This window comes from Triticum aestivum, chromosome 2D, assembly GCF_018294505.1.
Source record: "Triticum aestivum cultivar Chinese Spring chromosome 2D, IWGSC CS RefSeq v2.1, whole genome shotgun sequence".
NCBI classification, from domain to species: Eukaryota; Viridiplantae; Streptophyta; class Magnoliopsida; order Poales; family Poaceae; genus Triticum; species Triticum aestivum.
In genome coordinates, this window is record NC_057799.1 from 202,556,679 (window position 1) to 202,700,857 (window position 144,179).

The window sequence follows — 144,179 nt, forward strand, 5'->3', positions numbered from 1 at the left end:
AAAATGCGGTCAAAACGACGGGCTTGGCCGTTCCTAGCTAGTGGTTGAATCTTGGAAAACTTTTGATGTTTCTCTGATTAAATAGATACTTATGTATCTAGAAATGATTTTTGGAAAAAATAAATAGCAAACTGTGAGGCAGCTACAGTTCAAATTTGACCCGCTTCCTACTGAATTGGCGAAAATTTATCTTTTTTCACTAGAGGTGGATCAAAGCTTTTGACACCCAACCATTTGGTCAATTGTGCATTAAATATGGCTTAGTATTTTAGAAAATTGATTTGGTCCAATTTTGCAACAAATATATGGTAGGTCCTTCACAAAAAAAATCATTTCGGGCACTCAGAAAATGGAAAATGAATTTTCCGTGCAAAGAAAATGAAAACTCCCTTAGGCAACATTGTTTGGAATTCCAAGATGCACCCTTGTGCACAATATGAGATCATTTGAACAAACTATGCCATGAATGTGGCCATAAGATTGATCATTTGGCTTGAAAGCCATAAATCTTCATGCATGATAGCTCATTTCTGAGAACACTTTTTTTAAAAATAATTGCCGTATTACAAGTTTATTATTTTTCCTAGCAACTTAATCACATATACTGACACAATGCGAAGGTTTTCCAATTTTCTGATATTTTTTTTGAATTTTTTATGCCTGTTTCAAAATGCGGTCAAAACGGCGGGCTTGACCGTTCGTATCTAGTGGTTGAATCTTGGAAAACTTTTGATGTTTCTCCGATTAAATAGATACTTATATACCTATATATGATTTTTGGAAAAAATAAAGAGCAAACTATGAGGCAGCTGCAGTTCAAATTTGACCCGCTTCCTTCTGAATCGGCGGAAATTTGTCTTTTTTCACGAGAGGTGGATCAAATCTTTTGACACCCAGTCATTTGATCAATTGTGCATTAAATATGGCCTATTATTTTATAAAAATGATTTGGTCCAATTTTGCAACAAATATATGGTAGGTCCTTCACAAAAAAAACTCATTTTGGGCACTAGAAAAATATATAATGATTTTTTGGTCCAAAGAAAATGAAAACTTCCTTAGGAAACATTCTTTGCCATCCCAATATCCACCCTCGTGCACAATATGAGATCATTTGAACAATCTATGCCATAAATATGGCCATAAGATTGATCATTTGGCTTGAAAGCCATTGGTCTCCACACATGATAGCTCGTTTCTGAGAACACTTTTTAAAAATAATTACAGTACTACAAGTTTATTATTTTTCCTGATAACTTGGTCACATATAATGACACAATGCGAAGGTTTTCTAATTTTTGTTTTTTTTTGAATTTTTCATGCGCGTTTCAAAATGCGGTCAAAACAGCGGGCATGCCCGTTCCGCTAGTGGTTGAATCTTGGAAATTTTTTGGTGTTTCTCCGATTAAATATATACTTATGTACCTAGAAATGATTTTTGGAAAAAAAATCATGAGCAAACTATGAGGTAGCTGCAGTTCAAATTTGACCCGCTTCCAACTAAATCGGCGGATATTTGTCTTTTTCACGAGAGGTGGATAAAAGCTTTGGACACTCAACCATTTGGTCAATTGTGCATTATATATGGCCTAGTATTTTAGAAAATTGATTTGGTACAATTTTACAACAAATATATGGTAGGTCCTTTACAAAAAACTCATTTTGAACACTTGAAAAATGGAAAATGATTTAAAAAAACTCATTTCTCCTAACTATTTTAAAAGATATTTGTCTTATTTCGATTTGTCATTATTCCTGAAAACTAAGGTCAAATTTGATGACACCTGAGAAGGTATTCTATTTTTATTTTTATTTTTCATGTCATGAAATAGCGAATATGATTTAGCACCTTACTTTTAGTCGATTACGATCAAATTAGATGGTCAAAATGTGGTACTTGTATACTGCGTTCTAATTAGTCCAGAAGCATCTCACGCGGATCGTGCCTAATCACCGTCGGATGCTCCTGGATCCAACGGCCCACCTGTCTCAGCCACGTCGCCCAACCCACAACGCGCACTCCTCCCACGCACCCAACCACCGCCCCTCTCTCTCGTGAACCCCACCCAACCCCTCGTGCCCTCCTCTCTCTCTCTCTCGAACCCTAGCGCTCCACTCCTCCCTGGCCGCCGCCACCTCCGGCGCCCTCTGTCCGGCGAGATCCATATGGATCGATCCCCTCCAACCCATGACTCCACGACTCCTCCTCCTCCTCTCTGGATCGATCACCCCCAACCCATGACTCCTCCTCTCTGGATCGATCCGCAACCGCTTCCAACCCAGCCGCCGCCGCAAACCTCCCCCAATCCCGGCCTCCTCCACGCCGATTCGAGCGACACTCCCCACTTCCAGACCAAACTCTAGCCTGAGACCCCTTCCTCCTCGATGGCCAACCCCTCCATGGCGGCCGGCGGCGGGGTGCCGTTGGCGGAGGGGGTCCGCGCCGTCAGGGCCCAGATCCGCAACCGCTTCCGCGTGGCGCCCGTCGACCGCGTGGCTGTGGCGTTGGCGGCGGCGAGCCAGTCCCTGAGAAACCGCGAGATCCTCGACGCTGTGGGCACCACCGCGGCGGCGCTAAGCACCACCGATGCCGATGGGGTCCAACAAGGCGGACAAGCCGCTGCGGCGGATCGGCGCGTTGTTCGAGCAGCTTGCGGCCGTCGCCAAGCAGCAGCAGCAGACCGCGATGGCGGCGGGGGACTTCTCGCGCGCCTGCTCCAACGTCTCCGTCCTCTTCTGCTACCTCGGCATCGCCTTCAAGTTTGCGGAGATGGACTACGTAGCCAAGGCAAGCGGCCACTCCTCCGCCCCCCTCTCCTCCCCCGCTACCTGCTCTGCTATTCGGTATGCTACTTCATTGTGCTTGTACTGTATGTGGTAAAATTTCTGGTGATTCCTTCCCGGGACATTGGTTAGTTGTGTGAAGCTGAGAGGTTTGGGATGAAATGACCCCAAAATTCTCAACCGGATCGAGTTGGTGAGTTCTATTTGAGTTTACTTTTGATTGTTATACGCTGCATAGCTGCGTGCCATCCACGTGGGAAGGTAATTGTTTTGATCCACTTTAGTTTGAGGCTAGGAGGTTTGGGTGAAATGATCTGTCGAATTCCGAACTGGATCAAGCAGCAATAATTGGTTGTTTCATCAGGATCGGACTGTCTAATTCTGCTACTGTGTGCTATGCTTGTTGAGGTTGTATGCTTCAGGTGTAGAATATCCTACCCACTTCTGCACTTGAGTCGCCGGAGAACCATGCACTACTAAGCAATGCAGTAGAATGGCACACTGAAGCATACACTACTTTATTGTACACTTATGCTAGTTGTTACTGAAATTTGCCCTGTCAATTCCTTACTGAAATTTCCTCCTGTTGAATTCTTAATGAAATTGTAAGCTTTGTTACTGAATTACAGAAGTATCATTGCTTGTTCAAGAACAAATGTTTGACTGTATCTCCAATTCACTCAATCGTTCTTTGTGATTACAGTTTTGACTGTATCTCCAGCATTGACAAATACCATTGCTTGTTCAAATTTATACTGGAGTTGCTTGTTCAACACTGATAAAATATCATTGCTTGTTTAAGGACTCCACTATACTGAACAAATGTATTAATCCAGTATAAATCTCCAAGGATTATGTGCAAGCAATTTCTAGGATCAGTATTCAGTTTAGATGCAGATCCAGTCAACATTAGGGATCAATATTCAGTTAACACTAGGATCAATACTCAGTGTAACAATATTCAGTTAACAGTATTCTTCTTCCAGGCCATCGGGGGAGCTCTGGTGGCAGCATAAGGAGCAGAGCAGCAGCACTGGCACGGGCTTATATATTGTTGGCTTGTAGCATAAATTGTTGGCACGACAGCATAAATCGTTCAGCGTCTTGACGCACTAATGCAATCGTACTGACAATTGGTAGTAACCAAAATCATATAAAGGCAGTCTGCTCTCCTTTAAATTATATTTCATAAACTATATTGAACCACTGCAGCTGCTATAGATTTGAGATTCACATCTTTTTTTACATTGCCTGCTCTAGGAAGTTACTGTTGCGTAGTTAGTCTTTTTGCACTGCATTTGTACAATTGTATATTCTTGCCATTACTAGGTGATTCCTTAAATTATTCAGTTCGTTGTAGCATACCAGTTTGATGGAATGCCTAAGGCCTAAGGAGATAAACATTGGTATCCATAATAGATCTACCTAAACCAACAGGCACAAAACATGCATATCCCTTTAATCTGCATTAGTGCGTCTAAGTGGTTAGTGTATTGTAAGCTCCATCCATGGAGCAGTGAAATAAGCTGACGCTGTATAACGTGCAGCTAGCTTGCTGTTTAGAAATTTTCCCGTTTTTAAGTATTACTTTTCTCTATATCTATGAATTGGATTGTCGATCTTTCCTGGAGTCGATTTTGCGCTAGAGCTTCTAAAACTAACCAGTCCAGGGAAGAACTTCTTTCTTATCTTAATGTTTTGTAGAACCCCATGATTGACCATATGTATTGCATGCTATCATTCACGATACATGTTCTGTCTTTCCTATTATGTGTTCTGAGGGTTCAATCTACAAGAAAACCCATCAGACCTGTATATGTATCTGATTTAGATCACTTAATTTCATACATGGATTGCTGAGGTTTTTTGATCTTGCAGGTCGCGGCGACCACCAAGAAGACACCCAACTCCCGCACCCCGAACTACCCTACCCGAGCCTGCCGTCGCAGCTGCTGTGTCAAGTCCACAGCATCACCATGCATGTAGGTGTACTTGGTTCATCTTCAGGTTCAGGTGTAGGGGTTAGTGGCCTTAAGCATTAACCATTTAATCTTGATGAATGCTGCTTGTTTTGCACAGGCTGACAAGGACAATGACGAGGTCTACGCACAGATGACTCTGCAACCAATAAACTCTAAGTACTGTCGGAAACTGAGCTTGGTGAAGATATTCAGAACATGCTGAACTGCGTTTTCTCTACGTGTGCTTTTATCGGTTTGCATGCTGCATGTTTGATGTTTGGCCTGAGCTGGGGACGAAATGGTACTGAATGCCTAAAAGTAAAGTTAACAGTGTTCAGTTTAAGTGTACATTTCGAGATCAGTGCCAGTGTTTATAAACGCTCAAAATCTGTACAGTATTTCTTAGATTAACAAGTGCTTACTGTATAATTTAGGAAAGTTTTAATAATACTACAGCAGATGCTAATTAAATCAGGAAGTGAAGCACTACCAAACGTACCGTATACAATGTTCAGTTCAAGTTTAATTTTCAGTTTAGTGCCAGAGTTTATCATCAACCCAAAAAAAATATCTGATTTTCACATTGACGAGTACTACTGCTTACTTCTCCCATTCCTTACTTGAAGACTCTGTTTTGAACCGAGCCTTGCAGCAAGGAGGGAATGGCTGCGTCTGTTTTGTGCTTGGACGCCTTCTCCTAGTTGTGCTAAAATTGAGGTGCCTGTTTAATTAACAAGCACCTTTCATCCCCACTGTGACAGTAATGCATTGAGGTGCCTCTGGACTTTAGTGTATTAGGTTGCCAGGAGTAGTAAAACTTAGTGTTGTATTGAGGATTGAGGGTGGCTGGGCTTATAAGTTAATCATCAGCGTGAATGCTTTGTTTGTCTGATCCTCACAAGTTAATGCTTCGCTCGTCTGGGTGTGTGATAATGCCATTTGTCTTGTGCAATCAGATTAAATTTCTGTTTGTTATGGTAATATAAAAAATATTCGTGCTGTCAAAATTTTCACAGTGCGTGCCTTTCATTTCTTTAGTTTGATTGTTTCCCTTGTATTCAATATGCTTTTAGTGGCTGATCCTTCCATTTTTGTTGTGGCATCTTTATTTTCACAGGTGTTGTGTGTTCTAGAAGATGGAAGAGGAAGAAAATCTATTTTTGTTGAACTAAATTTTCTGTATTATGATTTGTTGTATGTATTATTTGATAGTTTTGTATAGAACAAGTGATACTATTTTGTAGGGTTTTATGGCCTGTGATGTAAACATATTTAGTGCTGAAATATGAAATTATTTGCAAAATTTGTCGAAAAGGTGGATCATATGTATGAATATGTGAATGGGCTGAAAAGAGTACTGGACCAACTCCAGGATTAAATTATTATTTGAATGTATAAAAAGGCTGAATGTAAACCAGAAATGGGCTGCACAAAATTGTACATATATTCTTGAAAGGCCAAACATGCATAAAAATTGATAGGCTGACCAGTTGGGCTTGGCCCATGTAGCGGACAAAAATTAACAGAAATAAATATACTAAATGGGCCGAATTAATGGGCTCGGCCCATATAAACACCGAATTGGATCGGTCGATTCTTATCCACGTCAGCTTGCCACGCTGGATCCTACGTGGCCTGCGGAGGCTGCTACTGACCAAAAGTTTGGTCAAAGAACCGACAACCTTTTACATATCACAAAGAAGGTCGTGAATTTCTTTGGCCTTCTGTTTTTTGTCACGAAAAGGTCGCAAATGAAAAACGATGACCTTTTAGCGACCAATAGTGATGGTCGCAAGTTGACATATTTCTTGTAGTGCAAAGTCAATTCCATTTTTTGTTGTAATTTTCTTTTATCGACTAAACTAGTGATAAAACAAGAAACTAGAAGATTTGATTGCAAGATCTAAAGATATACCTTCAAGCACTCACCTCCCCAGCAACGGCGCCAGAAACTGCTTGATGTCTACTACGCAACCTTCTTGTAGACGTTGTTGGGCCTCCAAGTGCAGAGGTTTGTAGGACAGTAGCAAATTTCCCTCAAGTGGATGACCTAAGGTTTATCAATCCGTGGGAGGCATAGGTTGAAGATGGTCTCTCTCAAACAACCCTGCAACCAAATAACAAAGAGTCTCTTGTGTCCCCAACACACCCAATACAATGGTAAATTATATAGGTGCACTAGTTCGGCGAAGAGATGGTGATACAAGTGCAATATGGATGGTAGATTTAGGTTTTTGTAATCTGAAAATATAAAAAACAGCAAGGTAACAAGTAATAAAAGTGAGCGTAAACGGTATTGCAATGATAGGAAACAAGGCCTAGGGTTCATACTTTCACTAGTGCAAGTTCTCTTAACAATAATATAATTGGATCATAAAACTATCCCTCAGCATGCAACAAAGAGTCACTCCAAAGTCACTAATAGCGGAGAACAAACGAAGAGATTATTGTAGGGTACGAAACCACCTCAAAGTTATCCTTTCTGATCGATCTATTCAAGAGTCCGTAGTAAAATAAAAAGAAGTTATTCTTTCCGTTCGATCTATCATAGAGTTCGTACTAGAATAACACCTTAAGACACAAATCAAACAAAACCCTAATGTCACCCAGATACTCCAATGTCACCTCAAGTATCCATGGGTATGATTATACGATATGCATCACACAATCTCAGATTCATCTATTCAAACCAACACAAAGTACTTCAAAGAGTGCCCCAAAGTTTCTATCGGAGAGTCAAGACGAAAACGTGTGCCAACCCCTATGCATAAGTTCACAAACGGAACCCGCAAGTTGATCACCAAAACATACATCAAGTGGATCACGTGAATATCCCATTGTCACCATAGATAAGCACATGCAAGACATACATCAAGTGTTCTCAAATCCTTAAAGACTCAATCCGATAAGATAACTTCAAAGGGAAAACTCAATCCATTACAAGAGAGTAGAGGGGGAGAAAAATCATAAGATCCAACTATAATAGCAAAGCTCGCGATACATCAAGATCGTACCACCGCAAGAACACGAGAGAGAGAGAGAGAGAGAGAGATCAAGCACATAGCTACTGGTACATACCCTCAGCCCCGAGGGTGAACTACTCCCTCCTCCTCATGGAGATCGCCGGGATGATGAAGATGGCCACCGGTGATGGATCTGCCCTCCGGCAGGGTGCCAGAACAGGGTCCCGATTGGTTTTTGGTGGCTACAGAGGCTTGCGGCGGCGGAACTCCCAATCTATTATGTTCCCGAAGGTTCTCAGGGTATATGGACATATATAAGCGAAAGAAGTCGGTCAGGGAAGCCACGAGGGGCCCACGAGGGTGGGGGTGCGCCCAGGGGGCAGGCGCGCCTCCCTGCCTCGTGGCCACCTCGAAGCTTCCCTAACGTCAACTCCAAGTCTCATGGATTGCTTCCGTTCCAAAAATAACTCTCCCGAAGGTTTCATTCCGTTTGGACTGCGTTTGATATTCCTTTTATTCTAAACACTGAAATAGGCAAGAAAACAACAATTTGGGCTGGGCCTCCGGTTAATAGGTTAGTCCCAAAAATAATATAAAAGTGTATAAATAAGCCCATTAAACATCCAAAACAGAATATATAATAGCATGGAACAATAAAAAATTATAGATACGCTGGAGACGTATCAAGCATCCCCAAGCTTAATTCCTGCTTGTCCTCGAGTAGGTAAATGATAAAAACAGAATTTTTGATGTGGAATGCTACCTAACATATTTATCAATGTAATCTTCTCCATTGTGGAAAGAATACTCGGATCCATAAGATTCAAGACAAAAGTTTAATATTGACATGAAAACAATAATACTTCAAGCATACTAACAAAGCAATCATGTCTTCTCAAAATAACATGGCCAAAGCAAGCTATCCCTACAAAATCATATAGTCTGGCTATGCTCTATCTTCATCACACAAAATATTTAAATCATGCACAACCCCGATGACAAGCCAAGCAATTGTTTCATACTTTTGATGTTCTCAAACTTTTTCAATCTTCACGCAATACATGAGCGCGAGCCATGGACATAGCACTATAGGTGGAATAGAATGGTGGTTGTGGAGAAGACAAAAAAGGAGAAGATAGTCTCACATCAACTAGGCGTATCAATGGGCTATGGAGATGCCCAACAATATATATCAATGTGAGTGAGTAGGGATTGCCATGCAAGGGATGCACTAGAGCTATAAGTGTATGAAAGCTCAAAAAGAAACTAAGCGGGTGTGCATCCAACTCGCTTGCTCACGAAGACCTAGGGCATTTTGAGGAAGCCCATCATTGGAATATACAAGCCAAGTTGTATAATGAAAGATTCCCACTAGTATATGAAAGTGACAACATAGGAGACTCTCTATCATGAAGATCATCGTGCTACTTTGAAGCACAAGTGTGGTAAAAGGATAGTAGCATTGCCCCTTCTCTCTTTTTCTCTCTTTTTTGGGCCTTCTCTTTTTTTATGGCCTCTTTTTTTTATTTGGGCTTCTTTCGCCTCTTTTATTTATTTATTTATTTTCGTCCGAAGTCTCATCCCGACTTGTGGGGGAATCATAGTCTCCATCATCCTTTCCTCACTGGGACAATGCTCTAATAATGATGATCATCACACTTTTATTTACTTACAACTCAAGAATTACAACTCGATACTTAGAACAAAATATGACTCTATGTGAATGCCTCCGGCGGTGTACCGGGATGTGCAATCACTCATGAGTGACATGTATGAGAGAATTATGAACGGTGGCTTTGCCACAAATACGATGTCAACTACATGATCATGCAAAGCAATATGACAATGATGAAACGTGTCATAATAAATGGAACGGTGGTAAGTTGCATGGCAATATATCTCGAAATGGCTATGGAAATGCCATAATAGGTAGGTATGGTGGCTGTTTTGAGGAAGGTATATGGTGGGTATATGATACCGGCGAAAGGTGCGCGGTATTAGAGAGGCTAGCAATTGTGGAAGGATGAGAGTGCGTATAATCCATGGACTCAACATTAGTCATAAAGAACTCATATACTTATTGCAAAAATCTGTTAGTTATCAAAACAAAGTACTACGCGCATGCTCCTAGGGGGATAGATTGGTAGGAAAAGACCATCGCTCGTCCCCGACCGCCACTCATAAGGAAGACAATCAATAAATAAATCATGCTCCGACTTCATCACATAACGGTTCACCATACATGCATGCTACGGGAATCACAAACTTTAGAACAAGTATTTCTCAAATTCACAACTACTCACTAGCATGACTCTAATATCACCATCTTCATATCTCAAAACAATCATAAGGAATGAAACTTCACATAGTATTCAATGCACTTTATATGAAATTTTTTATTATACCCATCTTGGATGCCCATCATATTAGGACTAAATTTTATTACCCAAGCAGATTACCATGCTGTTCTAAAGACTCTCAAAATAATATAAGTGAAGCACGAGAGTTCATCTATTTCTTCAAAATAAAACCACCGCCGTGCTCTAAAAGGATATAAGTGAAGCACTAGAGCAAATGACAAACTACTCCGAAAGATATAAGTGAAGATCAATGAGTAGTCGAATAATTATGCAACTATGTGAAGACTCTCTAACATTTAAGAATTTCAGATCTTGGTATTTTATTCAAAAAGCAAGCAAAACAAAAGAAGATAAAATGACGCTCCAAGCAAAACACATATCATGTGGTGAATAAAAATATAGCTCCAAGTAAAGTTACCGATGAACGAAGACGAAAGAGGGGATGCCATCCGGGGCATCCCCAAGCTTAGGCTCTTGGTTATCCTTGAACATTACCTTGGGGTGCCTTGGGCGTCCCCAAGCTTAGGCTCTTGCCACTCCTTATTTCATAGTCCATCGAATCTTTACCCAAAACTTGAAAACTTCACAACACAAAACTTAACAGAAAACTCGTAAGCTCCGTTAGTATAAGAAAATAAATCACCACTTAAGGTACTGTAATGAACTCATTATTAATTCATATTGGTGTAATATCTACTGTATTCCAACTTCTCTATGGTTCATACCCTCCGATACTACTCATAGATTCATCAAAATTCACTAATAGCGGAGAACAAACAAAGAGATTATTGTAGGGTACGAAACCACCTCAAAGTTATCCTTTCTGATCGATCTATTCATGAGTCCGTAGTAAAATAACAAGAAGCTATTCTTTCCGTTCGATCTATCATAGAGTTCATACTAGAATAACACCTTAAGACATAAATCAACTAAAACCCTAATGTAACCTAGATACTCCAATGTCACCTCAAGTATCCATGGGTATGATTATACGATATGCATCACACAATCTCAGATTCATCTATTCGAACCAACACAAAGTACTTCAAAGAGTGCCCCAAAGTTTCTATCGGAGAGTCAAGACGAAAACGTGTGCCAACCCCTATGCATAAGTTCACAAACGGAACCCGCAAGTTGATCACCAAAACATACATCAAGTTGATCACGTGAATATCCCATTGTCACCACAGATAAGCACATGCAAGACATACATCAAGTGTTCTCAAATCCTTAAAGACTCAATCCGATAAGATAACTTCAAAGGGAAAACTTAATCCATTACAAGAGAGTAGAGGGGGAGAAACATCATAAGATCCAACTATAATAGCAAAGCTCGCGATACATCAAGATCGTACCACCTCAAGAACACGAGAGAGAGAGAGAGATCAAACACATAGCTACTGGTACATACCCTCAGCCCCGAGGGTGAACTACTCCCTCCTCCTCATGGAGATCGCCGGGATGATGAAGATGGTCACCGGTGATGGATCCGCCCTCCGGCAGGGTGCCGGAACATGGTCCCGATTGGTTTTTGGTGGCTACAGAGGCTTGCGGCGGCGGAACTCCCGATCTATTATGTCCCCGAAGGTTTTCAGGGTATATGGACATATATAGGCGAAAGAAGTCGGTCAAGGGAGCCACGAGGGGCCGACGAGGGGGGGGGCACCCAGGGGGGCAGGCGCGCCTCCCTGCCTCGTGGCCACCTCGAAGCTTCCCTGACGTCTACTCCAAGTCTCCTGGATTGCTTCCGTTCCAAAAATAACTCTCTCAAAGGTTTCATTCCGTTTGGACTCCGTTTGATATTCCTTTTCTTCGAAACACTGAAATAGGCAAGAAAACAACAATTTGGGCTGGACCTCCGGTTAATAGGTTAGTCCCAAAAATAATATAAAAGTGTATAAATAATCCCATTAAATATCCAAAACAGAATATATATAATAGCATGGAACAATCAAAAATTATAGATACGTTGGAGACGTATCAGGAGACAGGGGACACGATGTTTACCCAGGTTCGGGCCCTCTCTATATAGGTAATACCCTACTTCCTGCTTGATTGATCTTGATGAATATGAGTATTACAAGAGTTGATCTACCACGAGATCGTAATGGCTAAAACCCTAGAAGTCTAGCCTGTATGAATATGATTATCTCTAGGGACTAAACCCTCCGATTTATATAGACACTGGAGGGGACTAGGGTTGTACAAAGTCGGTTACAGAGAAAGGAATCTTCATATCCGAACGCCAAGCTTGCCATCCATGCCAAGGAGAGTCCCATCCGGACACGGGTGAGAGTCTTCGGTCTTGTATCTTCACAGCCCATCAGTCCGGCCCACGTCCAACAGGCCGGACGTCTGAGGACCCCTTAATCCAGGACTCTCTCAGTAGCCCCCGAACCAGGCTTTTAATGACGATGTGTCCGTCACGCAGATTGTCTTCGGCATTGCAAGGCAGGTTCCTTCTCGGATGACTTCAAAGAGCTGTATTCAGCCTTCCATTTAATGTCGCACCCATCGGCTTCTGTGCATCCATGGCTTCGGCTTCTACGTGTCGAGCGAATACGAGAGGTCAGGGTATTTTTTGCACATAACACCCCGGCCATGTAAGAAAAGTGTCTATTTAAAGAGATTGGATCTCAGATCCATTCCACACCACACGGAAAATCCGTAGAACTTGCTAGGAGGAACCACTCCAACATGGCTAGCGCTCCCAGTTCTTCCTCCCATCCCCACGGCTCCGAAAAAGGCGATTGGGAGAGATGTTCCGTATCCCATGGTCAGCTAGTGAAGCTGCAAACACAGGGATTTCTTCCCCCCGCGGATCTAGTCCCCGTTCGAGCAGGATTGACTTCCTTCAACGGCGGGGCTCAGGGTGAGAATTTCCCCAATCCATCCAGGGGGAACGAGTGTGCTTCATTCCCTACTTGCTAAGAGGCGTCGGATTTCCAATCCACCCATTCCTCCGAGGACTTCTGGAGTGTTATGGCTTCCAACTGCACAATTTCACTCCTGCCTCCATCCTGCACATCGCGGGTTACGTCGCTCTTTGTGAGCTATTCCTGGGCTGTGAGGCCCATTTTGAATTATGGAGGAAACTATTCTGCCTCGTCCCTCGTAACCAAGAGGGATCAATATTCGAAGTGGGTGGTGCCGAGGTATGGCGCATCGTCGGGACCGGATACCTGTTCGGCACGCCGAAGAAGGCGTCTGAAGAGTGGCCTTCCGAATGGTTCTATATTGAGGACGTCGCCCTTCCTGACCCAGTCCGAATGGGTCTTCCCGAATTTTCAAGCGCTCCATTGAAGAAACGCCACAGCTGGCGCCCTCGGAGCCTCGAGGAGGAAGATAGTGCGGAAGTCCGTCAATTGATGGGAAGATAAAGATGCTCGCCCAGTCCGAAATATCAATAATCGAGGTAATGGTGACTTCTATAGTGCGGGGGCTCCAACCACTCCAATATAGAGGGCTTCCCATGTGGCACTATAATGGGGAAGATGATGCCTCATGCTGTGGTCGAAAGGGTCCGGACACCCCCGCTGCTTTGGCCAAAATATTGGCCGAACTATACAAAGGAGAGAAAGAGGAGTTCACTCGTATTAAACGTCGAGATGGATTTTCCATGTACAATCCTCCTAGCTGGGTGAGTTCTAATCCCACCACTTTACTCAATCCTCTCCCTGAGTCACTTTTAATTAACCCATCCATTTATAACAGGAATGGCGGAAGGTTACCGAGGGGATCCATAGCCCCGCACCGCAGCCAGAGAATCACAACCAGGACTTTGATCTCGGATTCGAAGAGGATCCGAAATATTTGTGGAGCTTGAGGATGGAGTGTTCTACCAGGCGAGCTATGACGGCACAGAAGTGGCCATCACCGCCGACTATCCCGGTCTCCTCCCTGCCTCGCATGTAAGTGATCAAGAGTCACCTCCTTCGAAAGAGCTTCCTCATTACGCCTCACCCACTGCACTATTTCGTGCTCCAAAGGGGAGGCGCCCGACGCCTCGACGTGCGCCAGAGGCATCTCCTAAGAGAGCAGTGCCCGCACCAAGCAAATCTTCAAAGAGGAAAGAGAATGACAACACGGCAGAGCCTTCAACAAAGAGTTATAGTTTTTGATCATGCCCCTGGCAGTCACATCAAACTGTGACATTATCCGCTGTGTCTTATCAGGAAAAGCGTTCGCCGGACTATGTCCGGGGATCTTATCGACCGCGCCTCCACAAGTCAGGTTCCCGACCCTGCTTTAAAGGCAAGGGCTGATACGGGAGTGACACCGGATTGTCCTTCGGCAGAGGAGTCGGATGATGTATCCGTCACAAACTCTGATGCGGAAAGCGCCATGAATCATCGGCGCCGGCGGGCCGCTCTTCGCGACCCCGGCTTACAAAAGAGGTATTCAACGCCTTTAGCTTGGCTGATGCGTATATTCGAGCTGCTCGAGAAGGGCTTATCAGAGCCACTGACCAGCATTTGAAAGATATGCGGGTAAGTACACATTTGTACAAATCTGATAATTATATACCAGTAGCCCCCGAGACTTGAAGCAGTTGATACAACTGTTTTAAGGATCATTGTATAATCAGGTGCTCACAGAGAAGAACAACTTGTTGTCTCAAGAGCTGGAAAAATGTCGGACCCAGCTGGCTACTGCTACCGCTGAACTGGAGAAATCCAAGGAGGCATCGCATGGTAATGTTCCCCTCCATCGAGAAAATATAATCATGTACCAGCAATATTAATACTTTTTGTATCTCCCATGGCAGGATCGTCAGATCAACTGAAGGAGGCCCTGCAAGTCGCGCAAGAAGCCAAAAGGCAACTGGCCGCTGGCGATTGTGTGCTGACACGGGTCAGGGATGAGAAGAATAAGCTACAGGATTCCAACACTCTGCTGGGCGAAGAACTAAAAGATGTGCGAGCCCAGCTAACCAACTCCGTGAAGGAGAATAAAAAGCTACGAGGCGGCATATTCAATATGCTTTTCAAACTTGTTTCCCTATAATTCGGCAAGGGCAGGAACTGACAGATTTATGTCTGCAGGTATGCTGACTAGCCGTCCCGAAGAGGAAATGTCCGGATCTCAAGGCGACCTGCTACAAGAGCTTTCCCAAAGGCACGAGCGAGTTCGGCAAGCAATGCGGAGTGTTCCAAGGCTTTATGGCCATCTGCCTCTCCTCCAGGAAGTATGGCAGAGCTCGTGGAGCTATTCAAAGGAGCCCGGCGGCGTATTCAATTATTGAAGATATCAGCCTGCCGAGAAGGTGCGCGAGAGGCCTGGGCCATGGTGAAGACACAATACACCAAGCTTGATCCAAATCATATAGCCCGGGTTGGACCCTTAGGGTCGGACGGAAAAGAAATTCCCGTTAGTTTGGTATATGACCAGGTAAAAGTAGCCGCAAAATATTCCCAACAGGATTGTAAGTTAGACAGCCTGTTAGATGGCATAGAGGAGGAAATTTTTGAGTCCGAGTGACTATGTACTTTCCTTGACATATTTGTCCCTAGCCAGATTGTAAAACGATCGTCATGGCACACCTTTTCGCTTCGACCTCTGTACCCAAAGGTGTGGAGTGTTTTCGAATACCTGAGCGGCAAGATAGACTGGGGTATGCGTGGAAACTAGGCGTAGGGGTCATAGTTGCTTGAACAGACAAGTTGTATCCGGCTAGATATGTTATATAACATTGTAATTGTAAGAAACATCTTCCAGAGAGAATAGTTCCGTTAAGGGTTGCTTTCCCAAGGTGAACATGCGTAAATGTGCATGCCCGAACTGTGATTGAGAAAATTGCAGTATGAGCAACATCTGGGGATTCATAGTGTAATGAGCGTGAAAACATCTTTAGTCCGCCGACCGAATATTCCCTTAAGAACACTAGCTTTCGGCTTCACCCAGTCTGAGGTACACATCTGGATGACCCGGCAGTAACAATCGCAGAGGTGCTCCCTTTATGCCCTAGCCGAACAAACGGGAACGTAGGGCATAAGCACAGGAGCCAGGCCACCCAGCTTGGCCAAAACTTAAGTCATAACGATGCATATAATGGCGAAGAAAAGGAACATATGAGGAAAAAACACATATGTGGTGAGCTTGATGCCCGGAAAATAATAATAAGCTTCTGTACAAGAAGCCCCCAGGTATTATGGGCGTACATATTTAAGGATGTGTACGTCGTAGGTGCCCGGTTTAGCCGCACGAAAGCTTTAAAGCTAAAAAAGTGAAAATAGAGGAAAAAGTAATGGAAACAAAAGGGAGAAGAAGACGAACAAAGAGTTCGGCGCTAGGCGTAGAATCTTCGGAGTCTGGCCGCGTTCCATGGGTTCGGCTCTAGGCGATTGTCTGATGCATCACGCAGGCGGTACGCTCCTCCGGTGAGAACTTCGTCAATGATGAAGGGACCCTCCCACTTGGGCTTGAGTTTGTCCTTTTTCTTCTCTGGCAATCGTAGAACTAGTTCGCCAACATTATAAGTCTTGGCCCGCACATCTCTACTTTGATATCTGCGAGCCTGCTGTTGATAAAATCCGGAACGGGCTTTTGCGACGTCGCGCTCCTCCTCCAGGGCATCTAAGCTTTCCTGCCGATCAAGCTCGGCCTCTCTCTCTTCATACATGCGCACTCGAGGTGAGCCATGAATAATGTCGCAGGGTAACACAGCCTCTGCGCCGTACACCATGAAGAAGGGTGTATATCCGGTAGTGTGATTGGGCGTGGTCTGCAGCCCCCAGAGTACGGAGTCGAGCTCCTCAACCCAGTGCTTGTCTGATTCTTTCAAAGACCGCACTACTCTAGGCTTGATGCCGCTCATAATAAGACCATTGGCTCGTTCGACTTGACCATTTGTTTGTGGGTGATAGACGGAGGCGTAATCGAGCTTAATGCCCAGATTAGCGCACCAGGTTTTCACCTCATCGGCTGTGAAATTGGAGCCGTAATCGGTGATGATGTTGTGTGGGACACCATAACGGTGCACGACACCAGATATGAAGTCTATCACTGGTCCGGCTTCGGCCGTTTTAACTGGTTTGGCCTCTATCCACTTAGTGAACTTATTTACCATGACCAGCAGATATTTTTTCTTATGGCTTCCTCCTTTAAGGGGTCCGACCATATCAAGCCCCCAGACCGCAAAAGGCCAAGTGATCACTACAAAAAAAAGACACATCCGTGACATTTTGGGCCGAACGAATTTTTTTCTGTCATACTTATGACACTTCTATGACAATAATTATGACAAAACACGGTATCATCATAGATGTGGTGTGGTCCTACTTCTATGACAAAAAACCATGACAGAAAATGGGCTTTTCGTCCTGGACGGGCCGGAGACGCAGCTGCATGACATTCTTTGGGCTGTCCATGACGGAAAAAACCATGGTAGAAGCGAGGGCGAGGAAAATATCGGGGTGTTCCCGGTTACGGTGGGTGGTCGGGGCCGAGCGATGTGCATTTCTCTCATACACGAACGCGTGTGGGTGCGAGGCGTTGGGCTCTAACTGAACCCGAGCGAGGCGTTGGGCTCTAACTGAACCCGAGCGATTGCACTGCAGGCTACGCGTTACTGAACCCGAGCGATCGATCGGTGGCTGTTAACTGAACCCGATCGAGTGATTCCTTCATTACTGCTGCTAACTGAAGCCGATCGATGCTGCCTCTGGATGAACAGTGAGCGTTGCTGGGGGGTTTGGATGAACAGTTCCCGGTGGGGGTGGATGAACAGGACCCCGATCGTTCGAGCCGGTTGGGGCTGGATGAACAGGACCCCGTGGAGGGCAGGATGAACAGGACCACCCCGTGTAGGGCAGGATGAATAGTAGACGGTGGAGGGCAGGATGAACAGTAGCCCGTGGAGGGGTGGTTGAACAGGAGCTCGTGGAGAGGGCTGGTTGAACAGTAGCCGGTGGAGTAGCGCGCGGTGGAGGCTGGATGAACAGGAGCCCGTGGATGAACAGTCGCAGGTGGAGGCTGGAGGAGGTCGACGGTGGATGAACAGTAGCCCGTGGAGGCAGGAGGGGGCCTACGGTGGAGATGAACAGTATCCCGTGGAGTCCCGTTTTGCGGTACGCCACACCCCTCCCGATGAACAGGACCCCCGTTTCGACCGTAGCGCTCCAACACAAGTTCGTTTCCTCCGTTTTGCGGTACGCCACACCCCTCCCGATCAACAGGACCCCCGTTTCGACCGTAGGAGGTCCGTTTCCTCCGTTTTGCGGTACGCCAGACCCCTCTCGATGAACAGGATCCCGTTTCGAACGTGGCCGGTCGAACACAAGGCCGTTTCCTCCGTTCTGCGGTACGCCAGGCCTCGTTTCCATCGGCTGTTTCGTCCAAGCCGGTTGGCACCCACGCGTTCCATTTCCTCCCGGTGAACATGACGCATTCCGTTGGCTCCCCATGAACACGACGATGACGCTGTTTCTCCGTTCCGACCCAGCCATGTACATGAGCCCTGGCCGTACGTACACGCGAGTAGGCGTTCGAGACCCCGCCCGTATGTACGTACGTGGCCGTATTTACTTTCTTGCACCCTGGCCGCTGTATACGTGTACATGCTACGTGTGCGCCTCTACATCGACCAGTATGTACGTACACATTCGCGACCAGAATGACAATGCTACGTACGCTTTGACCAGGTGGGTCCAGTCTGTCAGGCACTTCCTTGCCTGCAAAGATGTAGCTGGTGGGTCCCAGCAGTCAGGGGGGCGAATCGTTTTTTTGTTTTTTGCCCGGACGCACTTCCTTGCGTGCGAAGATGTAGCTGGTGGGTCCCAGCAGTCAGGGGGAAACATTTTTTCCCGAAATACGGTGGCCCGTCCGGTGGGTCCCCGCTGTCAGGTGGAGGAATAATTATTTTGCGCGTAATAAGGAGGCACTTCCTTGCTGCGGTCGTGGACCCAGCTGTCAGCCTCTCCACGTACAGTCCATGTCCGATGGAAGCCGTTCCTTGACCACGTTGACCACGCCGCGCCGAGAGCACCAGGGTGGTGGACGACGGCGAGGCCTAGGAAGGGGATGACGCGGAGCCGGGGAAGACGCAGCAGTGGAAGCCCGCGGGAAGAGGAGTACGAGGGTTCACTGGTTCGGCTGCGGTGTGAGGCTGCCGTCGCCGCAGGGCCTGGCCAGCGGTGGGAATAGTAGGGGGCGGTGAGGCCTCCGCGGCAGCACAGCCGGCCACGGGAGGCAGGAGCATGCGGCACAACCGGCGCTGCTTTGGGCGGCTGGAGCAACAATACCAGAGGTTGAAGAAGCACTACGACCGTTGGATGGACATCGTACGGTCACTGGAGCTAGAATCGTTCATATTGACTAAGTTGACAAAGTACTCCGTCCCCGTCAACTTAGTAGGCCCACAAGTCAGCCTCCCACCAAGGTGGGTCCCAACCAGCAGGGGGAGTATTCATTTTTTGTGCGTAATAAGGACGCACTTCCGGTGGGTCCGAGCTGACAGCGGGGGGAACGTTTTTTTCGCACAATACGGTGGCCCGTACGGTGGGTCCCAGCAGTCAGGGGGCAAACGTTTTTTCGCGAAATACGGTGGCCCGTCCGGTGGGTCCCTGTTGTCAGGTGGAGGAATCATTATTTTCCGCGTAATAAGGAGGCACTTCCTTGCTGCCGTCGTGGACCCAGCTGTCAGCCTCTCCACGTACAGCCACGTCCGATGGAAGCCGTTCCTTGACCACGTTGACCACGCCGCGCCGAGAGCACCAGGGCGGTGGACGACAGCGAGGCCTAGGAAGGGGACGACGTGGAGCCGGGGAAGACGCGGCAGTGGAAGCCTGCGCGGAGAGGAGTACGAGGGTTCACTGGTTCGGCTGCGGTGTGAGGCTTCCGTCGCCGCGGAATAACAGGGGGTGTGGGTGAGTAGAGGGACGGCTTGGCCAGCGGTGGGAGTAGCAGGGGGCGGTGAGGCCTCCGCGGCATCACAGCCGGCCACGGGAGGCAGGAGCACACGGCACGACCAGCGCTCCTTTGGGCGGCTGGAGCAAGAAGACCAGAGGTTGAAGAAGCACTACGGCCGTTGGATGGACATCGTACGGTCACTGCAGCTAGGATCGTTCATATTGATTAAGTTGACAAAGCCCTTGGTACGCGTCAACTTAGTAGGCCCACAGGTCAGCTTCCGAAACGGTGCACCCCAGATGTCAGGGGGAGGAATCATTTTTTGGGCGGGTGAAGCTAGAATATCCGAGATTGAAGAAGAAGCATGGCATCCGTTGGATGGACATCCAACGGCCACTGCTGCTAGAACCGTGTGTTGACTATAATAAGTTGATAAAGCCTTGCATACGCGTCAGCTTCTTTTTTTAGGGGACGCGTCAACTGTTGGGGAACGTAGTAATTTCAAAAAAATTCTACGCACACGCAAGATCATGGTGATGCATAGCAACGAGAGGGGAGAGTGTTGTCCATGTACCCTCGTAGACCGAAAGCGGAAGCGTTAGCACAACGCGGTTGATGTAGTCGTACGTCTTCACGATCCGACCGATCAAGTACCGAACGCACGGCACCTCCGAGTTCAGCACACATTCAGCTCGATGACGTCCCTCGAACTCCGATCCAGCCGAGTGTTGAGGGAGAGTTTCGTCAGCACGACGGCGTGGTGACGATGATGATGTTCTACCGACGCAGGGCTTCGCCTAAGCACCGCTACGATATTATCGAGGTGTAATATGGTGGAGGGGGGCACCGCACACGGCTAAAAGATCGTTGATCAATTGTGTGTCTATGGGGTGCCCCCTGCCCCCGTATATAAAGGAGCAAGGGGGGAGGCCGCCGGCCTAGGAGGAGGGCGCGCCAAGGGGGGAGTCCTACTCCCACCGGGAGTAGGACTCCTCCTTTCCTTGTTGGAGTAGGAAAAGGGAAGGGAGAAGGAGAAAGAAGGAAGGGGGCGCCCCCCCTCCCTAGTCCAATTCGGACTAGTCCATGGGGAGGGGTGCGGCCACCCTTTGGGGCCTTTCTCTCCTTTCCCGTATGGCCCATTAAGGCCCAATACGAATTCCCGTAACTCTCCGGTACTCCGAAAAATACACGAATCACTCAGAACCTTTCCGATGTCCGAATATAGTCGTCCAATATATCGATATTTACGTCTCGACCATTTTGAGACTCCTCGTCAAGTCCCTGATCTCATCCAGGACTCCGAACTCCTTCGGTACATCAAAACATATAAACTCATAATATAACTGTCATCGTAACGTTAAGCGTGCGGACCCTACGGGTTTGAGAACTATGTAGACATGACCGAGACACCTCTCCGGTCAATAACCAATAGCGGAACCTGGATGCTCATATTGGCTCCCACATATTCTATGAAGATCTTTATCGGTCAAACCGCATAACAACATACGTTGTTCCCTTTGTCATCGGTATGTTACTTGCGCGAGATTCGATCATCGGTATCTCAATACCTAGTTCAATCTCGTTACCGGCAAGTCTCTTTACTCGTTCCGTAATACATCATCCCGCATCTAACTCATTAGTTACAATGCTTGCAAGGCTTATAGTGATGTGCATTACCGAGTGGGCCCAGAGATACCTCTCCAACAATCGGAGTGACAAATCCTAATCTCGAAATACGCCAACCCAACAAGTACCTTTGGAGACACCTGTAGAGCACCTTTATAATCACCCAGTTACGTTGTGACGTTTGGTAGCACACAAAGTGTTCCTCCGGTAAACGGGAGTTGCATAATCTCATAGTCATAGGAACATGTATAAGTCATGAAGAAAGCAATAGCAACATACTAAACGATCGAGTGCTAAGCTAACGGAATGGGTCAAGTCAATCACATCATTCTCCTAATGATGTGATCTCGTTAATCAAATGACAACCCATGTCAATGGCTAGGAAACTTAACCATCTTTGATCAACGAGCTAGTCAAGTAGAGGCATACTAGTGACACTCTGTTTGTCTATGTATTCACACATGTATTATGTTTCCGGTTAATACAATTCTAGCATGAATAATTAACATTTATCATGATATAAGGAAATAAATAATAACTTTATTATTGCCTCTAGGGCATATTTCCTTCAGTCCCCCACTTGCACTAGAATCAATAATCTAGTTCACATCGCCATGTGATTTAACATCAATAATTCACATCACCATGTGATTAACACCCATAGTTCACATTGTCATGTGACCAACACCCAAAGGGTTTACTAGAGTCAATAATCTAGTTCACATCGCTATGTGATTAACACCCAAAGAGTACTATGGTGTGATCATGTTTTGATGGTGAGATAATTTTAGTCAACGGGTCTGTCACATTCAGATCCGTAAGTATTTTGCAAATTTCTATGTCTACAATGCTCTGTACGGAGCTACTCTAGCTAATTTCTCCCACTTTCAATATGTATCTAGACCGAGACTTAGAGTCATCTAGATTAGTGTCAAATCTTGCATTGACGTAACCCTTTATGACGAACCTTTTGTCACTTCCATAATCGAGAAACATATCCTTATTCCACTAAGGATAATTTTGACCGCTGTCCAGTGATCTACTCCTAGATCACTATTGTACTCCCTTACCAAAATCAGTGTAGGGTATACAATAGATCTGGTACACAGCATGGCATACTTTATAGAACCTATGGCCAAGGCATAGGGAATGACTTTCATTCTCTTTCTATCTTCTGCCGTGGTCGGGCTTTGAGTCTTACTCAATTTCACACCTTGTAACACATGCAAGAACTCTTTCTTTGACTGTTCTATTTTGAACTACTTCAAAATCTTGTTAAGGTATGTACTCATTGAAAAAACTTATCAAGCGTCTTGATCTATCTCTATAGATCTTGATGGTCAATATGTAAGCAGCTTCACCGAGGTCTTTCTTTGAAAACTCCTTTCAAACACTCCTTTATGCTTTGCAGAATAATTCTACATTATTTCCGATCAACAATATGTCATTCACATATACTTATCAGAAATGCTGTAGTGCTCCCACTCACTTTCTTGTAAATACAGGCTTCACCGCAAGTCTGTATAAAACTATATCCTTTGATCAACTTATCAAAGCGTATATTCCAACTCCGAGATGCTTGCACCAGTCCATAGATGGATCGCTGGAGTTTGCATATTTTGTTAGCACTTTTAGGATTGATAAAACCTCCTGGTTGCATCATATACAACTCTTCTTTAATAAATCCATTAAGGAATGCAGTTTTGTTTATCCATTTGCCATATTTAAAATGCGCAATTGCTAACATGATTCAGACAGACTTAAGCATAGATACGAGTGAGAAACTCTCATCGTAGTCAACACCTTGAACTTGTCGAAAACCTTTTTGCGACAATTCTAGCTTTGTAGACAGTAACACTACTATCACTGTCTGTCTTCCTCTTGAAGATCGATTTAATCTCAATGGCTCGCCGATCATTGGGCAAGTCAATCAATGTCCATACTTTGTTTCTCATATATGGATCTTATCTCAGATTTCATGGCCTCAAGCCATTTCGCGGAATCTGGGCTCATCATCGCTTCCTCATAGTTCGTAGGTTCGTCATGGTCAAATAACATGACCTCCAGAACAGATTACCGTACCACTCTGGTGTGGATCTCACTCTGGTTTACCTACGAGGTTTGGTAGTAACTTGATCTGAAGTTACATGATCATCATCATTAACTTCCTCACTAATTGGTGTAGGGAACAAATTTCTGTGATGAACTACTTTCCAATAAGGGAGCAGGTACAGTTACCTCATCAAGTTCTACTTTCTCCCACTCACTTCTTTCAAGAGAAACTCCTTCTCTAGAAAGGATCCATTCTTAGCAACGAATGTCTTGCCTTTGGATCTGTGATAGAAGGTGTACCCAACTGTCTCCTTTGGGTATCCTATGAAGACACATTTCTCTGATTTGGGTTTGAGCTTATCAGGATGAAACCTTTTTCACATAAGCATCGCAACCCCAAACTTTAAGAAACGACAACTTTGGTTTCTTGCCAAACCACAGTTCATAAGATGTCGTCTCAACGGATTTAGATGGTACCCTATTTTACGTGAATGCAGCTGTCTCTAATGCATAACCCCAAAACGATAGTGGTAGATCGGTAAGAGACATCATATATCGCACCATATCTAATAAAGTACGGTTACGATGTTCGGACACACCATTACACCGTGGTGTTCCAGGTGGCGTGAGTAGTGAAACTATTTCACATTGTTTTAACTGAAGGCCAAACTCGTAACTCAAATACTCTTCTCTACGATCAGATCGTAGAAACTTTATTTTCTTGTTACGATGATTTTCTACTTCACTCTGAAATTATATGAACTTTTCAAATGTTTCAGACTTCTGTTTCATTAAGTAGATATACCCATATCTGCTCAAATCATATGTGAAGGTCAGAAAATAATGATACCTGCTACGAGCCTCAATATTCATCGGACCACATACATCTGTATGTATGATTTCCAACAAATCTGTTGCTCTCTCCATAGTTCCGGAGAATGGCGTTTTAGTCATCTTGCCCATGAGGCACGGTTCGCAAGCATCAAGTGATTCCAAAATCCCATCAGTATGGAGTTTCTTCATGCGCTTTACACCAATATGACCTAAACGGCAGTGCCACAAATAAGTTGCACTATCATTATTAACTTTGCATCTTTTGGCTTCATTATTATGAATATGTGTATCACTACGATCGAGATCCAACAAACCATTTTATTGGGTGTATGACCATAGAAGGTTTTATTCATGTAAACAGAACCACAATTATTCTCTTATTTAAAAGAATAACCGTATTGCAACAAACATGATCAAATCATATTCATGCTCAACGCAAACACTAAATAACACTTATTTAGTTTCAACACTAATCCCGAAAGTATAGGGAGTGTGCGATGATGATCATATCAATCTTGGAACTACTTCCAACACACATCGTCACCTCGCCTTTTACTAGTCTCTGTTTATTCTGCAACTCCTGTTTCGAGTTACTACTCTTAGCAACTAAACCAGTATCAAATACCGAGGGGTTTCTATAAACACTAGTAAAGTACACATCAATAACATGTATATCCAATATACCTTTGTTCACTTTGCCATCCTTCTTATCCACCAAATAGTTGGGGTAGTTCCGCTTCCAGTGACCAGTCCCTTTGCAGTAGAAGCACTTAGTCTCAGGCTTAGGACCAGACTTAGGCTTCTTCACTTGAGCAGCAACTTGCTTGCCATTCTTCTTGAAGTTCCCCTTCTTCCCTTTGCCCTTTTCTTGAAACTAGTGGTCTCGTCAACCATCAACACTTGATGTTTTTCTTGATTTCTACCTTCATCGATTTCAGCATCACGAAGAGCTCGGGAATTATTTTCGTCATCCCTTGCATACTATAGTTCATCACGAAGTTCTACTAACTTGGTGATGGTGACTAGAGAATTCTGTCAATCACTATTTTATCTGGAAGATTAACTCCCACTTGATTCAAGCGATTTTAGTACTGTCACAGCCCCAGATCAGCCCTTGCTTGATTTTTCTTGCATCCATGCATCATGTTTAAATTCAAATGAAATTTGAGTTGAGGAATTTCCAAAGCCTCAGAAATCTTTTAAAAATGATCAACATTAAAATCTTCTCAAAGAAGCCCAAGAAAATGTTCCTGTTAAACCTTGAAAAATATTGGCAAGAATAAAATTCAAACCAATATTTTTGGAAGGTTTAACATAATTATTTTGGGCCTTTGAATTAATCCAATAAATATTTGAATTGGATATATATTTATTATATAATAAATATATGTTCAATAATTCTGGAAATTGTTGTGTAGCTTTGGATAAGTCCATTTAGTTCACACAATTATTTTCATGAATTTTGAAAATGGTTTGGTCTTTGAACTAAATCAAAACATAATAGCAAAAATAGAAAAACAGAAACAGAAATAAAAGAGAGAGAGAGAGCAAACTCACCTGGCGCTTACCTGGCCTGGCCCAGCACGGCCCAAACCAGCTGGCCGACGCCAGTCGTCGTCTCCACCGCGCCAGAAGGACGCCGAGCGCGTGCTCGCCGTGCGCACACACGCGCCCGTGCCACCTCCTGCCTGCTAGCTCGCGTGGCGCCGCGGACAGATCCGCCAGAGCCGTCTGGATCGCTCTGACCGCCCCGCCATTCTCCCCCTCGCCTCCCTCTCGCCCTCTCCACCATGGCCGAGACAGCCGCGAGCTCGCTGTCGCCGTAGCCATGGCCACAGGCCCTCCCTCGCCTCGCCGACATGTCCATGGCCTCCGCCTCGACGCCCTCATCCTCCCCGTCGACCCACTCGACGCCAGACGCCTCAAAACGCCGTCCCCGACCTCTTCTTCATCGTCGGCCGCCGCGGATCCCCATCGTCGACTCGTCGCCGTCCGGCCTTCCCCGAGCTCGAAGAGGCCACCGCTGCAACCGCCGTGAGCCCCTCACACCAACCCCTCTCTCCCCGCCGTCGATTTCCTCCTCTAGCCCCACTAACCACCACGGCCGAAGCTCGCCGTTGCCATGCCTCGTCGCCGACGTGGCTAGAGCCACAGTGGCTCGAAGCCAAGCTCACCGCTGTGCTCAACGCAGCACCAGGAGCCCGTAGACACCACCAGCTCCTCCTCCCGTGCACCGTAGCGCCGAACCCAGCCCCGTCCGAACTCCAGCCGCCGCCACGAGCTCGACTCCGGCGAGCTCGCTCCACCCCAGCTCCTCCCGCTTGCCCTACCAGATGCGCGCGAGCCCCAGCTACGCGTAGGACCAAACCGCGGCCGATTTGGTCGACCGTGGGCAAATCCCGAGCCCCTCCGCCGTCTCGGGCTTCACCGGCGACGAGCCGTGGACCAAGTCCGGCGGGTTTGACCCCGCTGACCAGGGGGTTTGACCTCCCCCGTGTCACTGACGCGTGGGCCACCCCCCTGACGCTTCTAGTTAGTATTAGTTTAACACTAATTAATTTAGGTTAGTTAGTTAGTCACTGACATGTGGACCCCACACGTCAAGTTTGACCTGGACGACCCGTTGACTTGCTGATGTCATCCTGACGTAGTGCTGACGCAGTAATTTAATTACTGGAGTTATTCTTATACAGGAAATTCCAGAAAATGCCCTAAACTTCTAAAATTCATAGAAATTCAACCGTAGCTCCAAATGAAACAAATTATATATGAAAAATGATCAGAAAAATCCAATCTATCCATCCGCAGTGGTTTCATGCATGTTAGAGCAACTTAACCTTGCTGTTTAGGTCAAACATGTTAATGCACTTTATAAACCCATAACTTGAGTTTGTATTTGAATCTTTGGTTCAAATGAGCTCAAACCACCCTGGTTGTAGATGCATTAGCCCAACACACTCATCTTGCCATGTATTATTCATGCATCATATTGTTGCATTGCATTGATTGTGTTTTCTCTCTGTTGCCGGTAATTGTCCCCTCCCGATAGACGTGATTCCGACGACGTGATCGATGACACCGATGAAGAACTATAATATCTTCAGAAGTGCCAGGCAAGCAAAACCCCCTTGTTCATTCCGATACAAACCCACTCTCTCGCTTCTGCTCTCTTTTACTGCATTAGGACAACAACGATTCAACTGTTACATGCTGCGGTAGTTGAACCCCTTTCCTCTGCATGACCTGTCATTGCCACAGTAAATAGATGAAACCCACTAGCATGAGTACGAGTTGTTTGAGCCCTGATGTGCCTATTCATTCATGCCTATTTGTCATGCCTGCTATTGCTTAGAGTTGTGTCAGGTCTGATTCATCGGGGATGAATTGGAATGTGGTGAACATGTCTTACTGTTGAGAGCTAAGTGTGTGAACACGATTTGGTAAAGGTAGCGGTGAGAGGCCATGTAGGAGTACATGGTGGGTTGTCTCATTGCAGCCGTCCTCAGGAACTGAGTTCTGTGTTTGTGATCCATGAACAGTTACTACCACACATTGGGCTCCGGGCGCTCCAAGCTCTCTCGACTTATTAATCAACCCGATCTCTGTCCAGGAGTTGCAACTAGTTTCTGGTGTTTGTAGGTTGTGTTAGTAGTCTACCAAGTGGCACCCAGTACAGGTGGGCTTGGGACAGACTAGGCACACGTGGCCTGGTGTACCGAGTGGCACCCGGATGGTGGGCTCGGGAACCCTGCACACATCGTTTGGGGCCGTGAGCGACACCCCGGCCGGATCTCCTTGCGGATGGAACCCGAATAGGCGATAAACCTGGACGAGAGACTTGTGTGGTTAGTCAGGTCGTGGCCGACTCCCTCGCCAGGCTTCCGCCTGAAGGTTGCCGAGGTACACGACGTGTACATGGTGGTAAGTGGCGAGAGCGTGTGTGACGAAGTACACCCCTGCAGGGTTAATATGATCTATTCGAATAGCCGTGTCCGCGGTAAAGGACTTCTGGGTTGCCTATAACAGTTCATAGACAAGTGAAAGTGGATACTCTAAAATGCGCAAGATAAGCGTGAGTGCTATGGATGGCGTTCTCGTAGGGAGACGGGAGCGGATCCATAGTGGTGTATTGATATGGTGAATATGTGGACTCGTGTGCGCCACCTCAAAAGAGTTACTTGCAATTGTAGTTTAGGATAGCCACCGAGTCAAAGCTGGCTTGCTGCAGTTAAACTCCACCACCCCCTTTTGATACTGATGCATATGTAGATAGTTCTGATGTAAGTCTTGCTGGGTACAATTGTACTCACGTTTTCCTATTTTATGTTTGCAGAGAGACGTCAGTCTCGCTAGTAGTTCCGTGTGGACTCCGACGTTTAGCTTGATACCTCAGCTACGATCTTGTGCCCTCGGCAGGATCTGGTAGATAGTCAGGCTTCTCAGCCTTTTTCATTTGTAGATGTCTGTACTCAGACATGTTAAGCTTCCGCATGTGCTTTGACTTGTATGCTCTGAATGTTGGGTCATGAGACCCATGTTTGTAATATCTGGCTCTTCGGAGCCTAATGAATAAATACTTGAGTCGTAGAGTTTGTTGTGATGCCATGTTGTATTTACACATATCGAGCATATTGTGTGTATGATTGAAATGCTTGGTATGTGTGGGATCCGACAACCTAGTTGTTTATCCTTGGTAGCCTCTTTTATGGGGAAATGTAGTCTTGTGCTTCCATGAGCCATAGTAGTCCGCTACAGCCCGGTTCATCGGAGTCCTGCTAGCCCAGCACTACTGCTCCGGAACACTTGACTGGCCGGCATGTGATTCACTTCGTTCCTGTGTCTGTCCCTTCGGGGAAATGTCACGCGGTGACATCCGGAGTCCTGCCTAGCCTGCTACAGCCCGGGTTCCCGGAGTCCTGTTAGCCCAGTGCTACAGCCCGGATTCACACGCTGCTGACCGACATGCTCGATGTTGATTCATGTATGCCTGTCCCCGTAAGTTAGTGCCACTTTGGGTTCACGACTAGTCATGTCGGCCCGGGTTCTCTGTCATATGGATGCTAGCGACACTATCATATACGTGAGCCAAAAGGCGCAAACAGTCCCGGGCCATGGTAAGGCGACACCCGTGGGAATACCGTGCGTGAGGCCGCAAAGTGATATGAGGTGTTACAGGCTAGATCGGTGTGACTTAGAATCGGGGTCCTGACAGCTTTGGTATCAGAGCCTGACTGCCTGTAGGATTACCAAGCCAAACTGGTCGAAGTTGAGTCTAGAAATGCTTTAGTTATATAAGGGAATTGATTATGGAAGGGAACGTAAGGCTCTTTTTACTCCTTTACCTTATGCCCTTCTGATCTGAGTCACCCTCTTCTCTTCTACGGGGATTAAGAACTAGGCTTCTCATCTTTCTATCAGGATCACGTGTTACTAATCCGTAGACTCGTAAGATTGTTGGTTCCAGGCCTCAGTTCAGTTTCTACTACTTTTAGTATGTTGTCAGTTGAACCAGAACCTTGATATTATGATGTTGTTGAGTGGTTACGCCACCATTTTGCAGGATGTCTCAAATCATTTTGAGCATTTACAGCCGTTATGTTGTCCGAGTCATCCCAGGTTTCTAAACAATCTGATGCATTTGCAAAATCCTTTCCCTCTGTTTTTGCGTCCCTTTGGGCTAGATTAAGCACACTACCGGTGCGTTGAGGCACTCTATTGCCTCGGTATATATGTTGGAGTTATTATTACGACCCTAGGTGTCTTAGAGGATCACCTAATAATCTAGCCATGTTTTGTGTTCCCGGTGTGATGATTCTGGCCATTATTCTTGAAAGCATTCTGTGATGCCACTTAGTTAGTAGGCATTCTATTTCTGGGTTCTTGAGCCCAAGATTCACTCCACTTACCTCCTGTTGATAGTGTTTGCCCCTTCCTTTAGGTTATTAGTAACCTTGCAACAGTCCTCGAGGTCCGTGGTATTTCCTTCTTCCAAATACCATGAACCATTATGGCAGAAGTTCTTTTAACCAAAAGATCACAACCAGGGCGCTCTTGAGGGATACTCCATTCATATTGTGACTCTGCCAGTCCTTCCTCCTCTGCATGGGTTATCCGGAAGAAATATGTTGAATTTGTTCGACATACTAATCCATGCATCCACAACTCAGAAAAACATATGTTCCTTTGGGTTGTCTCTCTTTAGTTATTTTCTGGCCCTCGTCTATCAATTGATAGTCAGGACTAGTTGTGCACCCGTGTTATCGATGCCTATTATTCTTGTGGTCCGTCAAGCCATTCTATTCCGGAATGACTAGGAGAAACAAACTCCGGTACCTCGTCCATATCTAGGATTGGGTCAAAGTAGTTGTATTCCACAGATCAAAATGCCAATCCAGTTTTTGTTCTGCTCTACCTTGGAGTGTTACCATCTTTATGTCAAGAGTGTGATGAGAATTGCACCACCTCTTATGAATTCTTGACGCAGTGATACTGCTCGCCATCATTATTCATTCCTCGGTCCCGTGTTGTCACAACCGGAATACCGACAAGTGAACCGTGATGTGTGAAATCAATACTCTGAGCAACTCGTTGCTTGGTAGTTAATGGCAATACTCTCATTCTTAGCGTGTTGGTTACTGAATCACATCCTAAGGTTGATCGTGCTACCCAGTCCTTATTTCCGGTGCACTTTTCGATCAATGAGTTAGGATAGTGTTAGTCCTTGCTTATTCGGTCATATCGTCTTGCCCTGAAAAGCAAGATTGTTCTTGAGCTTAGCAACATATCGGTGGTACGTGATTTTCCGAATATCTTCTCGGAAGTATCACCAGGTTGTCACCTGACCGCTATGTTGAATTCGTGATCAAGTTGGTTTCCTGTAAACCACCCCTTCTCCGAGAATCCGTGTTGGATACCCCTGAGCTAGTTGGTCAAGCTAAACAACAACTTGGAGAGTTGGAAGATAAAAGCTTGCCAGCTTAGTTCATTTCAAGGGATATATTTGCGTGTGTTGAAGATAGATGATATCTTCATCGATTGGTCCCTGTGATCAGTTGTTGGACCTATTGTCGTAGCAAGACTTTGATTTGAGTCTGGGCTATCATCAAATCAAATCAGAACCAATGATGTTCATAATGTTGTCTTACTCGTGGTTGATCCCTCGAGCATACACCATTATATCTTTTGGGTCTGACCAATGCTATCACTTGTTCACATAATTATGGAATTCCATCTCCATGGAAACCTGGATGAATTGTTGTTGAGCCCATCAGCAACACTGCTACCTTCTCCATGACTCGTGTTGAACATCCAGCTAGTATTGGAAACTTTATAAGCATTATCTTCGTGTTCCGTTCATGAAGCATATGTTGGATGAAAGAAGTGACTTACTCTAATTCATGTGCATTAGATGCAAGTTGCCGCCGTGAATTCAAGAAAGTTTGTTTTGCTTCCTCTGGAATCATCCCAAGTCAGTCATGCATATGTGCGAAGTATACCGTGGTTTGGAGACTTGCAACCTTCATTCTATATGTATCCCTAGCACACCAAGCCACTAACTGACTTGTTCAAGGAGAAGGAGTTCCTTCATAAGAGCTAATCCGGACTTATGAAAGAACTTCGATATCCTCGTTGATGGTTCCCAACTAGAACTCGGTAGTGTTTCATTGTAAGACTACCATGTGGGCATGCTTGTCTAGGACAACGTGTTCACATGTTTGTAGCAGAACCAGCTCATGTTTTGGAGCTTGCTACCAAAGTTCATCTCCCGAGAATCTCACAATGTCATCTCGTCGACTTGTGTTGCAACCTTTCTTTTCTAGACATGTTGTCTGAAAAATCCTGTTACCAACCAGATCTGAATCTCAGGCAGATATGATGGTTGGAACTTTTCCAAGATCTATGATGTAGATCCCGACAAGGTTGATGTTCTGGCCGACACACCTAGTCGGAAGATCTATCATGGTAGTATCTTGATTGAGCTATTTGACCATCTTCTCCATGAAGATTTCATGTGACTTATTCTAGAAGTTGCTCCTTGGGGATTCTTGTGCTCATAGTTTCTTTGATTATGCTATAACTAATCAAACAGTGGAATCACTTTGAGTTTTTCCCCAGTTACTAGAATCATTCCCAGCATTTGAATTTTGTTCCGAGTTTGCACCCGCCATTGTGCCATTTTACTATGGTCTGCCTTCTCAGTAATTTTTATTCAGGATCATCCTCAAAAGTGGGCTTACCCTGGGCCCTATCCTTTCTCGATGATAAGAAGAAATCATCCATTGCGTTGTCTTCAACGTGGTAGTCCACATCATCCATTCTAGTATGAGTATGCCATTTCTTCAAGCTCCTTCACGCGATCGTTTGTGATTGCCTTAGGCTGGTATGAAGAGTTCCAATGGTCTATGGATCAAAAGTAATTCTTTTGCCACTTAAGGGAATAATTCAACGGGCCACCTACTTTGAGGTGCCTCGTTATGGAATCATGGCAATTTTCCTTGCTACTTTGAAACCCTCGTCAAATTGTTTCTTCCGTCCCTCCTAGTGCATGTTTTGCCTCTTAGCTCGAGAGATGTTTCAATGCCTCCCTCCATGAGTTGATCCTGAGTTGTTCGATATTCGAGAAGATCGATCCTTCTACAGTTTTTCCTTTCCTCTTGTTGTCTTGTTGGTTTGAGTTCTCAGAGCAAGACATCGAGACAAAGATGGTGATCGAATCAACGTTCTTATGAAGTGCAACTTGGATCTTGAAGATCATGTTAGCTTGTGCCCCCTCTGTCTTCTTACCTCACGTCTTGAATCTCGGGACGAGATTCTTGTTTAGTGGGGGTGAGCTGTCACAGCCCCAGATCAGCCCTTGCTTGATTTTTCTTGCATCCATGCATCATGTTTAAATTCAAATGAAATTTGAGTTGAGGAATTTCCAAAGCCTCAGAAATCTTTTAAAAATGATCAACATTAAAATCTTCTCAAAGAAGCCCAAGAAAATGTTCCTGTTAAACCTTGAAAAATATTGGCAAGAATAAAATTCAAACCAATATTTTTGGAAGGTTTAACATAATTATTTTGGGCCTTTGAATTAATCCAATAAATATTTGAATTGGATATATATTTATTATATAATAAATATATGTTCAATAATTCTGGAAATTGTTGTGTAGCTTTGGATAAGTCCATTTAGTTCACACAATTATTTTCATGAATTTTGAAAATGGTTTGGTCTTTGAACTAAATCAAAACATAATAGCAAAAATAGAAAAACAGAAACAGAAATAAAAGAGAGAGAGAGAGAGAGAGCAAACTCACCTGGCGCTTACCTGGCCTGGCCCAGCACGGCCCAAACCAGCTGGCCGACGCCAGTCGTCGTCTCCACCGCGCCAGAAGGACGCCGAGCGCGTGCTCGCCGTGCGCACACACGCGCCCGTGCCACCTCCTGCCTGCTAGCTTGCGTGGCGCCGCGGACAGACCCGCCAGAGCCGTCTGGATCGCTCTGACCGCCCCGCCATTCTCCCCCTCGCCTCCCTCTCGCCCTCTCCACCATGGCCGAGACAGCCGCGAGCTCGCTGTCGCCGTAGCCATGGCCACAGGCCCTCCCTCGCCTCGCCGACGTGTCCATGGCCTCCGCCTCGACGCCCTCATCCTCCCCGTCGACCCACTCGACGCCAGACGCCTCAAAACGCCGTCCCCGACCTCTTCTTCATCGTCGGCCGCCGCGGATCCCCATCGTCGACTCGTCGCCGTCCGGCCTTCCCCGAGCTCGAAGAGGCCACCGCTGCAACCGCCGTGAGCCCCTCACACCAACCCCTCTCTCCCCGCCGTCGATTTCCTCCTCTAGCCCCACTAACCACCACGGCCGAAGCTCGCCACTGCCGTGCCTCGTCGCCGACGTGGCTAGAGCCACAGTGGCTCGAAGCCAAGCTCACCGCTGTGCTCAACGCAGCACCAGGAGCCCGTAGACACCACCAGCTCCTCCTCCCGTGCACCATAGCACCGAACCCAGCCCCGTCCGAACTCCAGCCGCCGCCACGAGCTCGACTCCGGCGAGCTCGCTCCACCCCAGCTCCTCCCGCTTGCCCTACCAGATGCGCGCGAGCCCCAGCTACGCGTAGGACCAAACCGCGGCCGATTTGGTCGACCGTGGGCAAATCCCGAGCCCCTCCGCCGTCTCGGGCTTCACCGGCGACGAGCCGTGGACCAAGTCCGGCGGGTTTGACCCCGCTGACCAGGGGGTTTGACCTCCCCTGTGTCACTGACGCATGGGCCACCCCCCTGACGCTTCTAGTTAGTATTAGTTTAACACTAATTAATTTAGGTTAGTTAGTTAGTCACTGACATGTGGACCCCACATGTCAAGTTTGACCTGGACGACCCGTTGACTTGCTGATGTCATCCTGACGTAGTGCTGACGCAGTAATTTAATTACTGGAGTTATTCTTATACAGGAAATTCCAGAAAATGCCCTAAACTTCTAAAATTCATAGAAATTCAACCGTAGCTCCAAATGAAACAAATTATATATGAAAAATGATCAGAAAAATCCAATCTATCCATCAGCACTGGTTTCATGCATGTTAGAGCAACTTAACCTTGCTGTTTAGGTCAAACATGTTAATGCACTTTATAAACCCATAACTTGAGTTTGTATTTGAATCTTTGGTTCAAATGAGCTCAAACCACCCTGGTTGTAGATGCATTAGCCCAACACACTCATCTTGCCATGTATTATTCATGCATCATATTGTTGCATTGCATTGATTGTGTTTTCTCTCTGTTGCCGGTAATTGTCCCCTCCCGATAGACGTGATTCCGACGACGTGATCGATGACACCGATGAAGAACTATAATATCTTCAGAAGTGCCAGGCAAGCAAAACCCCCTTGTTCATTCCGATACAAACCCACTCTCTCGCTTCTGCTCTCTTTTACTGCATTAGGACAACAATGATTCAACTGTTACATGCTGCGGTAGTTGAACCCCTTTCCTCTGCATGACCTGTCATTGCCACAGTAAATAAATGAAACCCACTAGCATGAGTAGGAGTTGTTTGAGCCCTGATGTGCCTATTCATTCATGCCTATTTGTCATGCCTGCTATTGCTTAGAGTTGTGTCAGGTCTGATTCATCGGGAATGAATTGGAATGTGGTGAACATGTCCTACTGTTGAGAGCTAAGTGTGTGAACACGATTTGGTAAAGGTAGCGGTGAGAGGCCATGTAGGAGTACATGGTGGGTTGTCTCATTGCAAGCCGTCCTCAGGAACTGAGTTCTGTGTTTGTGATCCATGAACAGTTACTACCACACATTGGGCTCCGGGCGCTCCAAGCTCTCTCGACTTATTAATCAACCTGATCTCTGTCCAGGAGTTGCAACTAGTTTCTGGTGTTTGTAGGTTGTGTTAGTAGTCTACCAAGTGGCACCCAGTACAGGTGGGCTTGGGACAGACTAGGCACACGTGGCCTGGTGTACCGAGTGGCACCCGGATGGTGGGCTCGGGAACCCTGCACACATCGTTTGGGGCCGTGAGCGACACCCCGGCCGGATCTCCTTGCGGATGGAACCCGAATAGGCGATAAACCTGGACGAGAGACTTGTGTGGTTAGTCAGGTCGTGGCCGACTCCCTCGCCAGGCTTCCGCCTGAAGGTTGCCGAGGTACACGACGTGTACATGGTGGTAAGTGGCGAGAGCGTGTGTGACGAAGTACACCCCTGCAGGGTTAATATGATCTATTCGAATAGCCGTGTCCGCGGTGAAGGACTTCTGGGTTACCTATAACAGTTCATAGACAAGTGAAAGTGGATACTCTAAAATGCGCAAGATAAGCGTGAGTGCTATGGATGGCGTTCTCGTAGGGAGACGGGAGCGGATCCATAGTGGTGTATTGATATGGTGAATATGTGGACTCGTGTGCGCCACCTCAAAAGAGTTACTTGCAATTGTAGTTTAGGATAGCCACCGAGTCAAAGCTGGCTTGCTGCAGTTAAACTCCACCACCCCCTTTTGATACTGATGCATATGTAGATAGTTCTGATGTAAGTCTTGCTGGGTACAATTGTACTCACGTTTGCCCATTTTATGTTTGCAGAGAGACGCCAGTCTCGCTAGTAGTTCCGTGTGGACTCCGACGTTTAGCTTGATACCTCAGCTACGATCTTGTGCCCTCGGCAGGATCGGGTAGATAGTCAGGCTTCGCCGCCTTTTTCATTTGTAGATGTCTGTACTCAGACATGTTAAGCTTCCGCATGTGCTTTGACTTGTATGCTCTGAATGTTGGGTCATGAGACCCATGTTTGTAATATCTGGCTCTTCGGAGCCTAATGAATAAATACTTGGAGTCGTAGAGTTGTGTTGTGATGCCATGTTGTATTTACACATATCGAGCATATTGTGTGTATGATTGAAATGCTTGGTATGTGTGGGATCCGACAACCTAGTTGTTTATCCTTGGTAGCCTCTCTTATGGGGAAATGTAGTCTTGTGCTTCCATGAGCCATAGTAGTCCGCTACAGCCCGGTTCACCGGAGTCCTGCTAGCCCAGCACTACTGCTCCGGAACACTTGACTGGCCGGCATGTGATTCACTTCATTCCTGTGTCTGTCCCTTCGGGGAAATGTCACGCGGTGACATCCGGAGTCCTGCCTAGCCTGCTACAGCCCGGGTTCCCGGAGTCCTGTTAGCCCAGTGCTACAGCCCGGATTCACACGCTACTGACCGACATGCTCGATGTTGATTCATGTATGCCTGTCCCCGTAAGTTAGTGCCACTTTGGGTTCACGACTAGTCATGTCGGCCCGGGTTCCCTGTCATATGGATGCTAGCGACACTATCATATACGTGAGCCAAAAGGCGCAAACGGTCCCGGGCCATGGTAAGGCGACACCCGTGGGAATACCGTGCGTGAGGCCGCAAAGTGATATGAGGTGTTACAGGCTAGATCGGTGTGACTTAGAATCGGGGTCCTGACAAGTACCCAGACAATCTGAGCACATGCTTACTGCTTGAGCTATTCTCCTCCATCTTTTAGCTATAGAACTTGTTGGAGACTTCATATCTCTCAACTTGGGTATTTGCTTGAAATATTAACTTCAACTCCTGGAACATCTCATATGGTCCATGACGTTCAAAACGTCTTTGAAGTCCCGATTCTGAGCCGTTAAGCATGGTGCACTAAACTATGAAGTAGTCATCATACTGAGCTAGCCAAACATTCATAACGTCTGCATCTGCTCCTGTAATAGGTCTGTCACCTAGCGGTGCATCAAGGACATAATTCTTCTGTGCAGCAATGAGGATAATCCTGAGATCACGGATCCAATCCGCATCTTTGCTACTAACATCTTTCAACATAATTTTTCTCTAGGAACATATCAAAAATAAACACAGGGAAGCAACAACGCGAGCTATTGATCTACAACATAATTTGCAAAATACTATCAGGACTAAGTTCATGATAAATTTAAGTTCAATTAATCATATTACTTAAGAACTCCCACTTAGATAGACATCCCTCTAATCCTCTAAGTGATCACGTGATCCATATCAACTAAACCATAACCGATCATCACGTGAAATGGAGTAGCTTTCAATGGTGAACATCACTATGTTGATCATATCTACTATATGATTCACGCTCGACCTTTCAGTGTTCCGAGGCCATATCTGCATATGCTAGGCTCGTCAAGTTTAACCTGAGTATTCTGCGTGTGCAACTGTTTTGCACCCGTTGTATTTGAACGTAGAGCCTATCACACCCGATCATCATGTGGTGTCTCAGCACGAAGAACTTTCGCAACGGTTCATACTTAGGGAGAACACTTTTATCTTGAAATTTTAGTGAGTGATCATCTTATAATGCTACCGTCAATCAAAGCAAGATAAGATGCATAAAAGATAAACATCACATGCAATCAATATAAGTGATGTGATATGGCCATCATCATCCTGTGCTTGTGATCTCCATCTCCGAAGCACCGTCATGATCACCATCGTCACCGGCGCGACACCTTGATCTCCATCGTAGTATCATTGTCGTCTCGCCAACTATTGCTTTTACGACAATCGCTACCGCTTAGTGATAAAGTAAAACAATTACATGGCGATTGCATTGCATACAATAAAGCGACAACCATATGGCTCCTGCCAGTTGCCGATAACTCGGTTACAAAACATGATCATCTCATACAATAAAATATAGCATCATGTCTTGACCATATCACATCACAACATGCCCTGCAAAAACAAGTTAGACGTCCTCTACTTTGTTGTTGCAAGTTTTACGTGGCTGCTACGGGCTTAGCAAGAACCGTTCTTACCTACGCATCAAAACCACAACGATAGTTTGTCAAGTTGGTGCTGTTTTAACCTTCGCAAGGACCGGGCGTAGCCACACTCGGTTCAACAAAAGTGAGAGAGACAGACACCCGCTAGTCACCTTTAAGCAACGAGTGCTCGCAACGGTGAAACCAGTCTCGCGTAAGCGTACGCGTAATGTCGGTCCGGGCCACTTCATCTCACAATACCGCTGAACCAAAATACGACATGCTGGTAAGCAGTATGACTTATATCGCCCACAACTCACTTGTGTTCTACTCGTGCATATAACATCAACGCATAAAACCAGGCTCGGATGCCACTGTTGGGGAACGTAGTAATTTCAAAAAAATTCTACGCACACGCAAGATCATGGTGATGCATAGCAACGAGAGGGGAGAGTGTTGTCCACGTACCCTCGTAGACCGAAAGCGGAAGCGTTAACACAACGTGGTTGATGTAGTCGTACGTCTTCACGATCCGACCGATCAAGTACCGAACGCACGGCACCTCCGAGTTCAGCACACGTTCAGCTCGATGACGTCCCTCGAACTCCGATCCAGCCGAGTGTTGATGGAGAGTTTCGTCAGCACGACGGCGTGGTGACGATGATGATGTTCTACCGACGCAGGGCTTCACCTAAGCACTGCTACGATATTATCGAGGTGTAATATGGTGGAGGGGGGCACCGCACACGGCTAAAAGATCGTTGATCAATTGTGTGTCTATGGGGTGCCCCCTGCCCCCGTATATAAAGGAGCAAGGGGGGAGGCCGCCGGCCTAGGAGGAGGGCACGCCAAGGGGGGAGTCCTACTCCCATCGGGAGTAGGACTCCTCCTTTCCTTGTTGGAGTAGGAAAAGGGAAGGGAGAAGGAGAAAGAAGGAAGGGGGCGCCCCCCCTCCCTAGTCCAATTCGGACTAGTCCATGGGGAGGGGTGCGGCCACCCTTTGGGGCCTTTCTCTCCTTTCCCGTATGGCCCATTAAGGCCCAATACGAATTCCCGTAACTCTCCGATACTCCGAAAAATACCCGAATCACTCGGAACCTTTCCGATGTCCGAATATAGTCGTCCAATATATCGATATTTACGTCTCGACCATTTCGAGACTCCTCGTCAAGTCCCTGATCTCATCCGGGACTCCGAACTCCTTCGGTACATCAAAACATATAAACTCATAATATAACTGTCATCGTAACGTTAAGCGTGCGGACCCTACTGGTTCGAGAACTATGTAGACATGACCGAGACACCTCTCCGGTCAATAACCAATAGCGGAACCTGGATGCTCATATTGGCTCCCACATATTCTACGAAGATCTTTATCGGTCAAACCGCATAACAACATACGTTGTTCCCTTTGTCATCGGTATGTTACTTGCCCGAGATTCGATCGTCGGTATCTCAATACCTAGTTCAATCTCGTTACCGGCAAGTCTCTTTACTCATTACGTAATACATCATCCCGCAACTAACTCATTAGTTACAATGCTTGCAAGGCTTATAGTGATGTGCATTACCGAGTGGGCCCAGAGATACCTCTCCGACAATCGGAGTGACAAATCCTAATCTCGAAATACGCCAACCCAACAAGTACCTTTGGAGACACCTGTAGAGCACCTTTATAATCACCCAGTTACGTTGTGACGTTTGGTAGCACACAAAGTGTTCCTCCGGTAAATGGGAGTTGCATAATCTCATAGTCATAGGAACATGTATAAGTCATGAAGAAAGCAATAGCAACATACTAAACGATCGAGTGCTAAGCTAACGGAATGGGTCAAGTCAATCACATCATTCTCCTAATGATGTGATCTCGTTAATCAAATGACAACCCATGTCAATGGCTAGGAAACTTAACCATCTTTGATCAACGAGCTAGTCAAGTAGAGGCATACTAGTGACACTCTGTTTGTCTATGTATTCACACATGTATTATGTTTCCGGTTAATACAATTCTAGCATGAATAATAAACATTTATCATGATATAAGGAAATAAATAATAACTTTATTATAGCCTCTAGGGCATATTTCCTTCATCAACTTAGTTGGCCCACAAGTGTGTGGGACAGAACTTATAGCCCATTTGCGATTTGTAAGAATGTACAACCCATTTTTGAATTCTAATGGAATTTACTACAGCCCATTTACATTTTGTTAAAAGTACAACCCATTTTCTAGCTAGGACAACGATTAATAATTTCAACCAACCGATCAAGACAGAATTCAATAAAATTTCCCACATTTTGATGGGATCCGAAATATTTTTATCCCGAAATTTCTAGTCAGATTAAATATAAGTTTGTATTACGTAAAAATCTAACAAAACATTGCGCGCGCAACAATTAAAAATTAAGATATTCAAAATCCATAAATAATATTTTATAAACTAATTCCGTGTTTGGTGCATTTTTTATAGTTACTGCCTAGTTTTTACAATTACATCCCATTTATTATTTTTTAAAGCCCATTTTCCTGTTAAGCCTAATGCATCCTTCCTAGGAAAGATTTGCAGCCCAGCGGGGCGGAGAGTAACAAGTTGACCTTGCCTGGGTATTCCTCAAAAAAATGTATAGCTGGGCTAGCCATTTTCATCTTGAAAAAAATTAATATCTGGGCTAGATATCTGTCCTGGGCTAGACGGGCCACAGCCCGCCCAGTTAATACCCTGCTCTCCTCTGAACAACAACAAAAACATCGCCAAGAAAAACTCTGCAGTGCTCACGCCTCAAAAACACAAATACTGCTCGAGCTGCTTGGTCCCAGCTGTCGGCCGCACCTTGTGCAATTCTCTCGTTTATTAACTACATAGGTTGACAATGGCGTGGGACCGTGATGTCAGGAAACCAGGTGGAAGCAAAAAAAAATAGTTGTACATAATAAGGAGGCACTTGCGTACGTACGGCTATGGCCCTAGTGGGTCCCTACTGTCAACCAGTCAAATAAAGTCATATCCTGATCCTCATGTTCATTGACCATGTTAACAATGCTCGGCGCCACGGCGAGCGCAACAACTCGAAGGACGACGGAGAGGGCCTCGCGGGCCCTACGGATGGTCTGATATAGCGCCCGCTGCTCATTCAGGAAGCCAGGATCATCGGACACCTATGAGCACCTTCGAGAGACTGAGACGGCATGAAACAGTAAGGCCGCGCTTGGGAGCTCTGGTTTATTTCACAACTGTATTAAGATACAAGTGTAATTTACTCGTCATCGGAAACAACGCGTAAAATATAGGCGTAATGAAACCGAGGGCCCGAGGTCTGTAAGTAAACCGGCGGGTTACGCGTGTAATTTGAGAGACCGGTGTATATTTTACTAGTCGAAATCGACCAACCAAGCACTTCGCTCGAGACCATCTGCTTTTATTTACAAGCGTCAGTTTTACAAGCGGTTTTGGTTGGAAAACGACGATCCAATCACGGCCTAAGATGATGAGTTGGTCGGAAGATCATATGGTTTCACGTCTAACCTACCCGACTTGTCGTGTAGGCTATGAATGAAACATAAGACGATGAACTTCTTAAGCACGGAAACAACAGAAGAGGATGATCTTCCTAACAAGCAAATCACTGGCATTAGATAGACATGCAAAACAATACGAAGCATTATTCTCAGGAGGCACGGTGAACAGCTCATGATGCCGCGTGCCACAACATTCCAAGCTCAGCTTTGCAATCAAACACAAGGCCTAGCATTACATAGACAATATTCAGAACAAACTCTTAAAATATCTTACATAAGTCAACATTCATGTGACTATGCATCTCAGCAGAGTAAATATTTACTTCTGAACTGAAGACAGGACTAGGAAAAAACGATCGACGTTGCTCACAGCGAAGGGCGTCCCACTCAAAAATATCAAATGCATGTCTTCTGGCTAACATCAATCAGCCAAAATTGACAAGGTTTTCCAAAATTCAATATATTAAACTAATGTCAACTTTGACAAGCTTTTCCCATTCAAAATATGTAATGCCTATGATTGTGGAACGGGCAGGGTTTGTCATCAGTTTGTCATCTGATAGTCCGGTGGCTCAAGGTGACGACGAATGATTAGAGAACCATTCGATGTATTGTGCATGATGAAGTATTATTATGGAGGACACGAACCATCTGAATATTTTGTGCAGTTCCACTAAAATCAAGCTGAGCATCCCTGTGGATTTCATATTTATATGCTGCCAGAAAACAAAGACACATCAGCACACACATGAATATTGGCCCTAGTGTCAACCCACTAATCGGTGGACTAACAAACTGAAAGTACGGTAAACAGATTACCATACCCAGATGCCCCATCATTGTTTCTTAGAGTGACATTGACAGACTTGGAGTCCTATCCTGGCTTCTTGGTACTTGTTTGGGCACTTGTTTGCCCAGTGTTCCTCTGAACCACAAGTAAAGCGCCATCTCTGCAGACTAGTCATGTCACCAGCGTCTACTAATACTCTGTAAAGCTTCTCGATCATTCCTTGTGTAATGTAGCGCAAACAGTGACTGCTTCTTTCTGCAAAGTGGTAAGACCAACTGGACCCACTAATGCAGCAGTTTGCCTTAGACACATTGGCTCCTTTTGTGCAGTTCAACTAAAATCAAAGTCAGAATAAAACCGAGCTTTAATTTTGATATCCCTGTAAGCAACAAAAGGTATAAGGGAAACATTTAATGAGAAATAACGGTTGATGACTTGTACTCCCAAAAGAAAAACATCTACTGATCTACCTTATCTTAATGGGAAACAAAGCAGGAGAGTAGCAATTTTCAATTAGTGTGATTCATTCATAGTAACTGAGACATTATCTTAACAATGCCTTGTTTCAACATGTATAAAGAATGACAAAGCAGAAAAGTATCATTCCTAAAACAATGCGACACATTATCTTAACAATACCTTGGTTAAATATGTAGAAAGAACTACAAAGCAGGATGGTACCATTTGTAAAACACTGTAACTGATATATAATAACAGAGACATTATCTGAACAATACATTTCTTAAACATGTACTCCGGCCGATCCCTAATAGAAATGGTACTCCCGCCGATCCCTAACAAGTGTTGCAGTTTTGAACTAAGATTCAGTAGTTAATTCTGAGGAAAGTAGGTACTGACCTTTCAAGACCAAGATTTGAAACAACGCCTGAGGTGGATCTAAAAGAGATCTCAACACATATATGGAAATCCGGTCTTATTTTGTGCAGTTCCACCAAAATTAAGCGAAGCAAAATGTCGCAATAGCAATAAGTTGAATAGATATCCCTGTTTTAACAGAGCCAAAAAAGGAATCAATTACTGGCCAATAAAGGAGGATGAAACATGCGGCCACAAAAATGGTAATCCCGCCAATCCCTAACAAGTGTTGCAGTTTTGAAATAAGATTCAGTAGTTAATTCTGAGAGTGGCATTGCTTAATTTTACCAGCGGCATTAGATTAACAAAAAGCATAAAAAGTTCCAGGGGAGAGTGGGCGCAACAACAACATGCGCTTCCATCTACTTATAAAGGGGGTGATGCCGAGTTTGTTGTATCAAAGCAACAAGCATAATGTCTGGGTTGGTCCCATTTTTGTTCACTACTTAATGGGAAAAGACAGCAATACAATAGCTTAAATTCAACATTTATTTAAAACAGTACCAATACAAGTAGCACAACATCTCAAAACACACTGCACGATCATGCGGATGAAGGCAAGTACCAACCTGTCATGACGCACACAAGATCACGTACGAATCTGCCAACACGAATAGGAAATCCAATCTCGTTTTGTGCAGTTACTCTGAAATCAAGTAAAGTCACCGGTGAGACATTTAAGTTTGCTATAGCAACAAGTTGAATAGATATCCCTGATTTAACAGAGGCAAAAAAGGAAACAATTACTGCCAATAAAGGAGGATGAAACATGCGGCCACAAAAAGAAGCATCTACCTTATCTTGATGGAAAACAAAGTATAGGACTGTAGCATTTCTAAAACGGTTGCACTGATTCATATTAACAGAGAAATTCTCTTAAAATAGTTCAGTAGTTAATTCTGAGAGTGGCATTACTTAAAATACAATAGCTTCAATTCAACATTTATTTAAAACAGTACCAATACAAGTAGCACAACATCTCAAAACACACTGCACGATCATGTGGATGGGACATGGGACATGCCACCACCATGTGCGTCCACACGTATAAATGGGTGATGCAGAGTATGTAGCCAAGCAGGATATCAGCGTTGGTCCCATATTTATTCTCTTTGAAATTTTTTCCGATATGAGGGCATCAAATCTAGTCCTGCACAAACTACCCGACCCCCCAGTTTCTTTCCCTTTTCAACAAAGAGTTGAGTTCCTTACAGATGTGTGTACTGGGTTACCCCCTTTTGCCCTTTTCTACCAACAAAGCAGCTGGATAGCTAGTCTATACTACTCTCCCTCCCTCCTTTCCTCATTGAACCACGTCCTAGATTCATGCTCCACCCCACCGCACCCTTCTTTCGTCTTTGAACCAAGACCTAGATTCGACTACAGAATCAAAAAAGATCAGCATGCAGCTAGACCAATGACGGTTTCAAAGAAACTTATACCTTAGGGTCATCGGGATGTGGCAAGGCGTGCGACGGGAGGTCGGATCTGCTCACACTACGTACGACAGCAAGGAAGAAGGGGTCGGTGGCCCTCCCACACAAGCACTGGGTGAAAGAGAAAAGCGCAGCCGACAGTGGATTGCCTCCCTCGCCGAAGGCGATAGAGTGAACGCTACACCTCCTCCCCTTCCCAGTGCGACGGGATCCGGACGCCTCCTTCGCCAGCTGTCTGTGAGGGGGTGTGAGAGAGACAGAGGCCACAACGCAGTCTTGTTTAGATCTGGTGAAGAGGGTGAGAGACAGTGAATATAGCAAACCCTAGCAAAGGAGCGCTGAGCCTCCAGCGTGTATATATATATGTAGTGCGGCGAGAGTGTGGATAGTGAAAACCCTAGCGAACAAGCACTGAGGCTCCAGCCTATATACTGTAGTACGGACTGAGCTCCGGTGCCTTAACTGCACCTGCTTTTGGCTATATGACAGGTGGGCCAACCACATTTTGGGCCCACCTGTCATAAACCCAAAGGCAGGTGCACTAAAGTCAATGAAGCTGTGTCCATATAGTACTCGTGTATACGACTAATATATAGTGGAGTGGTTTTCTTATTCTCTCCATAACAATCGTTTTAAATTGTGTAAGTACGAAACGAAACTCTTTATTTAACGTACCAGTGAAGAAAACTACTACTCCCTCTGTTCCTAAATATTTGTCTTTCTAGAGATTTCAACAAATGACTACATACGGAGCAGAATGAGTGAATCTACGCTGTAAAAAATGTCTATATACATCCGTATCTGGTAGTCCATTGCAAACCAATATTTAGGAACAGAGGGAGTACTTCCGATGAACTAACGATCCACGCGTCCTGGTCGCACTTCCTGTCCTTCACATGCGGCACACTACCCTCCCTTAAGTGAACAACCACACATGCGCCAAATTATCGGAAACGTGTGAGAGTGTGTACAAATAAAGAATTTTAATTACAATTATCAGAAAGGTTTGAGAGTATGTACAATTTGCCCTCTCTAATAATTATGGTTTGTTGTGTTCGGCCTAAACTTGGTCAAACTTTACAAAGTTTGACTTCAGTCAAATCTATGCGGAGTAAATAAAAATGGAGGGCTACTACGGCCATCCGGGTTTTTAGTCCACACCATTTTTTTAATCAAACTTAATAGCTGGACAAATAAAATTACAGGGGAGCTGGAGACAAAGTTGTGAGAAGGCTTACAAATCAATACAAAACTTATGCTCTTAGTACCAACGTCGATCCTTCTTCGAGGAAACATTTGGTTCATAGCCAATTGTGTGATAAAATTGCACCAACGTGAAAGACGACTGCGTCTCCAACGCAACCAAGGTGAACTGACGAAGGATATCATCTTTGTGGGTAACAAGCAAAGAGCACTGATGGAAGACAACTTGTTTTTCATTGAAAATCGATCAGCTTCACCAGCCGACGCAACCATGAGGCGCAACCATGAGCATCGATAGGTCATCGTGGTGATGCATCATCCATTTGGCATCAAGTTTGGGTGAGGCACCTATGAAGTTCGACAAATCCTCACTGTGGTCTGTTTCTTCTCAGTAGTCAAGCTCGAGGAAGGAAGAACCACGTGGCAGAGGACAGTGAGGCGGAACAACAATGGCCATCCAATTTTGTGCAGTTCCACTAAAATTGAGGAAGACATGCCCGGGTATGGAGATACGCATCGCTGTTTCCAAAAATATAAAAAAGGGATATAGTGTTGTTACTTTGTTTTACAAGATTAACAATGACATCTCAATTGTCAATAAGAATTATGAAAAGTACACCAACAAACAGAAGCATCATGATTATCTTGATGGGAACTAAACCAGGATACCCGAGAAAAAAACATTTCTTCATTTAACCAGTGATAGTATTAGATTAGCAGCAGCAATAGGAGCATATGGACAATGACCGCACAACCACCATGTACTTTTTGTCGAAACAAAATGTATACCTCCACCGAGGCATAAATCAGGACAACTTTTCGAGTGGCATTTCCTCTATAATAGTAGGTGATGTTGGACCAGCCGACGAACCCTAGCTACTATACATGGGGAGCTGGGGAGTAGTCGCATAGAAGAAAACCCGCAAGCAGCAACCTGGGGAGCTGGACTAGTACAAGAAGTTATACCTCAGGTGGGCGAGATGTCGCTAAGGGGGGCGGGCGGGATCTGCCCACACGACGGCAGCGAACAAGGGCGCGGAGGAACTTCGTCCGCGCCAGCGCCGGCTCCGAGAGGATGGTGCGCATCGGCTTCCTCCATCGCCGACAGCGACAACGTCAACGCTGCACCTCCTCACCTCTATGCAGCGGACGGGATTCTGCAGGATCTGTGACCACCGGTGAGGAGAGAGATAGTGTGGACTGTTAGGGAACGTAGCGGAAATTCAAAATTTTCTACGCATCACCAAGATCAATCTATGGAGTAATCTAGCAACGAGGGGAAGGGGAGTGCATCTACATACCCTTGTAGATCGCGATGCGGAAGTGTTGCAAGAACGCGGATGAAGGAGTCGTACTCGTAGCAATTCAGATCGCGGTTGATTCCGATCTAAGCGTCGAACCATGGCGCCTCCGCGTTCAACACACGTGCAGCCCGGTGACGTCTCCCACGCCTTGATCCAGCAAGGAGAGAGGGAGAGGTTGGGGAAGACTCCATCCAGCAGCAGCACGACGGCGTGGTGGTGGTGGAGGAGTGTGGCAATCCTGCAGGGCTTCGCCAAGCACTGCGGGAGAGGAGGAGGACATGGAAGAGGGGAAGGGCTGCGCCAAGAGAAGAAGAACTTCGTGTGTTGGGCTGCCCCTTTGCCTCCACTATATATAGGGGGAGAGGGAGGGCTGCGCCCCCACCTAGGGTTCCCTCCCTAGGGGTGGCAGCAGCCCCAATCCCCATCTGGGGTGGCGGCCAAGTGGGGAGGGAGAGGGAGGCGCACCAGGCATGGGCCTTTAGGGCCCATTTGCCCTAGGGTTTGCCCCCCTCTTCTCTCTAGGCGCATGGGCCTTGGTGGGGAGGCGCCCCAGCCCACCTAGGGGCTGGTACCTTCTCACACTTGGCCCATGTATGCCTCCGGGGCCCGTGGCCCCTCCCGGTGGACCCCCGGACCCCTCCGGTGGTCCCGGTACACTACCGGTGATGCCCGGAACACTTCCGGTGGCCAAAACCATAGTTCCTATATATAAATCTTTACCTCCGGACCATTCCGGAACTCCTCGTGACGTCCGGGATCTCATCCGGGACTCCGAACAACATTTGGTAACCACGTATATCTATTACCTATAACCCTAGCGTCATCAAACCTTAAGTGTTAGACCCTATGGGTTCGGGAACCATGCAGACATGACCGAGACGTTCTTCGGTCAATAACCAACAGCGGGATCTGGATACCCATGTTGGCTCCCACATGTTCCACGATGATCTCATCGGATGAACCGCGATGTCGGGGATTCAATCAATCCCGTATACAATTCCCTTTGTCTATCGGTATGTTACTTGCCCGAGATTCGATTGTCGGTATCCCGATACCTTGTTCAATCTCGTTACCGGCAAGTCTCTTTACTCGTTCCGTAACTCACATCATCCCGTGATCAACTCCTTGGTCACATTGTGCACATTATGATGATGTCCTACCGAGTGGGCCCAGAGATACCTCTCCGTTTACACGGAGTGACAAATCCCAGTCTCGATTCGTGCCAACCCAACAGACACTTTCGGAGATACCTGTAGTGCACCTTTATAGCCACCCAGTTACGTTGTGACGTTTGGTACACCCAAAGCATTCCTACGGTATCCGGGAGTTGCACAATCTCATGGTCTAAGGAAATGATACTTGACATTAGAAAAGCTCTGAGCAAACGAACTACACGATCTTGTGCTAGGCTTAGGATTGGGTCTTGTCCATCACATCATTCTCCTAATGATGTGATCCCGTTATCAACGACATCCAATGTCCATGGTCAGGAAACCGTAACCATCTATTGATCAACGAGCTAGTCAACTAGAGGCTTACTAGGGACATGGTGTTGTCTATGTATCCACACATGTATCTGAGTTTCCTATCAATACAATTCTAGCATGGATAATAAACGATTATCATGAACAAGGAAATATAATAATAACCAATTTATTATTGCCTCTAGGGCATATTTCCAACAGTCTCCCACTTGGACTAGAGTCAATAATCTAGTTCACATCACCATGTGATTAACACTCATAGGTCACATCACCATGTGACCAACATCCAAAGAGTTTATTAGAGTCAACAATCTAGTTCACATCACTATGTGATTAACACTCAATGAGTTCTGGTTTGATCATGTTATGCTTGTGAGAGAGGTTATTAGTCAACGGGTCTGAACCTTTCAGATCCGTGTGTGCTTTACGAATATCTATGTCATCTTGTGGATGCTACCACGCGCTATTTGGAGCCATTTCAAATAATTGCTCTACTATACGAATCCGGTTTACTACTCAGAGTCATCCGGATTAGTGTCAAAGTTCGCATCGACGTAACCCTTTACGACGAACTCCTTTTCACCTCCATAATCGAGAAAATTCCTTAGTCCACTAGATACTAAGGATAAGTTCGACTGCTGTCATGTGATCCATTCCCGGATCATTATTGTACCCTCTTGACCAACTCATGGCAAGGCACACTACATGTGCGGTACGTAGCATAGCATACTGTAGAGCCTACGTCTGAAGCATAGGGGACGACCTTCGTCCTTTCTCTCTCTTCTGCTGTGGTCAGGTCTTGAGTCTTACTCAATACTCACACCTTGTAACACAGCCAAGAACTCCTTCTTTGCTGATCTATTTTGAACTCTTTCGCAATCATCTCAAGGTGTGCGTTCTTTGAAAGTATCATCAGGCGTCTTGATCTATCTCTATAGATCTTGATGCCCAATATGTGAGCAGCTTTTATCCAGGTCTTCCTTTGAAAAACTCCTTTCAAACAACCCTTTATGCTTTCCAGAAATTTTACATCATTTCTGATCAACAAATATGTCATTCACATATACTTATCAGAAATGTTGTAGCGCTCCCACTCACTTTATTGTAAATACAAGTTTCTAACAAACTTTGTATAAACCCAAAAACTTTGATCACTCCATCAAAGCGTATATTCTGACTCCGAGATGCTTGCTCTAGTCCATGGAAGGATCGCTGGAGCTAGCATACCTTTTAGCATCCTTAGGATCGACAAAACCTTTCTGATTGTATCACATACAACCTTTCCTTACGAAAACTGGTAAGGAAACTTGTTTTGACATCCATCTGCCAGATTTCATAAATGCAGCTAATGCTAACATGATTCCGACGGACTTAAGCATCGCTACGGATGAGAAAATCTCATCGTAGTCAATTCCTTGAACTTGTGGAAATACTCTTTGCCACAAGTCGAGCTTCATAGACGGTAACATTACCGTCCACGTCCGTCTTCTTCTCAAAGATCCATTTATCTCGGATTTCATGGCTTCTAACCATTTGTCGGAATATAGGCCCACCATCGCTTCTCCATAGCTCGTAGGTTCAGTATTGTCCAACAACATGATATCTCAGACAGGATCACGCACCACTCTGAAGTAGCACACATCCTCGTCGTCCTACGAGGTTTGGTAGTGACTTGATCCGAAGTTTCATGATCACTATCATAAGCTTCCACTTCAATTGGTGTAGGTGCCACAGGAACAACTTCCTGTGCCCTGCTACACACTAGTTGAATGACGGTTCAATAACCTTATCAAGTCTCCACCATCCTCCCACTCAATTCTTTCGAGAGAAACTTTTCCTCGAGAAAGGACCCTATTACTAGAAGCAATTACTTTTGCTTCCAGATCTGAAATAGGAGGTATACCCAACTGTTTTTGGGTATTCTATGAAGACGCATTTATCCGCTTTGGGTTCGAGCTTATCAGCCTGAAACTTTTTCACATAAGCATCGCAGCCCCAAACTTTTAAGAAATGACAACTTAGGTTTCTCTAAACGGTGTCGTCTCAACGGAATTGCATGGTGCCCTATAAAAGTGAATGCGGTTGTCTCTAATGCCTAACCCATAAACGATAGTGGTAATTCGATAAGAGACATCATGGTATGCACCATATCCAATAGGGTGCAGTTATGATGTTCGGACACACCATCACACTGTGGTGTTCCAGGCAGTATTAATTGTGAAAAAATTTCCACAATGTCTTAATTGTGTGCCAAACTCGTAACTCAGATACTCATCTCTATGATCATATCACAGACATTTTATCCTCTTGTCACGACGATCTTCAACTTCACTCTGAAATTACTTGAACCTTTCAGTGATCCAGACTTGTGTTTCATCAAGTAAATACACTCAGCATCTACTCAAATCATCTGTGAAGTAAGAACATAACGATATCCACTGCATGCCTCAGCACTCATTGGACTACACACATCAAAATGTATTACATCCAACAAGTTGCTCTCTTGTTCCATCTTACTGAAAACGAGGCTTTTCAGTCATCTTGCCCATGTGGTATGATTTGCATGTCTCAAGTGATTCAAAATCAAGTGAGTCCAAACGATCCATCTGCATGGAGTTTCTTCATGCATATATACCAATAGACATGGTTCGCATGTCTCAATCTTTTCAAAAACGAGTGAGTCCAAAGATCCATCTACATGGAGCTTCTTCATGAGTTCTATACCAATATGACTCAAACGGCAGTGCCACAAGTATGTGGAACTATCATTACTATTTTATATCTTTTGGTACGAACATGTGTATCACTACGATCGAGATTCATTTTAGGTGCAAGACCATTGAAGGTATTATTCAAATAAACAGAGTAACCATTATTCTCCTTAAATGAATAACCGTATTGCGATAAACATAATCCAATCATGCTCAACGCAAACACCAAATCTCGATGGTAGAGGGAGCATGCGATGCTTGATCACATCAACCTTGGAAACACTTTCAACACACATCGTCATCTCACCTTTAGCTAGTCTCCATTTATTCCGCAGCTTTTATTTCGTCTTACTAACACTTAGCAACCGAACCGGTATCTAATACCCTGGTGCTGCTAGGAGTACTAGTAAAGTACACATTCGTATATCCAATATACTTCTGTCGACCTTGCCTGCCTTCTCATCTACCAAGTATCTAGGGTAGTACTGCTTCAGTGACCGTTCCCCTCATTACAGAAGCACTTAGTCTCGGGTTTGGGTTCAACCTTGGGATTCTTCACTAGAGCAGCAAATGATTTGCTGTTTCATGAAGTATCCCTTTTGCCCTTGCCCTTCTAGAAACTAGTGGTTTTACTAACCATCAACAATTGATGCTCCTTCTTGATCTCTACTTTCGCGGTGTCAAACATCGCGAGTTGCTCAAGGATCATCATCTATCCTTGATATTTATAGTTCATCACGAAGCTCTAATAGCTTGGTGGCAGTGATTATGGAGAACCATCACTATCTCATCTGGAAGATTAACTCCCACTCGATTCAAGTGATTGTAGTACTCAGACAATCTGAGCACATGCTCAACGATTGAGCTTTTCTCCCTTAGTCTGCAGGCTTAAGAAACTTGTTAGAGGTCTCATACCTCTTGACGTGGGCACTAGTCTGAAATCCCAATTTCAGTCTTCGAAACATCTCATATGTTCTGCGACGTTTCAAAAACGTCTCTGGTGCCACAATTCTAAACCGTTAGCATTACGCACTGAACTATCACGTAGTCATCAAAATGTGTATGTCAGATGTTTCACAACATCTACAGACGACGTTGAGGTTCAGCACACCGAGCGGTGCATTAAGGACATAAGCCTTCTGTGCAGCAATGAGGACAATCCTCAGTTTATGGACCCAATCCGCATAATTGCTACTACCAACTTTCAACTAAATTTTCTCTAGGAACATATCTTAAACAGTAGAACTAAAGCGTATGACATAATTTGCAAAGACCTTTTGACTATGTTCATGGTAATTGAGTTCATCTGATTAATGAACTCCCACTCAGATAGACATCCCTCTAGTCATCTAAGTGATACATGATCCGAGTCAAACTAGGCCGTGTCCGATCATCACGTGAGACGGACTAGTCATCATTGGTGAACATCTCCATGTTGATCGTATCTTCTATACGACTCATGCTCGAGCTTTCGGTCTCTTGTGTTCCGAGGCCATGTCTGTACATGCTAGGCTCGTCAAGTCAACCTAAGTGTTTTGCATGTGTTCCGAGGCCATGTCTGTACATGCTAGGCTCGTCAACACCCGTTGTATTCGAACGTTAGAATCTATCACACCCGATCATCACGTGGTGCTTCGAAACAACGAACCTTCGCAACGGTGCACAGTTAGGGGGAACACTTTCTTGAAATTAGTATAAGGGATCATCTTACTTACTACCGTCGTTCTAAGCAAATAAGATGCATAACATGATAAACATCACATTCAATCAAATAGTGACATGATATGGCCAATATCATTTTGCTCCTTTGATCTCCATCTTCGGGGCACTATGATCATCTTTGTCACCGGCATGACACCATGATCTCCATCATTGTGTCTTCATGAAGTTGTCACGCCAACGATTACTTCTACTTCTATGGCTAACGCGCTTAGCAATAAAGTAAAGTAATTTACATGGCATTATTCAATGACATGCAGGTCATACAAAAATAAAGACAACTCCTATGGCTCCTGCCAGTTGTCATACTCATCGACATGCAAGTCGTGATTCCTATTACAAGAATATGATCAATCTCATACATCACATATATCATTCATCACATCTTCTGGCCATATCACATCACATAGCACATGCTGCAAAAACAAGTTAGACGTCCTCTAATTGTTGTTGCAAGTTTTTTTACGTGGCTTGTATAGGTTTCTAGCAAGAACGTTTCTTACCTACGTAAAACCACAACGTGATATGCCAATTTCTATTTACCCTTCATAAGGATCCTTTACATCGAATCCGTTCCGACTAAAGTGGGGGAGACAGACACCCGCTAGCCACCTTATGCAACTAGTGCATGTCAGTCGGTGGAACCTGTCTCACGTAAGCGTACGTGTAAGGTCGGTCCGGGCCGCTTCATCCCACAATGCCGCCGAAACAAGATAAGACTAGTAGCGGCAAGAAGAATTGGCAACATCTACGCCCACAACTGCTTTGTGTTCTACTCGTGCATAGAAACTACGCATAGACCTAGCTCATGATGCCACTGTTAGGGAACGTAGCGGAAATTCAAAATTTTCTACACATCACCAAGATCAATCTATGGAGTAATCTAGCAACGAGGGGAAGGGGAGTGCATCTACATACCCTTGTAGATCGCGATGCGGAAGCGTTGCAAGAACGTGGATGAAGGAGTCATACTCGTAGCGATTCAGATCGCGGTTGATTCCGATCTAAGCGCCGAACCACGGCGCCTCCGCGTTCAACACACGTGCAGCCCGGTGACGTCTCCCACGCCTTGATCCAGCAAGGAGAGAGGGAGAGGTTGGGGAAGACTCCATCCAGCAGCAGCACGACGGTGTGGTGGTGGTGGAGGAGTGTGGCAATCCTGCAGGGCTTCGCCAAGCACTGCGGGAGATGAGGAGGACATGGAAGAGGGGAAGGGCTGCGCCAAGAGAAGAAGAACTTCGTGTGTTGGGCTGCCCCTTTGCCTCCACTATATATAGGGGGAGAGGGAGGGCTGCGCCCCCACCTAGGGTTCCCTCCCTAGGGGTGGCGGCAGCCCCAATCCCCATCTGGGGTGGCGGCCAAGTGGGGGGAGAGGGAGGCGCACCAGGCATGGGCCTTTAGGGCCCATCTGCCCTAGGGTTTGCCCCCCTCTTCTCTCTAGGCGCATGGGCCTTGGTGGGGAGGCGCCCCAGCCCACCTAGGGGCTGGTCCCTTCTCACACTTGGCCCATGTATGCCTCCGGGGCCCGTGGCCCCTCCCGGTGGACCCCCGGACCCCTTCGGTGGTCCTGGTACACTACCGGTGATTCCCGGAACACTTCCAGTGGCCAAAACCATACTTCCTATATATAAATCTTTACCTACGGACCATTCCAGAACTCCTCGTGACGTCCGGGATCTCATCCGGGACTCCGAACAACATTCGGTAACAACGTATATCTATTACCTATAACCCTAGCGTCATCGAACCTTAAGTGTGTAGACCCTATGGGTTCGGGAACCATGCAGACATGACCGAGACGTTCTTCGGTCAATAACCAACAGCGGGATCTGGATACCCATGTTGGCTCCCACATGTTCCATGATGATCTCATCGGATGAACCACGATGTCGGGGATTCAATCAATCCAGTATACAATTCCCTTTGTCTATCGGTATGCTACTTGCTCGAGATTCGATCGTCGGTATCCCGATACCTTGTTCAATCTCGTTACCGGCAAGTCTCTTTACTTGTTCCGTAACTCACATCATCCCGTGATCAACTCCTTGGTCACATTGTGCACATTATGATGATGTCCTACCGAGTGGGCCCAGAGATACCTCTCCGTTTACACGGAGTGACAAATCCCAGTCTCGATTCGTGCCAACCCAACAGACACTTTCGGAGATACCTGTAGTGCACCTTTATAGCCACCCAGTTACGTTGTGACATTTGGTACACCCAAAGCATTCCTACGGTATCCGGGAGTTGCACAATCTCATGGTCTAAGGAAATGATACTTGACATTAGAAAAGCTCTGAGCAAACGAACTACACGATCTTGTGCTAGGCTTAGGATTGGGTCTTGTCCATCACATCATTCTCCTAATGATGTGATCCCGTTATCAACGACATCCAATGTCCATGGTCAGGAAACCGTAACCATCTATTGATCAACGAGCTAGTCAACTAGAGGCTTACTAGGGACATGGTGTTGTCTATGTATCCACACATGTATCTGAGTTTCCTATCAATACAATTCTAGCATGGATAATAAACGATTATCATGAACAAGGAAATATAATAATAACCAATTTATTATTGCCTCTAGGGCATATTTCCAACATGGACACTGTCATCTTGTTTTGATATGGAGAGGGTGAGAGAGCGAGACGCGAGAAACTCTATCAAACAAGAGGCTATAACGGAGTATAACAATCTCTCCATAGCAGTGGTTTTAAATAGAATACGCGCGTTCCCGGAAAAAGGAACGAAAACTGGCGGACAATTTTTTAATGTACCAAGAAAGAAAACTCGATCAGAAACACGCCCCCGCTTCCAGTTCGCGAGAGTCGTCGCACACACACACATAGACATAGACATGCATATCCGTGTTTACGTAAAATTCCATTTCCATCTCCATCTCCAATCATATTTGTCCAACTAGCACATTATTTACGTTGTTAATTATATACGCGGCAATATTAACGTACAACATCTCTTGTTTGCGAGTGTCCGGACCGCTGCCACGGCCGCTCCTGACCAACCCGAACCCTCTTCGTCACCCGCGCGTGCTTCCCGCCCGAAACAGTCAGTGCCGCATTCATGCCCGGCTAGAGCGGACACGACCTCTCACTGGCGCCGGCATTGAAGCGACGCGCCGGCCGAGAGAGCGTCGCCCGCGCTGCTTCCTAGTGCACGTGACTGCTCCGCGTTCAAAGGTCGCAATAGCCGGCCACAACATGCATGTAAAAAGTTCTTGGGAGTCCATGCTACAGCTAGCTGTCCTCCCCAACTCGTCAATCTCTTCCAGTAGTACTAGTACTCCATGGCGCGATCCATCGACAAGCAGGCGGGGAAGTTTTCGTATACTCGGTTCGCGATGAGTGGCATGCCGAGCGACCGTGTGGGGTCGAGCCGTGGAGGAGGGTGAGACACGAACGCGATAGATGTGATTTAAACGTTGGTTTTGCTCGATGGCGCGATCGAATGAAACGAAACGTTGGTTTCTCTCCGTTTCCTTTTTTCTCCGGAAAAACGGAAACTTTCCACTCCATTTTCATTCCTACTCCAAGGTTGCCCCGTTACAACATTCCATCAAATACAAAGGAAAACTAACACGCATGCTGATGCATCTCAATGATTCACAGATCATAGCCAATATTTACTTCACAACTAAAGACAAAAGTTGTGAGAGCGTGTACGAAAGAAAAACTACTGATGGGGTCACTACGACTCAAACCCTAAACCCTAAACAGGATTTAATTTCCTGGCCAGGTAGAACCTGTCGAAGGAAAGACGGCTGGCACCCTCGGATCATATGATGCTTTTGTGCAGTTCCACTAAAATCGAGCTGAGCATCCCTGATGGCAAAGATATTGAAGAAGTGTGATTAGAATAATAGTACTGGCACTAGTTCATGAGACATAAACTCATCACAAGTAGAAGCCGGTAGAAGTAGAGAAAGATCGCATGGAGATGGAGCTACATGGGGAGCTGCGGCAGTGGAGCAAGCCGGCTCCAAAAGGAAGATGGACTACCTGGGACGTCGGGCTGTAGCTAGAAGGGCGGTTGGGACGCGGCATCGGCCCATACCGCAGTGACCCCCGATTGGGACGCACCGACTGTGGATTTTCTCCCTCGCCGATGTCGACCGCGTCTACGCAGAACATTGTTCCCTTCCCCCAACTACGGGATCAGGCCGGATATGTGACCAGCGGTGTGGCCACCGTCGTTCGATGCTTGTGAAGAGAGCAACCCAAGCAAGCAGGCTTGTAGCTTAGGCTCCTGCTAGTGTACATATAGTGGTTTTCTTTTTCTCTCCATATCAACCATTTTATATTGCGTACGTGTCCTTGAAGAGTGACATGATGGTTGCTTCTTCCGACTAACTTACTATGATTTGACTGCTCCTTTAGTGGCCCCTACACGTACTCCCCCTACGTGTATGCAACAGTCACACGTACACATGGACGTAAAAACGCGCGCGACGCCCTAATGCATGCATGTCCGAGCACACGACGGAACACACACGGTCACGCTCAAGTGCTCAACCTACACGTGCATGCACACACATACTCAGCCAGGGTGAGCTAGTGACCGTATAAACACCGGAAAATGTATATATTGAGCGCAATGAGCGTATTATGAAGTCCACTGACCGTATTTTTACAAATATACAGTGACAGACAGTGTATTTATCTCGTTTGAAATTAAGCCATATTAACCGGAGAGGAGGCAGTATGGACTAGCATTACTTTGTTGTGTCCCGTCAACTTGCCGAACGAGGAGAAGCTTGCAGGACGGGAGAAGCTTGCGCGCGGTGGCTCGCAGGACAAGGAGAAACTTTTGACTAATGCAAGCTGTCCTTCGCTCAGGCGGTGGACGTGCAACAGTTAATTCGGTGTCAGATTGCCAGAAGCATACACTATACTAGTACTATTATTGTTGCACTTCCCGAAGAGGCGAACAGCCAAGCGCAAAGTTTACTAGTACTACTACTATAGTCTATAGAGGTACTATACTAGTACTAGGAACCGGATGGAGGAGCGTCTGCACTCTTATTATATTTTTAAAATGTGATAAAGCAATCTTCAACACATTTGGTTCTCTTCGAGGGTTCTCGCATGTGATAATGGAAGTTGATTGCATGGAACACTCGCCACAATTCTCGCTTAATTCTGGCTCATATCCTGTTACAAATAGGAGCGCTCGGTAATATTTCCTCTCTTTTTTGTTATTCAGCATGTAAACAGGTCAGCAAACCTTGCGGCGCATCTTTGTGCGAACCGTGCTTGCTGCACTTTGAATGTGGCCGAGAGCTGGCTTGATGAAACACCTCGCTTCCTACTTCTTTTTTTGCGGGGTACCTCGCTTCCTAGTGACCAGTGTCTTGGCTGATCGTCCTAAGAATGCTTATATATGAATAAAGCTCTCTCATTTACCCGCAAAAAAGATTAAGCCATATTAACCGGAAAGGAGGGAGTATGGACTAGCACTACTTGTTGGTGTGTCCCGTCAACTCGCAGAACGAGGAGAAGCTTGCAGGACAAGGTGAAGCTCGCTTACGCCTTTTGACTAATGCAACGTACCCTCGCCCAGGCGGTGGACATGCATCAGTTCATTCGGTGTCAGATTGCCAGAGGCATACACTGTAGTACCGAACATGCGGAGTACCATCATTGTTCGACTTCACGAAGAGGCGAAGAGCCAAGCGCAAGGTTTAGTAGTATGAGTAGTACTACTACTAGAACCGCATGGTGGAGCCTCTGTACTCTTATTTTTCTTAATCTATGATAAAGTACACATATATTCCGGAGAAGGGCGGAAAACGGCAGCCCAACATGTAATGATGATATCGATCAACCATGCTCGAATATATCTTGGCCTCCGTGCGAGCCCGTCTGTGTGTTCTCGCTCCTCGTCTCTCTCAAGGAACGGCGGGTTGGCCATTTTGCCGTCAATTGAGATCGGTTTGCTCACACTCCGGTCCCACATGTCAGTGATATGCCAAGAGGAGGTGCGTTGACCGACTGGCCATACGCGTACTTGGTTTTGCACCTTCATACTACTCCTCCCTCCGTCACAGTTTACAGGGCGCGCTTCATTATGATGCATTTCTCTCAATGCATTTCCACCACCAGAGAGACTTTAGACGCGTTTGGTTTAATGCTCAATTAATTAGGGCGTGGTAACCGCAATTTTCTCTCGATGTAGTACTACGGAGTGGAGTAAGTGCATGCATGTGTCTACCCGGGGTGGAAGCACTGCATGCATGTGTGTACGCATTATTTCCTCTAGTAATAGACGCCGTGCTATAACTACCAATGCTATTTTTCAGGCCGATCGCTAGTCGCCTTGGTCCCAGAGATTTTCTCTTTTTCTGAAGCGCGCTCTATAAACAGTGACGGATGGAGTAGTATGAGCGGATTCAAAGAAGAGCGTATTGATGGTTGCTTCTTCCGAGCAACTTACAGTGGGAAAGGTGGGGCTTATGATTTGACTGCTCATTACTCACTATTAATGCGGCGCAACGACCGGTCTGAGTCTCCCATGCGGCTGTGCACTACCCCCTCGGTTCTTAAATATACTCCGGAGTATTTGTCTTTCTAGAGATTTCAACGAGTGACTACTCAAATATTTGTCTTTTTAGAGATTCAAATGGACTACTACATACGGATGTATATAGACATATTTTAGAGTGTAGATTCACTCATTTTGCTCCGTATGTAGTCACTTGTTGAAATCTCTAGAAAGACAAATATTTAGGAACGGAGGGAGTACACATACGAAGCAAAATGAGTGAATCTACACTCTAAAATATGCCCATTTGAAATTTGTAAAAAGACAAATATTTAGGAACGAAGGAGTATAATTTTGTGCATGGCACATGGACCCGGATGCCGAAGAGGCTTCTGGCAATGCTATCAAGCTTCCAGCATTTGTTTACATAATTGACGTACTATGCAAATAATTTTCCAGCGACATGAAATTGTACAATGGTGTGAGCTTTCAGCTTTTGTTTCGTGTGTCTTGCCATCGATGCTCTTTCGGAAACAATAAAAAACTAACTTCCTTGCTAATCAGAGCTAATATTTACATCACAACTGAAGACAAAGTTGTGAGAAGGTGTTAAATTAAAATTGATCCATGCTTTCATTGGCAGCAACGTCCCCCCAGCTCTGTCTAAATCAACAAGGCATGTTGGGAAAAAAGTAGCTGTTTGGAGCATGCAACATTCCGATCATTTTGTGCAGTTCCACTAAAATAGAGCTGAGCGTCCCTGTTCCAAAGATATTAAGTGTGATTACGATAATAGAGGACTGCTGATGAAACAATAAACACACAAATAGAAGCCGGTCACCTTTGCAGTCTCTCTTAAGACTAACTAGTTGGAGAAGATTAGGCTCGGAGTTGGATGAGGAGGATAGAGCAAAACCAATCTCCCTTTGTGCAGTCGCAATGAAATGTAGAGACGTTGCCGTGTGCCATTTTGGCAGAACTGCACAAAACACTCTTAAGAAAAAAGTGATTTGTGTAGTTCACCAAAAGGTCGCAATAGCAACGAGGTGAAATGGATAGCCCTGTTTGCAAAAAAGAGGTAGAAAGGAAACAATTACTGGCCAATAACAGTTGATGACACATGCGACGACAAAAAAGAAGCATATTCCTTGTCCTAAGGGAAGATAACAACACGGTTGTGTTTGTCTAAAACGGTGTGAGGACGAGATTGCAATATGGAAAGTACGCCGGACGAGCTACGTTTTGGGCAAAGAACTATGGAAGATCCACATGCAGCGACGTGGGAAGACGGGCAGTGGAGCAAGGCCGGAGGGGATACCTGGAGGTCATCGGGATGTAACTAGGTGAGCGGCGGCGGGCGGAATCTGCCCATACTGCGGCAGCGAGCAGGTGGCGTAGGCCCTACCACGCCGGAGCTTGGTCAGAGAGAACGACATGTACCGCAGATCGGGACGTGCTGCCTCGGCGCCGTCGAACGGAGAAACGATGCACGTCCTCCCTTTCCGCCGGCGGGCGGGATGCGGCTGGATCAGTGACCAACGATGAGAGAGAGAGAGAGGCCACCACAGCCTTGTGTGAGATACTCTGAAGAGAGACAAACCAGGCAGGCAGGCTCCATTGTATATAGTGGAGCGGACTACCTTTTTCTCCATAAAAATCGTTTTATATTCTGTGTACGTGCCAACACATCAAGTCGAACTTTGTTTCGTGCACGCGTGGTACACGACCTCTGTAGGTAAACAACCGCTACACGCGTTCAAATTTGCACGTGGGCTGCCATTTCATACAGAAATGAGCTCCACCATGTACCCGCGCGGGTGTGGGCTGGGCACGAAGAGTGAGTACGTGCACGGTGCACCTATTCTCTTCTTGTATACATACACCACCTACGTGAGGTTGTGTGAGAGAGATACAAACGTAGAGAGATATAGTGTGTGGGTTCGTGAGAGTTTTTTTGGGGGGGGGGGTGGGGTCAATCAAAAAATGTAACATATGCAATGTGTGTGAAATAGAGTCCTGGATATATCATATATATAGAGGGGGCGATCCACGAGAAGAGAGTGGAGGTGGCCATAGAATCGAAAAGAGGGATGATGTATGTGTGTGCGCGCGCGATCGATAAAGAGTGCCATCGAATTTGTGTGTGCCCACGTCAAAGATATAGAGTGGCTGGCCTACTGGAACGTGAGAGGGGACAGGTGCAGTTTGTCTCTGTGGCATGGATACCTACCTACAGCGCTCGACTATCGGTGTGTGGTGGGGGGGGAGGCCTAATTAACTATAGAGGTACAATGGCTGGTATATGTGTGGAGGAGGAGAGAGGCCTACCTCATGTATTAAGGGAGATCGATCTACCTCATGTATTAAGGGAGATCAATCGTCATCCATGCATATGTGTAGGAGAGGAATAAGGTTGGGAGAGAGACAGAGCTAGAGTGTTGGAGGGGGTGGTAGTGGAGTTGCTTCTAACAAATGGTGGGATAGGCTTGCTAGACAACCGGAGGGCACGCCTGCAATATCAATAAGAGAGGGGATGGCTGCCTGTCTGTGCACGTGCGTGTGAGAGACGGGTCAGGAGGCATGCACGAATGATGAGGGGGGGCGATATGGATGTGGTAAGCAGACATAACTACATAGGAAGATCAATCGTCCTTTGTCAGAGAAAGGAGAGACATAACTTGTGAGGTACGTCGATCGATGGGGGGGAATAGTTAAAGTCGACCTAGGTATATGTTGGGAGATCGATCGGTATACATGCATGTGTGTGTTAGAAGCAAATGAGGCACGGGGAGAAGGATAGAGAGAGAGGGATGCATCTAGGAGGTGGTGCGAGAGTCATACTATATCGAGGGGGAGAAGTGTGCGAGTACGAGATCGATGAAAAGAGTGGTGGGAGTGAGGCATGGACGGTGATAAGAGAAGAGGGGAAGCTTGTGTTTTGTGCTAGGCACACCTGGCTAGAGAGGCATATCGATCGATGTGTGCCGTAAAGAAGGAGCTGGGGGGCCTACACACACCGTGGGTGAACGACCTAAAGTGAAAAGACGAATTTGCGCGATGGAGCTAGAGAATGCTGAGGGAGGGTTAGAGGGATGCGGGCGTCTGCATGCACGAGAGAAAGTTAGCGCTAGCTAGCTACAAAGATAAGAGGATTGTGTGGGTGTAAAAGACGAATAGAGATCATACTTCATTATAAAAAGCGAATTCGGATATTTGAAGAATTTATCATAGTGTTTTAAACCGACGCATGTGTGAATATATATAACGGTGATACACATGGTGTGGTTATGAACATGTTATACTACATATAATATATTTTATCTCTACTCTTATAAAAAACGGAGTTGTTGATGATGGTGCCATCCTGCAATATAGGCCGTCCGATTTATATCTGACGGATAGGAAGGAAACTATGGCAATTTTGAAAAAAGATACCCACACCCCTCTCCATATTTGCAAATTAGGCCTCCCCTTGATCATGTTGATGTTCTGTGGAACGCATGGGCATCTTGCTAGTACTACGTATAACATATAGAACATTGATCATAATTTGGGCTAATGTGTGGCTTTTGCAGCTCAGGTCTAAATACTTGTCATAATGTAGGGGGCGGGGCACTATACTATGTGTGATAAACACGGTGTACACGTATGGAACATGGTTTAGATTATGAATATATAGTTAGTACATCAAATGTACTATTATTTGGAATCAACATCAAGTGTATTCAAAAAATAGAATTCGAGTTCATGTAGTACACATAGTTCATATCTATCTCTATAGTAATCATGTGGTGTGTTATTAAGGTAATACACGAATGATGGTTGAAGTTGGCAACAATCATGATTGTAGATTGTTATTGAAATAGAGAAACGAATTCAAATTCAGTTCGAATTGCAGCGGTAGTATAGACATTTGGAATGCACTAAAATGTTGGTATGAGTAGGTTACATGCATTATACAGCAAGCGAAAAAATTTAATTGGACATAACATGGATTCATACTACCGAATAGCATTTAATTGCACTAAATTGTTGGTATGAGTAGCTTTAAATAGCATTTTTATAGTAAAACGGGGCAAGACTCTCTCTTTGTGTGGTGTGAATAGTTTTATTTTTTTCGTTTTCTTTTTGGTTGAGGGAAGTGCGAATTGATTTGGTACGTACAAGTACAATATTACACGTTAGGCTTGTCCCTAAAATTCAACCCGCGCCTTGTTATATCCCGAAAATTCAGATATCGTGCTCCCAAAACTGGCGCCTTCACAACCCGCGCCTTGCTATCCCGAAATTACAACGCGCGCGAAAACTCCCTCCAGCTGCCAAATCCCGACACGCGAAATCCCCCTTCTAACCCTGAGCCGAAAGGGCCGCTAGTTCAAATCGGTGCGGGGTACTTTTGTAACACACCCTACATTTTGGACAAGCGCGTCCCTAAGTCATGGTTCACCCCCTCCCATCGCCTCCTTTTTGCCATTCGAAATCCCAGGCCGCCATAACCTCTCCGCTCCAGCCGCGAAACCCCACCCTCCTCCGTCCGCCACCTCACCGCTGCCCAGCCGGAGCCTCTTCCCCGACGACGTCGTCCACCGCAACAGCTCGACGTCCCTCGTCAACCTCCCCGGATGAGGATCCGTCATCCATCTTGTCGTCCCGCCGGTTCAGCCACCCCGTCCTCCACCTCCAAGGAGCTGCTCCGACGATCGCCTCGTCTATCGTGGCTGCTCCATCCCACAGCGCCGCCTTAACCTGCTCCACCGGAACCGCAGCATCCTCATCGACTCCTTGGATGAAGCTGAGGCCTACTCGGCGCCACCAAAGAGGTTGTACACTCATCGCATCGCACCTTATCCTTAGTTCGACCTCCCGGCGGCGACGGTGCTCCATCCCGCACCCCCATGGAGCGGCTACCTTGAAGTCGGCGCCGCGGGCGACATCTCCACGGCGGCTCTCCCCCAGTGCGAGGCCCCTTCGGCGTGGCGTCCATACCAGCCGGATCTGCTGCTGCTGCTCCGGCTCTCGCTCGCTCGCGCTGCTGCTGCTGCTCCGGCTCTCGCTCGATCGCTCGCTCGCCCAGCTGCTGCTGCTCCGGCTCTCGCTCGCTCGCTCGCGCTGCTGCTGCTGCTCCGGCTCTCGCTCGATCGCTCGCGCTGCTGCTGCTCTCCCCCCCGCTCATGCTGCTGCTCTGCTCTGATTTAGCTACACTTCAGTTGACTGAATCGACTTTTGGGTCAGTCAATTTTCAGGGGGTGGGGGGCTTGCCAGAGTTAAGGAAGAACCACCCACAGCGGGGACGGGGGCTCACCGGAGAGGTACCCCACTATCTATCTTAGGGTTCAGGTGGGGGCGGGGGGCCTATAGGGCTGGCCGGGACGGCGGCGGACCGACGGTGGGGAGTTGTTTCGAGGCGGTGAGGCGGCGCTGGGGCCGGCGGTTCGGCCGGTGGTGGCTGGCGGCTCAGGGGGGTGCAGGTTGAAGATGAACTGCAGGCCCTCCCTAAACTACATGTCAAGTGCCTCTCTGCTACCATTGCGTTCAGTTTCGACAGTAACATTCAGATTCCACAGTAAGTTTCAGTTTCGACAGTTAAGTTCAGAGTCAACATTTTTTACCTCATCTGTTGTAGTCAGGTGGTTTTTGGTGATGTAAATTTTACATCTATTTTACATCATCTATTGGAGATGCTATTAGAATCCCACTTGAGATTGACGATGTCTGTCTTGTGCTGCTTCAGCCTTGACGTCTTACGGCTCACCGGGGCTGCTCCAATGATAGAACGATCCATCAGAACAGAGCAGTGCCCTGGACGCCGTCTACAGATTCCTCAGATCTTCCTCCACACCTCCGACAGCCACCTCTGCCTCAACTGCTTCAGCGACCAACCCAATGATGCTGAGGTCGACACGGCTACGGCAAAGAGGTTGTACACTTGTTGCATCACTTATTACTATACATTCATGTCGATCCATTAGGGCTATTTTGGTTCAACGGAAAAACATAGCAATAGGGAATTTTCCAATGGCACTCTACTATTCAATTATTCATGCATTTTGATGAAAGGAATGAAGCAAAACATCCACCTAGACCTACTTTTCAAAATCCTATGCATGAAAACAAGACCAAGTGCATTAGTGGCAGAATAACATTCTAACTGTACACGCTTTCATATGGTTTCACTTTATTTTGGCCATGTTTCTTTGCATTCCTCTGCTCTTCCAATTCCTGTAAACCAAACACTCAAGTTGACAGAAATCCTGTGTTTACAAATGCTCTGTTTACCATGTGCATTCCTATCCTATTCCGGTGTTTTTCCTATCCCTGCGTTTTTAGAATCATGCAAGCCAAATGAGCCCTTACAGAATTACTTCAGTTACAGGTAGGTGTCGAAGGGAACTTTGTGTGGTTTGTCCTGCTCCTGCCGCGACGTCGTCCACCTCAACTGAGCTGCTCCATCGACAGAAACATCCACCAAACCAGACATCACGACTCCTGACCGTCTTTCGCCGCCTCAGATCTCCTTCCCTGCCGCCGGCACCCACCGCAACGGCATCACCATCATCGACTCAGCAGATGAACCTGAGGAGTACACGGGTCCACAAGAGAGGTCGCACTCTTTTGTTTCTGCTTATGTTATGCATTGCTTAAAATTACCTGCTACTTTATCGTCCTGTTCACCTCTTGGACTCCAAGTCAGGTCCAAATTAATGTTCAAACTTGAGTTCTAAATTAGTTGTGGGGCACATATCGAGGAAGCAATGAATAGTATCTCTGTCTAATATCTGGTTCACCTAGGGTATGCCTATGTTGTTCATCTTGGGTGGGAAACAAATAGTAAAGCAATCATCATCTGTCTTTTTATTAAATTAAAGCAATCATCAGCCTGCTATCATTATTTTTGGATCCATCCACTGGTTGTTACCATCACTCTAAATTTCTGCATGCTCTCCTTACATAATCTCACCATATTTTTTTCGTATGCATGTCAGATATTGTACACAGTCATGCTGAACATGTAGAGAAAAAGAGAAGAGTTTTGCGCGGCAATACAATGTCATGCAGACATCGCTCCATGGTGGGTTCAATGGCAAACCCTCCCCACCCCTCTCCAGATTGTAATCCAGAGGAAGATATCTGTTCTGAGGCGGATTCAGACGCCGCTGACCACTCCTATTTACCCCCCAAGGTGTTTGCTCTACCTTGGCATGATGATGTTAGTCATATCATGCATATGTTGCCTTGCAGTGCCTACTTTTGACATCATATATGTCATCTGCTTAGTTTAGACATGTTCTGTAATGCCACCTGTTTAGTTTCTATATCATATATGGGAATTGTGCAGTCTCATGTCTTTTAGCCAGCCATAATATACGTGAAATGTGCAATGCCATCCTGTTTAACCAGGCATCATATATTTGAATGATATCTTGCCCATCCTTTTCTTCATTACATTTCCATTTGTCGACAATGTTTGTACATTAAACTACTCTTCCTGTGAATCAGCCATTTGGGTGGGAGATTGAAAAATCTGGAGTGAAAACAAGGCCTTCAGCGCAGACAGTGCTACCTGTCGAAGCAGATCTCTTGTTGGGTCCCGATAGCTCCTCAGAGATGGATTCAGAGACAGATGACCAGTCCTATTCCCCCACCGAGGTGTATGCTCTAACTTGGCACGGTTATACTGCTCATATCATGCATATGGTGTCTTGCATTGCATAGATTAGACATCATATACACAATATTCAACACCATGTTCTTAGTTCAGACATCATATCTAATGCCCTCTGTTTAGCATATAAATCACATATGTGAATTAAATGATGCGATCCTGATTACTTAGATAACATGTAGGTGAATTATGTCATGCGATCCTGTTTAGTTATTCATCATATCTTTGAATTATGTTATGCTATGCTATCCAGTTTAGATAGACATCATATATGTGAAATTATGTCATGCTATCCGTTTTAGTTAAACAATATACATGTCAACTATTTCATGCCCTCTTTTTTCCACACTATCTATTGCATCTGTCTCTCATACAATGTCTGTACATTCAACTATGTTTCCTGTTTATCAGCCATTTGAATTGGAGCGGGTGATGCCAGCATCTAGCGGACTAAAAACACGGTCTTCAAATAAAACAGTGCTACCTCTTGGTGGAGATAGCACCCCGGTTGTACATGCACGAGAACCAGCCCTACCACACATAACCCAAACTCTCGCAGATTGTACCCCTACTGCGATGGACAGAGAACCAGCTTCACCCAATCTAACCCCAACCCCAGCAGATAGTAACCCAGTTCCTGTTGACACAGCACCATCTCCACCACAGAGCTCCCAAACAAGAGCAGTTAGTAAGGCAGCTCCAGTGCCCAAAGGGCCAGTACTACCACGGCGAACCCCAACTCCACCAGTTAGTACGCCTATTCCTGTGGAGGAAGCACAACCAGCTAGTCGTAGTTTAGCATCTATCGCATTTGATGTTGTTAAATCGTATGTGCGTATCTTCCCATCTTGGAAATATTATACTGAAGATGAAGGAAAATGCCAGTTGCAGGTGTTTGTCCAGGAGTTATGTGTAAGTAATGTTATTCATGGCAATTACTTTGCTTTGTCCCATACATCCTACCTCCATGATGGTTATAATACAGCAAATTTTCCCATTTTTCTCTATAGAGAAGGACCGATTTGGAAACTCAGGATGAGGTAACCTGTGCTAATACCTCTGCTATCTTCAAGAATGCTTGGTGGCAGTATCGGAATTACCTGAAGAAAACGTACTTCACCGGCAAAGAAACTCATCAAATTCCCTTACGTTCTCCTGAGACACATTTACTGGACGATGACTGGGAACGCCTTGTTCTGTACTGGTCCCGAACCAAGAATGTGGTAAGGTCTATGAGCTCATTTTCTATTTTTAAGTACTATATTCTTGCGTCTTACTGTACTCTGTTCATGTAGAACAAGTGCCTAAACCTGAAGAACAACTGTTCTAATTTAAGATTCCATTGCTATCATAGTTCAAAAAAGCGCTAGGCGTTAATTGTGCGTTTTGCCACCGCCTTGCGCTTTACTGACCAAAGCGCATGCTTATGCGCAGTTATGCACAGATTAAGCGTAGTTATGCGCAATGCGTTTCGCCAACGCCTAGAGCCTAGGCGCGCTTAAGCGCTCGCTTAGGCGCGCCTTTTTTAACTATGATTGCTATCGTGCATACTGCTTTGCTCTTGTATCACTGTATTTACTCATACAAACTTATTTTTAAATTGAAGGATCCAATCGAAACTTCAATGGCACAGCAGGTATGTTCACGCATGTTTCTTTAACAGGCTTGCTCTTATCAATAGCTCTGTTGATTTCAATTTCAATTGTGTATACAGTTGACTTCTCATATCATGCACATTACTAGCATCACAACAGAGCCAATAGTGTTGTTGTACATGTAGACCCGTGGTACCCATCTGAAATCTTGTTGTGCCGTGTAGTTTCCCACGCTTTGTATTCTTTCACTGCTGCTTTGTCTTGAACTGATATGATTTGAACCGTGTCTCTATTTTGATTTGGCAAGACAATGCAGTGACCATAGGACATAGATATATGTTTGTTTGATGCTTTTATTATGTACTAGTACTTGGCAATAGAAGACTTGGTAGTTTAATCCTGTCCACCTTACTAATGAACTGGTTCACCGAAATGAGTTTCATATACTAGTACATGCTAAACTGTTATGTGTCTGCTTGTTTCTTCTTTTAGAATGCTGACAGAATATTGGGGAAGAGTGCCTTATTAAGCAATGGTAAAGGAAGTAATGCAGATAAGGTTCAGGATAGTGACACATCCTTGTTGGTCTCCAACAAAGCTGATAAAACAGCTAAGGAAGACTATCTCGAAGACAGTGAGACAACCCCAAAGTCCTGTCTTGGTTTAGTGTTGGAGTTACTGGCCACTACCGCTTGCACAAGCTATTCAAACTCACTGTCTGAATCAGTTCGGTTTCTTGAGTCTCAACTACAAGCTGAAAGACATCGATCAGCTGTGCTGCGACAAGAAGCGGAAGGACTGCGGAAGTCCCTGGAGCATTCAGATGCATACTTTCTGGTGCAACAGCAAGCGTTGGAGGATTTTAGCGCCAAACAGGACAAAGCTAATAAGCTTGCTAAGCTTATTGCCAGCATGGTGGATACCACGTTTCTTGAGCTCTTCTGAAGTTGTTTCAGTTATGCTCTTGTTTTGCTGCCGCGTTTATTTGCACTGGTGGCCAATTTTGACGGCCAGTGTATGTAATATGCTGCTTTGTTCCCTATATTTGCACTGGTGGCGAACTTTGATGCCCAGTGGATGTAATATGTGTAATAGCGGTAATAGGCTAGCGTTAATTGCTTGCTTATTTATTTCCTTATTGTCTTGTTTAGTTGTTTGCTTGTAGTCACTGCAGTTCTTTTTCTGTGTTTTTCTAGTGGCCACAATAACCTATTTTTGGAAACTAGGCCAAAATAATCATGGCAACACACGGACTGTTGTAACCATGGGCCTCCTGCGGGCCGTATGATCCATGGGCCTTCTACGGGCCGTAGGATCCATTGGCCTTCTATACGGGCCGTAGGATCCATGGGCCTTCTACGGGCCGTACGATCCATGGGCCTTTTACGGGCCGTAGGATCCATGGGCCTTCTACGGGGCGTATCATCATTTCGCCAATCATGGGCCGTACTATTCGTGGACAATAACGGGCCGTTTATTGGCCGTATTTGATAACTCTATGAAAACAGCCCAACGGGTTTTTTTCGACATGAAAACGGCCCAACGTATTAACGGGCCACAAACGGGCCGACTGTAACCACGGGCTGAATTTGGCCCACAAGCAGAAAATGACAGTAACGGGCCGTAAGTAACCGAATGCTGGAAATGAGCCCAAGAATAAATGGGCCCTGAGAAGGCCGAAAGATATCATGGGCTGGAAACGGCCCAACGGAATAATGGGCCGTTAATGGGTATAAAGTGATACACTGTTCATTACGGGCCAGTTTTACCACGGGCCGTTAAGGGGCCGAGGGTTACTAAGGGCCTCATATGGGCCGAAAGACGTCATGGGCCATACATGGGCCGGAAGTTAAAACGGGCTGGAATTATATTGGACGGCCCAGATGACGCTACTGGGCCTAATTCGGATAGGCCGTAAACGGGCCCTGGGATAGCGGGCTGTAAATGGGCTATATGCGAACAGGCCGTTAACAGGCTTGCTGTGGACCGGCCCGCCACCTTTTGACCAAGTCAAATGGGCCGGCCTTTTCACAGGAATGGGCCTCTGTTGGGCCATGCCACGTGTCAGCGTATCATAGGCGCTTTGGGTCCAATGAGTGGATGACATCTGTCCCAATGGTGAGCCGACACGTGTTTCCTCCAGCCAATGATGATTTTACACGTGGAAAATCCCCATTGGTCGGGGCTGTTAACGGGTTATCGCATCCAAAACCGGACCCGATAGCTTAACGGCGTTCCGTTACGGTGGATGCCACGTGTCGGTCACCCTTGACGAAAGCACTTCTGTGACGCGCGATTTATCGTCATGGAAGTGGACACTTCCGTGATGATAATTTTGGTAATGTCATGGAACACTTCTACGACAGCACAGGTATGACTATCTTGATTTTGTCATAAATTTGTCATGGATGTACATGCATGACAAAAAATGTGACCTACTGTGACAAACACGTATCATCACGGAAGTGTATTTTTTTGTAGTGGATGGGGATTGTTTGTAGAGCGGTGGGTGGCATATGGCTTTGGTTGGCGAAAAGCTGGCATCCGACGCAACGTTGGACAAGGTCTTGCGCATCTTCTTGGGCCGTCGGCCAATAGAAACCTGTACGGAAGGCCTTACTTATAAGGGCCCGAGCCGCGGCGTGGTGATCACCGAGACCGGCATGAGTTTTAGCCAAGAGCTACCGTCCCTCTTCTTTGGAGATACATCTTTGAAGTACTCCGGTAGCACTTTTCTTGTAGAGCTCTCCGTTATGGACCTTGTAGGCTTTCGAGCGCCGACAATGCAGCGAGCCTCATTCTGATCCTCAGGGAGCTCTTGCCTATTAAGGTAGGCCAAGAAGGGTTCGGTCCATGGGGCAATGACTGCCATGATAAGATCGGCCAATGGTGTTATTTCGGTGGCTAAGCCCCCCATGATATCGGTATTGTGTTCAGAATCTGGGGGTATAATCGGGTCTGGAGTGGTGTTGCCGCTCTCCCCTTGCCACACCACGGATGGCTTGAAGAGCCTTTCCAGGAACATGTTAGGCGGGACGGGGTCGCGCTTGGCGCCGATGCGAGCAAGGACATCCGCTGCTTGATTACTTTCTCGAGCCACATGATGAAACTTGAGCCCCTCGAACCGAGCTGACATTTTGAGAACGGTGTTACGATATGCCGCCATCTTCAGATATTTGGCGTCGAAATCTCCATTTATTTGGGATATTGCGAGGTTTGAATCCCCGCGCACCTCCAGGCGTTGTATACCCATGGAGACGGCCATCCGAAGACCATGCAGTAAGGCCTCATATTCGGCTGCGTTGTTGGAGTCTGTGTATAATATTTGGAGTACGTACTGAACTATGTCTCCAGTGGGGGATGTTAAGACAACGCCCGCTCCTAAGCCCGCCAGCATTTTGGAGCCATCGAAGTGCATGACCCAGTTGGAATATGTGACGTACTCTTTAGGGAGTTCGGCCTCTGTCCATTCGGCGACGAAGTCGGCCAGTACTTGGGATTTAATGGCCTGGCGCGGTTTGTATGTTATGTCGAATGGAAGGAGATCAATGGCCCACATAGCAATCCGGCCTGCATCGCGGTTGTTTATTATGTCATTCAGTGGTACTTCGGAAGCCACCGTGATCGAGCACTCTTGGAAGTAGTGTCGCAGCTTCCGGGATGCCATGAAGACCGCGTATGCTATCTTTTGGTAATGAGGGTACTGGGATTTGCATGGTGTGAGGACAGTGGACACGTAGTATACCGGCTTCTGAAGCGGTAATTTGTGTCCGTCCTCCTCTCGCTCGACGACGAGCACCGCGCTCACCACTTGGTGCGTTGCCGATATGTATAATAGCATGGGTTCGCCGATGTTCGGTGCGGCCAGGATTGGGTTGCTCGCTAAAAGAGCCTTTATTTCTTCCAGTCCGGCCATTGCCGCATCCGTCCACTCGAAGTGGTCGGTGCGTCGGAGAAGGCGATAGAGTGGCAGTGCTTTTTCTCCTAGTCTGGAGATAAAGCGGCTTAAAGCTGCCACACATCCGGCTAGTTTTTGGACCTATTTAAGGTCTGTTGGCGTAGCCAATTGTGAGAAAGCTCGGATTTTGGCTGGTTTGCTTCAATTCCTCTACTGGAAACGATGAAGCCCAGCAGTTTTCCAGAGGGGACGCCGAAAACACACTTTTCCGGATTGAGCTTGATGTCGTATGTACGGAGGTTGTCGAATGTGAGACGCAGATCGTCTATCAATGACTCGACATGTCTAGTTTTCATGACGATGTCATCCACATATGCTTCCACGGTCTTGCCGTTCTATTTCTCCAGGCATGTTTGAATCATGCGCTGGTAGGTGGCCCCGGCATTTTTGAGCCTGAAGGGCATAGTGTTGAAGCAGAATGGCCCATATGGGGAAATGAATGCCGTTGCGGCTTGGTCGGACTCCTTCATTTTTATTTGATGGTATCCGGAGTATGCGTCGAGGAAACACAGTGAGTTGTGTCCTGCGGTAGCATCAATAATCTAATCGATGCGAGGGAGGGGGAAGGGATCCTTAGGGCAGGCCTTGTTGAGGTCTTTGAAATCGACGCATAGGCGCCAGGATTTATCCTTCTTTGGCACCATTACCAGGTTTGCTAGCCAGTCCGGATGTTTTATTTCTCTGATGAATCCGGCCTCGATTAACTTGGCTAGCTCCTCCCCCATGGCTTGTCGTTTGGGTTCGGAAAAGCGCCGCGGTGCTTGCTTGACCGGGTTATGTCCCTTCAGTATGTTGAGGCTGTGTTCGGCCAACCTGCGTGGGATTCCTGGCATATCAGAAGGGTGCCAGGCGAATATGTCCCAATTCTCGCGCAGGAACTCTCGTAGCGCGGTGTCAACCGTTGGGTCGAGCTGTGCCCCGATGGATGCTGTCTTCTTGGGATCCGTCGGGTGGACTTGAAATTTGACTATTTCATCTGCTGGTTTAAAGGAGGTGGATTTGGGTCGCTTGTCCAGGATTACGTCATCCCTATCCTCAGTGGAGCACAACGCGGTTAGCTCTTCGGCCGCGAGGGCTTCAGACAGTGCCTCGAGGGCCAGGGATGTGGTTTTGTTTTCGGCGAGAAGTGCTATGTCCAGACCACTGGCAAGAGTGATGATACCATTGGGCCCAGGCATCTTGAGCTTCATGTACCCGTAATGAGGTATAGCTTGGAAGCGTGTAAATGCATCTCGCCCCAATAGGGCGTGATATCCATTGTTGAAAGGGGCCACTTGGAAGGTTATCTCTTCGGACCAATAATTCTCCGGCGTGCCGAATACCACGTCAAGTGTGATTTTTCCTGCACACCGCACCTCCCGACTGGGAATGATTTCTCGGAAGGTCGTGCTGCTTTGCTCGATGCGGCTCCTATCTACTTCCATTTTGTTGAGTGTATCCTCGTAGATGAGGTTTAGTCCACTGCCTCCGTCCATGAGCACTTTGGTGAGCCGAAAACCATCCACAATTGGATTGAGGACCAAGGCGGCCGGTGCCCGGACTGTCCGGAATTTTGGTTCGTCACTGCCATTAAAAGTTATGGCCGTGTCGTTCCAAGGGTTTGTTGCCGTGACTTGGCAGACTTCGGCGAGGTTGCGAAGGGCCCTTTTGCGCCGATTGTTTGAAGCAAAAGTCTCGAAGACCGTCAATATGCTGAGCTTGTCGTCTTCCGGGGGGTGTTGCTCCGGGGTATTTTTGGTGAGGATATCCTCGCCGCTCTTGGCCACTTGCCGGAGTATCCAACATGCTCTAAGGCTGTGGGTTGGTATGGTATCCGGTGTTGTGTGTATTTTGCATGGCCTATCGAGCCATCCCTCTAGAACGGTTCCGCGCCCCGTAATGTGCTTAGATTTCTTTACTATTGGTTCGGGTGCCCCGCGAGGGTTCCCAGAGTGATGGACTGTTTCCTAAGACTGTTGCCGTATGTACATGAGATCGCGTATATCTGGGTGGGTGGGTGGCTTTAAATCCGAACCCTGCCCCAATTTAGGATCCGGAGTTTGAGAAATCTCCGAGCTTAATGGTTCGCGCTCCGGGATATCAACTGTTTTTTTAGGCCCATCATCTGATTCTAGGTTCGAAGGACAGGGCGCGTCGTTCTGCGGACAGGTATCCGGCTCTTCGAGCTCGGAAATCCGAACATAGTTCATCCTCAATGTAGAGGAAGATTTGTCGTTTTGCTCCTCTACTACCGCTATCTGATGGGTGATCGGCGGAGATTTGATCTCTCTCTGATAGGGTTTAAGCCCAATCCGATCGTAGTCTGTAGCGACCCCCAAAGTGGCGATGTGATCTAGGAGTTCGTTTAAAGACGACGACTCCGTTGGATCCATCCGTTTGGAGTATTCGGAGTCAACACGAAGGTGATTTTTGATCACCCGAGAAGTCATCGTCGGCTTAACGGCTGTACGGGCGGTCATGGTAAAGCCGCCCAGTCGGAGGGTTTGGCCTGAGGCCAGAGCCCCTCCGGAGGTGATACTGTCCTTGATAACAAGGCAAGCCATCAATCCTGTCTTCGACGTCACAGCGGAACTCTCAATGAAAGCACCAATGTCGGTGTCAAAACCGGCGGATCTCGGGTAGAGGGTCCCGAACTGTGCGTCTAAGGTCGATGGTTACAGGAGGGGACACGATGTTTACCCAGGTTCGGGCCCTCTCTATGGAGGTAATACCCTACTTCCTGCTTGATTGATCTTGATGAAAATGAGTATTACAAGAGTTGATCTACCACGAGATCGTAATGGATAAAAGCCTAGAAGTCTAGCCTGTATGATTATGATTATCTCTAGGGACTAAACCCTCCGGTTTATATAGACACCGGAGGGGACTAGGGTTGTACAAAGTCGGTTACAGAGAAAGGAATCATCATATCCGAACACCAAGCTTTCCATCCACGCCAAGGAGATTCCCATCCGGACATGGGTGAGAGTCTTCGGTCTTGTATCTTCACAGCCCATCAGTCTGACCCACGTCCAATAGGCCGAACGTCCGAGGACCCCTTAATCCAGGACTCCCTCATCCCCAAGCTTAGACGCTTGAGTCGCCTTAAATACTTACTTGGGGTGCCTTGGGCATACCCAAGCTTTAGCTCTTGCCTCTCCTTCTTCTTCTCACATCGATACCTCCTCGATCTTCGAACACTTCATCCACACAAAACTCAACAGAAAGCTCGGTTAGATCCATTAGTATAATAAAGCAAATCACTACTCTAAGTACTGTTGCAAACCAATTCATATTTTGTTTTTGCATTGTAGCTACTGTAATATAACTTTTCCATGGCTTAATCCACTAATAGAAATCGATAGTTTCATCAAAACAAGCAAACTATGCATCAAAAATAGAATCTGTCTTATACAGGACAGTCTGTAATTATCTGAACATTCACCATACTTCTGGTACTCCAAAAGTTCTGAAACAATTAGGAAAAATAAACAATTTGTATAGGAAGACAGTGCAAAAAGTTTCAGAACCGTTTGACATTCCAGTAAAAAATGTAAAATCGCGCACTACAACCAAAGTTTCTATTTTGCACCGCACAAACCAACAAGCAATGTAAACATCCTAAAGGCAAATCTTGGTACATTATTTTTGTTTTTAAACTTTATAAAAGCACACAACAGAAATTAATGACTCTCTAAAACTTCCGGGTTGTCTCCCTGGCAGCGCTTTCTTTAAAGCCATTAAGCTAGGCATATAGTGCTCAAGTAATGGATCCACCCGGATCCCAAGGTATATCAAAGCCAATTTTAATTAAAAATGATTTGTGATTTAGTAGTGAGCAAAAAGTAACATATATCATGCAACAACGAAGTCTAACTCTCTCTTCCTATGCATCGGCATGTCATAAAAGAACAATTCATGCACACATAGTAAAGGCCAATGCATAGTATAAACAGTTTCTTGCAATTTTATCATATTGGAAACATGGAGAGGCGGAGATGTAGTTCCTCTCTCATAATAATTGCAAGTAGGAGCAGCAAGCACATGCATATTATATCTATCAAAATCATCATGCGTAGTAGTAAAATGCAACCCATCAATATAATCCTTAATAAGGGCAAACTTCTCCGATATAGTGTAGTCGGGAGAATTCAAAAAGATAATAGGACTATCATGCGTGGGTGCAATAGCAACAATTTCATGTTTAACATAAGGAACTATAGCAAGTTCATCTCCATAAGCATAATTCATATTGGCATCTTGGCCACAAGAATAGCAAGCATCAAGTTCATCAAAAAGGGATATTTCAAATGAATCAACGTGATCATAGCAATTATCATGGCATTCATCCTTCGGTAAGAACGAAGGACATTAAATAATGCATGAGTTGGAGAGTTACTCTCATTAGAAGGTGGGCACGGGTAGCTAATCCGATCTTCCTCCTTTTGTTCTTCGCTCTCCCCATCATCTTTTTCATCCAATGAGCTCACAGTTTCATCAATTTCTTCTTCCATAGACTCCCGCAAAATATTAGTCTCTTCTTGGACAGCGGAGGAGTCCTCAATATATGGTTCAACATAGGCATTAGAAGCACAATTATCGTAAAAATATTTAAGTATGGCCAAATTTTCAGATTTGTAAAGAGTAGCATCATACGTTTCAATCAAAGAAGCAATTTCATAAGCACCCTTAAAAGCAACAAATTCTTCAATTTGTTGAACATCATAGTAATTATAAACATCCTTAGCATATGAAGATACGAGTCCATTATCACTAAACTCGCATTGGTAGGGAAGGTGTTTCTTAGGGTTTTCAAAACAACAAGTAACATCATATATTTCACATAAATTCCAAGCATAGCATTGCAAACGATGAATTTGATCCAGTAAAAGTTTCCCTTTTGAGATAAGGGGTTTCCCTTTTTGAGAATATTCACCCCACGCTATTACTCCCCGGCAACGGCGCCAGAAAAAGGTCTTGATAACCCACAAGTATAGGGGATCAATTGTATCCTCTTTCGATAAGTAAGAGTGTCGAACCCAATGAGGAGCTAAAGGTAGAACAAATATTCTCTCAAGTTCTATCGACCACCGATACAACTCTACGCATGCTTAACGTTCGCTTTACCTAAAACAAGTATGAAACAAGAAGTACTTTGTAGGTGTTGTGGGATAGGTTTGCAAGAATATAAAGAGCACGTAAATAAAAACTAGGGGCTGTTTTAGGTAAAGAAGCAATAAAGTTGGTATAGCGAGTGTGGAAAAGTGGTGGTAGGAGTTGCGAAATTGTCCCTAAGAAATTGACTACTTTACTAGACCGATAGGACAACGAAAATCTACTCAGACATCATAGGATGGCAACACATACTTGGATAATAATATGAAGCATAAAGCACCATGTTCAAGTAGAGGGTACAGCAGGTTGCGGGAGAGTGGACTGCTGTAGATAGATGGGGGAAGGTGATGAAGATGTTGGTGAAGATGACAGAGGTGTTGGTGTAGATCGTTGCTGTGATGATGGCCCCGGCGGCATTCCGGCACCACCGGGAGAGAGGGGGAGAGAGCCCCCCTCCTTCTTCTTCTTCCTTGAGGGTTTCCCCTCTGGTCCTTGGCTTCCATGGCATGGGAGGAGCGAGAGCCCCTCCGAGATTGGATCTGTCTCTCTATCTCTCTCTATTTCTGCGTTCCAGATTCTGCCCATTCACCGTTTCTTATATTCCCGGAGATCCGTAACTCCGATTGGGCTGAAATTTGGACACGATTTTACCCGGATATTGGATTTCTTGCGGCGAAAGGAAGACACCAACCGCCTTATGGGGTGGCCACGAGGGTCAGGGCGTGCCTGACCCCCTAGGGCGCGCCCCTCACCCTCGTGGGCCCCTCGGGCATCGTCTCGCGTTGATTCCACTTCCCAAAATTCACATATATTCCAAAAAAATCTCCGTCAGTTATTATCCCGTTTGGACTCCATTTGATATGGATTTTCTGCGAAACAAAAACATGCAACAAACAGGAACTGGCACTGGGCACTGGATCAATATGTTAGTCTAAAAAATAGTATAAAAAGTTGCCAAAAGTATGTAAAAGTTGTAGAATATTGGCATGGAACAATCAAAAATTATAGATACGATGGAGACATATCAGCTAACAAAGTGTGCAAGCTCCAGCGATCCATTTATGGACTGGTGCAAGCATCTCGGAGTTGGAATATACGCTTTGATAGTGTGATCAAAGCATATGGTTTTATACAGACTTTCGGAGAAGCCTGTATTTACAAGAAAGTGAGTGGGAGCTCTGTAGCATTTCTAACATTATATGTTGATGACATATTGTTGATTGGAAATGATATAGAATTTCTGGATAGCATAAAAGGATACTGGAATAAGAATTTTTCAATGAAAGACCTCAGTGAAGCTGCTTATATATTGGGCATCAAGATCTATAGAGATAGATCAAGATGCTTAATTGGACTTTCACAAAGCACATACCTTGATAAAGTTTTGAAGAAGTTCAAAATGGATCAGTCAAAGAAAGGTTTCTTGCGTGTGTTACAAGGTGTGAAGTTGAGTCAGACTCAATGCCCGACCACTGGAGAAGATAGAGAGAAAATGAAAGTCATTCCCTATGCCTCAGCCATAGGTTCTATCATGTATGAAATGCTATGTACCAGACCTGATGTGTGCCTTGTTATAAGTTAAGAAGGGAGGTACCAAAGTAATCCAGGAGTGGATCATTGGACAGCGGTCAAGAACATCCTGAAGTACCTAAAAAGGACTAAGGATATGTTTCTCGTTTATGGGGATGACAAAGAGCTCTTTGTAAATGGTTACGTCGATGCTAGCTTTGACACTGATCCGGATGACTCTAAGCCGCAAACCGGATACGTATTTATATTGAATGGTGGAGTTGTCAGTTGGTGCAGTTCCAAGCAAAGCATCGTGGCGGGATCTACGTGTGAAGCGGAGTACATAGCTGCTTCGTAAGCAGCGAATGAAGGATTCTGGATGAAGGAGTTCATATCCGGTCTAGGTGTAATACCTAGTGCATCAGGTCCAATGAAAATCTTTTGTGACAATACTAGAGCAATTGCCTTGGCGAAGGAATCCAGATTTCACAAGAGAACCAAACACATCAAGAGACGCTTCAACTCCATCCGTGATCAAGTCAAGGAGGTAGACATAGATATTTGTAAAATACATACGGATCTGAATGTGGCAGACCCGTTGACTAATCCTCTTCCATGAGCAAAACATGATCAGCACCAAGACTCCTTGGGTGTTAGAATCATTACAATGTAATATTGATTATTGTCTCTAGTGCAAGTGGGAGGCTGAAGGAAATATGCCCTAGAGGCAATAATAAAGTTGTTATTTATATTTCCTTATATCATGATAAATGTTTATTATTCATGCTAGAATTGTATTAACCGGAAACTTGATACATGTGTGAATACATAGACAAAACTCAATGTCCCTAGTATGCCTCTACTAGACTAGATCGTTAATCAAAGATGGTTAAGTTCCCTAACCATAGACATGTGTTGTCATTTGATGAATGGGATCATATCATTAGGAGAATGATGTGATGGACAAGACCCATCCGTTAGCTTAGCATAATGATCGTTAAGTTTTGTTGCTATTGCTTTCTTCATGACTTATACATATTCCTTTGACTATGAGATTATGCAACTCCCAAATACCAGAGGAATACCTTGTGTGCTGCTACCTCTTGAGCACTGCGTTGGTTTTCCCTTGAAGAGGAAAGGGTGATGCAGCAAAGTAGCGTAAGTATTTCCCTCAGTTTTTGAGAACCAAGGTATCAATCCAGTAGGAGGTCACACGCAAGTCCCTCGTACCTACACAAACAAATAAGAACCTTGCAACCAACGCGATAAAGGGGTTGTCAATCCCTTCACGACCACTTGCAAAAGTGAGATCTGATAGAGATGATAAGATAATATTTTGGTATTTTTATGATTAAGACTAAAAGCAAAGAAAGCAAAATAAACGGTGATAGAAATAGCTTGTTGACAGGAGATTAATATGATGGATAATAGACCCGGGGGCCATAGGTTTCACTAGTGGCTTCTCTCAAGATAGCATAAGTATTACGGTGGGTGAACAAATTACTGTCGAGCAATTGATAGAAAAGTGCATAATTATGAGAATATCTAGGCATGATCATGTATATAGGCATCACGTCCGCGACAAGTAGACCGACTCCTGCCTACATCTACTACTATTACTCCACACATCGACCGCTATCCAGCATGCATCTAGAGTATTAAGTTCATAAGAACAGAGTAACTCATTAGGTAAGATGACATGATGTAGAGGGATAAACTCATGCAATATGATATAAACCCCATCTTTTTATCCTCGATGGTAACAATACAATACGTGTCGTTTCCCCTACTGTCACTGGGATTGAGCACCACATGATTGAACCCAAAGCTAAGCACTTCTCCCATTGCAAGAAAGATCAATCTAGTAGGCCAAACCAAACTGATAATTCGAAGAGCCTTGCAAAGATAACCAATCATACATAAAAGAATTCAGAGAAGATTCGAATATTGTTCATAGATAATCTTGATCATAAACCCATAATTCATCGGATCTCGACAAACACACCGCAAAAAGAGTTACATCAAATAGATCTCCAAGAAGATCGAGGAGAACGTTGTATTGAGATCCAAAGAGAGAAAAGAAGCCATCTGGCTAATAACTATGGACCAGAAGGTCTGTGGTAAACTACCCACACATCATCGGAGAGGCTATGGTGTTGATGTAGAAGCCCTCCATGATCGATGCCCCCTCCGGCAGAGCGCCGGAAAAGGCCCCAAGATGGGATCTCACGGGTACAGAAGGTTGCGGCGGTGGAATTAGGTTTTTGTGGTGCTCCTGGATGGTTTCGGGGTACGTAGGTATATATAGGAGGAAGAAGTAGGTCGGTGGAGCCACGAGGGGCCCACGAGGGTGGGGGCGCACCCAGGGGGCAGGCGCGCCTCCCTGCCTCGTGGCCTCCTCGATGATTTCTTGACGTCCACTCCAAGTCCTCTGGATCACGTTTGTTCCAAAAATAACTCCCCCGAAGGTTTCATTCCGTTTGGACTCCGTTTGATATTCCTTTTCTGCGAAACACTGAAATAGGCAAAAAAAACAGCAATTTGCACTGGGCCTTGGGTTAATAAATTAGTCCCAATATAAAAGTGTATAAATAAGCCCATTAAACATCCAAAACAGAATATATAATAGCATGGAGCAATAAAAAATTATAGATATGTTGGAGACGTATCAAGCATCCCCAAGCTTAATTCCTGCTCGTCCTCGAGTAGGTAAATGATAAAAACAGAATTTTTGATGTGGAATGCTACTTAGCATATTCTTCAATGTAATTTTCTTTATTGTGGCATGAATGTTCAGATCCGAAAGATTCAAGATAAAAGTTTAATATTGACATAAAAATAATAATACTTCAAGCATACGAACCAAGCAATTATGTCTTCTCGAAATAACATGGCCAAAGAAAGTTATCCCTACAAAATCATATAGTCTGGCTATGCTCTATCTTCACCACACAAAGTATTTAAATCATGCACAACCCCGATGACAAGCCAAGCAATTGTTTCATACTTTTGATGTTCTCAAACTTTTTCAATCTTCACGCAATACATGAGCGTGAGCCATGGACATAGCACTATATGTGGAATAGAATGGTTGTTGTGGGGAAGACAAAAAAAGGAGAAGATAGTCTCACATCAACTAGGCGTATCAATGGGCTATGGAGATGCCCATCAATAGATATCAATGTGAGTGAGTAGGGATTGCCATGCAACAGATGCACTAGAGCTATAAGTGTATGAAAGCTCAATAAAAGAAACTAAGTGGGTGTGCATCCAACTTGCTTGCTCATGAAGACCTAGGGCATTTTGAGGAAGCCCATCATTGGAATATACAAGCCAAGTTCTATAATGTAAAGTTCCCACTAGTATATGAAAATGACAACATAGGAGACTCTCTATCATGAAGATCATGGTGCTACTTTAAAGCACAAGTGTGGCAAAAAGGATAGTAACAGTGTCCCTTCTCTCTTTTTCTCTCATTCATTTTTTTATTTGGGCCTTTTTCTCTTTTTTTGCCTCTTCTCTTCATATCCTTTCCTCACATGGGACAATGCTCTAATAATGATCATCACACTTTTATTTACTTACAACTCAAGAATTACAACTCGATACTTAGAACAAAATATGACTATGTGAATGCCTCTGGCGGTGTACCGGGATATGCAATGAATCAAGAGTGACATGTATGAAAGAATTATGGAGGTGGTTTTGCCACGAATGCGATGTCAACTACATGATCATGTAAAGCAATATGACAATGATGAAGGGTGTCATAATAAATGGAACAGTGGTAAGTTGCATGGCAATATATCTCACAATGGCTATGGAAATGCCATAATAGGTAGGTATGGTGGCTGTTTTGAGGAAGATATATGGTGGGTATATGATACCGGCGAAAGGTGCACGGTATTAGAGAGGCTAGCAATGGTGGAAGGGTGAGAGTGCGTATAATCCATGGACTCAACATTAGTCATAAAGAACTCACATACTTATTGCAAAAATCTATTAGTTATCGAAACAAAGTACTACGCGCATGCTCCTAGGGGGATAGATTGGTAGGAAAAGACCATCGCTCGTCCCCGACCGCCACTCATAAGGAAGACAATCAATAAATAAATCATGCTCCGACTTCATCACATAACGGTTCACCATACGTGCATGCTATGGGAATCACAAACTTTGTAACAAGTATTTCTCAAATTCACAACTAATCAACTAGCATGACTCTAATATCACCATCTTCATATGTCGAAACAATTATCAAGTATCAAACTTCTCTTAGTATTCAATGCACTTTATATGAAAGTTTTTATTATACCCATCTTGGATGCCTATCATATTAGGACTAATTTTGTAACCAAAGCAAATTACAATGCTGTTCTAAAGGACTCTCAAAATAATATAAGTGAAGCATGAGAGATCAATAATTTCTATAAAATATAACCACCACCGTGCTCTAAAAGATATAAGTGAAGCACTAGAGCAAAATTGTTTAACTCAAAAGATATAAGTGAAGCACATAGAGTATTCTTATAAATTCCGATTAATGTGTGTCTCTCTCAAAAGGTGTGTACATCAAGGATGATTGTGGTGAATTAAAAAGCAAAGACTCAAATCATACAAGACGCTCCAAGCAAAACACATATCATGTGGTGAATAAAAGTATAACTCCAAGTAAAGTTACCGATGGACGAAGACAAAAGAGGGGATGCCCCGAGCTTAGGCTTTTTGGTGTCCTTGGATTTTACCTTGGGGTGCCTTGGGCATCCCCAAGCTTAGGCTCTTGCCACTCCTTGTTCCGTAATCCATCAAATCTTTACCCAAAACTTGAAAACTTCACAACACAAAACTTAACAGAAAATCTCGTGAGCTCCGTTAGCGAAAGAAAACAAAACACCACTTCAAGGTACTGTAATGAAATCATTATTTATTTATATTGGTGTTAAACCTACTGTATTCCAACTTTTCTATGGTTCATAAGCTCCGATACTAGCCATAGATTCATCAAAATAAGCAAAGAACACACGAAAAACAGAATCTGTCAAAAACAGAACAGTCTGTAGTAATCTGTAACTAGCACAAACTTCTGGAACTCCAAAAATTCTAAAATAATTTTCTGTACGTGAGGAATTTATATATTAATCATCTGCAAAAATAATCAACTAAATAGCACTCTCAAGTAAAAATTTGTAGCTAATCTCGTGAGCGCTAAAGTTTCTGTTTTTTACAGCAAGATCGCAAAGACTTTCCCCAAGTCTTCCCAAAGGTTCTACTTGGCACAAACACTAATTAAAACACAAAACCTCATCTAAGCAGAAGCTAGATGGATTATTTATTCCTAAACAGAACCAAAAAGCAAAAAAACTAAAATAAAATTGGGTTGCCTCCCAACAAGCGCTATCGTTTAACGCCCCTAGCTAGACATAAAGGCAAGGATAGATCTAGGTATTGCCATAATGATAGTAGGGTAAATCACGAAAATCTCATATTCCCTACGTTCAGCAGCAAGTTTTCTTTGTGGCAAGCAAAAGTAATCAAAAGGGCTAAATTTAATAGGACAAAAGTCCCCAAGATCAAGCTCGGGAGGTATGGGTTCCTCCTTTGGCCCCTTATATTGCACAACCAATTCATCATTATAAGCATTCTTTTGGCAATAAGTGATGAGCCTTTGTTCAATAGAAAAACCTAACCCGTTGTTCTGAATAGCAAATTCATCATTAAGTTCGGAAATTCTATCAACTAGAACATCGGAAGGAACCTTTTTTCTAAGGTTTTCATTGTAAGCAACATGATCTATGGATCATAAGCGCATTAAATCTTCTTGATTAAAAATGATAGCCTCTATGGGAGGACGACCAGCGTCCACCCTATAATGCGCAAAAATTTCATTGGCCTCTTTCATTATAAATCTGAACTCATGTGCCAAAAAGATAGTAGCCGCTCGCTTAACAGAAGAATGCTCGATATTGGAAAACTCTAGAAAAATCTTTGTATGCAAGGATGCAAATGAATAAATTGTCTTTCAAGTTCAACTACGAGCAAGGATATAGCATCCGCAAGACTACTAGTTCTATGAAGAATAGACCCACCCATAGAGGGTAGGGTACCGGCACAAGTAAAGAAATCTTGAAGAACTCCTTTCCCAATAATATTACCGCTACCAATCCAAAACTTTTTAGTGTGTAAATAGTAGTATCTTCAAGAGGATCATCAAAAACATCAAAGTTTTCCATATTACTATCCTTATCAACGATAACCTCCCCAGTTTCAGACATAACGGCAGCACAGAGAATGATCACACAAGAAGAAAGCGAAAAAGAGGCGAACGGAAACAGAGGGCGAATAAAACGGTAAGGGTGAATTGGGGGAGAGGAAAACGAGAGGCAAATGGCAAATAATGTAATGCGAGGGATAAGAGTTTGTGATGGGTACTTGGTATGTCTTGACTTGTGCGTAGACTCCCCGACAATGGCGCCAGAAATCCTTCTTGCTACCTCTTGAGCATTGCATTGGTTTTCTCTTGAAGAGGAAAGGGTGATGCAGCAAAGTAACGTAAGTATTTCCCTCAGTTTTTGAGAACCAAGGTATCAATCCAGTAGGAGGCCACACGCAAGTCCCTCGTACCTACACAAACAAATAAGAACCTTGCAACCAACGCGATAAAGGGGTTGTCAATCCCTTCACGGCCACTTACAAAAGTGAGATCTGATAGAGATGATAAGATAATATTTTTGGTATTTTTATGATTAAGACTAAAAGTAAAGAAAGCAAAATAAACGGCGATAGAAATAGCTTGTTGACAGGAGATTAATATGATGGAAAATAGACCCGGGGGTGTAGCGACCTGACCTCAGACAGTCAAGTCTCTGTGTATCTCTACCATCCCTGGATCAGTATGCTGGCACACACAGTACATCAATGTATATATCAAAGTGCAATCACATGTATAAATAACATAAAACTGATATATACCTCATAAGTCTCAGCGGAAACAAACACTCGGGTGTGGAGTCCCATCAACGCCATTGGCAGGTTGAGTGTAGACCGTAACCCAATCAATGAAACTCACTCGTCATAGAAATAATCCTGCAACATGATACGTTGCAGCCGTGTAGGTCAGTACATTGAATGTACCGGCAAGATCACTGTAATAAAAACAGATGATAAACTATACTATATGCAATATGGCTTTGTGGCTCTGTATCTGAGTTTTGTTTGCGTAAAATCTGGTTTTATTTTTCCTATAACAAAGGAACATCAGGAGTCTGTACTACGGAGTTTTCTATCATGACATGGTTCCGCCAACCGATGTCTCTTAGCCCAAAATCATCATACTTGCCCACAATTATGTTATCAGTCCGGTGTTGAGAGTTCCGAGATAGATCCAAGTCCAGAGGCTCAAATTGTCCATAACCGGGGACACGGCTAATCGATTAGGTTTTAACCCTCTGCAGAGGTTTGTACACTTTACCCGCAAGATTCGATCCCTCTTTTTATGTTCTCGCACTTCAGGGTGTTTGAGAACAAGACGACCGAAACATGGTCTTCCAAAGGGTTCCCCTGACCACTGTCCGGTGCTCATCCAATCCTACCATCGTTCTACATCTGCTAGCACCGTCCCAGCCAGAGTCACAACTAATGTCAACCAAGCCAGAGCCCATAGTGACTTGCGGTTGCACAGGTAAGCTTCCAGGCATGAAGTATTCTTCCGTCTCTTTGAGTCTGCGTGAAGCTTTCCGCAAGATGTCATGGCGCTTCTCCATGCATCCCGGCCATCCACTGGTTTCTCCAGGGTGCCCGTCAACCGTCCTTCACCCAGTAATGTGTATTGAATTCTTGTCTCGAGTCTTGAAGTCTTGAGGCTTTGAAGATGCAGTCCTCGCATATGCCATCATGGAGTTGTCGTCATTGACGTAGAGTCCTCCTTCTTCACACCACTCTCGTGCACTCATACCAAACCCCGTCTACTATAGCGTAGCATTAAAATAAATAACGTCCCGGGCTTGGTAACAGGGTGATGGGTTCCTACCTCATGCATACTACTCAACTACAAGAATTCAATATCACTACTGGAGGGATTGTTGCAAAGATGACACTAAATGCAATAAAACATAGGTATGAAAAACATGGTCAAAGTGAACTTGCCTGGTATTACTTGATGAAGATTATATCGCTCTCAGAAAAATCCTGATAGCACTATTCGTCACTCTCCAAAGAAAATCTAGTCAAACATTGCATTCACATAAGCAATCATTCTAGCAAGCAATTTCTAAACAATATAAATAGTTTTTCTTTGTCCTACATAAAACTAAACAACAAAATAAAGCTCTAAACTAATAAATTAACAGAAAAGAAAATATAAAACAACTAAGTTAACAGAAAGTATTTTTCATAAAATTTTATTTGCAAAATGAAACAAATAAAAAAGCTTTTATGAAACACTAACTATGACCTAAACAAGTTTTCATACAAAACTAAATAAAATAAAATTTTAAAATACAAATAAAATTTTCTTTGGTTAACTAACAGAAACAAAACTAAATTTGTCAAAGGTGACAAAAAGAAATAATTTAAAACTAATAAAAACAATAAAGAAAAGACTAAAACAAAACTATAACTAAAACAGTACTGTTTTGCTAAAAACCTAATTTAAAGTAAACTAAAAATAAATAACTATATGCTACTGGATAGACAAAACCATAATAAAACAGTAGCAAAAAGAATCAATCAAAAATATTCTATAAAACTCAAAATATGACCAAAATAGTGATTTGAACAAATTCACGCAAACTCAATTTTAAACTACTAAAATTTGAAATCCAATTGCAAACAGAAGCTTCATGAAATTTTCAATCTAATGCAAAAAGAATCACTCAATTTGGATCTAAAAGATAAAAGATATTGAATATCTAAGATTGAAACTTTTCTGTTTTTAAATCAGAAACAAAAAAAACAAAAAAAAACAGATTGGGCACTAGCTACAAGTCGGGCTGCTATTGGGCCAGGGAAGTGTGCGATCCGAATCTATACGGTACTCGGCTGTAAGATAACTAAAACTCTAGTCCACTCTTAATAAAAAAAACAGCGGACCGGTTCGATCTAACCGAAGAAAACCGATCTACTAAACCGATCTAAATAAAACCGATCAATATAAAAAAACCAAAACATTTTTTTTCTAACTGAAACGAAGAACAGGCATACGCTTACAGAGAAGATCATGCGTGTCGGGTCGGCTTCGGATCCGGTGGGGCAGCGGCCCCGGCAGTCGTGGGCGGCGGTGGCAGTGTCCAGGCGATGCAGTGCGGCGAGGGCGTCCGATTTTTTGTTGATGGTGAGGCGAGGAGACGTCGGGGTCGAGCGGGCGTTGGCGCAAACTCTCGTGCTCTGCGTGAACTCCAGCGGTGTTGCGAGCTTGAGGCGGTGGCTCCGGTTGAACCTGGGTGCCTAAAGTATGTCAAAAAGATGCGTAAAGACGAGAGGTAGGAACCTCTGGAAAGAGAGGCCTCGAAGAGCTCACCGGCGGTTGAAGTCGAGCGGTGAACTCTAATCGGCTGGCCTAGATTGGAACGGCGACGACGTCACTTAGAGATGGTTTTGGCGAGGGTTTTAAAGGGGAATCGGACGAGGACGGCCTCGGGTATTTATAGGACATATTGCTTGGGGATGGGGTCAACCCGAAGTAGGGTTTCCACAAAGATCGGACGCGGAACGGCGTCGTGTACGTGTACCTGTAGGACTCTGTTTTGTACGTGAGGAAGAGGAAAGAAAGGTGGGGTCCAACGCGAGAGAGAGAGCGAGGGAAAACGGTGCGGGCGATCGGATAGAAAGGGATTCGGCGCTTGCACGCCGAGCTGGGCCAGTGGGTCGCAGGTGAGGGGAGAGAGAGATGGGCCTCGGTGGCTTCGGCCGTTTCCTTTTTTTTTTAAATAAAGCACAGAGAATAAAACAAACACACACAAAATATATTATATAGGCATATAATATATCAAAATATTCATAAAAAGAAATCCTAAAATGTGAACATATTTTCGGGTACAAATAAAATACATAAAAATGTAGATAAAGCAAACAGTGCTACTGTTGCATTAAAAATGCAAATTAAATTATTTAAAATACCAAAATGATCTCAAACTCATTTTCTCCATTTTTTCTACGGTAGGGAATCATTTTACCCTTTTTTCATATATTTTATTTTTGGAGAAAAATAATTTGAAGAAAAACCAAATAACTCTAAATTGAAAAAAATGGGTTTCAACAGAACTTTCAGTTTTATTCTTTTAAACTTCCAACTCATATTTCACATAATTTGAAGAAGTCATTTTATCTTCTCTCATGAAAATCATTGAGTTGCATAAAGTTTCTGGTTTGAATTATTGCAAATGAAATTGAAATATTTTCCAAACTCTTTTCCTTTTAATGGGAAGAAGTCATGTCATCTTCACTCTAGGATTTTGCATTTGAAAAGAATTTGAATTCATGGAGATCAGAATGCAAAGTGAAAAGTTTGGGAAAGTCATTTCATTCCCTCTCATTCAACTTTCAAAAAGTTTCAAATTCCACTCAATTTCGCACAATCAGTCACACAACAATCAAACAAACAATCATAAATATTTATTTAATATAACATTCCAAAATTTAGAATTTTGGGATGTTACAAACCTACCACACTTAAAATGAATCTCGTCCTCGAGATTCGAAGAGGCTAGCAAGAAAGGTTAGGGTTTGGGGGTCTTCTAGCAAATCCATCAATCGGAATGGTCTACTGTGCTACCACACTTAAAAACAGGGTTATGGTTCCAACAGATCTTATGTACTCCATCCTTAGTGTGGACACTATCGGTCTTCTCACATCTTCGGAGTAACTCCTACACTGAGGCTCTTCTAGTAGGGCATAACCTTTTCCTCAAACTCGTGTCCTTTCATCCTGGTGAGGTTCTTTTGAGACTGGGTCTTCTTAGCAGACAGGTCTGTCGCCAATACTAAACAACTATCGAGATCTCATGGTGGTCAACCATTACAGGTTTCTCATGTAGAAAAATGGGTCTGGGTTGAATCTCACCGTATATCCTATGATTGGCAACGGTTTCCTGTAAAGGGTTCCATTGTCCTACCATTCTATGGTTTTATGGCTTATCGCGTCGACACTCTTCTAAGGTTTTAAAGGCTCTCCGATTTTCCATCAACATATGATAGTTCATGATAGAAGTCTCCGGTATGGGGGCCAATCCATCCCGTACTTGAACCACTACCACATTTGCAGACATCGAATCACGTATTCTAACACTTGGGCATACTCACAAGCATTGCAGAATTTCTCTTGTCGACGAACTGAGTTTGAATAATTCCATTGATTCTACAAGCTGAATGAAACATCTATCGTTACTTCACAACTCTCAGGTTTTCGTATCCTTCTATGAAACGTGTGCTGATGAAATCACAGCTTCTTCCAGATTTTTTTTGCAATACGGTAGTGCTACTCCTTATCAAATCCTGGTCTTGTGGGTTATGGGCTCACTTCAACACTTGTACAACTCATCCTTGGAGTTACAATTGTTCCATATTCCAACATTACACCACCTTTAAATCCAATAGTATTTCATTTCTTCATACCATCATATCAAAGATAAAACTCCAACTTGTTTTGTCCAAACTCCAATCTGTGGGACACATTTCCCTTTCCATTGGTCTAGTGTTCTTCACAGGGTAATACCACCTTTAAATGATATTCACAAATCCATCCATAGAACATATTTCTCATATCCTCGAAACTGGTCCAAAATCTTTGTTCATATAGTAAAAACTCATATAATACAACATTTGAAAACATAACACATTAACTTTATTGATTCATGAATTCATTACAAACTCCGAGGCTTCAATTACATAATTCAACTCATCAAACTTATGAAAAAAATTGCTTTCCACTACTCTTATTATCCATATCAAAATCTCAACTACTCAGCTCCAGCTTTCTTCTGATCTGAACTTTCCCTAGAAAAATGTCCTGCTTCCTTGCAGCGAAAACAAATGTCTCGGGGCTTCTTTGTGATTATGTAGGCTCCTTGGATTCTAAGCTTCTTTTCTGGACATTTACTAGCGTAATGACCTAAATCCTTGCACCTGTAACAAGTGATATGACTCAGGTCCTTCTCTGCAGAAATTGAGTTGTTCTGGGGATGCCTTCGTTTTCTCTTCCTGGATTTCTCCGTAATGATTAGAGCTTCTATTTCCTGAGGGTCAAACTTCACTTCTGTTGTCGGGAAGTCTCCGAGATACTCTTCTCTTTCCTTCGTGCAATACTAGGAATAATGTCCTTCTTCTCCACATGATTAGCAATGACTTCCTCCATCATGGATTCTTCTAAACATTTCCTAAGGGCTTCTTTCTGCTGCTTGGTAATTTCCTGTACCTTGGGGTAAATTTGGCACTAAGCCGGGAAATGAGTAACTCCTTCACACAGGAAACAAGTAACCTGCCCAGTCGGGCATTCTTCAGCTGGGTGATTCTCCTCACAATGAGGGCATCCATCCCTGTGTTCCTCCTGGGTGTGTCCTATTTCTCTGCAAATCTTGCATGCACAAGGTTTCTTCTTCGGGTTATCATGGTGCTTCCGGATAAGACGGGATCTTGTCAGAGTCTTCTTGAATTCTTGCAAGTCTTTGCTCCATTCCATCCTTGTATGGCTTGATGCATCTGCCACCATGTTGCAGCACTTCCTTCAAAGTACTGAAGAGCGTGTGATACTTCATTCTTCCTTGAAACCAAATTGCTCCCGAAGTGATTCTCCATGTTCTGAGTCCATAGCTCTGCCTCCGGCTGAGTCATCGGTCCAGAGAACACAAGTCCATCTTCATTCATCTATTGGTTCCAAGGGTTTTGGGGTGAGATATGAGAGAGGTGGGGTGGGATACGCACAATACAAACAATAGTTTTGAAGAAACCGGTTTTATTTTTGTGGCTGTCGGAAAAACATCAAACAAATGACAGCTCACAAATCGTCGCATCTAACGTAAGTATATAACAGGAGTTTGGTCTTCTAAAGGTCAAATAAATATTTAGTCTTCAAATTCTTCGAGTCTTCGAAGTCTTCAAATGATGAAATCCTCTTTACTCTGAAGTGGTTATCAGTTGTCCCATATCTAGTCCTTCATGGAGTGGCTTCAGTTGATCCTCCGAGTGGTCAAAAGGGGATATGGTATGTTCTAACTATTTGAGGTAAGAGGGACTATTTGATAAAATCAGAAAAGATAAGAAGTAGGGGTCTTTTTAAAAGTAAAATTTTAGAGATTTCCTGTCCTAGTGGCTTTCCAATTTCTAGGGTCACGTCCTACAGTCAACATGTGCTCTGATACCATATCTGTAGCGACCCGACCTCAGACGGTCAAGTCTCTGTGTATCTGTGCCATCCCTGGATCAGTATGCTGGCACACACAGTACATCAATGTATATATCAAAGTGCAATCACATGTATAAATAACGTAAAACTGATATATACCTCATAAGTCTCAGCAGAAACAAGTAATTGGGTGTGGAGTCCCATCAACGCCATCGGCAGGTTGAGTGTAGACCGTAACCCTGTACCGTACTCTTACTCATCGGAAGAAAAATATCTGCAACATGATACGTTGCAGCCGTGTAGGTCAGTACATTGAATGTACCGGTAAGATCACAACATGAGAAAACAGATGATAAAACTATACTATATGCAATATGGCTTTGTGGCTCTGTGTCTGAGTTTTGTTTTGCATAAAAGCCAGTTTTATTTTCCCTACATCAAAGAAATTCAGGAGTCTATACTACAGAGTTTCCTAGCATGACATGGTTCCGCCAACCGATGTCTCATGGCCCAAATCATCATAAGTTGCCCACAATTATGTTATCAGTCCGGTGTTGAGAGTTCCGAGATAGATCCAAGTCCAGAGGCTCAAGTTGTCCGTAACCGGGGACACGGCTAATCGATTAGGTTTAAACCCTCTGCAGAGGTTTGTACACTTTACCCGCAAGATTCGATCCCTCTCTTTACGTTCTCGCACTTCAGGGTGTTTGAGAACAAGATGACCGAAACATGGTCTTCCGAAGAGTTCCCCTGACCACTGTCCGGTGCTCATCCAATCCTACCGTAGTTCTACATCTGCTAAGCCAGAGTCACAATTAAGGTCAACCAAGCCAGAGCCCATAGTGACTTGCGGTTGCACAGGTAAGCTTCCAGGCATGAACTATTCTTCCGTCTCTTTGAGCCTGGGTGAAGCTTTCCGCAAGATGTCATGGCGCTTCTCCATGCATCCCGGCCATCCACTAGTTTCTCCAGGGTGCCCGTCAACCGTCCTTCACCCAGTAATGTGTATTGAATTCTTGTCTCGAGTCTTGAAGTCTTGAGGCCTTGAAGATGCAGTCCTTGTAGATGCCATCATGGAGTTGTCGTCATTGACGTAGAGTCCTCCATTCTCACACCACTCCCGAGCACTCATACCAACCCCGTCTACTATAGCGTAGCATTAAAATAAATAACGTCCCGGGCTTGGTAACAGGGTGATGGGTTCCTACCTCATGCATACTACTCAACTACAAGAATTCAATATCACTACTAGAGGGATTGTTGCAAAGATGACACTACATGCAATAAAACATAGGTATGAAAAACATGGTCAAAGTGAACTTGCCTGGTATTACTTGATGAAGATTATATCGCTCTCAGAGAAATCCTGATAGCACTATTCGTCACTCTCCAAAGAAAATCTAGTCAAACATTGCATTCACATAAGCAATCATTCTAGCAAGCAATTTCTAGCAATCATAATTCTCAATAAACAACAAGGAAATCAAATAATAAAATCCAAATAAAATCCAAAGGACTTCAAGGAAAACTACGAGAAAAACTAAGGAAAAGTCTAAGGCATTACTACAAACAATATAAATAGTTTTTCTTTTTCCTACATAAAACTAAACAACAAAATAAAGCTCTAAACTAATAAATTAACAGAAAAGAAAATATAAAACAACTAAGTTAACAGAAAGTATTTTTCATAAAATTTTATTTGCAAAATGAAACAAATAAAAAAGCTTTTATGAAACACTACCTATGACCTAAACAAGTTTTCATACAAAACTAAATAAAATAAAATTTTAAAATACAAATAAAATTTTCTTTGGTTGACTAACAGAAACAAAACTAAATTCGTCAAAGGTGACAAAAAGAAATAATTTAAAACTAATAAAAACAATAAAGAAAAGACTAAAACAAAACTATAACTAAAACAGTACTGTTTTGCTAAAAACCTAATTTAAATAAACTAAAAATAAATAACTATATGCTACTGGATAGACAAAACCATAATAAAACAGTAGCAAAAAGAATCAATCAAAAATATTCTATAAAACTCAAAATATGACCAAAATAGTGATTTGAACAAATTCATGCAAACTCAATTTTAAACTACTAAAATTTGAAATCCAATTGCACTAACAGAAGCTTCATGAAATTTTCAATCTAATGCAAAAAGAATCACTCAATTTGGATATAAAAGATAAAAGATATTGAATATCTAAGATTGAAACTTTTCTGTTTTTTAAATCAGAAACAAAAAAAACAAAAAAAAACAGATCGGGCACTAGCTACAAGTCGGGCTGCTATTGGGCCAGGGAAGTGTGCGATCCGAATCTATACGGTACTCGGCTGTAAGATAACTAAAACTCTAGTCCGCTCTTAATAAAAAAACAGCGGACCGGTTCGATCTAACCGAAGAAAACCGATCTACTAAACCGATCTAAATAAAACCAATCAATATAAAAAACCAAAACATTTTTTTTCTAAGTGAAACGAAGAACAGGCATACGCTTACAGAGAAGATCATGCGTGTCGGGTCGGCTTCGGATCCGGTGGGGCGGCGGCCCCAGCGGTCGTGGGCGGCGGTGGCAGTGTCCAGGCGATGCAGTGCGGCGAGGGCGTCCGATTTTTTGTTGATGGTGAGGCGAGGAGACGTCGGGGTCGAGCGGGCGTTGGCGCAAACTCTCGTGCTCTGCGTGAACTCCAGCGGCGTTGCGAGCTTGAGGCGGTGGCTCCGATTGAACCTGGGTGCCTAAAGTATGTCAAAAAGATGCGTAAAGACGAGAGGTAGGAACCTCTGGAAAGAGAGGCCTCGAAGAGCTCACCGGCGGTTGAAGTCGAGCGGTGAACTCTTATCGGCTAGCCTAGATTGGAACGGCGACGACGTCACTTAGAGATGGTTTTGGCGAGGGTTTTAAAGGGGAATCGGACGAGGACGGCCTCGGGTATTTATAGGACATATTGCTTGGGGATGGGGTCGACCCGGAGTAGGGTTTCCATGAAGATCGGACGCGGAACGGCGTCGTGTACGTGTACGTGTACCTGTAGGACTCTGTTTTGTACGTGAGGAAGAGGAAAGAAAGGTGGGGTCCAGTGCCAGAGAGAGAGCGAGGGAAAACGATGCGGGCGATCGGATAGAAAGGGATTCGGCGCTTGCGCGCCGAGCTGGGCCAGTGGGTCGCAGGTGAGGGGAGAGAGAGATGGGCCTCGATGGCTTCGGCCGTTTCCTTTTTTTTAAATAAAGCACAGACAATAATACAAACACACACAAAATATATTATATAGGCATATAATATATCAAAATATTCATAAAAAGAAATCCTAAAATGTGAACATATTTTCGGGTACAAATAAAATACACAAAAATGTAGATAAAGCAAACAGTGCTACTGTTGCATTAAAAATGATAATTAAATTATTTAAAATACCAAAATGATCTCAAACTCATTTTTCTCCACTTTTTCTACGGTAGGGAATCATTTTACCCTTTTTTCATATATTTTATTTTTGGAGAAAAATAATTTGAAGAAAAACCAAATAACTCTAAATTGAAAAAAAATTGAGTTTCAAAAGAACTTTCAATTTTATTCTTTTAAACTTCCAACTCATATTTCACATAATTTGAAGAAGTCATTTTATCTTCTCTCATGAAAATCATTGAGTTGCATAAAGTTTCTGGTTTGAATTATGCAAATGAAATTCAAATATTTTCAAAACTCTTTTCCTTTTAATTGGAAGAAGTCATGTCATCTTCACTCTAGGATTTTGCATTTGAAAAGAATTTGAATTCATGGAGATCAGAATGCAAAGTGAAAAGTTTGGGAAAGTCATTTCATTCCCTCTCATTCAACTTTCAAAAAGTTTCAAATTCCACTCAATTTTGCACAATCAGTCACACAACAATCAAACAAACAATCATAAATATTTATTTAATATAACATTCCAAAATTTAGAATTTTGGGATGTTACAGGGGGCCATGATGAACCACAAGTATAGGGGATCTATCGTAGTCCTTTCGATAAGTAAGAGTGTCAAACCCAACGAGGAGCAGAAGGAAATGATAAGCGGTTTTCAGCAAGGTATTCTCTGCAAGCACTGAAATTATCGGTAATAGATAGTTTTGTGATATGGTAATTTGTAACGGGTAACAAGTAACAAGTGTAAATAAAGTGCAGCAAGATGGCCCAATCCTTTTTGTAGCAAAGGAGAAGCCTGGAAAAAATCTTATATAGATAAAAGCGCTCCCGAGGACACATGGGAATTATTGTCAAGCTAGTTTTCATCACGCTCATATGATTCACATTCGGTACTTTGATAATTTGATATGTGGGTGGACCGGTGCTTGGGTGCTGTCCTTGGACAAGCATCCCACTTATGATTAACTCCTATTGCAAGCATCCGCAACTACAAAAGAAGTATTAAGGTAAACCTAACCATAGCATGAAACATATGAATCCAAATCAGCCTCTTACGAAGCAACGCATAAACTAGGGTTTAAGCTTCTGTCACTCTAGCAACCCATCATCTACTTATTACTTCCCAATGCCTTCCTCTAGGCCCAAATAATGGTAAAGTGTCATGTAGTCAATGTTCACATAACACCACTAGAGGAGAGACAACATACATCTCATCAAAATATCAAACGAATACCAAATTCACATGACTACTAATAGCAAGACTTCTCCCATGTCCTCAGAAACAAACGTAACTACTCACAAAGCTTATTCATGTTCATAATCATAGGGGTATTAATATGCATATAGGATCTGAACATATGATCTTCCACCAAATAAACCAACTAGCATCAACTATAAGGAGTAATCAACACTACTAGCAACCCACAGGTACCAATCTGAGGCTTTGGGACAAAGATTGGATACAAGAGACGAACTAGGGTTTGAGAGGACATGGTGCTGGTGAAGATGTTGATGGAGATTGACCCTCCTCTGATGAGAGGATCATTGGTGATGACGATGGCTATGATTTCCCCCTCCCAGAGGGAAGTTTCCCCGGCAGAACAGCTCTGCCGGAGCCCTAGATTGGTTCCGCCAAGGTTCCGCCTCGTGGCGGCGGAGTTTCTTCCCACAAGCTTGCTTATGATTTTTTCTCGGACGAAAGACTTCATATAGCAGAAGATGGGCATCGGAGGTCTGCCAAGGGGCCCGCGAGGCAGGGCGGCGCGCCCAGGGGGGTAGGGCGAGCCTCCCACCCTCGTGGCTAGGGTGTGGCCCCCCTCTGGTAGTTTCTTCGCTCAGATTAATTCCACAAAAAACTTCCGTGAAGTTTCAGGACTTTTGGAGCTGTGCAGAATAGGTCTCTAATATTTGCTCCTTTTCCAGCCCAGAATCCCAGCTGCCGGCATTCTCCCTCTTCATTTAAACCTTGTAAAATAAGAGAGAATATGCATAAGTATTGTTACATAACGTGTAATAACTGCCCATAATGCAATAAATATTGATATAAAACCATGATGCAAAATGGACGTATCAACTTCCCCAAGCTTACACCTCGCTTGTCCTCAAGCGGAAGCCGATAACGATAAATATGTCCACATGTTTAGAGATAGAGGTGTCGATAAAATAAAATACGGACATTGTAGCGACCAGACCTCAAACAGTCTAGTCTCTGTGCATCAGTGTCATCCCTGGATCGGTAATGCTGACACGCACAGTACTTGAAGGATTTATAACTGAGTAGCAATCACACACTTATTACATCGAATAGTCTCAAGAGAGAACTTATTACAATAAATATGGCTTAAGGCCATCTAAATACGATAACAGCGGAAGGCTTGGAAGATAAAGTGAGTCCATCAACTCCAACGGCATCACTGAGTATAAGACCACGACCTAAGGCTCCTTACTCGTCGTCTGAAAAGTCTGCAACATGAACGTTGCAGCCCGAAAACGGGTCAGCACATGGAATATGCTGGCAAAGTAACACATAGAGAGTAATGTACAGAATAATGCTATCACTACATGCACATATGGCTGGTGGAAAGCTCTATGGTTACAGTTTGCGAAAAGCCAATTTTTCCCTACAACAACGGAATAAATTTTATTTAACTATCATGGTGGTTGTTAAACATTGAGAAGGTACCTCCAACTCAATCCCAATTAAGAACGTGATTAACCCAATCAAATTAAATTAAGTAACATGATGATGAGATTCACATGATAATCCAAGAACTAGATACTCAAGATGTCCATAACCGGGGACATGGCTAACCATGATTAGTTTGTACACTCTGCAGAGGTTTGTGAACTTTTCCCCACAAGACTCGATCTCCTCCGTTTGATTTCTCGCACTACATGGTGTTTGAGAAACGGATGACCGAGACACGGTCTTTCAGAAACAATAACTCTTTGCTCCGGGTGGACAGTTACACCTACTTTCCCCTACATCTGCTAGCCCACCTCTTCAAGAGGTCATGTAACCTACTCAACTATGCTAGAGCCCATAATAGCTTGTGGCTGCACACGGAAGTTTCTAGCATGAATAATCTCATGATCCCTTTGAGCCTGGGTGGCGGTCCATAGGATAATCTCACGGGTACTCCGGGATATCCAAAAATACAGGCAACACTGGGTTCCCCACGTGCATCAATCCACCCATATGTGAATTTAAGTTGCCACCTTAAGTTGAACCATTAATTAACATCCTCACATCTATCATGGAAATTCACTCAAACCCAATCCACGTCTACGAGCATAGCATAGCAATATAAGCAAACGTAGAAGTAACTCCCAACGGGTTGATAATAAACAGGGCAATAGGTACTACCTCATCTACTTCCCCAAACCCACATATTAAACAGTTCCTAACCATGCAATAGTTTGAGGGTTGATCTAATGCAATAAAACTGGGTGGTAAAGAGGTATGATCAAAGTGTTACTTGCCTTGCTGATGATCCGTGAAACCTAGAGACTCGTAGTAGCACGCTTCGCACTCCGGGTACTCTATCGCAAACAAACAATACATACATAAGCAATCAAGCAAGGGTGCACGGGTAAAACTGAAAATAAGAGATCTAACCAGAAAGTTCAACTTAAGAACTCCGGTTTGCAAAAAGAATCAAATCGAACGAAGCAACGAAACTCAAACGGCGAAAGAAACAATCTCCATTTACTAACCTGGACCTAAGTCAAATTTTACGGTAGCAAAAACTTGTTTAAGTTGGTTAAACGGAAAGAGGGGTTCGAGACAAAACTCTAGGCGCTTGAATCGCCTGATTCCGATAAACGAGTGAAAAGTTATACTAAGACGAAAAACAGATCGGAAATCTCGATCGAAAATAATCGCAAAAATTCTGAGAAAAAGAAAAACTGACGAACAGGCTAACGAACGAACGTTCGCTGTCTGCGGCTAAACGACGAAAACCATTCGTTAAAACGAACGTACGAACGGGCGTTCGCTAAATAAACTAAACCAGAAAAAAATAAAACCGATCTAATAAAAAACAACCGCGGTTTAAAAAAAACCGGGCGGTTTTTCTGAAGAAAACCGCCGGCGGCGGGGCGGCTACCAACGGCGAGCGGGGCGGCGGCGGCGGCGGTCGGGACGGGCGTCGGCGGGATCCGACGGCGGCGCTAGGGTTAGGCGGGGCTGGGGCGGCTCGGGCTGGGGCGGCTCGGGCGCCTCGGGCTTTAAAGGCCCAGCCGGGTCGGTGTCCCAGGCGGACACAGCCCGGTTAGGTCGGTTCGTTTTTTTAATAGTTTCGCGCAGAAAAACAATTAAAAGAAATAGTAAACGGACTCCAAAAATCCCAAAATAAATTTTCCCCATCCTCTAAAATCAAGCCGGACAAGATGAACATTTATTTGGGCCCAAAATGCAATTTTAAAAAACGCATATTTTTCCTAAATTCAAATAAAATAGCAATAAAATCCGAAATAAAATCTTATTTGATTTTATTATTAAATCCTCAATATTTCTTTATTTTGGGAAAGTCATTTTATTCCCTCTCTATTATTTTTATTATTGAAATAATTGAAGATAAAATAAATAAAATCAAATGATTCTATTTTCAAAATTTGAGAAAACCCAAATATGAAAATAACGAAATTCCCAACTCTCTCCGTGGGTCCTTGAGTTGCGTAGAATTTCTAGGATCTAGCGAAGATGCAAATAAAAATATGATATGCAATGATGATCTATTGTATAACATTCCAAATTGAAATTTGGGATGTTACAAACCTACCCCCCTTAAGATGAATCTCGCCCTCGAGATTCGGGTTGGCTAGAAAATAGGTGAGGGTGGTCCTTCTGTAGATCTTCCTCTCGATCCCAGGTGGCTTCATCCTCGGTATGGTGGCTCCACTGAACTTTGCAAAACTTGATAACCTTGCTGCGGGTGACTCGGCTGGCATATTCGAGAATCTTGACTGGTTTCTCCTCATAGGTCAAATCACTATCCAGCTGAATCGCTTCCAGTGGCACTGTATCTCCCAGTGGTATCTCAGCCATCTCCGCGTGACACTTCTTCAGCTGGGATACGTGGAACACATCGTGAACTCCCGACAATCCTTCGGGCAATTCCAACTTGTAAGCAACTTCTCCCATACGCTCCAAAACTTTGTATGGTCCTACAAAACGTGGCGCTAACTTTCCCTTAACCCCAAAGCGCTTCACTCCTCGAAGTGGTGATACTCGAAGATACACTCTGTCTCCGACTTCGTAAACTGTCTCCTTGCGTTTAGAATCCGCATAGCTCTTCTGCCTGGACTGGGCTACCTTAAGCCTATCGCGAATCAACTTCACCTTCTGTTCAGACTCTAATCAAATCTGGTCCAAACAACTGTCGGTCTCCAACTTCGTCCCACAACAACGGTGTTCTGCACCTCCTTCCGTACAACGCTTTGAAAGGGGCCATCTTTCTTCTCCACTAGAAGTACTGGTGATCCCCAAGGTGACGAACTTGGGCGAATATATCCTTTATCCAGTAACTCCTTAATCTGCTTCTTAATTTCTTCCAAATCCTTAGCGGGCATCCTGTACGGTCTCTTAGATATCGGCCCTGTGCCTGGCAAAATCTCAATCAAAAAACTCAATGTCTCTATCCGGTGGCATGCCTAGCAACTCCTCTGGAAATACGTCAGGGAAATCCTTCACCACTGGTACTTCCTCCTGTACAACTCCTGATAAGGAATTCACTTGAGTCCTCTTCGGCACATGCTGGGATACATACTTAATCCTTCTTCCTTCTGGGGTAGTAAGCAAGATCGTCTTACTGGCGCAATCGATGTTTCCTCCATACATCGATAGCCAATCCATTCCCAAAATCAAATCCAAACCTTGCGACTCCAAAACTATTAGGTCTAAGGGGAAAACATGCCTACCTATGGCCAATGGCATCTGAAAACATCCTTGGCTTGCCATATACTCTACTCCTGGCGAGGTTACTAACATAGGTGTTCTAAGAACTTTGGTGGGCAGCTTATACTTATCCACAAATCCCCTTGATATGTATGAATGTGATGCACCAGTATCAAAAAGAACGATTGCAGTAATGACTTAACCAAAAACTTACCTATTACTGCATCAGGCTGTGCTTCAACCTCCTCCACGTTAACGTGGTTCACCTGTCCCCTATTGAAAGGGTTCGGCTTCTTCCCCGAGCTTCCATTGCCATTTCCATTCTTAGCTTCCGGACATTCAGTTGCATAATGTCCAGTCTTTTGGCACTTGAAACAAGTAATGTGGCTCAGATCCCTCTTGGCTGGGGTTGATGGGTTGGTACGGTTCTGTCCGTTGCTTCCTCCGTTCCCATTGCCATTCTTGGGGCCACTATGATTGTGCGAGCTCCCTCCATTGTGATTGTGACCTACGTGGTTATGCTGAAGGTGTCCTCCTGAGTTCGGGGTAAAACGAGGCTTCTGACGAGCTCCTGTACTGTACTTTCCTTGTCCATACTTCCTCTTACGGCTCTCAATCTGCTGCTGCTTCCCTTCAATCATGAGATCTCTATCTACCAACTCCTGGTAGTTGTTAAAAGTTGCCACCATCAACTGCATGCTCAGCTCATCATTCAGTCCTTCCAGAAACTTCTCCTGCTTAGCTGCATCCGTAGCAACGTCATCTGGGGCATAATGTGCCAACTTACTGAAATCCTCCACGTATTGGCCAACGGTACGTCCTCCTTGGCATAAGTTGCGAAACTCACGCTTCTTCATGGCCATAGCTCCTGCTGAAACATGGGTAGTACGGAAAGCTTGCTGAAACTGGTCCCATGTGACAGTGTCAATGGGGTGAGTGGCTGTGTAATTCTCCCACCATGATGCTGCGGGTCCATCAAGCTGATGTGCGGCAAAACACACTCTCTCCGCATATGTGCATCCTGCAGTGGTCAACTCCCTATCAATCTTGCGAAGCCAATCATCTGCAACAATCGGCTCGGTGCTACTGGAAAACACCGGCGGATTCAGCCTCAAGAAACGGGCTAAGTGATCAACAGGTGGTGGTGGTGGGTTGTTGTTGTTGCTGCCTTGGTTCTGAACTAGCACTTGCATCAGGGCATTATGCTGCTGAATCAACTGAGTGATCTCCGGTGGGAAAACAAATCCGGTGTCGCGTCTCGGAGGCATCTGATGGGTTTAGAAAAGATGAGAAAATAGGATAGAATGAGATCTAGAGGGAAAACACTACCCATATGCACAAAACAGAATCATATCACTCCAATCAATTCAAACAAGGCATACAATCGATCTAACTATTGTTACAAAGTGCTTGGACTATACTATATAAATGGTGGAATACTACTATTGATATGGTGGTCGATTAGAAAAATTGATCGGTCGAAGACTCCATGATATCTGCTCCAGCTTCATCAACATAGTCATCATCGCTATCGTCAGGGTCCGAGTCAGTGTCGTCGATGATGATATAGTTCTCCGGGCAAGTGGAACTGTCGTCATCTCCTCCTGGTGCTGGGTCTCCCATGAATACTCCGATCTTCTTTATCAGGTCGTCATTCTTCTCCAATAATGTTGCGATTTCCTCCTCATATCCATCGCGTGTAGACTTGAGTTCTTCCTCCAGCTCCGTGATCCTTGTCATTACCTTCTTCAAATCTATCATGCCTGCGCACATTTGGTTCTCCTGGCGACGAATGTGCTGGTTTAACTCCTGAATGAAAGCTGCAATAGATCTATCCTTCCTGGCGCTGATCATCTCCCATTGCTCGTCTCGGCGCCCACAAATCTGATAGATAGTATCCTTGAGATCATTGTGGTACACTTCTCCAATGAATCCCATGGTGATGTGGGCTGCCATGCTCTTTCCTAGACTCCAGGTTTGTGCATCAAAGAAAGCTCTATGGGCTCAGTGACTGGCATGAACATCCTTCCTGGAACTTGAACTTGAATCATCCAACGCTCCTCTTCTGGTAGTGTGGCGTTGTAGGTCCCGGGAAGCTTGGTATTCCGATGTTCAGGTACCTAGTAACTTCCTTCAAGTGTCGTCTAAAAGGTGTATCCTCATCCGGTTGCACGAACTTGTTCCTTGCATCCGCCATCCTAAAAGAGTGGAAGAAAGGAGAGGAGTCAGAAATGAGAAGAGAGTAGTGATCTAGGGCTTTAGCTTAGTGGTCGTGTCCTACAGTCAGCGTGTGCTCTGATACCATCTTTGTAGCGACCTCAAACATTCTAGTCTCTGTGCATCAGTGTCATCCCTGGATCGGTAATGCTGACACACACAGTACTTGAAGGATTTATAACAGAGTAGCAATCACACACTTATTACATCAAATAGTCTCAAGAGAGAACTTATTACAATAAATATGGCTTAAGGCCATCTAAATACGATAACAGCGGAAGGCTTGGAAGATAAAGTGAGTCCATCAACTCCAACGGCATCACTGAGTATAAGACCATGACCTAAGGCTCCTTACTCGTCGTCTGAAAAGTCTGCAACATGAACGTTGCAGCCCGAAAACGGGTCAGCACATGGAATATGCTGGCAAAGTAACACATAGAGAGTAATGTACACAATAATGCTATCACTACATGCACATATGGCTGGTGGAAAGCTCTATGGTACAGTTTGCGAAAAGCCAATTTTCCCCTACAACAAAGGAATAAATTTTATTTAACTACCATGGTGGTTGTTAAACATTGAGAAGGTACCTCCAACTCAATCCCAATTAAGAACGTGATTAACCCAATCAAATTAAATTAAGTAACATGATGATGAGATTCACATGATAATTCAAGAACTAGATACTCAAGATGTCCATAACCGGGGACACGGCTAACCATGATTAGTTTGTACACTCTGCAGAGGTTTGTGCACTTTTCCCCACAAGACTCGATCTCCTCCGTTTGATTTCTCGCACTACATGGTGTTTGAGAAACGGATAACCGAGACACAGTCTTTTAGAAACAATAACTCTTTACTCCGGGTGGACAGTTACACCTACTTTCCCCTACATCTGCTACCCCACCTCTTCAAGAGGTCATGTAACCTATTCAACTATGCTAAGGCCTATAATAGCTTGTGGATGCACATGGAAGTTTCTAGCATGAATAATCTCATGATCCCTTTGAGCCTGGGTGGCGGTCCATAGGATAATCTCACGGGTACTCCGGGATATCCAAAAATACAGGCAACACTGGGTTACCCGGGTGCCTCAATCCACCCTGATGTGAATTTAAGTTGCCACCTTAAGTTGAACCATTAATTAACATCCTCACATCTGTCACGGAAATTCACTCAAACCCAATCCACGTCTACGAGCATAGCATAGCAATATAAGCAAACGTAGAAGTAACTCCCAATGGTTTGATAATAAACAGGGCAATTGGTACTACCTCATCTACTTCCCAAAACCCACATATTAAACAGTTCCTAACCATGCAATAGTTTGAGGGTTGATCTAATGCAATAAAACTGGGTGGTAAAGAGGTATGATCAAAGTGTTACTTGCCTTGCTGATGATCCATGAAACCTAGAGACTCGTAGTAGCACGCTTCGTACTCCGGGTACTCTATCGCAAACAAACAATACATACATAAGCAATCAAGAAAGGGTGAATGGATAAAACTCAAAATAAGAGATCTAACCAGAAAGTTCAACTTAAGAACTCCGGTTTGCAAAAAGAATCAAATCGAACGAAGCAACGAAACTCAAACGGCGAAAGAAACAATCTCCGTTTACTAATCTGGACCTAAGTGAAATTTTATAGTAGCAAAAACTTGTTTAAGTTGGTTAAACAGAAAGAGGGTTTCGATACGAAACTCTAGGTGCTTGAATCGCCTGATTTCGATAAACGAGCGAAAATTTTATACTAAGACGAAAAACAGATCGGAAATCGCGATCGAAAATAATCGCAAAAATTCTGAGAAAAAGAAAAACTAATGAACAGGCTAACGAACGAACGTTCGCTGTCTGCGGCTAAACGACAAAAACCGTTCATTAAAAAGAACATATGAACGGGCGTTCGCTAAATAAACTAAACCGGAAAAAAAATAAAACCGATCTAATAAAAAAACCGCGGTTTATAAAAAAACCGGGCGGTTTTTCCGAAGAAAACCGCCGGCGGCGGGGCGGCTACCTCCGGCGAGGTCCCGCGTCGGGCTCCGGCGAGCGGGGCGGCGGCGGCGGCGGTCAACGAGGCGGGACGAGGCGGCGGTGGCGGCGGTCGACGAGGCGGCGGCGGTTGGGACGGGCGGCGGCGGGGCGCGGCGTCGGCGGCGGTGGCGGGATCTGGCGGCGGCGGCGCGATCCGGCGGTGGCGTTAGGGTTCGGCGGGGCTGGTGCGGCTCAGGCTGGGGTGGCTCGGGCATCTCGGGCTTTAAAGGCCCAGCCTGGTCGGTGTCCCAGGCGGACACGACCCGGTTAGGTCGGTTCGTTTTTTTCTTTAATAGTTTCGCGCAGAAAAACAATTAAAAGAAATACTAAACGGACTCCAAAATTCCCAAAATAAAATTTCCCCGTCCTCTAAAATCAAGCCGGACAAGATGAACATTTATTTGGGCCTAAAATGCAATTTTCAAAAACGCATATTTTTCCTAAATTCAAATAAAATAGCGATAAAATCCAAAATAAAATCTTATTTGATTTTATTATTAAATCCTCAATTTTTCTTTATTTTGGGAAATTCATTTTATTCCCTCTCTCTTATTTTTATTATTGAAATAATTGAAGATAAAATAAATCAAATCAAATGATCCTATTTTCAAAATTTGAGAAAACCCAAATATGAAAATAACGAAATTCCCAACTCTCTCCGTGGGTCCTTGAGTTGCGTAGAATTTCTAGGATCTAGCGAAGATGCAAATAAAAATATGATATGCAATGATGATCTATTGTATAACATTCCAAATTGAAAATTTGGGATGTTACAGACATGAGGGCATCATGATCATTCTTTTAACAGCAACATATTTGAATATTGTCATATGATTTCTTATGCTCAAGTAATAATCTATTCACAACGTCAAGTATGAATTAGAAATTTCATTGAGAACTAACAAACTATAATCTCAGTCACTGGAGCAATTGCAATTTATCATAACATCGGAAAGAGTCTATATAAGAGCTTTTCAGCAAGTCCACATTGTCAACTATTATTTAGTCTTTCACAATTGCTAACACTCACCCAATACTTATGGGTATGGGGTTTTAATCGGACACAGAGAAAGATAGGGGCTTATAGTTTCGCCTCCCAACCTTTTACCTCAAGGGTAATGTCAACAATAATAGCTCATGCTAACTTACATCCAATTAGATATATATATCAGGATCTTTCCAACAGAATGTGCTTGCCAAAAGATAAAATGTAAAAAGGAAAGGTGAAGATCACCATGACTCTTGCACAAGGGTAGAAGATAAAAGTAAAAGATAGGCCCTTCGCAGAGGGAAGCAAAGGTTGTCATGTGCTTTTGGTTGGATACACAAAATCTTAATGCGAAAGAACGTCACTTTATATTGCCACTTGTGATGTGGACCTTTATTATGCAGTCCGTCGCTTTTATTTCTTCCACATCACAAGATTGTATAAAGCTTATTTTCTCCACACTAATAGGTCATACATATTTAGAGAGCAATTTTTATTGCATGCAATGATGACAACTTACTTGAAGGATCTTACTCAATCCATAGGTAGGTATGGTGGACTCTCATGGCAAAACTGGGTTTAAGGGTATTGGAAGCACAAGTAGTATCTCTACTTGGTGCAAAGAATTTGGCTAGCATGAGAGGGAAAGGCAAGCTCAGCATGTTGGATGATCCATGACAATATACTTTATTTCGGATATAAGAAAACATAACCCATTACGTTGTCTTCCTTGTCCAACATCAACTCTTTAGCATGTCATATTTTAATGAGTGCTCACAATCATAAAAGATGTCCAAGATAGTATATTTATATGTGAAACCTCTCTTTCTTTATTACTTCCTATTAATTACAACGATGACCAAAACTATGTTTGTCAGCTCTCAACAACTTTTAATCATCATACTCTCTATATGTGAAGTCGTTACTCTCCATAAGATCAATATGATCTCTTTATTTCTTCTTATTCTTTCTCTTTCTTTTATTCCCTCAAGATCATAGCAAAATAATCAAGCCCTTGACTCAACACTAATCTTTATTATCTATAGCTCATGGACTCGATTACATAGAGGGATCATAAGGCAAAACTCACAACTAGATCATACTAAAACTTTATTCTACTAGATCAAGATATTACCAAAAGGACCGAACTAGGAAAAACGGTAAAGATAGGAGTGTGATGGTGATACGATACCGGGGAACCTCCCCCAAGCTTGGCAGTTGCCAAGGGGAGTGCCCATACCCATGTGATTATATCTCTTTCTTCGGAGGTGAGGAAGATGGTGGTGATGATGGTAATTGTGCCTTCAGCTTTTTCATATTGAGAAGAGCAATGTCCTCCTGTAAATAATCGATCTCCGATTCCAGCTTCAAAATTTTGTCACATAAATCTCCTTTGCTTTTCTGTCGAAAACGAGAAGGAAAAGAACGGTTGTTAGATAGTTTAGCCCTCTTAGGGAGACTAGATTTCTTGAACTTCACGTGCATATCCCCAGGTTGAGGTAGAGGGACATCCTCCTCCTCCGAACATGAATCATTGATCCTCATCAAATGAGCATCCTCCTCCTCATCCGTAGTTCGACCACAAGGAGATAGATCCCCATAGGTCTTTGGGTCAGCAATGAGGTGTGAGACATAGCTCTCTCCGTCGGAATCCTGAGATGACATCTTGCTCTAATCCGCGGCAGAAACAGCTCGAAACAAAAAACAGAGGATAATTGCGTGATACGGTGGTCAAAACCTTCGGGAGATTATATAATGAATTTTTACCGACCAAAAGAAGTATTGTGCAAGAAAACGGAGTCCGGAGAGCGCATGAGGTGCCCATGAGGCAAGGGGAGCGCCCAGGGGGGGTAGGGCGCGTCCTCCACCCTCGTGGAAGCCTCGTGTCCTTCCCGAACTACTTCTTATTTTCCTATTTTCTTAAATATTCCAAAACGGAGAAAAACTGTCATTAGAACTGTTTTGGGGTCGGTTTACTTACCGTACCACATACCTATTCCTTTTCGGAGTCTGAAACATTCTGGAAAGTGTCCCTTATGTATTCCTCCGGGGTTACAGTTTCAATAATATTAGTTTCAACATTTATAGGATTACCTGAGATATAATGTTTGATTCTTTGACTGTTCACCACCTTCGGATTTGTGCCTTCGAAGTTGTTGATTTTTATGGCACCGGAACGATAGACCTCCTCGATAACGTAAGGACCTTCCCATTTAGAGACAAGTTTTCCTGCAAAAAATCTTAAACGAGAGTTGAATAGTAACACATAATCACCTACATTAAACTCACGCTTTTGTATCCTTCTGTCATGCCATCTTTTAACTTTTTCTTTAAACAATTTGGCATTCTCATAGGCTTGGGTTCTCCATTCATCAAGTGAGCTAATGTGAAATAACCTCTTCTCATCGGCAAGTTTGAAATCATAGTTGAGGTCTTTAATAACCCAATATGCCTTATATTCTAGTTCGAGAGGTAAGTGACATGCTTTTCCATAAACCATTTTATACGGAGACATACCCATAGGATTTTTATATGCAGTTCTATAGGCCCATAATGCATCATCAAGTTTCTTGGACCAATTTTTTCTAGATCTATTAACAGTCTTTTGCAAAATTAATTTGAGCTCTCTATTGCTCAATTCTACTTGACCACTAGACTGTGGGTGATAAGGAGATGCAATTCTATGATTAACATCAAACTTAGCAAGCATTTTACGAAAAGCGCCATGAATAAAATGTGAACCACCATCAGTCATTAAATATCTAGGGACTCAAACCTCGGAAAAATAACTTCTTTAAGCATCTTAATAGAAGTGTTATGATCAGCACTACTAGTTGGAATAGCTTCTACCCACTTAGTAACGTAATCAACAACAACTAAAATATGTGTATACCCATTAGAGGAAGGAAACGGTCCCATATAGTCAAAGGCCCAAACATCAAATGGTTGAATAACAAGTGAACAATTCATAGGCATTTCTTGACGTCTACTAATATTACCAATTCTTTGACATTCATCACAAGATAAGACAAACTTGCGGGCATCCTTGAAGAGAGTAGGCCAATAAAACCGGATTGCAGTACCTTATGTGCAGTTCTATCTCCAGCGTTGTGTCCTCCATAAGCCTCGGAGTGACACTTGCGTAGGATATGTTCTTGTTCATGCTCAGGTATAACAAGGGCTAAGTATGTTGACGCTTTAGAAGCGACAAAGAAGATGTTGAATCATATAGTTCATTCATGAACTTAGTATAGTTCCAAGATGGCTTTTGACAATGGGACACTACTGTAGGTAGTTGCTCCATAACTCAGTCTGAGGAATCCAGGTTCGACCTGTGATTCACATACATACAAAGCCAAGTCCACACAAAATATGAATTTTGTTAAAACGTGAAAACGCGAGGACATGCAAAGATACACACAGAACTGAAGTCGTCAGATCCGTTGGACATCAGGCTATACCACAGGCGAAGCATATTTACACCGGTGTGCCACAGGTGTGAAGTGTATTAGCATAAGCTAGATTATTGACTCTAGTGCAAGTGGGAGTCTGTAGGAGATATTCCCTAGAGGCAATAATAAATGATATTATTTATCTCCGAGTTCATAATTATGTTTATGTTCCATGCTATAACTGCAATGATTCTCGAGTCTGCAATATCCACGAGGCTCGGAGGAAGACTCATATGCACGTGTGGAATAATAAACGGTAAGAAGTATTCCTAGTCTGGCCTCTAAGACTAGCTCAAGTGTTGCATGATGGTTCTGTTTTCCTGATCATGGGCATGTCTATGCCAGCAATTTTGAGGGCACAATGTTAAGAGAACATTTGTGTTGAATCGACCCGGATTGATGTTATGGTAAGAGATTCATTCATCACAAGTTAATGGTTTATAACACAGAGATAGTTAATGTTAGCATAATTCCTTAGACCATGAGAGTATCGAGTTTCTTCATGCTTGCTTCATGAACTTTGGGGTTTGTTAAACGTCATCCGTAACTGGATGGCTATTACGGCGGCCTACGGGTTCATGGGAAAGTATGTTAAGTAACTTGATAGCTCGAGATTGGGATTTGCTCCTCCGACGATGGAGAGATATACTCGGGCCCACTCGATGTTACGGTGTCCATCATCGTCTGGCCAGACACTTTGTGATTTGATCACGGGGATGCCGGAACACGAAACGAGAAAAGAGAACAAAACCGGTAACGAGGTAACTTCCATAGTGGACAAAGTGTTGGCCCACGGGGATGCAATAAATCTCACCTCAGGTGTTTGTGATATATCGTGAAGCAACAGGAATAGCTCACCTCAACTAGAGGTTCACTCAAATATTCATTCGTCTGGGTATAGGGGTCAATATGGGTGTCCACGGCTCCGATGTTGATCATTGATCGGAAGGGGTTCCAGGTCATGTCTATACTTCACCGAACCTATAGGGTCACACGCTTAAGGGTCATCTATCTGCTGAATACTAGACAGGGAGTCTGAGAGAAAATCACCGAAAAAGTTTCGGACACCGAAAAGTTTCGGACAGCGGAATCGTACCGCAGAGAGAGGTCACCGGATGAGTTTCGGTGAAACCGAAAAAGTTGTTTCGGGGTATGCCATTAAGTCAAAATGGTTTCGGCACATGCCTGATAATTCTTGGAGGGTGCCAGAATCATTCTGGAAACTTTTTGGAATTTTCAGAAATAAAAACCGAAAATGTTTCGGAGCTGCCGGTACCGCTTTGGCTGTTTTTCGCAGATGAAATTCACTAATCTGAAATTGTTTCAGAATGAATCCAAAATCATTTTAGTGGGTACTGGAATTATTCCCACAGAAATATTTTCAGATTTAGTGGACGCGAAAAATTGTCTTCATGAATAGTGAAAACGCATTCTTGTTTGCTTTTCGCAGATGAAAATCACTAAACCGAAATTGTTTCGGAACGCATTGAAAATTATTTTAGTGGGTACTGGAAATGTTCTGAGCCCACATAAATATTTTCAGTTCGAACGGACGCTGAAAAATGTCGTCATGAATAGTGAAAGTGCTTTTTGCTTGGCTTCTTGGAGACGCCACCTTGAGGGCCTTTTTGGTATTTCCCCCCTTGTCTTCTTGGAGAAGCCACCCTTGGGCTTGGCCTATAAATAGGGGTGGAGGGGGCTGCCTAAAGGATCATCCCTTCTCACATACAAGTGCCATGCATGATCTGGCTTCTCTCTCCCTCCCAGCGAAATAGTTTTGTAGAGCCGAAAGGCTGTCTGGGTTCCGGTGGGAACTAGTTCTGGACGGCGAAGCCCTGCCGGATAGATGACACCGTATGTGTGCAACTCTGTAGAGAGATCGTAGTTTCGGTCTTAGTTCGTGAGTGCCTCCGAAGGGCTGTTCGTGTGACCGTCCGAGTTGCCTCCCGAAGGGCTGTCCGTGTGACCGTCCGAGTTTCGAAGGTCCTCCCGAAGGGCTGTCCAAGTGACCGTTCGAGTTTCGAAGGTCCTCCCGAAGGGCTGTCCGCGACACCATCCGGGGGGCTGTTCGACCGCCTCCCGGAGGGCTGTCTGAGAAGCATATGAGGGTATACATCCTCGCGGTTGGGAGGTTGTAAATCCTAGCTGCAGGGATCTGCACCGCCGATCGTCATCGACTCTACTTCCCGCTGCGCTACGAGTCGGTAACGAAAAAGATCAAACCTTGTATGCAGTCTCCATAGTGGTCCTGGGCTGGTGCGTAGGTCGGAATTTTTTTGTTTTCTGTTGCGTTACCCTACAGTGGCATCATGAGCCGTGCTATGCGTAGATGCAGGTTGCGATCTAGAATACATAGAGATGTATGGGTATTGCATAATATAATTTTGGAGTGGATGAGATCTATTGCTGAAAATTATTTATGCGGGTGACAGATGAAATCTTTTACCCGACGTTCTTGTTGCTTCCCTAGAATTTGCGTTTGCTCAATCTCGAGACAGCATGGTGGAATTTGACAAAGTTCTGGCAATCCGTGATCCTGATTGATCATGGAAGTGCTATCAGTTCTTTGGGTTCTCCCGTAGTCAAAAGAAAGATGAAATTCGTAGATGAAAGGGCATTGCAGATATGATCTGCACGGGGTCATGCGTATGACGAAGTTTAGTATGGGGCTCGGGATTTAATTATCCCGTGTTTCATACACCCCGAGATGTTAATCTAGCAACCTGAATAATCTTACTTGATGATAAAATGTTGGTAGCTGCGGTTTAAGTCAAAACCTTAGAAGCCACGTAAAATAAATTTTGCATAAACCGATTAGAGGCATCTAACTTGGTTTTGCAGGATGTGCATGTGATGTGGTATAGCAGTGCTCATACTAATTCGATTATGTATGAGATGACTATATGATGTAATTTGATTAACATGACCAACGTGTCATGATTCGGCATGATGGCTGGAGCCATATGATTGCACTTTAATGACCTGCGTGTCAACCTTGTTGTAATGCATTATTTTGTTAGCTATAGAGATAGCAATATTATCTGGTGCATCGACAAGGTGGTGGCAATCTTCGCGAAGGTGAACACCGACGCGAATGCCGAAGATGAAGACATGAAATATTTCTCCGTCAGAAAGGGCTATACCATATCATGCTATTATGAATTGCATGAGATGTTTATCCCTTATGATGCACCCTTCTTGATTGCGCGGTAGTCGCTTTTATTAGGGTGATCTCTCACTTAAAATATCAAGTAGTTAGTGTTCTCCCAAGTGCAGCACCGTCACGGCACCTATCTTTTCGGGGTGCGCCATTGATGCATGGGTACGAACGATTAGAGAAGTGTGAGGCGGGTGAGGTCAGACCTCGCAGCAAGATCACTTGGTTGTCTTGACGTTCATGGCAGGATCGTCCTGAGCTCGGAACACACGCATCGAAAGATGAGCAAGAGTCACATAGAGATGTGATCGGCAAGTTGGCCTACCGATTAAAATTCCCGTTATGAGATGATGATTCTATGGCGATGAATTGAAGTCTGGATCTTGTATCACTCAAAATTAATTGTGAGAGATATTGATTTGAGTGGGAGCGCACTGTTGAATTAACACGTTTAATTCTCAGTGCAATTAATTATGAACACTGTCTAAGTGTTTCTTGCATAATAGTTGTGGAATAATGGCTCGCATTTCCACCCTCCCTATTAAAATTGAATAGCTGTTAAATATCTGGTTAAAACTTTACGATTGGTAACGTAATATGAGGATTGTCCTCAAAAGTGCCGAGAAGGACTTTGTCCTATCGCATGCTTTCCGTATCCTCCCGCTAATGCTATGGATCATGTGACTCTCGTCCTTCGATCCAAAAGCTAGAATTCTGTTACGGTCAAGTGGAATATGTTTGCTTCCATGAAACCCAAACTTCGAAAGTTGGGATAGTTATATGATATTCATGGAACTGAAAATTATTTTCAGATACAAACAAAGCAATGTTTGTTTGCAAGTATTAGTAAAAGTGTTTACTATGCATTTGACTGTTGGGAAAGGGATCCAGAAGAACGCCTATCATATAATGAAAGGTGAATAAAACAACAACTTAAAGAGAAAGGAAGTGTCCAAAGGGTGTTAGTATGACTTACACGCCTAGTAAGTCCGGGGCTAATGCCACTCTTAAGTTGGGTGCTTCTTCTGAGAGTAGGAGAAATACTAAAAGTTAAACTGTTAGAAGTATAAAGGCAAAAGGAAAGAAGACTGGAATATCCAGCTCATGTATGAATGTCATACAAGTTTTTGATGTATAGAAGGCTGGTCAAAGATATAGTTCTTGCGAATTATGGTTAAACATGTTAATCACTAATTCTTGGGTATTGTGAGTTCATCACAAAAATGCCCGCTCGATTGCATTCTGTTGCAACTCGATGTAAGAACTACTATGGCCTGAAAGACTAGCTAGAAATGAGGTTAAGGTATACACAGGGAACATAGTAAATGTTACTATACCTTCTATCGGTGTATTGCCGTCTGTATTTATTTTCATAATTCATTTAGAGTTTTACAAACTCTATCCCATTGCATAAGGTATCTTGCAAGAGGTTGTTCATAAGAGAACTTTTTATGTTCGATGTTATGAATAACACAAGGGCCATACTTTCATTATGAATGAGATGTATGTTATGAATATTGATAATAATACAATACCTCTGGGTTTACTTTCATAATTCATTTTAGAGTTTCATACACTCTAGCCCATTGCACAATGTTTGTTGCAAAAGAGTTGTTCATAAAAACAACAATTGTTGTTAAGTATTATGAATAACATAAGGGCCATACTTCCATCATCGATGGGACGTATGTTATGAATATTGAGGGTAATATGATACATCCATAACACTGACGCTAAATGTCGCAAGACTAAAAGAATACCACACAAGTGTGGCACTACATTTGGTCACATTGGAGAAACCCGCATGGAAAATTCCATTATGATGGATTTTGAAGTCTTTTTGATTTTGAATCATCTGACACTTGCAACTTTCCTCCGAAAAGTGAAGTGACTAAAATACCGTTCACAGGCCATAAGGAACTAACAACAAACTTATTAGTGATCATACATTTGATGTGTGTAGTCCGATAAGTGTTGTTAGTGGTGGATTTATTTATCTTCAGAAATGACTCAAGTAGGTATATGGATATTTACTTGATGAGACGTAAGTCTGGATCTTTTGAAATCATTCGAAAGGTTCTCAAAAATGAAGTAGAAGTTATTGTAACAAGAAAATTATGTTTCTGCAATTTGATTGCACAAAGGAATATTTGAGTTACATGTTTAGCGAATGTCTGATGAGTTGTGAAAGCGGTTTCATAACTTGCACCTCCCGGAACACCACTGCAAGTGGAAAGTCCGTGGAGATGTAATCAAACCATTTATGACATGGTAAGGTCAAAGATGACATAAATAAATTTGCCATTATCCCTTTTAAAGTGATGCTTTAGAGACTGCAGCTTTTACACTGAAAAGAGCTACATCGGGTTTGTTGAAATGAAGCCATGGTATGGTACGCCCAACCATCTTATATCTTTTCTTAACATTGGAATATGGGGCTTGTGTAAAAGGTTACAAACCTATTCCAAATCAGACAAGTGCTACTTTGTAGGTTATACCAAAATGTTGGGTATTCCTCCCTCACTATACCGAGGCAAATAGTTTTGCCGCGAAACGGTGTGCTTTTAAAGAGAATGGTTCTTTCAAAAAGGAGAGTGGGAGAATAGTGCAACTCGACGAGATAAACAGTATCTACGTCATCAGATCAAAGGAAAGAGACCTTGGAAGTAATTCCAGAGTTTCCTACTGCGACTGATACGGAAGTCTCTACAATAAAATGTATGAACTTCGGTCGAACTTGCAGCTGAACCACGTAGGCAAGACTCGTGCAAACCTCTCAGGTGCGCAAACGAGATATTGTTGTTAGACAACATTATACCTACGATACACAAGGAAGCGTTGATGGGCCCTGACTCCGGAATTGGCTAAATGCCAATACAACCCGAGTTAGTTTCCATATAAGTGATTCAAGATTAAAACCTTGATACACCTTTCGGAAGACTTAGAGTCTAACGAATATTTATGGAACTTAAAACTGATACGGATAAAATGTTTTATCCATAAAGCTCGACTTGTTGAAATAACAAGTTCAAGAGTTGACTACGATGAGGTTGTTTTCATCGTAGCGATGCTTAAAGTCGGTTCGGGTTGAACTAGCAATTAATACATATTTCAATCATGAGATATGAAACATGGATGATAAAAGGATTTCCATCTGATGGAAATGAAAGCTAGGACTTGTATATGATACAGTCCAAAGTAATTTGTCGATCCAGAGGATGCTAGTAGGTATGCAAACTTCAGAGTTCCAGCAATGGACAGAAGAGAGCAAAATGGAGTTGGAATCTTCGTGTTTTGATGAAATGGTCAAAGGGGTTTTGACTTCATCAATGGGTAACGAAGATGCTTGAAATTCAAGAAAGTAACTGGGAGCGTAATAATATTTCTAAAAACCTTATGTGCTTGGCACATTGGTAATTGGAAATAAATTTCTTGACACAAATTAGGACTTCATTTGAAAATAGTTTTTCGATGAAGTGCTTAGGCTAAATAGCCTCAATATTAGGCATGATGATCTATGGATATAGATTTACCTAATGGGGCTAAGCAATGAATACATATTGACAAGATGCTAAAACCTTTTAGCATTTAAAACGCCAAGGAGTGATTCTTGCCGAAGTCACATGGAAAGAGTTTTTGCAAGAGTCGGTGTCCCAAAACACTGATGAGTAAAATACATGATGCAGATTCCACACACTTTTGTGTTTGGATTAATCATGTATTCCATGGTATGTAAAACAACCAGATATGTCCGATACTCCCAAGGTGTTGCGAGTATGGATACCAAAGTGATCAAATTACTGATCATGGGACAACAATGAAAGATGTCACAGAGTACTAGAGTAAGTACTGATGACATGGTTTTCTCGCAAGCAGGATCATGAAGAGTTCGTTGTAAAATGTTACATCGATACAAACTTCATCTTTTCTCCATGCGATTTTCGATTTAAATTAAGGGTTTTGTGTAACACACAATGTGGTGGCACAGTTAGTTGGAATTTGTTCCAACTAGTTACTGTGGCGAATTCTATAACAAGGGCTAAGTATGTTGACGCTTTAGAAGCGACAAAGAAGATGTTGAATCATATAGTTCATTCATGAACTTAGTATAGTTCCAAGATGGCTTTTGACAATGGGACACTACTGCAGGTAGTTGCTCCATAACTCAGTCTGAGGAATCCAGGTTCGACCTGTGATTCACATACATACAAAGCCAAGTCCACACAAAATATGAATTTTGTGAAAACGTGAAAACGCGAGGACATGCAAAGATACACACGGAACTGAAGTCGTCAGATCCGTTGGACATCATGCTATACCACAGGCGAAGCATATTTACACCGGTGTGCCACAGGTGTGAAGTGCATTAGCATAAGCTAGATTATTGACTCTAGTGCAAGTGGGAGTCTGTAGGAGATATGCCCTAGAGGCAATAATAAATGATATTATTTATCTCCGAGTTCATAATTATGTTTATGTTCCATGCTATAGCTGCAATGATTCTCGAGTCTGCAATATCCACGAGGCTCGGAGGAAGACTCATATGCATGTGTGGAATAATAAACGGTAAGAAGTATTCCTAGTCTGGCCTCTAAGACTAGCTCAAGTGTTGCATGATGGTTCTGTTTTCCTGATCATGGGCATGTCTATGCCAGCAATTTTGAGGGCACAATGTTAAGAGAACATTTGTGTTGAATCGACCCGGATTGATGTTATGCTAAGAGATTCATTCGTCACAAGTTAATGGTTTATAACACAGAGATAGTTAATGTTAGAATAATTCCTTAGACCATGAGAGTATCGAGTTTCTTCATGCTTGCTTCATGAACTTTGTGGTTTGTTAAACGTCATCCGTAACTGGATGGCTATTACGGCGGCTTACGGGTTCATGGGAAAGTATGTTAAGTAACTTGATAGCTCGAGATTGGGATTTGCTCCTCCGACGATGGAGAGATATACTCGGGCCCACTCGGTGTTACGGTGTCCATCATCGTCTGGCCAGACACTTTGTGATTTGATCACGGGGATGCTGGAACATGAAACGAGAAAAGAGAACAAAACCGGTAACTAGGTAACTTGCATAGTGGACAAAGTGTTGGCCCACGGGGATGCAATAAATCTCACCTCAGGTGTTTGTGATATATCGTGAAGCAACAGGAATAGCTCACCTCAACTGGAGGTTCACTCGAATATTCATTCGTGTGGGTATAGGGGTCAATATGGGTGTCCACAACTCCGATGTTGATCATTGATCGGAAGGGGTTCCAGGTCATGTCTATACTTCACCGAACCTATAGGGTCACATGCTTAAGGGTCATCTATCTGCTGAATACTAGACAGGGAGTCTGAGAGAAAATCACCGAAAAAGTTTCGGACACCGAAAAGTTTCGGACAGCGGAATCGTACCGCAGAGAGAGGTCACCGGATGAGTTTCTGTGAAACCGAAAAAGTTGTTTTGGGGTATGCCATTAAGTCAAAATGGTTTCGGCACATGCCTGATAATTCTTGGAGGGTGCCAGAATCATTCTGGAAACTTTTTGGAATTTTCAGAAATAAAAACCGAAAATGTTTCGGAGCTGCCGGTACCGCTTTGGGTGTTTTTCGCAGATGAAATTCACTAATCTGAAATTGTTTCAGAATGAATCCAAAATCATTTTAGTGGGTACTGGAATTATTCTAAGACCCACAGAAATATTTTCAGATTTAGTGGACGCGAAAAATTTTCTTCATGAATAGTGAAAACGCATTCTTGTTTGCTTTTCGCAGATGAAATCACTAAACCGAAATTGTTTCGGAACGCGTTGAAAATTATTTTAGTGGGTACTGGAAATGTTCTGAGCCCACATAAATATTTTCAGTTCGAACGGACGCTGAAAAATGTCGTCATGAATAGTGAAAGTGCTTTTTGCTTGGCTTCTTGGAGAAGCCACCTTGAGGGCCTTTTTGGTATTTCCCCCCTTGGCTTCTTGGAGAAGCCACCCTTGGGCTTGGCCTATAAATAGGGGTGGAGGGGGCTGCCTAAAGGATCATCCCTTCTCACATACAAGTGCCATGCATGATCTGGCTTCTCTCTCCCTCCCAGCGAAATAGTTTCATAGAGCCGAAAGGCTGTCTGGGTTCCGGTGGGAACTAGTTCTGGACGGCGAAGCCCTGCCGGATAGATGACACCGTATGTGTGCAACTCTGTAGAGAGATCGTAGTTTCGGTCTTAGTTCGTGAGTGCCTCCCGAAGGGCTGTCTGTGTGACCGTCCGAGTTTCGAAGGTCCTCCCGAAGGGCTGTCCGTGTGACCATCCGAGTTTCGAAGGTCCTCCCAAAGGGCTGTCCGAGTGACCGTTCGAGTTTCGAAGGTCCTCCCGAAGGGCTGTCCGCGACACCATCCGGGGGGCTGTTCGACCGCCTCCCGGAGGGCTGTCTGAGAAGCAGATGAGGGTATACATCCTCGCGGTTGGGAGGTTGTAAATCCTAGCTGCGGGGATCTGCACCGCCGATCGTCATCGACTCTACTTCCCGCTGCGCTACGAGTCGGTAACGAAAAAGATCAAACCTTGTATGCAATCTCCATAGTGGTCCTGGGCTGGTGCGTAGGTCGGAATATTTTTGTTTTCTGCTGCGTTACCCTACAGAACAATAGGTGCAGAAATTAATGCTTTCTTAAGTATTTCAAATGCTTCTACACAATCATCATCAAAGACAAAAGGTATATCTTTTTGTAATAGGTTTGTTAGAGACCGGGAAATTTTTGAGAAGTCCTTAATGAACCTCCTATAAAAACCGGCATGACCAAGGAAACTTCTTATACCTTTGATGTCCTTGGGACACGACATCTTTTCAATAGCATCAACTTTAGCTTTATCCACTTCAATACCTCTTTCGGAAATTTTATGCCCCAAGACAATGCCTTCATTAACCATAAAGTGGCATTTCTCCCAGTTCAAGACAAGGTTAGTTTCTTCACATCTCTGCAAAACTCGATCAAGGTTGCTCAAGCAATCATCAAAAGAGGATCCATAAATGGAGAAATCATCCATGAAAACCTCACAAATCTTTTCACAAAAATCAGAGAATATAGCCATCATGCATCTTTGAAAGGTAGCAGGTGCATTACATAAACAAAAATGCATACGTCTATAAGCAAAGGTACCGAAAGGGCAAGTAAAAGTGGTCTTTTCTTGATCATCAGCTGACACAGGTATTTGAGAGAAACCAGAGTAACCATCTAGAAAGCAAAAATGTGTATGTTTGGATAATCTTTCTAGCATTTGATCAATGAAAGGCAAAGGGTAATGATCTTTTTAGTAGCTTTATTTAATTTGTGAAAATCAATTACCATCCTCTAATCTGTAATAATTCTTTGCGGGATCAATTCATCTTTATCATTAGGAACGACGGTAATACCTCCCTTCTTAGGCACACAATGGACAGGACTTACCCACTGACTATCAGCAACTGGATAAATTATACCTGCTTCAAGGAGCTTTAATATTTCCTTTCTTACCACTTCTTTCATCTTAGGATTTAGCCGTCGTTGGTGATCAATAACTGGTTTGGCGTCTTTCTCCAAATTTATTTTGTGTTGACATAGATTGGGACTAATGCCCTTAAGATCATCAAGAGTATATCCAGTAGCAGCACGGTGCTTCTTCAGAGTTATCAATAATTTCTCTTCTTCATGCTCTGAAAGGTTAGCACTAATAATAACAGGATATATCTTCTTTTCATCAATATAAGCATATTTAAGAGTATCATGCAATGGTTTAAGCTCAAACACGGGATCACCCTTGGGTGGAGGAGGATCCCCTAGGATTTCAACAGGCAAGTTGTGTTTCGTAATAGGTCCCTGTTTAAAGAATACTTCATCTATTTCCCTTCTTTCATTCATAAACATATCATTTTCAAGATCAAGCAAATATTGTTCTAAAGGATCATTAGGAGGCACGACAATAGAAGCAAGACCAATAATTTCATCCTTACTAGGCAATTCCTCATCACGGGGTTGTCTGCGAAATTTAGAAAAATTAAACTAATAAGACATATCACCCAAACAAATAGTAACAACATCCTTTTCGCAGTCTATCTTAGCATTAACAGTATTCAAGAAGGGTCTGCCAAATATAATGGGACAAAAGCTATCTTGTGGGGAACCGAGAACAAGAAAATCAGCAGGATATTTAACCTTCCCACACAAGACATCAACATGTCTAACAATCCCAATCGATGAAATAGTATCTCTATTGGCAAGCTTAATGGTAACATCGATATCTTCTATCTCAGCAGGTGCAATATCATGCATAATTTCTTCGTATAAAGAATGAGGTATTGCACTAGCACTAGCACCCATATCACACAAGCCATGATAACAATGATCTCCTATTTTAACGGAAATAACAGGCATGCCTACAACAGGTCTTTGTTTATTTTTAGCATCAGGTCTAGCAATTCTAGCAGCTTCATTGCAGAAGTAAATAACATGCCCATCAATATTATCAGCCAAGAGATCTTTAACCATTGCAATATTAGGTTCAACTTTAACTTGCTCAGGGGGTTTATGTGTCCTAATATTACTTTTCTTGACAACAGTTGAAGCTTTAGCATGGTCCTTTATTCTAACAGGGAAAGGTGGTTTCTCAACATAAGCAGTAGGAACAATAGGATCATCATAAGTGATAGTCTTTTCTTCAACTTTAATAGGTGCAACTACTTTTACTTCTATGGGAGGATTATATTGAAACCACTTCTCCTTAGGGAGATCAACATGAGTAGCAAAGGATTCACAGAAAGAAGCTACTATCTCAGAGTCAAGTCCATATTTAGTGCTAAATTCATAGAAAACATCGGTATCCATAAAAGATTTAACACAATCAAACTTAGGTGTAATACCTGAGTCCTTACCTTCGTCGAGATCCCAATCTTCGGAGTTGCGTTTAATTATTTCCAATAAATCCCACTTGAATTCAATAGTCTTCATCATAAAAGAGCCAGTACAAGAAGTATCAAGCATGGTTTGATTATTACGAGAAAGCTGAGCATAATTTTTTTGAATAATCATTTCTCTTGAGAGCTCATGATTGGGGCATGAATATAACATTGACTTAAGCCTCCCCCAAGCTTGAGCGATGCTTTCTCCTTCGCGAGGCCAAAAATTATATATATAATTACGATCACGATGAACAAGATGCATAGGATAAAACTTCTGATGAAATTCCAATTTCAATCGTTTGTAGTTCCATGATCCCATATCATCACATAGCCTATACCATGTCAATGCCTCTCCCTTCAAAGATAAAGGGAAGACCTTCTTCTTGATAACATCATCGGGCATACATGCAAGCTTAAATAATCCAAAAACTTCATCCACATAGATTAAGTGTAAATCGGGATGCAATGTTCCATCTCCTGCAAAAGGATTAGCTAGCAGTTTCTCTATCATACCCAAAGGAATTTCAAAGTAAACATTTTTAGTGGGTTCAGTAGGTTGAGGAGCAACTCTTTGCTCTACTGGTCGGGGTGAAGATACCCCGAACAAGCCCCTCAGAGGATTACTTTCCATAGTAATAAGTGACAGTAAATTTCAGCACACTATATAAATTTTTCCTTACCAAATTCCACTTACCAAAGGCGCTTCACTCCCCGGCAACGGCGCCAGAAAAGAGTCTTGATGACCCACAAGTATAGGGGATCAATCGTAGTCCTTTAGATAAGTAAGAGTGTCGAACCCAACGAGGAGCAGAAGGAAATGATAAGCGGTTTTCAACAAGGTATTCTCTGCAAGCACTGAAATTATCAGTAACAGGTAGTTTTGTGATATGGTAATTTGTAACGGGTAACAAGTAACAAGTGTAAATAAAGTGCAGCAAGATGGCCCAATCCTTTTTGTAGCAAAGGACAAGCCTGGACAAACTCTTATATAGAGAAAAGCGCTCCCGAGGACACATGGGAATTATCGTCAAGCTAGTTTTCATCAAGCTCATATGATTCGCGTTCGGTACTTTGATAATTTGATATGTGGATGGACCGGTGCTTGGGTGTTGTCCTTACTTGGACAAGCATCCCACTTATGATTAACTCCTATTGCAAGCATCCTCAACTACAAAAGAAGTATTAAGGTAAACCTAACCATAGCATGAAACATATGGATCCAAATCATCCCCTTACGAAGCAACACATAAACTAGGGTTTAAGCTTCTGTCACTCTAGCAACCCATCATCCACTTATTACTTCCCAATGCCTTCCTCTAGGCCCAAATAATGGTGAAGTGTCATGTAGTCGACGTTCACATAACACCACTAGAGGAGAGACAACATACATCTCATCAAAATATCGAATGAATACCAAATTCACATGACTACTAATAGCAAGACTTCTCCCATGTCCTTAGGAATAAACGTAACTACTCACAAAGCATATTCATGTTCATAATCAAAGGGGTATTAATATGCATATAGGATCTGAACATATGATCTTCCACCAAATAAACCAACTAGCATCAACTACAAGGAGTAATCAACACTACTAGCAACCCACAGGTACCAATCTGAGGCTTTGGGACAAAGATTGGATACAAGAGATGAACTAGGGTTTGAGAGGAGATGGTGCTGGTGAAGATGTTGATGGAGATTGACCCTCCTCCGATGAGAGGATCGTTGGTGATGACGACGGCGATGATTTTCCCCTCCCGGATGGAAGTTTCCCCGGCAGAACAGCTCTGCCGGAGCCCTAGATTGGTTCCGCCAAGGTTCCGCCTCGTGGCGGCGGAGTTTCTTCCCGAAAGCTTGCTTATGATTTTTTCTCGGACGAAAGACTTCATATAGCAGAAGATGGACACCGGAGGCCTGCCAGGGGGCCCACGAGGCAGGTGGGCGCCCAGGGGGGTAGGGCGCGCCTCCCACCCTCGTGGCCAGGGTGTGGCTCCCCTCTGGTAGTTTCTTCGCTCAGTATTTTTTATTAATTCCAAAAATAACTTCCGTGAAGTTTCAGGACTTTTGGAGCTGTGCAGAATAGGTCTCTAATATTTGCTCCTTTTCCAGCCAAGAATCCCAGCTGCCGGCATTCTCCCTCTTCATGTAAACCTTGTAAAATAAGAGAGAATAGGCATAAGTATTGTGACATAACGTGTAATAACAGCCCATAATGCAATAAATATCGATATAAAAGCATAATGCAAAATGGACGTATCAGACCATAGGTTTCACTAGTGGCTTCTCTCAAGATAGCATAAGTATTACGGTTGGTGAACAAATTACTGTCGAGCAATTGATAGAAAAGTGCATAATTAGGAGAATATCTAGACATGATCATGTATATAGGCATCACGTCCACGACAAGTAGACCGACTCCTGGCTGCATCTACTACTATTACTCCACACATCGACCGCTATCCAGCATGCATCTAGAGTATTAAGTTCATAAGAACAGAGTAACTCATTAGGTAAGATGACATGAGTTAGAGGGATAAACTCATGAAATATGATATAAACCCCATCTTTTTATCCTCGATGGCAACAATACAGTACGTGTCGTTTCCCCTACTGTCACTGGGATCGAGCACCACATGATTGAACCCAAATCTAAGCACTTCTCCCATTGCAAGAAAGATCAATCTAGTACCAAACCAAACTGATAATTCAAAGAGACTTGCAAAGATAACCAATCATACATAAAAGAATTGAGAGAAGATTCAAATATTGTTCATAGATAATCTTGATCATAAACCCACAATTCATTGGATCTCGACAAACACACCGCAAAAAGAGTTACATCGAATAGATCTCCAAGAAGATCGAGGAGAACTTTGTATTGAGATCCAAAGAGAGAAAAGAAGCCATCTAGCTAATAACTATGGACCCGAAGGTCTATGGTAAACTACTCACACATCATCGGAGAGGCTATGGTGTTCATGTAGAAGCCCTCCGTGATCGATGCCCCCTCCGGCAGAGCGCCGAAAAAAGCCCCAAGATGGGATCTCATGGGTACAGAAGGTTCCGGCAGTGGAATTAGATTTTCGTGGTGCTCCTGGATGGTTTCGGGGTACGTAGGTATATATAGGAGGAAGAAGTAGGTCGGTGTTGCCACGAGGGGCCCACGAGGGTGGGGGGAGCGCCTAGGGGGGGCAGGCGTGCCTCCCTGCCTCGTGGCCTCCTCGATGATTTCTTGACGTCCACTCCAAGTCCTCTAGATCACGTTTGTTCCAAAAATAACTCTCCCGAAGGTTTCATTCCGTTTGGACTCCGTTTGATATTCCTTTTCTGTGAAACACTGAAATAGGCAAAAAACAGCAATTTGCACTAGGCCTTGGGTTAATAGATTAGTCCCAAAAATAATATAAAAGTGTATAAATAAGCCCATTAAACATCCAAAACAGAATATATAATAGCATGGAGAAATCAAAAAATATAGATACGTTGGAGATGTATCATGTGCTATCAAAAGTCACAACATAACTGGGTGATTATAAAGATGCTCTACAGGTATCTCCGAAGGTGTTTGTTGGGTTGGCATAGATCGAGATTAGGATATGTCACTTCGAGTATCAGAGAGGTATCTCTGGGCCCTCTCGGTAATACACATCATGATAAGCCTTGCAAGCAATGTGGCTAATGAGTTAGTTGCGGGATGAGGCATTACGGAACGAGTAAGGAGACTTGAAGGTAATGAGATTGAACTAGGTATGAAGATACCGACGATCGAATCTCGGGCAAGTAACATACCGATGACAACGGGAATGACATATGTTGTCATAACGGTTTGACCGATAATGATCTTCGTAGAATATGTGGGAACCAATATGAGCACCTAGGTTCCACTGTTGGTTATTGACCGGAGAGGTGTCTTGGTCATGTCCACATAATTCTCGAACCCGTAGGATCCGCACGCTTAACGTTCGATGACGATTTATATTATGAGTTATGTGTTTTGGTGACCGAAGATTGTTCGGAGTCCCGGATGAGATCACGGACATGACGAGGAGTCTCGAAATGGTCTAGAGGTAAAGATTGATATATTGGACGATAGTATTTGGACACCGAAAGTGTTTCGGAATCTATCGGGTACGTATCGGAGTACCGGTGGGGTTACCGGACCCCCCCGGGGAAGATATGGGCCATATGGGCCATAGGAGGGAGGCATGCCAGCCCACAAGAGGTGGTGCGCGCCCCCCAAGGGAGGAGTCCGAATTGGACTAGGGGAGGGGGCGCGCCCCCCCTTTCCTTCTCCTTCTCCCTCTCCTTCCCCCTTCCCCCTTCCGGTAAAGGAAAGGGGGCCGAATTGGACTAGGAGCCCAAGTGGGACTGCTCCCACTTGGCGCGCCCCTAGGCCGGCCTCCTCCCCTCTTCCTCCTTTATATATGGGGGAGGGGGGCACCTCTAAGGCACATCAATTGTTCTTAGCCGTGTGCGGTGCCCCCCTCCACCGTTTACTCCTCCGGTCATATTGTCGTAGTGCTTTGGCGAAGCCCTGCGCGGATCACTTCACCATCACCGTCACCGCACCGTTGTGCTGACGAAACTCTCCATCGACACTTTGCTGGATCAAGAGTTTGAGGGATGTCATCAAGCTGAACATGTGCAGAACTCGGAGGTGTCGTACGTTCGGTACTTGATTGATTGAATCGAGAAGGCGTTCGACTACATCAACCGCATTAAACTAACGCTTCCGCTTTTGGTCTACGAGGGTACATGGACACACTCTCCCCCTCTCGTTGCTATGCATCTCCTAGATAGATCTTGCGTGATCGTAGGATTTTTTTTGAAATTGCATGCTATGTTCCTCAATAGTTTTCGATTAGAGAAGAGAACATAAATGGTTCAATTTAACAAGATGTGTGTGATACGCGGCAAACATGCCCGGAGGTTAATTTGAGAACAAGTACACAGAGGTTAATCTGACATACATAACTTATAAGTTTCACAGAAATCATATCACTTTTTTCAGAAAACATTTAATTGCGTTGAATGTATATAGTGCTTCGTCCTATTAGTTGAATTAACCTCGAGGTCCATGTTTTGGAAACATGTCGTAAAGTAACAGGATAGACCTTCATTCAAGCCAATCAACATGTGTTCAAAAAACAAAAATTATCAAAAAGTAACGAGATAAACCTTCTTCAAGCCAATCAACATGTGTTCAAAAAACAAAAAATGTCAAAAATTACAAAACAAGGACCTCGAGGTTAATTCAACTAATAGGAGGGAGCACTATATACATTTAAGACAATTAAATATTTACAGTGACCCATCCCATCAGTTAATTTAACATTGAGGCCACTTCCCATCCGGTCACCCATCTGATGACTACTCAAGCCTCAGCACAGTTAACTTGGGAGTTCTGTTAGATGAGCTATCGGTAGGGAAGCTGGTCCTTGCTGCTGTAGGATCCCTCTTTGCATCCTTTATTGCACACCCAGATAACTAACTATTGCCGCCCAATGGTCAATGCCACGCCCCCAGCGAATGTAGAAGCTTCCCTCCATTGGATGAGTGTCAAATGGTTAATCAAGAAGAACTATTTGCGATGATGCAGAACAACAGAAACGGGCAGCCAGATGAGGATGTGTGCGATATACGGTATACAGTTCACTAGGATGAGCTCTATGTGATTAGGCAACACAATAGAAAAGGTTCAACTTAACAAGATGTGTGTGATACGCCGTAGAGAACGGCCGTGTGCTACTACCGCCGTCTTGGTCTATTATGTTGGGGAACGTAGCATGCAATTTAAAAAAATTCCTACGCTCACGCAAGATCTATCTAGGAGATGCATAGCAATGAGAGGGGGAGAGTGTGTCCAAGTACCTTCGTAGACCGAAAGCGGAAGCGTTTGACAACATGGTTGATGTAGTCGAACTTCTTCTTGTTCCGACCCATCAAGCACCGAACGTACAACACCTCCGAGTTCTGCCCACGTTCAGCTCGATGACGTCCCTGGAACTCTTGATCCATCAAAGTGTCGAGGGAGAGTTTCGTCAGCACAACGGCGTGGTGATGGTGATGGTGAAGTGATCCGCGTAGGGCTTCGCCTAAGCACTACGTGAATATGACCGGAGGCGTAAACTGTGGAGGAGGGCGCCGCACACGGCTAACAATTGTTGGTGTGTGTTCTAGCGGTGCCCCCCTCATATATATAGGGTTGAGGGGAGGAGAGGCAGCCAAGGGGGCGCCCAAAGTAGGAGTAATCCTACTTGGTCGCCTCCCTATTCGGCCTCCCCCCTTCCATATTCATCAGGAAGGGAAGGAAGGAGGTGGGAGGAGAGAAGGAAGGGGGAGGCCGAATTGCTCCCCTTCCTTTCTCTCTTCCCCGCTTTCCTTCCCCCTTATTTAGGCCTACATGGGGCACACCAGGCCCCTAGGGGCTGGTCTCTCCCCTTCTTGGCCCATTAGGCCCATATAGTTTGCCGGGGGTTGCCCGGAACCCCTTCCGGTGACCCGATACGTACCCGGTACCCCCGGAACACCTCCGGTGTCGTAATACTATCGTGCTATATATGAATCTTTACCTCTCGACCATTTCGAGACTCCTCGTCATGTCCGTGATCTCATCCGGGACTCGGAACAACATTCAGTCACCAAATCACATAACTCATATAATACAAAATTGTCATCGATCGTTAAGCGTGTGGACCCTACGAGTTCGAGAACTATGTAGACATGACAAAGACACCTCTCCGGTCAATAGCCAATAGCGGAACCTGGATGCTCATATTGGATCCTACATATTCTACGAAGATCTTTATCGTTCAAACCGTAATGACAACATACGTTATACCCTTTGTCATCAGTATGTTACTTGCCCGAGATTCGATCGTCGGTATCTTCATACCTAGTTGAATCTCGTTACCGGCAAGTCTATTTACTCGTTCCGTAATGCATCATCCCACAACTAACTCATTACTCACATTGCTTGCAAGGCTTATTATGATGTGCATTACCGAGAGGGCCCAGAGATACCTCTCCGATACTTGGAGAGACAAATCATAATCTCGATCTATGCCAACCGAACAAACACCTTCGGAGATACCTGTAAAGCATCTTTATAATCACCCAGTTACGTTGTGACGTTTGATAGCACATAAGGTATTCCTCCGATATCCGGGGGTTGCATAATCTCATAGTCAAAGGAATATGTATATGACATGAAGAAAGCAATAGCAATAAAAATGAACGACCAATATTCTAAGCTAACCGATGGGTCTTGTCCATCACATCATTCTCCTAATGATGTGCCCCGTTCATCAAATCACAACACATGTCTATGGTTAGGAAACTTAACCATCTTTGATTAACGAGCTAGTCTAGTAGAGGCTTATTAGGGACACGGTGTTTTGTCTATGTATCCACACATGTATCAAGTTTCCGGTTAATACAATTCTAGCATGAATAATAAACATTTATCATGATATAAGGAAATATAAAATAACAACTTTCTTATTGCCTCTAGGGCATATTTCCTTCAGTCTCCCACTTGTACTAGAGTCAATAATCTAGTTCACATCGCCATGTGATTTAACACCAATAGTTCACATCTTTATGTGATTAACACCCATAGTTCACATCGCCATGTGACCAACACCCAAAGGGTTTACTAGAGTCAATAATCTAATTCACATCGCTTATGTGATTAACAGCCAAGGAGTATTAAGGTGTGATCATGTTTTGCTTGTGAGAGAAGTTTAGTCAACGAGTCTGCCACATTCAGAATTGTATGTATTTTGCAAATTTCGATGTCTACAATGCTCTGCATGGAGTTACTCTAGCTAATTCTCCCACTTTCAATATGCATCCAGATTGAGACACTGAGTCATCCAGATTAGTGTCAAAGCTTGCATCGACGTAACCCTTTACGACGAACTCTTTGTCACCTCCATAACCGAGAAATATTTCCTTAGTCCTCTTTAGGTACCTAAGGACAATTTTGACCGATGTCCAGTGATCTACTCCTGGATTCACTATTGTACCCCCTTGCCAAACTCATGGCAAGGCACACAACAGGTCTGGTACACAGCATGGCATACTTTATAGAATCTATGACTTAGGCACAGGGAATGACTTTCATTCTCTCTATATATTCTGCCGTGGTCGGGTTTTGAGTCTTACTCAACTTCACACCTTGTAACACATGCAAGAACCCTTTGTTTGACTGATCCATTTTAACTGCTTCAAAACTTTATCAAGGTATGTGCTTTGTGAAAGTCCTATCAAGCGTCTTGATCTATCTCTATAGATCTTGATGACCAATATATAAGCAGCTTCACCGAGGTCTTTCATTGAAAAATTCTTATTCAAGTATCCTTTTATGCTATCCAGAAATTCTAAATCATTCCCGATCAACAATATGTCATCCACATATAATATCAGAAATGCTATAGGGCTCCCGCTCAGTTTCTTGTAAATACAGGCTTCTTAGAAAGTCTGTATAAAACCATATGCTTCGATCACCTCATCAAAGCGTATATTCCAACTCTGAGATGCTTGCACCAGTCCATAAATGGATCGCAGGAGCTTGCACACTTTGTTAGCACCTTTAGGATCCACAAAACCTTCTAGTTGCATGATATACAACTCTTCTTTAAGAAATCCATTAAGGAATGCAGTTTTGACATCCATTTGCCAGATTTCATAATCATAAAATGTAGCAATTGGTAACATGATTCGGACCGACTTAAACATCGCTACGAGTGAGAAGGTCTCATTGTAGTCAACTCCTTGAACTTGTCGAAAATATTTCGCAACAAGTCGAGCTTTGTAGATAGTAACATTACCATCAGTGTCAGTCTTCTTCTTGAAGATCCATTTATTCTCTATGGCTTGCCGATCATCGGGCAAGTCAACCAAAGTCCATACTTTGTTCTCATACATGGATCCTATCTCAGATTTCATGGCCTCAAGCCATTTTGCGGAATCTGGGCTCATCATCGCTTCCTCATAGTTCGTAGGTTCGTCATGGTCTAGTAACATGACTTCCAAAACAGGATTACCGTACCACTCTGGTGCGGGACGTGCTCTGGTTGATCTACGAGGTTCGGTAGTAACTTGATATGAAGTTTCATGATCATTATCATTAGCTTCCTGTCTAGTGAAGGAAATATGCCCTAGAGGCAATAATAAAGTTGTTATTTATATTTCCTTATATCATGATAAATGTTTATTATTCATGCTAGAATTTTATTAACTGGAAACTTAGTACATGTGTGAATACATAGACAAACAGAGTGTCCCTAGTATGCCTCTACTTGACTAGCTCGTTAATCAAAGATGGTTAAATTTCCTAGCCATAGACATGTGTTCTCATTTGATGAACGAGATCACATCATTAGAGAATGATGTGTTGGACAAGACCCATCTGTTAGCTTAGCATTATGATCGTTGAGTTTTATTGCTATTGCTTTCTTCATGACTTATACATGTTCCTCTGACTATGAGATTATGCAACTCCCGAATACCGGAGGAACACCTTGTGTGCTATCAAACGTCACAATGTAACTAGGTGATTATAAAGATGCTCTACAGGTGTCTCCAAAGGTGTTTGTTGGGTTGGCATAGATCGAGATTAGGATTTGTCACTCCAAGTATCGGAGAGGTATCTCTGGGCCCTCTCGGTAATGCACATCACTATAAGCCTTGCAAGCAATGTGACTAATGAGTTAGTTGTGAGATGATGCATTACGGAACGAGTAAAAGAGACTTGTCGGTAATGAGATTGAACTAGGTATGATGATACCGACGATCGAATCTCGGGCAAGTAACATACCGATGACAAAGGGAACAACGTATGTTCTTATGCGGTTTGACCGATAAAGATCTTCGTAGAATATGTAGGAACTAATATGAGCATCCATCTTTCGCTATTGGTTATTGACCGGAGATGTGTCTCGGTCATGTCTACATAGTTCTCGAACCCGTAGGGTGCGCACGCTTAACGTTCGATGACGATTTGTATTATGAGTTATGTGATTTGATGTACCTAAGGTTATTCAGAGTCCCGGATGAGATCACGGACATGACGAGGAGTCTCGAAATGGTCGAGACATAAAGATCTATATATTGGAAGGCTATATTCGGACATCGGAAAGGTTCCGAGTGATTCGGGTATTTTTCGGAGTACCGGAGAGTTACGGGAATTCGCCGGAGAAGTAGTTGGCCTTAATGGGACATACAGGAAAGGAGATAAGGGCCTCAAGGGGTGGCCGCGTGCCCCGAATTTGACTAGGGAGGGGGTGGCTCCCCCCTCCTTTTCCTTCTCCCTCTCCTACTCCTTCCTTCTTCTCCTACTTGGACTAGGACAGGGGGGAACCTACTTCTACTTGGAGTAGGAACCCACCCTTGGGCGCGCCCCTTCTGCCCGGCCCTCCTCCTCCTCCTCTCCTTTATATACGGGGGAGGGGGGCACCCCATAGACACACAAGTTGATCTTTTAGCCGTGTGCGGTGCCCCCCTCCACAGTTACACACCTCAGTCATATCGTCGTAGTGCTTAGGCGAAGCCCTGCGCCGGTAACTTCATCATCACCGTCACCACGCCGTCGTGCTGACGGAACTCTCCCTTGGCCTCAACTGGATCAAGAGTTCGAGGGACGTCACCAAGCTGAACGTGTGAAGATCGCGGAGGTGCCGTGCGTTCGGTACTTGGATCGGTTGGATAGCGAAGACGTTCGACTACATCAACCGCGTTACTAAACGCTTCCGCTTTCGGTCTACGAGGGTACATGGACACACTCTCCCCGCTCGTTGCTATGCTTCTCCTAGATAGATCTTGCGTGATCGTAGGTAATTTTTTTGAAATACTACGTTCCCCAACATCTAGTTAGTGTAGGCATCACGGGAACGGTTTTCTGAGATGAGCTACTTTCCAATTCGAGAGAAGGTACAATTACCTCATCAAGTTCTACTTTCCTCCCACTCACTTCTTTCGAGAGAAACTCCTTCTCTAGAAAGTTTCCATTCTTGGCAACAAATATCTTGCCTTCGGATTTGTCGTAGAAGGTATACCCAATTGTTTCTTTAGGGTATCCTATGAAAACGCACTTCCCCGATTTGGGTTCGAGCTTATCAGGTTGAAGCCTTTTGACATAAGTATCGCAACCCCAAACTTTAAGAAACGACAGCTTAGGTTTCTTGCCAAACCATAGTTCATACGGTGTCGTCTCAACAGATTTAGACGGTGCCCTATTTAACGTGAATGCAACTATCTCTAATGCATAACCCCAAAACGATAGTGGTAAATCGGTAAGAGACATCATAGATCGCACCTCTAATAAAGTACGGTTACGACGTTCGAACACACCATTACGCTGTGGTGTTCCAGGTGGCGTGAGTTGTGAAACTATTCCTCATTGTTTTAAATGAAGGCCAAACTCGTAACTCAAATATTTGCCTCTGCGATCAGATCGTAGAAACTTTATTTTCTTGTTTATGATGATTCGCCACTTCACTCTGAATTTTTTTGAACTTTTCAAATGTTTCAGACTTGTGTTTCACTAAGTAGATATATCCATATCTTCTCAAATCATCTGTGAAGGTCAGAAAATAATGATACCCGCCGCGAGCCTCAACACTCATCGGACCGCATGCATCGGTATGTATTATTTCCAATAAGTCAGTGGCTCGCTCCATTGTTCCGGAGAACGGAGTTTTAGTCATCTTGCCCATGAGGCATGGTTAGCAAGCATCAAATGATTCATAATCAAGTGATTCCAAAAGCCCATCCGGATGGAGTTTCTTCATGCGCTTTACACCAATATGACCTAAACGGCAGTGCCACAAGTATGTTGCACTATCACTATCAACTTTGCATCTTTTGGCATTAATATTATGATTATGTGTATCACTACGATCGAGATTCAATAAACCATTTATATTGAGTGTATGACCATAGAAGGTTTTATTCATGTAAACAGAACAACAATTATTATTTGTCTTAAATGAATAACCGCATCGCAATAAACATGATCAAATCGTATTCATGCCCAACGCAAACACCAAATAACATTTATTTAGGTTTAACACTAATCCCTATGGTAGAGGTAGTGTGCAATGGTGATCTTATCAACCTTGGAATCACTTCCAACACACATCGTCACCTCACCCTTAACTAGTATTTGTTCATTTTGCAACTTCTATTTCGGGTTACAAATCTTAGCAACTGAACCGGTATCAAATACCCAGGGGCTCCTATGAACACTAGTAAAGTACACATCAATAACATGTATATCAAATATATCTTTGTTCACTTTGCCATCCTTCTTATCCGCCAAGTTTTTGGGGTAGTTCCGCTTCCAGTGACCATTTCCTTTGCGGTAGAAGCCCTCAGTTTCAGGTTTTGGTCTAGCTTTGGGCTTCTTCACGGGAGTGGCAACTTGCTTGCCATTCTTCTTGAGGTTCCCTTTCTTTCCCTTGCCCTTTTTCTTGAAACTAGTGTTCTTGTTTAACCATCAACACTTGATGCTATTTCTTGATTTCTACCTTCGCCGATTTCAGCATCGTGAAGAGCTTGGGAACCGTTTTCGTTATCCCTTGCATATTATATTTCATCACGAACTTCTAGTAACTTGCTGATAGTGAATAGAGAACTCTGTCAATCACTATCTTATCTGGAAGATTAACTCCCACTTGATTCAAGCGATTGTAGTACCCCGGACATTCTGAGCACATGCCCACTAGCTGACCTATTCTCCTCCATCTTGTAGGCAAAGTACTTGTCAGAGGTCTCATATGTCTTAACACGGGCATGAGTCTGAAATACCGATTTCAGCTCTTGGAACATCTCATATACTCCGTGGTGTTCAAAACCGTAGTCTTCAATGGTGAACGTCTCTATGTTGATCATATCTACTATATGATTCACATTCGACCTTTCGGTCTCCAGTGTTCCGAGGCCATGTCTGTACACGCTAGGCTCGTCAAGTTTAACCCGAGTATTCTGCATGTGCAAAACTGCCTTGCACCCGTTGTATGTGAACGTAGCCTATCACACCCGACCATCACGTGGTGTCTCAGCACGAAGAACTTTCACAATGGTGCATACTCAGGGAGAACACTTATACCTTAAATTTAGTTAAGGGATAATCTTATAATGCTACCACCGTACTAAGCAAAATAAGATGCATAAAAGATAAACATCACATGCAATCAAAATATGTGACATGATATGGCCATCATCATCTTGTGCCTTTGGTCTCCATCTCCAAAGCACCGTCATGATCTCCATCGTCACCGTCTTGACACCTTAATCTCCATCGTAGCGTCATGGTCGTCTCGCCAACTATTGCTTCTACAACTATCGCTAACGCATAGTGATAAAGTAAAGCAATTACATGGCGTTTGCATTTCATACAATAAAGCGACAACCATAAGGCTCCTGGCAGTTTCCGATAACTTTTACAAAACGTGATCATATCATACAACAACGTATATCACATCATGTCTTGACCATATCACATCACAACATGCCCTGCAAAAACAAGTTAGATGTCCTCTACTTTGTTGTTGCAAGTTTTACGTGGCTGTTACGGACTTCTAGTAAGAACCGTTCTTACCTACGCATCAAAACCACAACGGTGATTTATCAAGTTTGCTGTTTTAACCTTCAACAAGGACCAGCCGCAGTCAAATTCGATTCAACTAAAGTTGGAGAAACATACACCCACCAACCACCTTTATGCAAAACTAGTTGCATGTCTATCGGTGGAACCGGTCTCATGAACGTGGTCATGTAAAGTTGGTCTGGGCGGCTTCATCCAACAATACTGCTGAATCAAAATAAGACATTGGTGGTAAGCAGTATGATGATCACCGCCCACAACTCTTTGTGTTCTACTCGTGCATATCATCTACGCATAAACCTGGCTCTGATACCACTGTTGGGGAACATAGCATGCAATTAAAAAAAATTCCTACACTCACACAAGATCTATCTAGGAGATGCATAGCAACGAGAGGGGGAGAGTGTGTCCATCTACCTTCATAGACTGAAAGCGGAAGCGTTTGACAACACGGTTGATGTAGTCGAACTTCTTCTCGTTGCGACCAATCAAGCACCGAACGTACGACACCTCTGAGTTCTGCACATGTTCAGCTGGATGACGTCCCTCGAACTCCTGATCAGCAAAGTGTCGAGGGAGAGTTCCGTCAGCATGACGACGTGGTGCCGGTGATGGTGAAGTGATCCACGTAGGTCTTCGCCTAAGCACTACGTGAATAGGACCGGAGGCGTAAACTATGGAGGGCGCCGCCGCACACAGCTAACAACTGTTGGTGTGTGTTCTAGCAGTGCCCTCCCCTCATATATATAGGTTGGAGGGGAGAAGAGGCAGCCAAGGGGGCGCCCCAAGTAGGAGGAATCCTAATTGGGCGTCTCCCTATTCGGCCTCCCCCCTTCCATATTCATCCGGAGGGGAAAGGAAGGAGGAGGGAGGAGAGAAGGAAGGGGGAGGCCGAATTGCTCCCCTTTCTTTCTTTCTTCCCCTCTTTACTTCCCCCTTATTTCGGCCTAGATGGGGCGCACCAGCCCCCTAGGGGCTGGTCTGTCCACTTCTTGGCCCATTAGGCCCATATAGTTGTCAGGGGTTGCCCGGAACCCCTTCCGGTGACCCGATACGTACCCGGTACCCCCGTAACACTTCCGGTGTCCGAATACTATCGTCCTATATATGAATCTTTACCTCTCAACCATTTCGAGACTCCTCCTCATGTATGTGATCTCATCCGGGACTCCGAACAACATTCAGTCACCAAATCACATAACTCATATAATACAAAATCGTCATCGAACGTTAAGCGTGCGGACCCTACGGGGTCGAGAACTATGTAGACATGACCGAGACACCTCTCCGGTCAATAACCAACAGTGGAACCTGGATGCTCATATTGGTTCCTACATATTCTATGAAGATCTTTATCGGTCAAACCGTAATGACAACATACGTTATTCCCTTTGTCATCGGTATGTTACTTGCCTGAGATTCGATCGTCGGTATCTTCATACCTAGTTCAATCTTATTACCGGCAATTCTCTTTACTCATTCCGTAATGCATCATCCTGCAATTAACTCATTAGTCACATTGCTTGCAAGGCTTATTATTATGTGCATTACCGAGAGGGCCCAGAGATACCTCTCTGATACTCGGAGTGACAAATCCTAATCTCGATCTATGCCAACCGAACAAACACCTTCGGAGATACCTGTAGAGCATCTTTATAATCACCCAGTTACATTGTGGAGTTTGATAGCACACAAGGTATTCCTTCAGTATCCGGGAGTTGCATAATCTCATAGTCAAAGGAATATGTATATGACATGAAGAAAGCAATAGCAATAAAACGGAACGATCAATATGCTAAGCTAACGGATGGGTCTTGTCCATCACATCATTCTCCTAATGATGTGATCCCATTCATCAAATGACAACACATGTCTATGGTTAGGAAACTTAACCATGTTTTATTGACGAGCTAGTCTAGTAGAGGCTTACTAGGGACATGGTGTTTTGTCTATGTATCCACACATGTATCAAGTTTCCGGTTAATACAATTCTAGCATGAATAATAAACATTTATCATGATATAAGGAAATTTAAAATAACAACTTTATTATTGCCTCTAGGGCATATTTCCTTCATACTAGTCCCCTTTATATTCTGTGCCATATTTTGAACTTAAATTTAACCAACAAAATGTTAATGCATGTTATAAAAATTATATAATTGAAACTATGTTCAAATACAAATCCAACAATATAATCTTTGGTGACATGCATTTGTATTTTATTAGTTAAATCCTACTTATAAACCATGACGGGGGTATAGTAGCTAATTAAATCGCAAACGTTTTTTTATTAACCATATGTGTATGTGTCCTTTCGTCCTCCTCTGGCACGTCTTGTCACCCCGCTGCCGCACACGACTTCGAGTGCAAGTTTGAGCAGCGCGCGGGGGCGTTCTTTTGGCCAAACGGTGGTGAACCCGTTCCCGCGCAACCGCACAGGTTCCCGCACAAGCTTCCGGCCCGACTTGGTGAAATCCCCCCAAAATCACAATGCTTACCAACCTACTATATAAACCCTCACGGCCGGCGAGTCCTGCGTCGCATTTGCCCCTCCCTCCATGTAGCTTATCTTGTCTGCTTCTCCCATAATCGCCAATGTGGGTCCATCACCAGAGGACAACTCCAGCTGGGAGGCTACACCATGGCGGCGGCACGGTCCCCGGCGTAGTGTAGTGCGCATGGCGTCCCTGTTGGGTGCGCGAAACACCCACCACACGCTCTGCCACCACTGCCCGTCGACAGTTGTTGCCGGCCGCCTTTGCCACCACACCAATGTCGAAAGCCAGGGCCATCGCCTGCTCCGCCGCCGCGGCTTGAAGGTGGGAGGTGGCCGTCATGGCCGCCACCCCACTGCCGACCACCATGGCCATCACCCGCTCCACCACCGCGGCCCGAAGGCGGTAGGTGGTGGCCGTGTCTGCCACCCCATCGTCGGCCGCCGTGGCTGCTAGCCACCGTCGACCGCCAGGATCATCACCCGCTCCGCCACCGCCGCCCGAAGGAGGGAGGCGGAGGTGGAGGCCCGCACGTGCGTCAGCAACCTTGCGTGCTACATCGAGTTCCCGCGGGAGGAGGAGGAGCACCTTGTCGAGCATGCAAAGAGCCTTAGCGCAGCCATGGCCGCAGCACACGCCAACGCAGAGGCGAGGAATCAGGAGATCTATGAGCAGTCCGACCGCTTTGAGAGGGGTCATCTAGATCGGCAGAGGGCGTTTGAGGTGAGCGTCACTGAAGGTGCAGCAGCGGCAGGCATCGTATTGCAGTTGTCTACCTCGTCGGTAGGCTCCTCCTTCTCTTCCTCTTACTGATCGCGCTCGGCAGAGGAGAGGCTGCCAAAAGTAGTACAAAGCTCCTCCTCCTCTGTAGTATTTAGGGGATATTTTGTTCAATTCATCTGACTATATATGTGGTGGAACTTACAACGTACTTAAGATTAGCTAGTATATATAGTTGAACTAGCTATTTCAGTACGTGGTTGGCAACAATTGGGGAAGAGTTTGGTCGGTTCAGCTGTCGAGTTGAACTGTTTGTATAAATTAAGAACGACTGCTTAATCTATGAATGAAATCTATGCTTAATTACTGAATTTTTAGCTGCATTTTTTGACAGATCGCAGTGTTACAAGGATTGACAAATGGCAATGTTACTAGATCAACAAATGTCAATCTTTCCAGTTTGACAAATGGCAATATACCCAATATGACAGATGCAAATCTTACCAAATTATCTGTACGTGGTTGCACACAGGTCATCCGAAAAAACCGTTTGCGTTGAAGGGAGGTACAAATCCTGCTTGCCAGATTTTCTCTTGGCTTAGCGCCGAAGTCTCGCTTTGCATACCTTATTCAATCTGAATCGTTTGCGTTGGAGAGATGCACAAATCCTGCATGGTGAATTTTCATTTGGCTTACTGCGGAAGACCATAGCTCTCACTTTGCATACAGGTGTTTGATACGTCTCCAATGTATCTATAATTTTTGATTGTTCCATGCTATTATATTATCAATCGTGGATGTTTTATATGCATTTATATGCTATTTTATATGATTTTTGGGACTAACCTATTAACCTAGAGCCCAGTGCCAGTTTCTGTTTTTTCCTTGTTTTTGAGTATCGTAGAAAAGGAAAACCAAACGGAGTCCAATTGACCTGAAATTTCACGGAGATTATTTTTGGACCAGAAGAAGCCCAGAGAATATCGGAGATGGGCCAGAAGAGTATCAAGGCACCCACGAGGGTGGGGGCGCGCCCTACCCCCCTGGGCGCGCCCCCCCTACCTCGTGGCCGCCTCGGAGGCCCCCCCTGACTTGATCCCGACGCCAACACATCTTATATATACCCAAACTTCCAGAACATAACCTAGATCGGGAGTTCCGCCGCCGCAAGCCTTTGTAGCCACCAAAAACCAATCGGGACCCTGTTCTGGCACCCTGCCGGAGGGGGGATCCCTCACCGGTGGCCATCTCTTCATCATCCCGGCGCTCTCCATGATGAGGAGGGAGTAGTTCACCCTCGGGGCTGAGGGTATGTACCAGTAGCTATGTGTTTCATCTCTCTCTCTCTCTCGTGTTCTTGATTTGGCACGATCTTGATGTATCGCGAGCTTTGCTATTATAGTTGGATCTTATGATGTTTCTCCCCCCTCTACTCTCTTGTAATGGATTGATTTTTCCCTTTGAAGTTATCTTATCGGATTGAGTCTTTAAGGATTTGAGAACACTTGATGTATGTCTTGCATGTGCTTATCTGTGGTGACAATGGGATATTCACGTGATCTACTTGATGTATGTTTTGGTCATCAACTTGCGGGTTCAGTGACCTTGTGAACTTATGCATAGGGGTTGGCACACGTTTTCGTCTTGACTCTCCGGTAGAAACAAGCACTCTTTGAGTTCTTTGTGTTGGTTGAATAGATGAATCTGAGATTGTGTGATGCATATCGTATAATCATACCCACGGATACTTGAGGTGACATTGGAGTATCTAGGTGACATTAGGGTTTTGGTTGATTTGTGTCTTAAGGTGTTATTCTAGTATGAACTCTAGGATTGATCGAACGAAAAGAATAGCTTCGTGCTATTTTACTACGGACTATTGAATAGATCGATCAGAAAGGATAACTTTGAGGTGGTTTCGTACCCTACAATAATCTCTTCGTTTGTTCTTCGCTATTAGTGACTTTGGAGTGACTCTTTGTTGCATGTTGAGGAATAGTTATATGATCCAATTATGTTATTATTATTGAGAGAACTTGCACTAGTGAAAGTATGAACCCTGGGCCTTGTTTCAACGCATTGCAATACCGTTTGTGCTTACTTTTATCATTAGTTACCTTGCTGTTTTTATATTTTCAGATTACAAAAACCTATATCTACCATCCATATTGCACTTGTATCACCATCTCTTCGCCGAAGTAGTGCACCTATACAATTTACCATTGTATTGAGTGTGTTGGGGACACAAGACACTCTTTGTTATTTGGTTGCAGGGTTGTTTGAGAGAGACCATCTTCATCCTACGCCTCCCACGGATTGATAAACCTTAGGTCATCCACTTGAGGGAAATTTGCTACTGTCCTACAAACCTCTGCACTTGGAGGCCCAACTATGTCTACAAGAAGAAGGTCGTGTAGTAGACATCAGTGTCTATCTAAAACGTTTGCGATGAAGAGCTGCACAAATCCTGCTCGGCACATTTTCCCTCGGCTTACTGGGGAAGTTCTCGGTTTACATACGGGTGTTCTATTTAAAACGTTTGCGATCAAGAGCTGCAGAAATCTTGGTCGGCACATTTTTGCTAGGCTTCCTGGGGAAGCTGTCGGTTTGCATACATGTGTTCTAACTAAATGTTTGCGATGAGTGTTTTATATTTCAAAACCGTATTAAATTGCGGCTTCAGCGCCATTAATGGAGAGGATGCAAGCAAGGCGGGCGGCCATGGAAGTCAAAGGGCTCACTTCCCAATGAGCCTGCACGGCGTACAGCTTGCACGCTTCCCGGTGAGCCTGCGCATTGGAGTACAGCTCGCACGCCTCCCGTTTAGTCAAGCACCTATCCGCACGGCACCTCCTATCCATTAAAAGAGTGATGTGTGGTGTCACATGAATGGTTAACAGAACACACACGATGTAAATTATACAAAACGTTTGAGATGTTACAGTGGCAACTATTTGTTTCAAAATGCCTTTGTTGGCTGTTATTCGAGTGCGTCTTCTCTCAAAATGGACACGAAAAATACCACAGCATGTCGGGTGCCATTCCATGATAGCATGCCAAGTTTCATGAATTTCAGATGAGTTTTGGATTTACTAGAATTTAAAAATAAAGTATCTCAATGTTTTGCCGGCAATCAACAGTGCCCTAGTGTTTGAAATTCATTCTCATTTCTTTCACGGGACCTAAGCATGCACCAAATGACACAGATTTGTTTTTTCAACCAATTTATATGCACTGGAGCATGTGCATGTAGTTCAGATTTGAATTATGCACATAAAATGCCTAGAAAACCCAGTTAATGTATAAAAATGTCCAAACGAACCTTGAAAAATTCCAAAATTTAACACAACACTCCTGTTGTTCTATGTTGAAAGGTGAAACGTTAGCAAGGGACCTAAGCATTTAAAAACCAGGTATCTCAATGTTTGCGGCCGAGTGACGGTGGCAGGGTGTTTGACATTCATACCCATTTCTTGCATTGGACCTAAGCATGCAACCAAGGACACAGACTTGAATTTTCAACCAATTTATATGCATTAGAGCATGTGCTTGTAATTCAAATTTGAATTATGCACATAAATGCATTGAAAACTCAACTAATGTATAAAAATGTCCAAACAAACCCCGAAAAATTCCAAAATTTAACACAACACTCCTATTGTTCTATGTTGACACTAGAGAAAAAATTGAAATCAAGAAGAGGCAACGGATATCATTTCGTCCAGAAAGGTGAAACGTTCCCTACCATAACCATGAGGCTTGTTGCGAGAAGTTCTGGTTTGTGAGAAGCTTATACCTCAACCTGCCCCAAATTGGACATTATTTTTACCACTTCATGTTGATGTCGTTCCATGATAGCATGTCAAGTTTCATGAATTTCAGACGAGTTTTCGATTTACTAGAATT

At 44.0% G+C, this 144,179-nt stretch overlaps 1 protein-coding gene across 4 annotated transcripts; it reads left to right on the forward strand.

Moving 5' to 3' along the window:
* The first annotated feature begins 2,040 nt into the window (after positions 1–2,040).
* LOC123052559 (auxin response factor 5) lies at positions 2,041–6,059 on the forward strand. 4 transcript variants are annotated; one of them, XR_006424773.1, is made up of 4 exons: positions 2,041–3,920; positions 4,663–4,766; positions 4,864–4,922; positions 5,863–6,059. XR_006424773.1 is itself a non-coding variant. In XM_044475803.1 (4 exons), exons 1-4 carry the CDS (start codon positions 2,386–2,388, stop codon positions 5,876–5,878), a joined length of 582 nt encoding a protein of 193 aa, XP_044331738.1. In that variant the 5' UTR covers positions 2,041–2,385; the 3' UTR covers positions 5,879–6,059. The 4 variants fall into 4 exon arrangements, 1 of the variants encoding a protein (XP_044331738.1); XR_006424771.1 differs by having other exon boundaries at positions 2,041–2,788; positions 4,864–5,046; XM_044475803.1 differs by having other exon boundaries at positions 2,041–2,788.
* Positions 6,060–144,179: the final 138,120 nt, after the last annotated feature.

Bases quoted from the DNA above. Each gene is read 5' to 3' on its own strand.
- LOC123052559 (XM_044475803.1), top strand. From the start codon at position 2,386: ATGGCCAACCCCTCCATGGCGGCCGGCGGCGGGGTGCCGTTGGCGGAG. The intron at 2,789-4,662 runs GCAAGCGGCCAC...TTGATCTTGCAG, and splicing joins AGATGGACTACGTAGCCAAG to GTCGCGGCGACCACCAAGAA. The intron at 4,767-4,863 runs GTAGGTGTACTT...TGTTTTGCACAG, and splicing joins TCCACAGCATCACCATGCAT to GCTGACAAGGACAATGACGA.